Below are 121,896 nucleotides of genomic sequence, written 5' to 3'. Positions count from 1 at the left end.
TAAGGCTTTGACTACTCATTGGTTCATTATATACTTTAGTAGCATTGTTTTATGAGAAGGTTCATGATCTTTTATAAATTATTACATTAATAATATTTATTAAATTTATTAAATTTGATATGTATTGATTTGATAGATGGATTGACTTAAAACCAAACTCGTTTAACTTTGATTTATTAAATTTTATGTATTTATGTATGTACAAATTTGAAGACAAATTCGTTTTAAGAAGGAAGGAATGATAGAAGATTATCCCTTAATTCAATAGAAAAAGAATTTGAGAAAGAATCATACAATTCAAAGGATCTATGACAAGATCAAGAAGCAAACACTTGAAAGTATAAATCTTCTTGAGGGATGATGCTCTATAAAGATTAAAAATTTTAAAGGATGTGAAGATCATGACTTGAAGAGCAATTATACAATAGTTTAGGAATTTAAAAGTATTTTTAATTTTCTTTTAATTGCAAACAATTCATTTGTCTTTAAATTTTCAAGTTATTTTTTGGTCTGATGTCTTTTAGGTCGTTCTATCTTTAATTTTTTAAGTTATTTTTGAGTTCGATGTCTTTGGACTTTCTTTCAGGAATTTTTTAGCGGCTTAAACATTTATGTCCATAGGATACCAAATACATATGTAGATACTTTTGAGTCAAATTATATGAATTTGCATTCTTTGAGAGAGGATTCTCTTGATTCTTAGATTATAACTCTAATTCTTATAAAAAAGTAACATCTTTATAACGAATCTTCACTTGACTTATCAATCTTCTAGATTATAGTGTCCCTCATCCCTGTCATCCCTGTCTTATTTCTCATATTTATATGATTTATTGTTGTTGTGAGTCTTGAATATTCAAATTCAGAAGCATTCGTACTCTTTCCTGGACAGGATCATATCAAATACGAACTGGAAGTTTAAAGGCTAATTCATTTACAAAATTAGTCAATCAATTAATAGATGTTTTTACCGACACAAAAAGGGTAACCAAAGTACATATACCAATTGTTAATGCTCTAAATAGAATTGATATTAATTCATAACCCGCTTGAAGCGTGGTAGGCCAATTGGTTCAATAGATAAAAACCCTTGAATAAGAAAAAGAGATAAAAGGCAAGATGACCTAATTGAAAGGGTGGAAATCCCAAAATATTTTTTTGACATAGATAATGATTTGGTTCCAAAAGAACTTTAAATATGTGAAATTGTTGTAAATGATGAGATCTTAATAAATTATTTCATGAATAAGATTATATGGAATCAAAATCACGTCAACATTAACAAAAATTTTGCATATAATATAACGATGAATGTTATGAATAACAATGAAAATAAAAAATCAACAACCATTGAAAATTATTGTCAAATAAATGATTGGTCAAAATGAAAAGATGCAACAGAAGCAAAATTAGATTTGCTTGCTAAACGAAAAGTTTTTGGACTCGTAGTTTGCATACCTGAGGGTGTAAAACCCTTGGGTACAAATGGATTTTCGTGCAAAACAAAATAAGAATGGTGAAATTGTTAGATACAAAGCACGATTAGTTATTCAAAATTTTTGGCAAAGACCTGGTATTGATTGTTTTCACTAATATTGGATGCAACAACATTTTCGATATTTGATTAGCCTTGTTGCATAAAAAGGTCATCATTTACATCTAGTTGATGATGTTACAACCTATTTGTATGAGTATCTTGAGAATGATATTTATATGAAACTTTCTAAAGGATTTAATTTGCCTAGCAAGACAAAATGTAAAAAGGATTATTCAATAAAACTAAACAAGTCCCTTATGGATTAAAGCAATTAGGACGTGTGTAGTATATAACAATCTTAGTGAGTACTTGTTAAAATAAGGGTATTTTTCCTTGTATTTATATGAAAAGATTAGAAAATGGGTTTGCCGTAATTGTTGCTTATGTAGATAACATAAACATTGTTGAAACTCCTAATGTAGTTCACAAAGGCAATATAATTGATTTTTTTTAGAGAAGGAATTTGAGATGAAGGATCTTGAAAGGATAAATTTTTGTTTGGGATTACAAATTGAGTATTTAAATAAAAGTGTTTTTTGTACATCAAGAAACTTATATAATGAAGGTGCTTAAAAATTCTATATGAAGAAGTCACATTCATTATGCACTTCAATGGTTGTCATACCATTAGATGTTGATAAAGGCCCTTTTAGACCTCAAAAAAACTAATGAAGAACTTATTGGTCCAGAAGTACCATATCTTAGTGTTATAAAAATACTAATGTATCTTGTTAATTATGAATATGACTTTAATTTATCCAAATGATTCAAAATCATGTCTAATTGGTTATGCATATGCATGTTATTTATCATATCCTCACAATGGTTGATCACAAATACGATATTTGTTCACATGTGGTGGCACAACGATTTCATAATAGTTTGTGAAACAAACCACAATAGTAGCATCGTTAAATCATGCAAAAATTTTAGCATTACATGAGATAAGTCATGAATTTGTTTGGTTAAGGTCTACAATACAACATGGGTGACAAACTTGTAGTCTATCCTCGAGAAGAATCGAATCAACAAGCATATATGAAGACAATAGTGCATTGTTCATTAAAATGGTGATATAGAAATCCAAAAGATTTCTTTATATGAAGATTTGATAGATGTATTTGTAAAGCTTTTATCAAGGAGAACTTTTGATTAATCGATTCATAAGATTGTGCTTTGTTGTCTTAATGATGTAAATTGACATGAGAAGAAAAAATAAAATTTGTGATGAAAAATATTATATTAAAAAATAAATAATATTGAATTATTTTTCCTTCACTAGGTTTTTATCCTAAAGAGGTTTTCTTAATAAAGTTTTAAATAGACACCTTGTTTAATAAATGAACACATAAAAAATAGTATTATAAACAAATGATCGTCCATTAATTTATTACAATTATTTATATGATTGATTTGTTACCATTACTCATATAACTAATTTAACTATTTGTAATTATTGAAGTTTTGAGTTATAAATAAACTTTTCCTCTAACAAATAAATATAGAAAATGAATCTTCATTATCAATGAATCTTTATTCTCTTATTTTTTTTATTTTTCTTTTCTTCCTCTCCCTTATAAACTTTAAAAACCACACTTTGTTTAGTGATAAGAACAAGAAAATAAATTATTAAAATAAAAATAATAATACATTTCAATACATGAAAGTATTAAAAATCACATAATTATGATATTAAAAGAGCCATCTAATGCAATTGGGACCTAACTGATATTGTGGATTATACTATCATAATGATCCAACTAATATGATTATATGTAAACATATAAATTTATACAGTTGTAAATGAGATACAAGTGCAACTGAGTTGTATGTGTAATTAAAAATAGGAAAAATAAGATAAAAATGTAAGAGAAGTGTTCGAAATTTCATTGTTGTTAAATTAACCGATGAAATAATAATAATAATAATAATGAAAAAAAAGTAGAAAAGTTTGAAAGCTTCCGTTGACAGTGTGACGTGGAGTGGTCCAATTTTGAATTCCAAACGTGATTTTCGTCTTTCGTTTCCATTTTATTTTTATTATTTTAAAATATCGGTTGAAGCATAAAAGAAAAAAAGAATTTCTCAATAATTATTTTGGGCACTGTTTGGTAAACCCGAGAAAGGTATCAAAACCCAACTTTTGTACCGCTTCAAATATATGATTTATATTTATGAATATGTAACTTATCATCATATAAAAAGAGATTTAGTATTGTTTAAAATTAGATTTAATCAAATTTTAAATGTCTCATAAATTTGATCATTGTTAAGTGGATCTATCTTAATTATTTTAATTTTTAAAAATATTTATATTAATTTTTTAATCCAAAGATATTGTTATTATCTTATCTTGTTATTTTTTCTTTTAAAAAAAATGTGATTTTATTTTATTTTTCTTTCTCACTACATATCTGATATTAACCATTCTGATAGTTTTCTTTTAGGGCATAAATAGTAGCATCAAAAGGAATCATATAAAGAAAATATGCTTACGAATAACTGAAAGAAGCGTAAAAATACGATAAAAAGCTTAAGGAATCATTAGAAAATTTACTATTGATTTAGAAATGTGATATAATAATTATATTAAAATATCTTATACGTGTTTTCATATCTAAGTTGAAATAAAAAAAAAAAGTATTAGAAAAACTAGTGAGATGAATAAATGGTTGTTATATAGCTACTGTTGGTTGTCCAAAATGCAAGTGATTGGGAATTCAATTTAAGCCAAATATTGGAAGCGACATAAGATGCAAGATTCCGACCAGATAAGAAAATTGTCTTAGGAAACTTTATTCTCATTTTTCATCCTATTTGCCCTTAAAAAAAAGAATTGATTGCCACCTTTTTATATTTCTATTTCGTAATGAGTTCCAAAGTTATTTAAAAAGATAAAGTTTAGATAAATTTTATGTTTGTTTATTTTTTTATATTTTAATTTATTAATGTTTTGCTATATTCAATAGTTTAAGATAATTAAATAATATGAAATTATTAAGTGTATTATAACAAACTCTGTTAAAAGATAAAGAAGTTTTTTTTTTCTTTGTATGGTATTAATTCAAAGCCGTTGAAATAAAATTCTTAAAATTAATTACTACATCTAAATTTATTCTCCTTAAAAAATGTTGAGAATTAAAGGAACTTAAACTGTATTATTAAATGACAATTAAAATTATGTATGAGTTAAATGTATTTTTAATCCATTTACTTATAGTTAAATTTATTTATGTGTTTTTAGTTTTTTAATTTTGAAATTGAAATTCATTCTATTTCAAAATTTGATAAGTTTTAGTAATTTTAAAAATGAATTAATATAATATTTTAAATTAAATTATATAATTTTTTATGTAATAAATGATGTTTTAGACTAGTATTCGAGTTATTTAGATTATTTGACTCGTTCTAATTCAAATACCAACATGAAATACTATTTAACAGGTAAAAATAACTAACATCATTATATTAAAATAATTATATTTATTTATTTTTAAATATTAAGAATTAAAATGTATCAAAGAGACAAAAAGAAATTTTAATTTTGGGTTGAAGTTTAGGGATTAAAACATATTTGATTCATTATTTGTTAATGATATTTTGGATGAAAATGTTAAATTTAAGGTTTAAAATGTTAGCAAAATTAAAGACTTGGTAAAAAAGTACAGATTTTATAAATAAGGATTAAAATGGTGAAAAAAAATTACAAATTAAATCAAACAAAATTGTCATTTATTGAAAAGCATATTTGAAATTATTGATGAATGACATAAAAGTTTTTAAATGTGATTTTCAAATATAGTAAGTGTGAAGTTGGTGAATTTGCCATTCTGAGTATTATCAGGGTCACTGAAAAACATTGATTTATAGTTTTGTTAAAAGAAATTCTTCTAGAAAGTTAATAGTGAAATCAATAATGTGGATTGACTCATTGGTAAAGGAACATGATCCTCACCTTTTAAAATACTCAATTGGTGATATCTTTATTTGACACCTAAATCTTGATGACGAAGAATCTAATATTCCTGCTGTGCCTTTATGATAGAGTCTTAAGAATTAGTCCTTTTATGTCTATGCTTTTCAAGTTCATGTTGAATATGTTACACCACAAATTTAACTGCTTCTATACTTTCTATTAGATACTTATGGATATTATATAATTTTTTTAGAAAAAATCATACTAGTATAGGTGATAATATTACATCTAATTATTTGAGATGAATTCAAATATACTAATATGATTGATAATTAGGAGATATTGTATCAAGAGATAAATTTTACAGTTTAAAAGAAATTTTTTATCAATTAATATGGTTAATTATGAGTTTGTTAAACGAAGTATTATAAAGATTTTAAAGGACTGTAATTATTAAAAAGGTGGAAAATAATAGTTTATTTCTGAGGTTAAAAATATAAGTAAGAAAATATAGTCAAGTTAGAGAAATAGAAGCCGTTAAGAGATGATAGAATGAAGAAGTTGAAGTTTTTATGATAAATGTATACTTTGTTTTGTAAGTTATGAGCACGTATTTAATAAATTGTTTGAATGTGTTAATGCAAACCTTTGTGGTTTAAAATGAGTTTAGAGTGATGGTGGTGGGTCTTATTTTCTCACTATCATAGACAATTACTTGCGTAGGTTGTAAATTTATATCTTGAATATTTCAAGAATTCAAGGAGTGACACACCATGATTGGTAATGCTTCATAAGAAGGATGTCACATTTGTTGGAACTCAAATAATTTGGAACTACAATTTGCTGGAAAGTGAATTTGCAGTCAAAAAAGGGTTGAACGAGGCTTTGTGGTTGATGGGGATGACATGGGAGCTAAGCAGTGACGAATTTTCAACACATATATTAGGAATGTCAAAATCTTTATATAGATGTATACAAATTTTTGGAAGTGCCAAATATATAAAATATATTAAAAATACATTAAAGTTTAAAAAGTATTTTAAATTATATATTAATTTATATAAATATAAAAAGAAAAATTTGGGGGAGCGGGTCATAATAATGAATTAGCAAATAAATAAATAGGTCATTCATATTGTGGAGATCTAGAAATAATAAAAGCTGTGTTTGTTAGGATGATCTAAGGGTTTAGTGAAGTCTATAAACATTTTATTAACTTAAAAGGAACACAATAAATATAATTACAAAATAAACATTTTATTGACTTAAAAGGAGCACAATGAAGATAATTACAAAATAAGTGTGCATTTTGAGATATACAAATTAAAAATGAGAAAAAAATAACTAAAAACAAGATCTCTCACAATAACCTACTTATTTATTTGTTATTTCATTATTATGATATCATAGAGTAATTTGGAAATAAATCCTCTATTGCTATTTACTACATTAGAACACAATTTAAATATATTCATATTTTCTTTTTCAATTCTTGTGAATTGAAAAATCTTTTTATATTTGTCACTTTTTTACGACGATCAAAACACGAGTTTTCACACTCTAAACACTTACATAGTACATCTCATATTGTGAAAAATTACTAAACACGGTCTTTTGCTCATATTGAGTAAAATTACCAAAATACATTATACATCTCAATTGTTGTGAGAATACAACAGTCTCCTTTAACTAGTTCTTATATAGTTAGTTCAAATTTCATAATAACATCAACTTCATCCATACCAATCAATATATAGACTTTATATGATATTTTACTCCAATTAATCATCCATCATAATTCTATCAAATAAATTCATTAGATTTCAGAAAAGTAATTATACCGTGAAACAAGTAATCCATAAGTATAAAATATTTTCTAAATAACACATGTTACAACCTTCCATATTGGTCAATATGAAATGGTCAAATATCTTTTGAATTACTTATTTCAGAAGTCATAAATCACTTTCTAAATTAGGTAATGTAAAGTAACTAGTTGTCCCAAATTTTTTCCAAAGGAGACACCAAAAGCAGGCTTTGGATAATCAAAAGTTTACAGTACGATAAAAGAAAAGCTTAAATAATTGTCTCAAGTAGAATACTATTAAAATGGCTTGTATTCAAATTTTATTTACTTTTAATTCTTCTGTCGGACGATGCATTTCGGTCCCCCTCTGTGGACCAAATTACATAATTTTTGTACATTTGAAGAAATAAAAAAATAAAATGTAAGGAAAACTATTCCAAAGGACATTAGATTTTCAGAAAGCAAAAATATATTGAAGTGAAAAAAATAAAAGAGGAAGGACAGATTAAATGTGTAGGACTATTTTCCAAGATTACTGAATTGCCTATGGAAAGGCCAAAGATTTACGAGACGATCAAGAACGCTTTTTGAGAAGTAGCCCGAAAATCCTGCAGGTGTAGGAGGAAAGTCTTCTGCTGGCATAGCAAATGGACGAATCATGTTTTCCATGGTTTCTAATGTCAAATATGATCCTATTTGTTGCAGCCTCTCGGGACCCATGATGGGCAGTGTGTGCTCCTGGTGCAGTGTACACTCACTACCTTCCTTCTGCCAACCATATAGATAACACAATTATGTAAGCTTTTGAAAATTCAGCATGTTTGCGTATATTCCTCACGTAACATAACGGAATTTACATGGATTCAGTACATAAAACTAAGGAAGCTTTTTGCAATGATGCTATCAGTTAAGGCTTCCACTTCTATGAAACAACAGATAACATGCATTGACATTGAGTGGGATTTCAATATGATTTTTCTCTTTGGATAACCTATAAGAGGGATTTCAATACCACAAGGGCGCCGATATGGTATTAACAAATGAACATAATGCAAAATGTATTTTATTGCATATTATTTACCTCCAGGGGAGATAGATCGGCACCACGGCTGTAGGTCAGCTCTATGCGGTACCTTTTAGGATCTTCTAAAGCTACCTGTGATTTCAAAGTCAAAAGAAGGTTCCACAGATACAAACATATATATATATATACACACACACACACACTCCTACGATCAATTTGATATTATTAAAACATCTAAGGAACTACAATAACTTAATCTATTCCTGTAACGCCAAACATTTGGGAATAATTAGTAATTCTACATGTAAATGGTCAAAATGACTCACCTCTGTGTTCTCAAACATCCTAAGAACAATGTGGCTCATATAGTCAAGCTCCTTTGTTTTAGATAGTCGCTCTAGAGCACTATGGCAGACAAGACCCTCTTCTTCTTGAAGGGATTCATCCAAATTACAGTAACGAAGAACATTCATAAGAGAATGTATGTGTGATTCCTATCAACAAAATTATCCAAGTGAAACAGAGTTTGAAGATCAAATTTACAGACAATTCTAAGCTGCAAATTTTCTGCATCAGTTCGTTTTCATGTATCCATTTAGAATTTCAGATAAATGCATATTTGTAGTTGAGGTTTTGATATAACTATAACTTGACATATGAGCTTTTGATAATTTTGTTCGGTTAATAAATCAATACAATATGCCAACAGGATATTATTAGCTGCCCTGCTTATCAACTTTATATTTCAAAACAGCTCCAATAATTACTCTTCAATCTCTCGTTAGGCGAGTGTGGATACAACACTCACTGATGTGAAGTACAGGCGTGTTCGCACATGGCGGTCAGGTGTCTTCACATTTGCATACCTGGTGCAAAACAAGAAGATTAAAATAGAGTAGATCAAAATAGTGTAGAAAATCACATGAGGACTTGATATTCACTTTGGATCTAAACGATATTTGGTTTCTTTATCATCATCATCATCTTGATCTATTTCGTCATTCTTATGGAATAGTTTTGATTTGGCCTCTGCATCTTTCTTAATTTTTTCAGATAATGAAAGGTCTTCGTTGTTCTTTATAACATTAATGGCTTCCTCTCGAGTGTTCCTCAGATCAATTAAAAGCTTCCCCAGCAACCTACGAGCAACCTGAATTGAAACAGCATAAAGAAAATTAACCAGGTGGCTAGAGTTTTAAGTACATGTTCATAAACAATATAACCTGCACGAAACTGAAGACGTTATAAAAAGCTTCTTTTTGTGCAACATTTAAATCATCAATGTGGATATAGTATGACGAAAGAAATTTATAAGGTTATCAATTTTTACAATCAAGGTGAGGCAACATGGTACGGCAATAACACTTAAAAGGTGGAGTTGAACCTTTTGTGCAACATATTTAAAAAATTCAGGTTAAATATCAATTCCACAAGATTTATAAAACATGAATTCTGCTTTCTTCCTCAAGATAGAAAGCATAAAACACAGATTACTTCAAAACGCACTTATGCCTCAGACAATCTGATACAGAAATTCATAGTGTACAAACTGAAATACATTATTCTCAATGAATATCAACAATATATAAAGCGAACCATGGGTCTTTAGGGGTGTGAGAGAGATCTCTGGAGGTGTCTCATGCTGAAGTTCTTAGGGCTCCATATAATTCAGTGGATATCAATGACGATGGTATGGTTTTGGTTTCCTTCTCTTGGGTGGCTGGCTCTATGATTATGCCGAAGGGAATACTATGATTACTCTTTAGAGGTTTGTAAGGTAAAATGAAAAAGTAATCTTTACAACGGGAGTTTACCTTTGCTCCAATCTTCAGCTTCTGCTTTGGATTAATTCCATACTCATTTGGAATTACACCATCTGCAAGCATCTACAAATAAATAGGCTAAGCAATTAGGGAAGTGATAAGATTGAACAAATTAGCCAATATACAAAGGAAAATAGTACGTATTAGAGGTTTTATTTCTGTGCAGGGAATATTCTAAGTAATAAATTCGAGTGATTTAATTATATAGTTTCTTTCCGAAAGGCTAAACCAACACTGTCCAGAATTGCCTGATATAGGTTGAATGATGCTAATACATGGCCCTTATGGCAACACAATTCTTATTGCTAATAATCTGAAAAGAGATTTCCTGCAGCATAAAGTCAGAAGCTAATCATCGAGCCACGCCCTAAGCCACTTTTGAACTTAATCTAGCTCGAAGAATTGCTCTAAGAACTGAGGTGGGGAAATTTGCACAGATGACCCTTTATTTTACAATCAAGCACTAGCGCATGTTGTCTCAAATCCAATATTTTCATGACAACCAAACATGGCCAAACATCTATACCATTATAAAGGAAATTCACTTTTTTGTTGTGCACATTTTCTTTCAATTTTATCACCGTTTTTTTTTAAAATTTAGCCATTTTTTCTATCTAACCATTTTTTGAAACTTGACTATTTTTTAAATTAAATAAATAAAAATAATTTACAAAATAAATAATCAATATTTACAATCAAATTGTAAAAATTATTATATAAATTATTATATTTATTTTCATAATTATAATTTTATTATTTTTGTTATCATAAAAAAAGAAAATACATATGTATCAAAACCGGATGATTTGTTAACTCAAATGATAAAAAACTAGAAGACGTCCTCACAAATCTCGTTGAGAAATCTTTGAATTAGTTGTCTACTTAACTAGCATCATGCTGTAAATTGAGGGAGAGTGCTAAGAATTACGTAAATATTGTAATTACGGATACTGTGGGATTTTAGTTTTATGTGTATAAATTACGGAAATCGGTAATCCTTGTATTTATAACTCATCATAAATAAGAGTATCCATGGTGGAAATTATACACACGGAATTCATTCTGTCTTTTCTCTCTTTCTCACCATTACAAATAGATAAAGTCTCTAGTACTAAATTGTTTTTTTCTCACACCTTCCTCTCTGATCTCGATTTAATTCTCTCTAATCTCTTTTAAAATCTTGTCATTTTTTAATCAGGCAGCATTATACCAAACATAGTTCTACATACCTGAGCAACTTTGAAAAGCTCATCCAGTCCTTCTAGATTAAGATGTGCATTGTGCAAAAGATCATATCTGTAAGAAAGTCAACATTAACTTACCATCAGAAAATAATTAAACATACATAATTGAAATGAAACCTCCAGGAGGGGTCTAGTGGGATGAGGCTTGGTTGATGACTCCTTGTTATTGGTGCGACATTAAAAATTTAACTTTAATAATTGAATAGTGTCCTTGATTCATATTTGCTTATATCTTTACAATTGCCACGTTTAATCAAACAATTTGAACTTTTAGTTCTTTGATACAAAAATATCCAAGAGTCCTGGGGAAACTAAAAGAGAACTAAATTTTAGCGCCAGTACCATTATAGCCATAGGGAAACAAAAGAATCTTCGATAATATAATTTCCCCTTGAAATCTAAATGAAAAAGCTCCCAGAAATGATAGCAATGAACACAGTTGTTTTATTTAAATTACATTATTCAATGATAGAGTTCCAGAAAATAATCATAATCTATCCCCATAACTGCAATATTGCACAAATAGTGTAGAGTTGGAAATGAACTACTAAATAATAATAAAAACAAAAAGATAAAAGGGATGACTTACTTGCATGAATCATAAACATCAGGAATTTGGGTGATATCATAGCGTCTGTGTACGTGTAAAAGTACTGTTAGTGTGTCTGCCAATCTAAAACACATATACAACCAGAAAAACAGAAGCCCGTTGGCAACACATGCAAGGTACTGGCATTCATGGAATTGCAAGTGAAATTGCCATCGGAAAGTGTTATTTCAAAACTGAACGTATCAATTTTTAGAAACACTTTAACTAACAGGCACAGGTAAAAATTCTAAGTAATAGCTTTTTCACACTTTTTTTTTGACAAAGTGGCCTAAAAGCCACCTTTCTTCAGTTATTTAACGTGGTGCAAGATACAACTAAAATACTATATATATTTCTACAAACAGAACAAAAATAAATTAGGTGAGATAGCTTAAGTAGATGTCTGTATTAAAAAATAATTACATCCACGGATTAAGAAAAAATCTAGACAATGTCATCATAAATTATGTACTAACTTTTAACTTCTTACATAAGAAATAATTTGTTTCAGAAAAACTCCTGCGTGATTTCGGTCATGTATGGAACTATTTTTTTCTGACTACCATAAGAAATAAAACAAGGGAAAAACACAGTAACAATATTAAACCGGAAAAGGTAAAATACTTACTCCTTGCGTTCATTGTACAAGTCCGTTTCAAGCTTTTTCCATCGAGCATACATTAGTAGAAATCCTTCACTACCACAAGGTAATCCAGCAGCTATTCGGTCAACATCAATATTTGTCTTACCAAGTGCATTTGCTTGGTCATAGGGAGGAATTATATCATATAAGTTTCTTTCTGTAAGTTTCTCATTTTCATCCTTTGCAAGTAGTCTTACTTGTTCTGTAACCTTCTTAGTCAACTTTACCTACAGACAACAGGAAAATTAAGAAATTAAATAGACCGTGAATATCAATTAGCTATTTTGCTAGAGAGGCTTGCAATTTCACCCGAATAATTTAAAATTCTATTGATAGAAGAAGTGGCAATTAGGATGAGATTAAAGGTAAGAACCAACAAGGAAAATTTTGATTACAACTTTATTTATGGTCTATTAGAGGATGACCCTTAGCGTAATGGTAAAGTTGCACATCCAAGACCAGTTAGCCTTCAAATTTGGAAATAGTCTCTTTGCATATAATGTTGCCTACAATGACCCTCTCCCATGCCTTCGCATAGAAAGGAACCTTCTAGCAATGGGGATATTGGTAGTAATTTGTTATAACATTTGTTTTTCTAGTACTATAATTAGGACAATGATCTTTGTCAAAATTTATACACCTCAATGTCTTTATGATCTTTGTCACTATTGGATATCCCACATCGACTAGAGACTTGAGATTCAAAACAGAGAGAAAAAATATGTTTAGAAGGCTTTTTGGACCCCACTCTTAATCTTTTATTTATAATGAAAAACTGATACAAGAATCCATGGAAGAAGATTAAGGGATTGAACTAGACACCTAGGTGAAAAACAAGATACGACTCTAGGTACAATTGATAAATGTTCCTAACACTCTACCTCTTATGCCTAGACTTAATGATAATACATAGATATAATTATTCTAATACTCCCCCTTAAGCTGAAGCATACAAATTGTATGCAACATGCTTGGAATAAACGAACTCAATCTAGGTCCCCTTAAGGACTTTGTCTATCCACTTCAATATGCTTAGTTCTTTCATGTTGTACTAGGTTGTGAGCTATGCTGATTACGTATTTATTGGCAATATAACCTCATAGGTTCATCCTACTTTAACTTTATGGAGGGCTGTCATATGATCTATGGCTTGAGAGTCTAAAATCCAATAGTGGGTCAAAAGTGTATTTGAGACATTAAATCCAATAGAAAGGTGACTTACCACGATATGTCAATGAACACAAACCTGTGGATTTTTCCAATTTACTAAGGGAGGAACTTACTCTTTCTAGCTCCTCATGGTTGAATTGAATAGATCCTCTTTGATTTTTAGAAACAACATCAACATGGGGAGCAACAACATGAGCTGCCTGATCCCCTCTCTTTGGAGGACCTCTCTTGTATCACAACCTTTTTCAGGGGTTTCCATGCAACTTCCAATATTTGGCCCTAGTGTGGTGTGACTTGTTGAAATAAGTACACCACACTCCTTCATTTTTCATTTTAGCCATTACAATTATGTGCAATTAAGGTACAAAGAAATAAATTGATATGAGATCATGCAACAATGAAGGTTCATTACACGCACACACAGAGAACATGCAGTAATGAAGGTTACAATTAGGTTTACACAACAATGAAGAATTCAATTAGGTTTAAATAGTAATGAAAGCTGAAATTAAATCACATGATTAGAGGCTCCCAAGGATTATGAGCTCTGATATCGTCTCGAGTTCAGAAAAAATAATTTCTCTCTTATTTTTGTCTCATTACATGCATCCAATATATATACATACATTGGTTGGATTACTTAGGAAACAAGCATAGCCTATTCTAGGAAACAAGTCCCTAAGATTGCAAGATTGATATGCTAGTAATAAAACCAATAGGAATAAAATCTAAAACTTATTAAAATATCTCGACAAAGTTGGTGGAATGTTTTTTTTTATTTGGCATGAACACATGGGAGATCCTTCTATAAAGATTATTGAATTAATCTCAAATGTTAGTGCCAAAAATAATGAATTTGAAAATAAAGCATGTGACTTGTGCCCAAGGGAAAGAAAACTACAACTTTTCATTATGCAACCTTGCTATTAATTTTTGAATTAATTCACTTTGAAATTTGGGAATTCTGCGAAATTCCATCTTCTAGTATGGTATGTTTGGTTAGCAAGAAATAGAGGGGATGGATAACTGAAAAAAGATGATGTGTTTGGAAGAGGAAAAATAAATTGGAAATAATTCTAAAATGGTCGGACTCGCGGTAATATTTCTCATCTATTTCCAAACATCTCTTCCTTCATCTTTTCTTTGCTTCTTTTTAACTGAACATCTTTAACTCCACTTTATTTCTCAACTATTTCCGCTCACTTTCCTTATTTTCATTCATCCTATTTCTTTCCTCTATACTAGAAAGAGTAGTAGTACTTACTATTCTTGACTATAACACGACTTTATCAGGCAGTCTGGTCTATTTTGTTTAGTGATTAAAGTTCAGTATCATGAGCTATTTTAAATTCAATTAATCATATAGAGAGACACTATAGGAAGCAAATTAAAAATGATTCAGATTGATAATGGAATGAAATTCACTATTTTGAAAACACAAATTCTTGAACCTCACCATTTAAACTAACTACAACAAACAAGGCCTTATCCTACTAGGTGAAGTATGTTATTTGGATCACATACGACATTCAACTTTGTTGTACTATTTGCTGGATGAAAAAGATAAAGGCAATACCACAATATTTTTTCTTCTAGACAACAAACAAGTTTGGAAACCTATTAATATGGCTTCAACACAGTCTTGGTCATCTTTTTTCCAGTGTTATTTATAGTGTCATTAAGTTTTTGTTTCCTTTCTTGTTTGCAAGTGTATTTTGAATCCTTTTATGTGATGAAAATTTGTAAACACCATTGTTCAAATTCTAAGGAACCAAGTTTGAGAGCAAGATTTACAAAACAATACCAAATTGGACAGTAATTCTGATGCATTGGGTGGCAATCCAGCACCATCAACCGTCCAGGGAAATTCAGATGATCCATTGCTATCACTTGTCGTAGCTTTACTTGTAATAATTTCATTCAACCGAGCCTACAAAAAGAGGAAGATAAAAGGTATATTAGCATTGCAGTAACCCCAAATCTTACTAAAATGTAGGAACCGGGAAGGGCTTAAGCACCTTACATCCGTTATTAGCAATTTGGACCTGGGTTGCAAATTGACCATTTCTCTAGTTATTTTACCGAGTAAATTATTTGAGACAAAGATCCAATGTTTATATAGTATTATATATGTCAATTAATAAATTTTAGAAATTTGGTTTAAACTAAAAAGATGTTATATTTCTTCCAAATTTTAAGTCTCATAACCCTAAACGTTTTTTTACAGAGGTTCCCTCCCTCTTGCTATGGTTAACACAATTCAGAAAAAAATAGCAATGGAGTTAATTACATAAGGATACAATCACTAAATAATAGTTAAACATTTCAACTATGTTAGACATTACTATTTACTTTGACATTTCAACTAAACTGATACCCACAACAATCATATGCCAACAAAGATCGTATTAATCAATTATTTTATTCTCCACATTCCAAACCATATGATATTAATGACATCTAATCATAACATGCAATCATTTGTTGTGCCTCAAAAATACTGAATAATAATACAATTTTCATGTTTAGCTAAATATAAGATAATAGATGAAGTTAGACAAGTTCTCCAACTCCTGCTCAAGAAATAATTTTATCAATTTACAAAAGAAGTCATGAACAAATTTATTGATCAAATTTAACTACACGGTTACTCTCCACTAAAGCTAAGGTATGTCATTTATATTTTCCCATCCATCCGTCTCTTAAATGTCGAGCAACCAAGTTCTTTGTGTTTCCAATCATAATTCACTTTCACAAACATTGAGAAATTCCTCTAGTATAGAAGACAATATAAATAGCAAAAGAGATTACAAACCTTGGCTTCATCCATTTCAAAGCTGGCATTTTCAAGTCCATCCAACATGGAGGAGTCCTTGCTAACAAGGGAAACCTTAAAAGAATAATCAAAAATCAGTCAAATATATATATCTTAAAATAGGTTTTAAAAATAGGCTTTATTGAAAAACTGTTTTGTGTTGTACCTATCCTGTGCCTAGGACTCTAGATATACTTTTCTTGTCTCTTACTCTTCCCTCTCCTCATTGTATCTACGAGCAGCCATTATTAATATAAATACGAGAACCTAAGATAGGAAAATTAAATTATCTAAATAATAATCTCTTTTTTGTTTATCTCAAGTTGATATCAGAAAATATCTATCCACTTTGCCTCTCTTAGTTTTGTTTGGAAAAGTACACGCCTTCCGACTAGCAACCACCATTGTCCGTCACTGTCCTTGTCACAGTTTTATTTGGTGACAACTAGATTTGGAGTGCCTCTCTAAGTGACGGCCAAACCCACAAGTCTTAGAGACTGAATTTGCCCCATGTGCACCTTTTCCATTTGCTACTGCTAGGAACATTATGTCCACACGCCACCTTCCTCTCACAAGAGTGACATCGCGCTTCCTCCATAGGGATTTCCAGACCTCCTAGCCCCTGTTTTACCCTTTGATTCTCCATTTCTAGGTTGGTTGAAGGTCAAATATGATTCACGGTTTGTTTCTTACTCTGTTCTTTTTTGTTGTTCTCCTATGTCAATATGTCTTCCAAACCTACTACCTCCTTTTCTGGAACTCCTGCCGCTAATTATGAGAAACTGAATGAGAAAAATTATATCTCTCAATCTACATCAATTGAAATATGGTTCGTTGGCCAAGGTTTCCACGATAACCTAGAAGAAGATGGGAGTAATGTACCATACAACCAATCTAAATAATGGAAGAAAACTTATTAGATCCAGTGATCAACTTGCATGTGTTAACGAAATCTTGGAGAGGACCTCAAATTGAATTTATTTATTCCAAGCTTGTTATATAATATTTGTATGTTCCATATTGAGAGTGAGTGTTAGAATATATGACTTTTCTTGTTTTTTTACTGATCTCTCTCCTCATTGTATATGAGGACAACCACTCCCAATATGAATATGAGAACCTAAGAAAGGAAAATTAAGCACTCTAAATAATTTTCTCTCTTTTTTATATATCTCAAGTATATCCAATAAAAAAACAATAAAATATTTTCTTCACCAGAAAGAACACAAACCAGGATTGGAGTTAGCTGCCCCTCTAGGTCGAGAAGACCTTTGGCAAAAGCAGCTGCAGACATCTGTTTAACACAGGTCATGAAAAAATGGCTCACATGATGCCAAAGAACAAATTAGGATGACTAAAAAGGCCAAAGCATAATTGCAGCATTGATAATGATAACCACTTGGACTTTCTTGATTAAGGTGAGCACAACTCAGGCCATACCTGCACGCGACCCTCGTCAGAGCTGTAAATCTTCAGATCATGACGGTATGTACTATGGAGGCGAAGTAGACCTGTACCTTCTCCTGTGATTTATAGCACACAAAAAGTTTTCCTTCATACACAGTACAAGCCATTGACAAGTTCATGCTATATGAAATACGAATGTATGGTTCTGTATGAAACATGTCTTACACAGACTAAAACACAAATACATACTAGGTTAAATTATTCCCTTGGTCCCTACATTTGACCCTATTTGTAAGTTTTGGTCCCTAATTTAGGATGTTCAATTTCCACACTTTAGTAAATTACTTTATTATTTTATGTAATTTCCTATATAAAAGAAGAATCGCTGGACAGTTTGAACATCAACAATATTCCTCCTATTTCAACTATTTATTGAATAAAACCAAATTGAATTTTTACCTGGATACATTTTATTCCGGAAATATCTTCCCAGCTCTTCAGCCTGCAAAAGAGAAAGTAATTCAAAAAACTAGGAAAGAAGATTATAAATGGAAATTCTTTTTTATTTCTAACAATATTAACAGTATATAAAATTAAGCCTCATAACCTGCTTTCTGCCAGCATGCGTAAGAACGCCACCATATTTAAGAATCATAAGAGCTTCAATAGGTTGTTCTTCAATTTCACCATTGCCTTTTGTCACTTTGATCCACTTCAGTGGTTTTAGTTGAACTTTCCTATATATGCCAGAGAAATGTCCTCCCTGATAATATTAGAAAAGGAAAAGAAATGAAATAATTTACGACTTTGATGAAAAGCAAAGGTAGCAATTTTACAGGCTTTAAAAGGACACGCAAGCTTATATGCTGTATCAGTTTGGCTTGGCATGTCTCAGCTAAAAGACAATATCCTGTATTATGCACAAAGAGAAACATCATTAATTTCATTTTTTATGACTGACAACCCAGGTAGGAAAGTGTTTCCACCTTTCCTTACTTTTGCCCAGTTTTTGGTCAACAAGTCATGGGCCTCAGCCATGTTGGGCATTGCATTCCACCATATAGCTTAATCAACATCTTGAAAAAAATAAGAATGAATTCTTTTACGCCCTCATAAGAGTATGTGTCCAATCCAAAATGGCCATCAATTCGAATTATTTTTTTTTCATATAGAGCTGTACCTGACAGATAATATAGAACTGATATTTCTTGGGGAATGAAAAACAAACCCAATCAAGGGCATAAGTTAATGCAGAGAGCATTCAAGAAAAACTGAATTTAATTCAAATTCCAAATGACTAATGGGTTCATAATACAAAGTATAATAGATTATTAATAATAGATAAAACAGTGCCAAGGGAATTAATAACCTCCTCAAGAACTACTTTAACTTGACGAAGCTTTTCAGCATGATCGATATCTTCAGCCTCACTGTCACTATCTGGTCTAAATATATACAAATATAAAGTTAATTCCAAAACCCAACTAAGCATATGCATGTATTGACTAACAAATTGGTGGAAACTATTAGTAGTACGTATAAATGGCAAAGTATACATGCAACAGAAAGAGTCCGTTTTTTAGCATAGCTAATGAAATGAAAGATGCATTATTCTTGCTTGAACATTTAAAAAATGAGGAAATTTCATTTGAAAGGAAAGAAAATATGCATATAAGAGGTCCTCCGCAAAGATATCCATGTAGCCGTACCCAATTTAGAGGGATATGCTTGGTTGTTATTGTCATTAAATAATGAAGTAAGGATAGGAATGATAGACTATAGAAGCTCTAAAACTATATGACAAAAGCAAAATAAGCCCAAAAGCTTCAGCTTTTAGAATAACTACCCCTTGAATCCTTCAGAAACTGACAAAACTAAGAATAAAAGTAAAGCAAGAAAGAGCTTTTCAACTCCTATGCATGTCTAGAAGCCTATCAGACCTCATCAATCGCCTCTCTAGCAACAAAGCTGAGCGGAGCAAGAGTTAGTTTGCATAACTAACTATAAACAACCAACACCCAGAAAAAAAGTTAAAACTAGACAGACTATAAGCACCGAACTACCTTTCACAGAAGATATATACTAAATTAAATGAAAATTTAACTGAAATACTCGAGGTGAGTATTAGTTGATCAAGCTCTACTAGCATGAGCAAGAACATAGCCAGTGTGATTCTTAACCTGTTCAGAAAGTCCCTAAAAAGGTTTATGATGGATACAACATAATTCCTAGGCACATTATAATGCTATAATTAGTAAAAACCTGATTTATCTATCAAGTTATTGTCACAAGGAGACCACATAATAAAGATTTTTACTTTAATGAGCATCATTAGAGCAGTTGTATTAATAACCCCAACAAGTTGTGAAAAATAATTACTTTTAAACCTAAGTTAGGAACATGCAATCTGGGCACTCAACACACATGCAAGAACACATGCATGTATGCTAAAATCCTGAAACCAGTTACCCAAACAGTAAGCTAATAAACTGCATGGGATGCTAACTAGATCAATATTTGTTCGGGTGACATACCTGGTGCGAGGCACCAGCATCCGTGTGGCATCTAAAAGGTCTTGCAGCTGAACAGCACTTTTAAGTTTTGTCTGCAACAAAAAAGACCAATAGATCAACCACGTAGATTAAGAAATCACTAGCTAAAATAAAACTATAAAAAATTATTAAAGGACTTTTAAGTCTTGTCTGTAAACAAGATACCAATTGATACACCACAGAAGATTAAGAATTCAGAATCTTGAATAAACCTTCACGTTGTAAATTAGGAAAAAATATAAAAAAATCTTACTATTCAATTCATCATATTTTTAAGGGTAAACAGTCGGATCAATACAAAAAGCAGTGATATATTTCGTTTTTAGTTAAAAAAGAAAAAAAAATTACAATCTTAGTACCAAAACTTTAATACATTCTTATCCCCATGTTGGAGCATACATATTGTATGTCCCAAGCTTGGAAGAAATATATTCAATCCTAGGTCCTCTCAAGGATTTTGTTAGTACATCTACAAGTTCATCATTTAATCCAACAAACTCGTGCAAAATTCCTTAGGTAGCAATTTTTTTCAAATGAAACGACAGTCAATTTCAACGTGGTTAGTCCTCTCATGGAAGAATAAATTGGAAGCAATGTGAAGAGCATCTTGGATATCACAATCCATCTTCATTGGCTGAACCTCACAAAAATTTAAGTATTAAAGGAACTGTTTTACCTATATAAGCTCACATGTGAGGAATGTCATTGCTCTATACTCAACTTCAACAGATGATTGTATAACATTTTGTTTCTTACTTTTCCAATAGATAATATTTTCTCCAAGTAAAAGACAATATCTTGTGGTAGAGTGTCTGTTAGGTTTCCTATAAAGAAACCTAATCGATATCCCTCTCAACACACAAGAACAGCCAAAAATACTGTATAACCTCCGAAATATTATTGAACAGAGAAAGAATACAAGAAGAGTCAAAGTATGGGAGCCTAACCTCCCCCAACAGGAAATAACTATCCTGTTCAGACAAACAATAACGAATCCAAAAGCCCTCTCTCCAACTACCAAACTCCTATTTATACAATAACATTCCCGCCCCTTATCTAACTGTAAAACAGTTAGATAACTAACGTACAGTTAGATAACTAACGTTTCTTTCTTCTCTCATACACCAATAACCTCCTATCATTACTCCCCCCCTTTTCAGCAACCTTGTCCCCAAGGTTGAACTCAGGATATTGATCCTGAATAGTTGCTACATCTTCCCATGTAGCTCCCTCTTTACCTTCTTGCTGCCACTCGATCAAAACTTGATGTAATACCTCCCCTGCTTGTTGTATTTGCCTCTGATCCAGTACAGGTATGGGCCAGAAGTTCGGTCCCTCAACTTGTAACTCCTCAGGCAACTCCTTTTCTACCCTTTTGTCCCCCACCGCTTTCTTTAATTGTGAAACGTGGAATACCGAGTGAATTCTGGCTGTTTCTGGTAGCTTTAGCCTAAATGCCACTTGTCCCACTTGTTGTAACACTTGAAAAGGGCCAAAGTATCTCGCCGATAGCTTCGGATGTAATCGGGTGGGCATAGAGACTTGTCGGTGCGGTCTAATTTTTAGATAGACCCAATCATCTACTTTTATGTCTACCTCTCTTCTTTTCTTATTGGCCTGCTGCTTCATTAAATCTTGGGCCCTACTCAAGTGAAATCGCAGCTGCTTAAGAGCTTCGTCCCGTGTCATCAGATCCTGCGCCACGGCTTCCACAGGGGTTTCCCCTGGAACAAATCTACTAAATGATGGAGGACTTCTTCCATATACCGTTTCGAATGGTGTGCATCTTGCAGACCCCTGGTAGCTGGTGTTGTACCAGAATTCTGCCCAGGGTAAGACACCATACCAGGTCTTCGGCTGTTCCGAACAAAAACAGCGTAAGTATCCTTCAATAATCCTATTAACCACCTCTGTTTGACCATCCGTTTCCGGATGATAAGCAGTACTCATTTTAAGTTGAGTACCTTGTGCCTTGAATATCTCTTTCCAAAATATGCTCAAGAACAATGGGTCCCGGTCACTGACAATGGAAACTGGAATACCATGTAGTTTAATAACCTCCCTTGTAAATATTTCAGCCACGGTTTTAGCAGAGAACGGGTGTTTGAGAGCTATAAAATGGGCATATTTGCTCAATCTATCCACAACCACCAAGATAGCATCATGTCCCTGCGACTTGGGCAGCTTTACAATAAAATCTAAACTTATCTCTTCCCACACTGCTTGAGGTATGGGCAACGGCTGTAATAACCCCTGAGGCGACGCAGCCACATATTTATGCTGCTGACAAACAGCACAGCTAGCAACATACTCCGTTATCATCTTCTTCATCCCTAACCAATACAAAGATTGTGCTATCCTCATGTACGTCCTATATACCCCTGAGTGCCCTCCTGTTTTGGTTTCGTGAAATTCAGCAAGCAGTTTTGGAATCCATATCGACCCCGCGGACAACACCAGTCTCCCTTTATAATGTAATCTATCATTCTCCAAGGTGTATGGTGCATGTGAGTTAGGATCCCTCTGTAAGTCAGCTATCCGCTTCTGTAATGTCTCGTCCTCCTCTACCTCCCTCAAAAGGTCTTGAAAATCTGGCCAGAATAACCTGGATATTGCCTGTAACTCCTTCTCCTCCGTCTCCCCCTCTTCTCTCCTGGACAGTGCATCTGCTGCCCGGTTGGTTGCCCCTTTTTTATAGACAATCTCGAAGTCATACCCCATGAGTTTGGCCAGCCAGTTTTGCTGGTTCTGTGTGGTAATCCTTTGCTCCATTAAGTACTTCAAACTCCGTTGATCCGTATACACCTTGAACCTCCTCCCTACTAAGTAGGGCCTCCAATGTTGGATGGCTAGAACTAAGGCCATTAATTCCTTCTCGTATACTGATTTGTTCAAGGAATTCTCCGACAAAGCCTTGCTGTAGAATGCAATCGGACGTCTATTTTGGGTTAGGACAGCCCCTACCCCCCCTCCAGATGCATCGCATTCAATACTAATTCCGTGTTAAAATCCGGCAAAGCTAAAACTGGTGCTGAAGTAATTGCAGCCTTCAACTTATTCATGGCTACCCGCGCCTCCAATGACCATTCGAACCTCCCCTTCTTAAGTAGCTCGGTCAGAGGTTTCGCCAATTTACCATACCCTTCTACAAAACGTCTATAATAGCCCGTCAATCCGAGAAAACCTCTCAAAGCTTTCAAAGTTCTCGGCTCCCCCCATTCCACGACTGCCTTCGTCTTCTCACTATCCATCTCTACCCCAAGTTCTGAGATCTGATGACCCAGATAGCGTATCTTTTTTCTCCCGAATTCACACTTCTTCTGATTTGCGACCCACCCATCCTGTTCCAACACCTGCAACACCATTTCCAGCTGCTCCAAATGATCTTTCCATGTCGGGCTGTAAACTAGGATGTCATCGAAAAATACCAACACCCATTTTCTTAGATACGGCCGCAACAAATTATTCATGGTACTTTGAAAAGTGGCCGGTGCATTCATAAGGCCAAAAGGCATCACCAGAAATTCAAATTGACCTTGGTGAGTTCGAAACGCCGTCTTGTGCACATCCCTTTCCTCCATTCTGATCTGGTGGTAACCAGATTTCAGATCAATCTTCGAAAAATATCGTGCCCCCTTCAATTCATCCAGCCGCTCCTCAATTACGGGTATGGGAAACTTGTCCGGGACGGTGGCTTTATTTAAAGCGCGGTAATCAACGCAAAATCTCCAACTCCCATCCTTCTTCTTCACAAGGATGACGGGGCTGGAAAAAGGGCTGGAACTGGGTCTGATGATACCCGCTTTAAGCATGTCCTCCACTTGACGCTCGATCTCGTCCTTCATTAGATACGGGTACCGATAGGGACGAACATTTACCGGATCACTTCCTTCCTTCAGCTGTATGCGGTGCTCCTTGCTACGTGTCGGGGGAAGGCTTTGCATGTCACGAAATACCCCATAGTGTGTTTGCAGCAGGCGCACTAATTCCCCTCTCTGATGTTCCGTCAAATCAGTTCCCCACTCAGGATTTCCCTCTGCCTCCACTACGCACAAACTCCAAACTACCGCCCATGACTCAGCATCCACCATCTTCAAGAGACTTTTTGGCTTTACCAGCTGGCGCGCTAGAGTTGGATCTCCTCTAATCTGAATCTTTTTATCCCCCATTACATATTCCATCGTCATTTTACCCCAGTTCGTTCTCACCTCTCCCAGTTTCGCCAGCCATGCAACTCCCAATATCACGTCAACGCCTCCTAACTCAAACACGTAGAAATCCTCCTCAACGTCAACATTTTCCAGTCGCAGTGTCACTCCCTCGCATCTCCCCTGTGCGATTTTTTTATGCCCATCTCCTAAGCTGACATTATACACGGGTGTATCTGCCACCGATAAGTGTAACTCCTCCGTCAACCCTTTACTGATGTAGTTGTGGCTAGCCCCACTATCTATTAATACCACTACCTCCTTATCTCCAATCTTACCCTTCAGCTTCAGGGTCTTCGTGGATGTTAATCCTTCTGCCGAACAAGCCGAGAGTTCCATCGGCTTCTCTTCCAGATTGGCCACCCCCTCACCATCGTCCTCCTCCTCGTCTTCAGCCAACAAGAGGACTCTCAAACTTTTCTCAGGACAGCGGTGTCCCGGTTCAAAAGGACCCCCGCACCTATAACCACGCCCCTCTTCCTTTCGTTTTAGGAACTCCGGGTACGGCAAATTCCTCACTAATCTCCCTCTATTCTCTCCTCCATTCACATTAGTTCCCCTAGTCATCGAGTTCGCCGTGACGGCGTCTCTCCATACTGACCCCGCGACCTCTGTTCTTCCATTCGGCGTCGTCGTCGACCTACTCAAGTCTGCCCGTGTCACGTTTCCCATGGGCCGTGTACCGGACGGGTTAATCTTGAACCCACCCAAGAAACTCCCCTGCGCTCTCATTATCGCATCCTCCACATCTCTCGCAATCCGCATAGCTTCCATCAAACCGGGCGGATTCTGGATTCTCACTTGCCCTTTTACATCTTCCCTCAATCCCGCAAGGAAATAACCAAGCACTTGCTCCTCCGGTATTTCCTTGGTTTGTCCCGTTAGAACTTCAAAATTGCGGACGAACTCCTCCACCGTATCGTCCTGTCTCAGTGTCGATAATCTTTCGTAAACCGATCCTCTAAACCCTCCACCGAAACGATTGGTCATCGCTGCCTTCAGACCGACCCAAGAACGGTTCTTCGCTTTCGCTTTCCAAAATGTAAACCAATATGCCGCACTCCCCTCCATACTAACGTAAGCGATTTCCACCTTATCCTCGTCACTCGTCACTTTTTGGATGTCGAAAAATCTCTCGGCCCTGTTTAGCCAACCGAGAGGCTCTTCCCCCTCGAATGTCGGTAATTCTACCTTCTTCCGCCATGGTTTCTGTTCCGTCCCTCTATCGCCGGTTCTCCCATTTTCGTTTCCTCCTCCAACGCGATTCTGATTATCGTTCACCAAACTATCATCCGAGCTCCCTTCCGCTTGATTTCCACGCGTACCCAAGATCCTCATAATCTGTTGCAGGTCTCGTCTTACTGCTGCCGATTCAGCCTTCATACCTTCCATCGTAATCTCAATAGCCTCCAATCTTGCCTCCGTAGCCTCCTCCATTTTCTCACGCCCCGTCAACTCCCCACGATTTGGATCCGGCAGGTCGGACCAAATTGTTAGGTTTCCTATAAAGAAACCTAATCGATATCCCTCTCAACACACAAGAACAGCCAAAAATACTGTATAACCTCCGAAATATTATTGAACAGAGAAAGAATACAAGAGTCAAAGTATGGGAGCCTAACCTCCCCCAACAGGAAATAACTATCCTGTTCAGACAAACAATAACGAATCCAAAAGCCCTCTCTCCAACTACCAAACTCCTATTTATACAATAACATTCCCGCCCCTTATCTAACTGTAAAACAGTTAGATAACTAACGTACAGTTAGATAACTAACGTTTCTTTCTTCTCTCATACACCAATAACCTCCTATCAGTGTCTATCCATAGGTGAACCAACCCAATCAGAATCACAATATCCAAAGATATGGGTATTCCCTTTATGTTCATAAAGTAGTCCTTCTACTAGAGTCAAAGTAGTCCTTCTACTAGAGTCAAAGTAGTCCTTCTACTAGAGTCTTGCTGAAGTATATTAGAATATGAATAACATTTCAGTCATCAATGCAATGATTTTGCATGAATTGACTCACAACATCAACTACCAAAGATAAATCTAGTCTAGTGATAGTGAGATAAATAAATTTTCCGACCAATCTTCTATCTCTTTCAAGGATAGAGAAAAATTCCCCCTGTTCTACCACTAATTTTGGATTTGTATCGACAGAACAATCCCTTGGTTTACAATCAATCATTTTTGTCTCTTTTAAGATATTAAGAGCATATTTCCTTTGAGAGATTACAACTCCTTCCTTTGATTGATCTACTTCTATGTCTAAAAAATATTTATTTCCAAGATCCTTGGTCTTAAAATGATTATATAGGTGTTACTTTAACTAAGAGATTTTAGTAACATCATTCCCTATAATGACTATATCCTCAACATACACTATTAAGTAGACATTTTCCAAGGTAGATGTGACAATAGAAAACAAAATGGTTTACCGCACTACATTTCAGCCCAAAGGATTGAACAATGTGGCTGAACTTTCCAAAACAAGCACAAAGAGATTGTTTGAGACCATAAAGAGAGCAACTCAACTTACAAACCAAATCATACTGAAGCATTACCAGAAATATCAATAAAAGAATCACAATCAATTATCCATGAACTTTGACACTCAAATGTTTGAGAAATGCAAGCTTGTGACAAAATAGAATGAGTGAAAGGTTGCGCTTAGTCGTCAAATTTGAACCTAAGATATTCATTATATTCTTTAGGTTTAATCCTTTTCGACATCCCTATTTGTGTACGAATGTCTGAGATAGGTCCTCGTTTTCTAAAGTGTATCAAAATGGTCCTTAATTTTGAAAATTGATATCAATTGAGTCCTTCCCGTTAAGTTGGCTGGACGACGTTAAAAAAATTGATGAGTGGGATGCTGAGATGACGAACGAACGCTCGTCCACCAGCGAACGAACGCTCGTCCACCACCGAACGAACGGTCGTCCAGCGGTAAGAGGTCGACGAGCGTTCGTTCGGTGGTGGACGAGCGTTCGTTCGTCATCTCAGCATCCCACTCATCAATTTTTTTAACGCCGTCCAGCCAACTTAACGGAAAGGACTCAATTGATATCAATTTTCAAAATTAAGGACTATTTTGATACACTTTAGAAAACGAGGACCTATCTCAGACATTCGTACACAAATAGGGATGTCGAAAAGGATTAAACCTATTCTTTATTAGAGAACTTCGGCTCAGAAACTTCAGATTTGGAAATATTGGTTGTGTTAGGAAAGCCATGTAAAAAGCAACAATTTTCTTGGTAGGGACCGATTATAATATGTGCATTGAGAACGACCTCTATGGCTAGGACACCCTCCTCTAGTGCCAAGACCTCTTTTTGTACAAGTAACTATGGCAGAGGAGATAGTTCTTGAACACATGTTGAGCATGGCAGAGGCAGGGAGATGGTCTAGAAATGCAATAGGGAAACATAAGGTTTTGAAGAGAGAGAAACCTAGGGTTTCAAGTGAGAGATAGCAGACATTTTCATTAAGAAGCTTCCTCATTGTATATTCAAGATATTTGTGAAGTTGGGAATGATCAATATTCCAACTAGAGGGAGAGTGTTGTAAATACAAGATTATAAGGATAAAAATTTCCTCAATATCTCCATATTGATTAGGTGCAAAATATCTTTAGAATCATCTAATTCATTTCAAAGTATTCTTATCTCCATATTGATTACTACAAATAGAAATGATGAGAATATAATTGGTCTCAATCAGATAACTACTTGTTTGCCTACATAGTTAAAGTCTTAACAATAGTCATCGAAGGACCAAAAATAGTTAAAGTCTCCATATTGATTACTACAAATAGAAATGATGAGAATATAATTGGTCTCAATCAGATAACTACTTGTTTGCCTACATAGTTAAAGTCTTAACAATAGTCATCGAAGGACCAAAAATAGCATTACCTCAGATTTGGGTCGGCCACCATTGTATTTCAACATTAAGTTCAACAACTTTTCCTCAGTAACCTTTAGCTTCACTTTCTGTTTTGGAGTTCTATCACCACTACCGAAAGTGAATAGTATATAAGAAACCACACATTAAACTAATCAAATGAAAAAAAAAAAATAGTACATACTGACGAATAACAGCAATTACACATCGCAGTTCCTCAGATTGTCCAAAAGTGCCACTAATACCACTACCCTGACGAGTTAGTGGCTCACGAGTTAGTGGCTCAGAAGGTTGGGTTAGTTCATTTACTTTCCATGGTAAAGTTGGTGGAACCACTGAAGAAAGATGGGGAGCTTTTGCATCTAACAACATCTTCCGTAGCACACAGGCAGAATCATCATAATACCTTCAGTAGAAAAACAAAATAATATGATTTTGAAAAGCACAAAAATAGTTGAGAAACAATGTATACCATAAAAAGGTCTAGAGACAACGTGTAGAACAAAAAAAATATTAGAAGAAAGGTTAATTTGTCATACATCAAGCAAAATTTCTTGAATCAAGTAAAGGTTTTCATTTTCTTAGAAGTGTGACATCGTTTTTCTAGAGTTCCAAATTTGTAATTTCTGTAAGAGTACATAAATGACAAGGGAATTTGTTTCCCTTGAACTAGTTTTCATCACTTTGTAATGACTATGACACAAAAGGAAATTACGTAATAAAAATCATTATGGGTAATATATATTATGGGTAATATAAAGCATTTGACTTTGTGATAGTAATAAGCAAAGTATATAAGAGACAGAGAGACAAATTTAAAGGTTTTTTCACCTACATTCCTCTTCATACTCTCTTCTCTTGGATTATTTACCTTTGGTTTGACAATTTTTGCCTATTCAAGAGCTAGGGCATGCCATAAGCTTTAGTGATAGCTCAATAATGGTTTAAAATATGAAATGGAAACAGTTCTTTTGTCTTTCCTTAATTCATCGAGCACTTGATATACATTCTATAAATTGATCATATATACTCTTCATATGAAATTACTATTTGGTACATTTAGAAACTAGATTTTAATCTAATTCAACTTTACAAAACCAGCTTGTAAAGTGTGGGTTTTTCACTTATATAGTATAATTTGACTATACTTCTAGTTGACGTGGAATCTCCAACACTCCTTGTTAAGGAATGGACACATTGAGCTTGAGACTAGATATTTATGATCGGTCCAATAGTGGTTCAATAAAAGGTGGCATGATAAAACTAATTACCACTGCTAATATAGGTTTTTATACCATCAAGTCAACTTTAAATATAACTCAGCTTCACAAAATTAGGTAGTAAGGTTAAGTTTGTACCTACTTATATATTATAATTTAGTCATATCTCTAGTCAATATGAGATTTATAACACAAATTCTTAGCCAAAGACTATGCATTTTGAGCATGGGTATGAATATCTATGATAGGCCAAACAAACTTCACTAGGATAAACTTTGATCTTATTTCAGAAAATAGACTTTAAGCTTAGAAAATAGACTTTAAATATAATTCAACCTCATAAAACAAACTTGTAAAGTGAGGTTTGCACCAATATACTTTGACCACATTTCTAATTGATGTGAGATCTTCAACAATTACAAATTAGAATATAAAAAATGACGGATAATATCCAGTCAACCATTCAGCATGACAAGTGATTGGCTAAAACAAGATAAGAATTTTAATTTGCGACATTCTTTTCCAGAGATCAGTTACGTATGCATATTTATCCCAATGGAAACTATTAGAAATGTTGCTTCTAGCAAAAGGAACTTTATTGGATGGAATCAGAGTTCAACACCCTATTTGCATTGGTTACGATGATAGAAGTTCTCACTAATCACTCAGTGTAGCATTTATAACTTTTTGAAGTACTGTAATATCTATCCTTCCCAATATTTAATAAAGAAAGAAGGGAAAATCAGATATATATCAAATTGGGAAGAACTGATCCTATGATTTTCTGTTAATGTAAAGAAAGTGAAAAACTAATAGAGTATTTTAAACCGTTCTTCCATATCAAAACAAAAATATCTAATTACAAAATTTACTTGTACGAATTTTTAACAAAGCTCCATCCATTCACATCACAAACATACGAGCGTCCCTGACTTCTCAAGAGATCAAATCCACAAACCTGAAAGCAACATAAATTTAAAGGAGGGCATAAATATGATCAGAAAAATTATTTTCTTATACTCATGTAAATATTTCATTGAATCAATATTTTAAAGAGAATCACATTCATTAATTTAGAAACTCATAAAATACTGTGTAAACTTCATTGGCCCAGCCACATTTTACCTACATAACCGTTAGCTCACAGATTCACAACCCAAAACAAAGAAAGTCAGATAAAGTGAAGTAATAGAATTTAATTCACTTTAGGATTTCCTTAGAAAATTAAAATTAGAGATGCGCTCTTTTGGATTAAATCCACTGAAATAATAAGATTCATTTTCTAAAACACTAGATTGATTCGTTGATAGGACTTATCAAGATGGTTAAACTATCAGCAAAATAATTTAGAACATATTTTCTAAGCTAAATATCAAAATTCACAGAGGCAAAAAAGCTATAAAATAAAAGAACAAGCAGCTAAAATGGAAAGAGAAATAGAAACATCGCGATTGACATGATTCAATAGCAGTTTTAAAAATACAATCCAACACAACATTAAGATTAATGATTAGAACAGAAATTGTACACAAAATAAATCCAACTATACAACCAAGGAGCCGTACACACTGTTTTAAAAGATAATACTCACTAAAAAAATACAATATATTTTATTAACGTATAGTTACCACATTAAATACCACATACCGCTTGACTGAATGCAATGCAAACGTCTCTTGCCATTTCCTTCTCAGCAGGAGATAGTAACACTGGATACCTGACCTGCCAAATGAGAAGGCAAACTGCTTCAACATGTTAAAATATTGTTTCAAGCAAGCAATTCTGACTTGCTTTGTAATGGGACATGTTTGTTCCTTCTATTCATACACTCAAAAATTAAGACAACAATGAGATGTTTGCACGATTAGGGACCAAACACTTTTTAACAATTACCAGCAAAAAAGAATAACCAATTTAGGCAACCAGAAAGACTCAAATGACAAAAAGGTATTTAGTCCAGAGACAATCCTAGTCCTTTATATGTATGTACTCTTCGTTATGACTGACTATCCCCATTATATTGCTCTCTTAATTTCTCTACGTATTTTGTGTGTGTACCTAAGTGTATAGGCTTAAAGGCTAGTGGCACTTGGGAGCTAGTTCTTTTACCTGCTGTGAAGATTATTGTTGGTTGTCAATGGGCTTATATTGCAAACAATGGACCAAATGGCTATATTGAACCAGATAGGAAAGTTTTTCTTCATTGACGTTTCTTCGTTCTCTAATTTTTTTTTTTTTTGTAACGAGGATCTCTTGGCCGCCTAATTCTTTGTAATAATCTTTTCTTTTCTGAATGATTTATTTCTTTTATACAAATAATAATTAGGAAAAAAAAAGGCTAACCACAACTAGGGCAAAATAATTTACATTGTCATCCAATCACAAACAATCATGTATGGTAACTTTTTTTTTTACTTTCACAATGATTTTAAATGATGATTTGTGATTGGATGACGGTATAATACATTTTCAGATTATCCGTATATTATCATGTAATAAAAAGAATATTGTATACTTTTTACGCACTATTATTAAAGTTTTACCATGTTAATCAGAATCATGAAAGTACGACTTTTTAAATAGTCATTGCAAAAGTTAGCAAATACCATACACTACGACATGTGATCAGATAAAAATGTAAAAGAACCTTTACAACTTAGTGCATGGACTATTTACTCACAATATGTTTCTGGTCTGAATTTGGTGTAAAAGTTTTTGTCCCTATATTTAAATTGATGTATTTAGTCCTTGTAATTTGAAAAAAGCCGGTTTTGGTCGCTCTGTCCAAATATTATCAAAGATTTCTTTTATATGAATAACATTGGACAAACTAATTTGATTTTGCTTTCTTATCATCAATTACCAAGCCACATGATTGTTTTCCTTCTAAAGTATTCAGTTAGACAATATTTAGGTAAAAGACATTTGGAGGAATTAAAACAATTTTTGCTCTAATTACAAGGACTAAAAAGATCAATTTTAATATAAGGCTTTCTATTGGTAATTAATAATCATAAACAGAAATACCAAGCACCGTTTCACTGATTGAATGTATGAAAAGAAGAATATTTAAAGCACTATGTTTGGCCCAACCAAAAGGATCTGTGTCCTTCAATTAACTAAAATGTAACCCAAAAAGATGAAAAAAGAAACTCATACAGAAATATATATTGTTTTAAAGCTGCATAACTGGAAACCTAGAGATTGACAGAAAACAACATGATGAAACCTAAGTAGGAAAAAGCTTTTCCTAGGAATGGACTAATAACTAAGAAGGACCATCTTGTAATGCTAAATGGATAGGCAACGAAGACCAAATTTATACGAGAACAGAGAAAGAATATCTGAGAAAAGCGATGAATTCTACTTACTTCCTTCCCATCAGGATTTCTCATAACAACACCATCAACAACAGGTGACTTCCTTGCCTCAGCATGAGCATATTCAGGACCTACTGTGTACACCTACAGTCATTTATCAAAATTTTAAGAGACCATTCTAATATGCAAAAAGATATGGAGAAACATTTGAACTACATTTAAGAGAAAAGGAATAGAAAGCAACATAAATCTCAAAACTGCCAAACCTTAACATCTGTTCCTCCAGTTGGCATAAACTCCTCATAAATGTAGGATCCTTCACGCCTTACTCTTCTCACGTCTGGGTGAAACTCACTTGACCTATTTCCAACCTAAGATAATGTTATACCCAAAACAGAGACCAAGTTGATTAACTATAACTCATAAAAGAGATAAAGGAAGCACTATAAATTATGCAAAGAGCATGTTACTGAAAAACAAGCGATGTTAAAGCTCAAGTTGTAAGAAGGCATAGTATACATTTATATTTACAACTACTTATATATGCTTTCGAAAGATTGTATTGCAATATAATTACTGGAGATAGCATACAGGCATCCAACCAATGTAATCCTCCCATTTAAAAATATGACAGAATAGGATGATGATTATTACACAGATGAGAACTAATAAAACCTCATCACTGGGTTAGTTATTTCGACAGAAAAACAAACCAAAAAAGTAATCAGTTTGAACCAGTCTATTAGAAAAAGAATGTCTTCTACAGATCATATCATGTTAATAGTAGAATATTACACACATGACCCACCTACCTAGGGAGAGTGCCTAAAGCTCACCTTCCTAAACAATTCCTTCATACCTCCACCAGCTGAACTGGGATAATATATCATTATACTGTGGTTATCAGCTTCAAAAAGCACAGAAATGACAGTTATTAAAAAAATTGAGAAATATATTTCCAATCATGATTGAACAATTAACGCATTTTGGGGTTATAACTTCCATTCATTTAGTATCAGATACAACAAGAAAATCATGCTAGAGGACTTGCAATGGAAAAACACACAAAATTGAAAGTACAATAAGTAAACACTAACATAATATCAAGGTACGCAAGAGATAAAACATGATGCAAATGGTTTTCACATGCCCTTCATCAAATTATCTAAGATTCTCATTACATCACCTTGTGTCCCTAAGTCATGACAGATAAGGAATATGAAATTTTCATTTTACCAACAAAAAGTGTTTATTGTTGAAGCTAAGGAAAAAATGATACACAGAATTCTAAATAAATTATAGAAAGCATCTGTTTATAGTTGAGATTCTAGCACAAACACAGGTTTCCCCAAAACAAGGAGTTTCTTCCTTCAAAACACCAAAAACAACAATCAGTATTGCCCAGAATGCAATCCATCATGATCGGACAAAACATATTAATATCAATAGACATTTTTTTCTAAAAAAAAAGTAAACAATTAAATTTTTCAATTGTCCTACATTCAAACAAGACAGTAGGTTGTTGATATTCTCACAAAAGCACTTCTTAGGAATCACTGAAGAAATCAGCTTCGAGTAAGACCCTGTAATATATATATATATATATATATATATGGAGCTAATCCTATTGGACTTATATAGGAATAGTAGTGATATTTTAAGATATTTTGTATGTGGTCTAATTATTATTAGTAATAAAAAGGATCAGGTTTTCACTTTTATTAAAAGCAGAAATTACTGATTATAGAGGATTTCTGCCAGAGACACAGCTGGAAATTCAGCTACATTCTGTTAAATAGGACAATAATTCAACTTATTTTTCTAATGAGAATTAACACCATTATTGTACAAAGTTAAAATATAGTACGTAACCCACAAAAAACGCTAGCGAACTATGTAAGGCAAATAAATGAATCATGGGCAAGTCTAGTGTGCGAGATATAATGTATAACATTCCTGCAAGTGCATGTAATATAAAGACTGACAGTCTGGCTCATTATTTAATAAATTCAAAGTGTCATGAATGCAATGTAACAAATTGCATCACAAGTTAAAACATTTTCCATGAGTCTTATAAGTCCAGCACATATCTCTGAAGAGTAAAAGCTGCATAGGGCTCATGTGATGTGCAAGTTTGGTATATCATTAATGCACTAGGGTTTACTTATAAATATTATTATCAAGCAGAAAAATAGATAAACTAACTTATTTTCGGTAAGTATTCATTTACCTATTACGTATTTTATTATTCCTTCCAAATAGTCAATGACCACATGTAGTTGAGTTCCATCATTTCAAGAAATGACATAAAGATATAATAACCTGTTATAGAAGTTACTACTCGTGATTTGAACATACCAACTTCAGAATTAAACAGTAAAATAATTTTAGAGGGCTTGATTGACCCCTCTCATGATCTTCTATTTATAAGAATAAATTGATACAAAAGTACATAATAAATAGGGTAACCCTAGACACAATATAATCATGATAAATAATCCTAGACACAATATAATCATGATAAATAGGGTAACCCTTGACACAATATAATCATAATAAATAGGGTAACCCTTAACACAATATAATGATGATAAAATAGGATAAATATCCTAACACTAAAAAACGCAAAAGATGTATTTACATCACACAACTTGTAAGCCATAGTGTGAGTGAATGCTATTCCCTATTGTTTCCGCCTGAAATTTTGAATATCACATTCAAAACATGTTATTGATTTTCATCTATATTAATTTCGATTCAATGCTGTAAGAATTTTTAAATTATATTTATTTTAGTAAGATTAACTTTTATTGATTGCGATTCCTGCAGTTGAAAATTCGATTGCAGACTCCACATATCATGAGTTAACACTTGGGCTGTCTAATAAAAAAAATAGGACAAAAATAACACGACTGAAAATCTTTGTTTTGACAAAACAATCCAATGTAAATTACTTATATCAATGACTACTTGGTAAAAGATAAAGGAACAAAAAGAAAACCCCCGAAAATCATTATCATGATAAAAGAAGTCAATGTACATTACATATAACAATGATTGGCAGAAAAAAAAATGGAACAAAATGAACATCCCAACCCACGATAAAACAAGCCAATAGAATGCACATATCATTCATTAGTTACTTTGTATCCAAAAAGAAAAATACTAATGAAATAGACGGAAGCAAAGTAAAGAGTATCACCCACACAAGAAACGAGCTTACCATCAACAGGCTTCTCTACAAATGGCTTAAAAAACCGCATGCCATGAACCTCAACAAAATCTTCTTCCTCAATAAAGTAATCCAGTTGTTGATACGGGACTTCCCTAATTACAAGGGCATATCTTGGAACGGGTATTCCAAACATTTCAAGACGCTTGAAGCCCAAAATTGAACATTTATAAAAATAAATTATATATATCATCAAAGAAATAGCATAGCATATTTTACTGTAATTAGACATAAATTCATAACTAACACTAAATAGAAATATGATCTTCACTAAAAGTTTGTCCCGGGAAAGAGCAGAGGACAAGCCAATATAACTTTAATGAGTGAATTTTTTCTTTTTTCCTTTCTTAGCAACACGCGAACTAACACAAACTCAAAGTTCAGTTATTCACTTCCTTGGGTTGGCTTCATGCTAAAAATGTACATATAAATATCAGCTGTTAAATAAACAATGAGAAAAAGTTAAGGCCTTAAGTCGAAACCCAAGCCAATACAGCATGCGGAGCAGAGTTATCAGCAGTTAAAGCCAGATAGCACATTTGCAAGGCATTCAAAGCCAAAAGAACAAAGCTTCATCATACGTGAAAACTACAAAGAGTTTAGATTAAAACCTAAAAAAGAGGGAGATTGACTCAATCCATGTACCTCGTATACTTTCCTTCGGTCATGAAGAAGGTGCTGGGGCTCCAGTTCATTTACCACAAAAGGCCTGCATCACAGTGCATGAGTAGTTTATGGACCAGTACACCTTCTCATCCAAACATTCAAAGTAAAAGTGTAACAAACAGTAGATAATCATTGTTAGAGAAGATAATCTTCCGCTTGTTTAGTCCTTTTGTCGGCAGTTAAATTAAGTTTAAACTTGGATAAAACTGACACTATGATAAGAACCTTGTAAGAACCACACAGAAATGCAGTAGGAAGAGTCCAAAACCTATAAAAATCCTACACCAGAATCCCAACTCCCAATGTAAAACTGGAGTCCCATACCTTTCATTTGGATCCTAAAACCCCACATAGCCTTAGAACTCACCGGCTGGTTGTGCACTAGCCCTCTGACTAGTCCCAATCGAATGCTACAATGCCAATATTAATTATGGCTAAGGGAGATGGTGAAGAACACTAATACAGTTCTTGTAATTGGAGAGTTCAAAATCTAACAATCCCACACTTCCTATGTACGACTTAAGCCTCATACTCCGTAACTCAACCCTGACACTCTATCTGAATGCTGTTAGCAGTTGCCGGTCAACTGTAGTTGTTCTTAGTTCATATTTTTCAGAGATAAGGTTTTAATAACAGAATACTAGTTCAGATCTCTCTCCGTATTTTCTCTAGCTTTCTCACTCTTTTCTCATTTTCTTGGAATGACTCCATTTATCAATTTTAAGAAACTATGATATGAGTGCATATGTTATACAACTGAAAAACAGAAAACAAAGCAACAGGCAATATATGCTGTAAATTTGAGCATTAGCCCACTAATTCTACAGTAACACTAATTAAACAAGAATGATTTAGTGTGGTTAATTGAGATCTCTACCATATCCTTCTCCAGGAAAGAAAACGATTTCAGGATGATAGATTCAATATTGCAGGAACCTCCACTAGGAAAAAGGAGGTGAAAGTCAAACCATTTGTGGGTCAATAATACCCTGTGAAGATTTCAAAATCTTCCTAGAAATTAGAGGCTAATTCCAGTTACGATCAGTTTCAATAAGATTAAGAAGCAACCTAAAAGTTGCAACAGAATATTCTTCTTGAGTATATCTCAGGATATTCTATAGCCTGACATTTGTATTTCAGCATAGTTAGTTACAGCTGCCATTGTCAGACTGTAATAACAAACTCAGTCTCACTTAGTAGAGTTGTTACCTGGTGACTCGTCATCTTTATACTTTCATCATTCTATCAATACTCTTCCTAACACAATACAATTTATTGAAAACTACAAAATCAAGAGAAATTCACTGAATAAGAAGAGGGACCTACCAAAATTTTTAAGTTTCAATAAATTGCAATCAATAATAGTGTGTTACTGGCATTTATCTAATTACAAGATATTCTTTCTGATTTCTCTCTCTATCTAATAAAAGTTTATACACAAGAATGACTAGTTTCTCACAATTGTACACTTCACGTGTCTTAATCTGCATGCAAATTCATGAATACATTTTACACTCATACCAAACTTAGCGGAGAATTTCCTGTCAGTGATGACGCCTAATTCTCAACCCAACATTTGAAAAGAGTAGCACAAAGACCTTACACTTCCACTAGACTAAAAAACCTCTTACAGGCTACAGAATAGTGCAACATTAGCATCATAAACAGGGTTCCATGCACGTAACAGCAATATATCCCCTCCCAATTTCAGCGTCAGAAAAAGAAATTTACCTTGAAATATCAGCGAGCAAAGAACCATAAAAATTCTCATATCAAAATTCATGTACACTAAATACACCAGAAAAAAAAGGTTTCTTTTTTGAGAAGATGATTGTCGATAAGCTAGCATATATCTATTGTCATATTATATTTATACAAGAATTTGACCATCACGGATGTAGCTGTTCATGGGCTTATATGTAATTCAAGAACATTTTAGTGCTTAATAACCCAACTTTTAACGCTCTTACACTATCTTATACAGGCTGGTGAGTAACAAGACATACATTTAATATTCAAATCAAATGAAGTTGGTAAATAAACAAGCTTACTTCCTTAAAGCAGCATACGCCTCTGCCTTTTGAAGGGGATATCCCGAGGAATAGAAAGCAATCAAGCAATCACATATTGGCCAGCTGAAATAACACAATATTTAAACATTACTGGAACGACATAGCCTCAAACATCCACAAGGTCAACAAAAATAAAACAGTTCAGCTGTAACTTAAATGTGGCAAGTACAAATACAATTAATGATGTCACGTCATCGTGGAACTTTTAAGCAGTTCATATAGATGCGTGCTGTAAAGAAAGTTGGCACTGTTGTTAATAGTTCCTTCCAAAATCAACAAAGTTTAAACACTTCAGCAATCTCAAACTCCAGTAAAAATAAATGTTATAGCAAACACAAACAGTAGCAAAATAACTTAAAAGAATGTTATCACGAACATACAATAAGATATTATAAATGTTTAACTGATACATGTGAATAAAACTTTCCACGTCCTAAAAAATTCCATCATTTTCCCATGGTGAAAACTAAAACTTAGGGAATGTTTAGTTTATTTTCATTTGTATTTTTCGTTGATAACCTTATAATTACACAAGTTTCACCTTGCTTGCATTCCCAATTTCTGTCTGCCCAACTGTTACATTCCTATTCCCTAAGTTGGATGCATTATAATAAAAGAGAGTCGACTGAATACACATGTGAAACTTTTTTTTCTCAAACAGGACCACAAAATATTGCTGTCCAAATTTATAGTTCAAACTAGGTTCCAGCCATACGAATAAGACTATCATACCTCTCTATTGGTTCTTCAAGGATCACCTTGTCCCCAAAATGTATGACCTACAAATAATACAAAATATCAAATAAGAATAGAAATAAACAGAAAAAACATTGCAAAAAAATGGAAAACAGAATTACCAACTCAGCCGTTTCTTTCGAACAAAATAATATATAATAGAAACAGGATAAATAGTGTATGGAGTATGTACTGAGCTTTGAGAGTATTCTATCGTGTAATCACAGAATATCAAGTTCCGATAAGTTTGTTGACTTTTACTATAATTTGGTTAAAAGTTAAGATTTATATATCATAATATAACATATTTTATACTAAGAATGCATTAAGAGTCAACTCATAAAAATACATTATAACCTATGAGTAAGCAGTATATGTGCTGACAATGAATCATCACGCATCTCACGTGATAGATGATTTGAGAATTCTTATAATTATAGTAAAAGTGGCGTAAATACCAACTGCAATTTTGTATATGTTGAAAATGTGAAAGGAAAATAAACTATTACAATATAATCGATTCGTATTATTCACTCATATGGTTTACATTAGCATTAAAAAAGAAATCGAATAATCCAAACTCTGTTATTTCTAGTTTATTCAACAACAATCCACCACATCTGATACAAAAAATCAGAACACTGCAAACTCGTTCACCTACCTCGAATTCACCAAACGCTTGTAGCCTATCAAAAATTTGTCCCATAGGCGCGGAGAAGACCTGCAAAATCCAATCCAGCAATGAGGACAGAAAAACAGAGGCAGGGAATCGCGCGCATTCTTCGAAGTTCAAACTCGCTTCGAAATCCGAAATAAGCCGCCGTAGTACCAAATCATCAAAACGCAAAACAAAAGACGAAATAGAAGACGAAGAAACTAGATTGATTGATTAAGTTTAATGAAAGAGAGAACCTCTGAGTGACATTTCACCTTCTTTTCCATCACGCAGACACCGATCTTAACCTTGTCCGCGAGCGCCACCGCCATCTCTGCGATCGATTCACCCTCGCTGGCGTCTTCGAACCCAATGGCAATAAATTATCAACGAAACGGTGTCGTCGTAACGGAATCCCTGCGCATTCCGCGAGAGAAAATGCGTGAACGTGATCACCGAGAAAAATGGCGGAAACTGTTTGAGTGTTGCGTCTCGGTAAATATATGAATAACGACTGAATGAAAATTTGTTCCAACAAAGACAAACTGAGTCTGAAAGGAAGCACAAATAAAAAGAAAAACAGAGAAACAAAAAATAAACGTTTAAAAAGAAAGAATGTTGTGAGCACTGTATAACAGTCACCACCGTACGTTGGTTTAACTGTGGCGAATCAAATTCCTTAAGACAAGGAATGTTTCATGAAGGCTGATTAAAAAAATTAGTAAATTATATACTTTCTAATACATATTTATTTATTTTATATTGTTTTATTTTAAATAGGATATGTTATTTTAAATATTTAAAGTTTTGGTGATATGGATTTAAGATTATCATATAAATAGAGAATAAATAGTTTATAAGAGAAAAAGAAGTTGGAAAATTCCATATAAAAGTTTTAAAGACATAAAATACTATTTATATTTAGAAGAAAAATAATGAATGTAGTTAAAAACATTGAAGAATTTTTGGTGAAAAGTTAAAAATGTTGTTGGTTTGTAATGGGAATGTGCATTTTGGGATGCTGGAATATGCAATGGAAAAGAGGGGGCTAAACCTTTAGCAGGAAATAGACTTGAAGAAAGACGGGTAGAAAAAGGTGAATAAAACAAGTTGTTGAATTGGATTTTGGGATTTTCTGATTCCAAAGCATCAAAGTGAACCCAACTGTTACGTTTTCCTTAAAGCTGCTTTCTTAGTCACTATCATGGACTCAAACTTTTTGCAACAATTCTTTTTTATTTGGTTAAGTTGGGGTAAATCATGGTTGTGTATTATTGACTATTTTTTAGATAGAAATTTATTTAAAACACTATTCGTAACATATAAATCAAACCTTTTATTGACTGCATATTAGTCTATCATTGACTGGAGTAAACGTTTCTAGAATAACATTGGAAAGTCTTTTTTGCTTTTAAGTTATTGCAAATTGGATGACTCTCACTAAACTGATTGATTATGCTTTCATTAGACATGCAAATTGAACATAATTATAGGTAAAATATATTTATTAACTTTTGAAACTTGTAGGTTATGTTTAAAATTTATGAATATAGAAATAAAGTAAAGAGACGAATGATTATATTATGAATTTAAAATTTTACTTTAATAACCTATTAAAACATATAAATGGCTTGAGTTTCAAAGTATTTTAACAAATATCACTTTGAAGTTGAAAAATGAGAAATAATACTAACTTTATAACGGAAACCAACATTGAAGATCATGAAGAAAAAGGATATTAATTGTGATTCTCCATCCCACGCTTGAATTAATCAATATCAGAGAGATTGCATGACACTTATATAATTTACATTGAATATTACATTGTTTAATATTTTTTAAATTTATAGAAATATATGTAGTTTTTTCAGATTAAAACTATATAAAAAAATATCCAAATAAACCTTTCTCAACATTATTGACCCAACTAGCTTTATATTTTGTAGTAGTTTAAATTAAAATAAGATCATATGCTTTTTTATTACTTTTATCTGTTATTTAAGCTTTTGATGCACTTTCTTTATCTCATCCAGACACTTTTTGTTTGTTAACATACAACAGGAAAAGATTCCTTTTTTTATCCTCCTTTTGTTACTGTAATATTAGTTCGTCAATTAATAATTAAGAACGCAACTTTTATCCATGATAAAGCATTGCTGAATTTTCAAATCCAATATTGTCTACACTTCCTGGTGATAAATTTGAGGATGAGAATAGTATATAAAATATTCTGAATTTGAATTGTTTTTAATTTAAATTGGTTTAATTTTAAATATTTTGTTTGTGTTTTGCTTATAGAATTTTTATTTAATTAATTATTTCAACTATTGTTAAATATAAAATGTATTCTAATATTTAATGAAATAAAAGCATTAGTTGACAAATCTTTTTCAAAATTATTAGTTTAGGTTATTATTAGTCAAGAGACGATAACCAGTTCCTATAGTGAAATTGTGAGGACTAAGAGAATGTTCTGAATTTGAATTGTTTTTAATTTAAATTGGTTTAATTTTAAATATTTTGCTTGTGTTTTGCTTATAATTTTTTTTATTTAATAAATTATTTTAATTATTATTAAATATAAATTTATTCTAATATTTAATAAATCAAAAGCATTAGTTGAAGAATTATTTTCAAACTTTCTTATTAGTCTAGAGATGATAACCATTTCTTTTAGTAAAAATGTGAGTATTTAAAAAAAATGATATTTTAGAATTAATAGTGGTTTAAAAATAGTAAGATTTGGTTGGTTTAATATTAAAAGGATTTATATAAGTAAGAAGTTTTATAAAATAGTTTAATTATTTTAAAATACATTATTTCTCTAAAAGTCACTTTTCTAAGGTTATTTGATTTCTCTGTATGAGTTCTTACCTTCTATTCATCTCATTGAAGATTCAAGATCGTAGAAGTGATCATCGTGGAGAGCTCTTCAATTTAGACCAATAAATTTCTTCAATCGAGTAAGTCATTGTTTTTTCCCATTTCGTATGACTAATTTGTTTTTGTTGCATGTGGATTTTTCTTGCTTACATGTGCTACTTGAATCATCAATATGTCTAGCATATAAGTGATCCTTATGATAGGTTCTGATCATTCTGATCATTCTTGTGATGTCCCTATGTGTAGATAAAGCATATGTGAAATGGAAGGAGTTTTAGACAATTAAAGTTGTTAATGTTTCACATGTGAGAAAAAGTAATTATACTTGTTTTACGCTAAACTAATTGGTTAGTTATATATATATATATATATATATATATATATATATATATATATATATATATGTATGTATGTATGTATTGAATTGTGATTTAATTTGATCTGGACTTGATTTAATATGTTTGGTATGTGTGTTATTCGTATGTATTGTGATATTTTGAAAAATTACTAAGTGAGGATTAACTCAAAAGGAGACAAATTTCTTAATCAAAACTCAAATAAGAAGTTCTGGATACTGATACATTGTTGGGTGTTGTTATAGCGCCGTCAAGCACCACTAAGACAATGTCCATTGACTTGGAGGCATTGGGCACCATTTTTAAACTGTTGGATGCACTCAAATAAGTGGTTTTCAAGGGTTTGTAGTGTCAGGCGCCACTTTTCTAGTGTCAAACACCCTCCTGTTTTCTGGTCTGCATCATCTTGGGAAAAATAGGATTCTTGCTTCATTAACCGTCAAATCGAGGTGAAATTTTGATAACAGGTACTAGCCACATGAATTGTTATTTTGACCAGTGGGATATTTGATTTGATATTTGTAGTTAAAAAATTTTGTCTCTTATGTTTAACTTATTTTAGGTTTCTATTTCATGAAAAGCATTCTTATTTGTGGTTTTGGTTTGATCTTGGAGTAAAAGAAAATATATGGTTTGTTGATGTATATGTGTATAAATGTTTGTGTACTGATTCTTTGAGTATTTGAAATTTGTTAAGTTATGATTTATGCATATGAATGAAATTTTGTACGAGATAGTGCTTAATAAGGATGAAGTAAAGTTGTGAATTGTATGATTATTTAGGGTTTTAGCTTCTGAGGAAGAATTTCAAATCCTTATTAATTTAGTGTTATGCATTGGTTAGGGGGTGTTGGTCATAAATCATCTTATACTTTATAAGCTTACAAACTCACATAGAGTGTCGTAGTCTTGGTGGTGAAAGCTAAATGGGGTTCTTATGGTGGGACTAAGGATGAGACCCTCGCCTTGTGATGCCATAAGTTAACTTAACCTGTACAACGAAATTTTATTGGTTTGTTAAGCTAGGTGGAGTCAAAGCTTTTACTACAATGCATAAGAGGTTTTATGACAAGTGCAAAGCTTCTAATGTTTGAGTCAATGCATAAATTCGAATAATTGAGTCTAGCTTTATGTTTGTATTGTTTTGAGATTGCCTTGCAATTTTGGAATGATGAACTGCTAACTTGGGTGTGATATCTTACTATGTAGACATTTTATTATGAAGTTAAATTATGCATGTTTAAAGTTATCATTAACTTACCCTCACTTTGATTGTACCATTTATTGTTTGTATATTTCTTATTTTGCGATGATCACCATTTATTGGTGTAAGCAGAAGATGATGCAAGAATGGATAAATTGTAACATGTAATAGAACCCACAGTCTAGAATAACAAATATTCTTTTTGTTCATGTTTGGTTGCTTCTTTTGGAGATGATTGTACTTATATTATATGCTAACTATTTTGAATGATTAAATATGTAATGTCTCAGTGATTTTATTAAATTGAAGAGAGACGTCTTAGTGGTTTTATTAAATTAAAATGAGACGTTAAAAAATAAGTTTAAATGTTTAAATCTTATCTTTACCTCTTATATGACAAAATAAGTTAGCAAAATATAAATCTTACAATTGATTAAATGGGTCAAATTTTAGAGATACATTCCATTTAAAGATTTAAACCACAATTTTACTCAAATTACTCAACAGAACACAATTATTTCATAAATAACTAACTTCACTTATTTGTTTAGGAATAACACTAAAGTCTATCAATTTTAAATACCCTTAAACACTTATATGAATATAATCTACACAAAGAATATGCATATCAATAATTCAATCCCGCCTTAAGGATCCTAATTGGAAAAAGGTTCCTTAGAAACCCTAAATCTTCACATGCAAAAGTAAATTGTCCCACATGCATACAAAACTCCAAAGTGATTAATAAAAGGAGTAAAAGGAAAAATTACTTTGTTCAACAATTAAACCTGGTGAAATTGTAGTTTTTATCGAGACTGTACTCTTCAATCTTTAAACAAATAAACAATGTGAGAGAGTTTAAATAGAAAGTAGTTAACTCTAAAAAATTAGTTTATATAATAAAATTCGTTTATAACAACTATTTATACTAAAATATTTTATTATTAAATTAATTGAGTATCACTATTTTAAAATCACTGTGAATTCTAAAATATCATTTTTTATATTCTAAAAAAAATAACAAGGAAGTTATCTTTTTATCCATGTTTATTTTTTTGATTTCAATTATTATTTTTTAATCATTTGATATTTTTAATTTTTTTCTTTTTTCTTTTTCTATTACATTGCTTTTAACCATGATTTATATTTAAAATATTTATATCAAACTCCAAAACGTTAATTATGTATAAAAAAAATTTTGTTAATCAATTTTATCCGTGCATTTCTAAAAATTATTTTAACAAGTTGATTTTCAAAATAAATAAATAATTAATTCGTTGCACATAGATACATTTTAATCATCATTAAGAAATTTTCTCTAACGCATTTTCAACATTTTTATTATTAAAAAAAACTTATATTTGAAGTATTAATTTTTTTTATACTATTTTTTTCACTCTTAATTTTATCATTTTATAATTTTTAATTATTTAATCATTTAATAAATTATTAAAAAATAACTTATATTTAAAGTATTAATTTTTATACTTTTTTTTTCATTTTTACCTTTATCCCTTGTTTTTAATTATTTGGTCATTTAATAAAATTAAATTTAGAAAAATATATTATATTTTTATTTCATTAAATAATATTATTTTAAAAAATAAAATTTATTTATTATTAATACAAATTGTTTATACTATCGTATAAAAAATTGTTTTTCTAAAGAATTATTTCATTATTTTATGTATTTGTTTTTGTTTTCAAGCTGATTTACTACAAAAATAAGAATAAATTTAATTTTTTATTGTGTTCAATTATCTATAAAAAGTTATATTTTTATCCATGATTTATATGTTGAAGTTTCTTATTTTTCCCTTGTAACTTTTCATCCGTGTGAGAATGAATTTCAGTTCTTCAAATTTATTTTCGCAAGTCAACACAAATAACTAAAAACAAACTACTTCGTAACATTACGTGAAAGCAAACACAACATTAGCTACTAATGATATTTTAAAATAATTCTAACCAAGCCATTAACAAAATAGTAAAATTACTGATCAGATTAATATTTTTAAGAGAATTATCAATTTTACATTATGTTCATTTAATAACCATAGTCATTATTAAAATATTAAATGGTAATAGTTACAAGAATAATCGTTGTTATATATTCTTTAATATTTTATGAAGTTTATTCTTATATTAATATATACATGTTAATTTTAATTTAATAAAGAAATCAATATAATAATTTTAATTTTATTAATTTGTTTTTAAATTTCATTAATAATTATTAATTGAGCACATTTTCTGTTTTTAATAATTGTCATTTGTTTTGAATGTTTACAAAAAAACAAAATAATCCCATGTTTAATTATATTAACAAGTTTAAAATTAATATAATTAATTTTTTTATATTAAATGAATTATTTATTCATGTTTTATTATTTACTTATATATGCATGTGTCGTCATCCCTTGCCTTTATCTATCTTTCTCAGTTCCGTCACGGTCTTCATTTGCTTTCATTTTTTTCTCTCTTTTCCCTTTGTGTCGCTCTCAATTTCCATTTCCAGGGTCCTGTCCATTTTTTCTGCATTGTTTGATTTTGTGCTTTGGTCATTTGGTTATTTAACGACGAACTCAATGATATTACTCTTTTGTGTATTTATTGAGAGCGATAATATAAATGAATTGATATGAGGATGACTTGATGGAATATAATTACATTAATTTAAAATTGAAACTTGCATTTATGAATTCAAAACCCGATTTATGATAAAATTTATAAACGTTATTAAATGACTCAAATTAAACCTAATTAAAAAATAATTTGTTTAATGTAAGAATCTAAAAATAAAGTATTAGAATTTATAAGTGTTTTAAAATAATGAGACTGAGTATTTTAGTTTTAAAATAATTTAATAATATAAATAAAATTTCTTAAACTCCTCTCATTATCTAAAACATAAATCATCTATTTAAAAACTCCTTTCTTGAGTTTCTCTACCTTTTGTCTAATAAATCTAATTCTTCGATCATTTGTTTAACGATCAGGAAGTGTCTATGAGATCACAATTGAGTAATTTTCATTCCTATCCAATCAGTTTGTGGTTTAGAGTAAGTAAGTTTCTACCCTTTTTTTCTTTTGTTCTCCGTCTATGATCATGCTTAGGAACCCCTTGGCATGTATCATTCGTACTCTATTCTTGGTTTTTATTAGTATGTGGTCTTAAGGACTCACTTCGATCACGATTTGATAATTTGTAGGTATTTCTAGAGTTCCTTGAACTCGAAGCAAGGGTAGTGTACCATATAGAGCTTGGTAGTGTCCTCTCTAAGGTAAGGGAAGCTAGTGTTTGTATTTAAATTGAATTATAATGTATGAAATTATGACTGTAGGTATTTATGTTGTTGTATAAATGGTTGGTTATGTATAAAATGTTTGTTTTGGTGTTAATTGTGGTTTATAAAGGATAATGAATGAATGATGTTGATGCTTTGTGTGATTTCTGTGTGAACTTGGAATGACCTTGTGAAATGCAATTGATATGATGGTATTTGTGTTAATTTTGGTTAAAATATTAAGAGGAAATGTATGAGTAGAATTATAGGTCAATTTTGGTCGAGAATGGAGGATTGAGAGGTGATTTCATAAAATATTGGTCTATGGTGAGAATTTGAGGTTTAGGACAGTTAATTTAGTCTTTTGTGATTTGTTTAGGATGAGAATCAGCTTATATATGTTTTAGAATGGAGTGGTAGTCATTTTTAGCGTGTTTGCAATGTTGTTTAAAGTGTATTTTAGGGGTTTTAATAGACGAGTTTTTGAGATAATGGTTGGTGGGAAAACCAGAAGTTTAGGATCAATTTTTAAGTCAATTAGGACTTGTTTAAGTGTTGAGTTAGGGAAAATTTGAGGTGGATATGATACTTGGTTCATATGTTGATCTTTTCTATCGCGTTTTAGTCCATTTTAGAGGTTTTAACTAGTGAAAATCTAAAGTGTAGGGGTTGTGATGAAAATGAGGTGTTGGAGTATGTAACGAGTCTATTATGACTTGTTCAGACCTTTAGTTTGCATAATTTGATGTTAGAAGGTGTAGATTTGAGTTTGGATACTTTTGGAGATGTCAAATAACTTAATGCACCTAGTTACGGGTCTAATGATCAAAGGGTTACTTAGTTTTACATATAAATGTGTTTTCACATAAACTCTAATGTTTAAAGAACCAATTTGATCATTCAAATAAATTTTAGGTGTATCAAAACCATAAAACACAATGTGTTGTCAACTGATATAATGTCTCTTTCTGGGCGCTTGAGTGCCACTTTCCAGTGGCCTTGGCGCTAAAAGCCCTATTTTTGGCGCTGAACGCCCTTTTTAAGTCTTGGTTTAAGGTGTTTTATGTTGTTTTGTGATCTTTTGTTGGGTTGTTTCTTGTACTTTGATGAATGTTGAGTGGTTTCATGTGTTTGCCTGTTATGTTTATATGAAAGATGTGTATATGGATGAAAAACTATGGAAAGGAATTCCAAGGAGAAAATTTCTATTGGTAGTTTCAAGTATTATTAGTATGAATGCAAAGAGCTCAGTCTTAGTGGTTATCATGAAACTATAATGATCATTCATTTTCAATTATTATTAATGAAAAAATTGATGTTGGTTTGCATTTCCTTTTTCAATTTAATATTTAGCATTTCCTTTTTATTTAGCCTGACCCGTTTTTTTAATTAGGTTGACAAACCGGATTTAAACGGGTCAAATTGGTCTTTTTTTTGCCATTTCTAATTTTTTATATATAAATATGTATTCCATGAACAATCAAATTTTAGTAAACGAACAGTACAATAAATGGATTTGGTATCAAATCTCGTCCACTAAACTATGCTTATGCTAAAAATAAAGCAAAATGCAGTACTTGTCCTCATTGGCACCCAGAAAAGAGAAACCAAGTTGCCAACAAAAGCATGCAATTTGCAAATTAGCATTTACTTTAAACCTATACAAGATTCAAGTGCTAATCCACCAATAGTGGTTCCTGCAATAAATCCTCCTGACCATGCATTCTGCACAGAGAAAAAAAGGAAAATCAATGAAGAAGCTCTCTCTTGACTCTTCACTCTACCATCAGACATCAATCGATTAGTCAAAAAGTTGTTCTCCTTTTTCTTTTTATGACAAAGTGAATGATTCCATGGTTCTAAGGAAAACTGGACCCTCAAATTATGCTAAATTATAAAACTTTGAGATTTATGTATTTTAAACAAAACGTCAAATATGGGGCAACAAAAAAGCACAAGAATATCCAATGGCAATTGAAGTTGAATAGAAATTTCAGACAAGAATATACCTCAAGACCAAGAAAATTGTTATTTATGGTGGTAAGAATTGAACAATTCAACATGTATGGCATACAAGATTTTATTAGTAATAACTTAGAAAATTGGAATTCCAGGTTATCAATAATCATGTCAATTAAGCCTTCATTAGTATAGTTACATGCATTTTACCTGGAAATTGAAACCACCAGTTACCCCATCAACATTCAGAATCTGCAGACATTTAATATTGCATTATCATTTTGTATAGTTTGAGATGTGATAAACATGCAAAAGTTTATAGTTTTGGCAATTCTTTACCTTAGTTAAGGAATTAAAAGAGAAGATTTTGGCTTAGATGCTAATTTGATTCTTATTTTCATTGAATTATTCAATTTAGTTCTAATACTTTTTTTTTCAATTTGGTCCTAATTTTCATTAATTTGATTTGATTCTTTTTGCTAACGCATGTTTAAATAATTAATGGATACCAAGACCTTAATGTTTTACACAACAGTTTTGTGTTTATCTTTCTCTATCACTCTGATATGTGATAAATAATTGACGAAAGAGACATACACAAACAACCGTTGTATGAATTGTTCTACATGTAACATTTTCTAGTTCTACTTCTTCAAAAATTGAAATAAAGACAACTTTGTAAATTTGATATACCTCTCCAGCAAAGAATAGACGTGGGCAAACTTTGCTTTCCATTGTATTAAGCGAAATCTTAAAAGAAAAATTTAAAAAAATATTCAGTTAAATAATATTGCTAATTAATGGAAGCTAGAGTAGGAAGGAAGAAGGAAAAAGTGAAGAAAGTTAACAAAGAGAACCTCTGATAAGGGAACACCACCAGCAGTAACAAATTCATCCTTAAATTGACCCTTTGATAGGACAGAAGAAATGTTAAATAAAAAATATATGAACAGAATTAAGTAACACTAAAGAAAGGATAAGAAACCTTACCTTGCCTGTCACTTCAAATATGCAGTCCTTTAATAAAGAACCTATGGACATCAATGAACTATTTGACATAGAAGCCCACAAGACATCTCCACTTAAACCCTACACATGAACATTATTTATATAATTTCTCAAGATTTTTTAGTTACAACACTAAATTAGTAAAAAAAGAAAAATGTATTTTTGCAACCTATATTTTCAGCCAACTTGAGTTTAATCTCTGTACTTTCGAATAAATGAACATGGTCCTCCAATTCTAGAAAATAGGTGAATTTAGTTCCTCTATCAATTTCTTGGAAGTAAAATACCATTATCAAATGCTAAGTTTAAGCATGAAGAGGGAGTAAATTCATATATTTTGAAAAATTGCAGGACAAAGTTCATCAATTTAAAAGCAGTGACCAATACCAAGTTTAATGAAAGTATAGGGATTTAAAACACACTGTTTTCCATAAAAAAAAACTAGGAATTTCTGTGAAACCTGTCTTTCCAGCACATAGCTCCAAAATCTTTTTGTTAGGCCAAATTCAGGAGGACATGAATTAAGTACCTTTTGTTTCTGCAATGGCACAAGCAAAACAACTTAGTGCTACCAATGTGGACACAGGTTGCAACTTTTTAGTGAAGGATACGATAATCGAAATTTACATGGAACTAGTGTTTGTCAAACTGCTTAACATTGAATTAATGCAAGTTCCTAAACTCAATTAAAAGAAAATTTGAGGAAAGAAGAAAACTATAGCATGATTGTGGCTGTCTTGATACAACTTTATACTACATCAACAATATTAAATAGAGTGCATCTACCATGCAAACCCATTTTGCAGACTCATATTAGACATTCCAATTTCCAATTTTTTCTTCCTTAACCACGCAAGTTCCATAAAATGTTGAGCCAGATAAATGGATTTATGCTATAAATATTAACTGACGAAGATAAGAATCTCATTAGCAAAATCATAAAATCACCTTCCACGTCTAACTTAATACAATGGAATATAGATTTGTAGAATTTTGTAGAGAGTACATAGAGCCATAATTTACCGCATATTGAAGCTTGTGATGAGAAAGAATTGACTTCAAAGTTTCCACATGCAGATCAGGGATAAAATCCACAAAAAGTTTGCCTGCATCCAAATTATAAAATATCTGTAAAAGGAAAGTGGAGATGTTGGAACACTGTAGAATATAAAAGAATTTGCTTGAGTGAAAATGATTTCAAATCCTACCAAAAAGTTACAAACATTAGAAGATATTAAACAGAATGATTTGTAAATGAATTGAAACCCTATACTATTATGTCAAGAAGTTTCATACCAGAATTGATTTAAATTTTAATAATAATTTTAAAGATTCCAAACGCAGAATATTGGGAAAGATTTTCCTTACCCTTGTAACTTGAACTGAACAGTAAACGAGCACCCCAAGCAGATAACCGAAGAATAACAGGTCCACTGAGCCCCCAATGTGTAACTAACATGGGACCAACCTAAAATTTGACAATATCATGGTCTTTCAATTTTTAATCTGTTGTAATAACAGCACCAGGGTAAACTAGTTTTGACCTGTGGTTATAACAAAGCATACCTGTGTAAGCTTAGGTATATTCTTTTGGACACTATCCAATTTTAGCCTCACTTTAACTTTAGGGAATGTAACCTGACAGTTAAGGAAACCAAATAATGAGTAGAAAAGAAGCTTAATTTATGCAGAAACAACTCTATAGGTACTAATCATGAATAATGAATTTGAATTCCCTATACATATAACATGATGGCCAAATGAAGAATGCAGTGTGTAAATGAATAGAATGTAAATGACTCCGTGTAGTGATCAAATTGAAGCCAAAACCGTGAATGAAGTACTAAGCAAGGACTATGTGCAATAGATGGCTAGAAAGACCTCCACACTTCTTGTTCTCCTATCTTATATCAAACATTGTCTTAAGACCAATTGGCATACCGTGAAGTTGTCCAACAAGTATATGGGTTATACCCTAGTAATAATTGAAATAGAGATATAAGAGTTTCCAATACCCTCCTCTAGAGATGGCAATACATGGTGGAAACTAACTATAAATACCCTGTAAACAGCAGAAAGCTTTGTTAAATGTTAGAAATGGACTGTGCTTAATTTAATCCTAAAAACCGGCTTAAACTCACCAGGAGGTATAAATAGGAATAGGAGAATAATTCTGAACACTAATATGGCCTAAAAATCTGGAAAATAATTATTCCAATAAATTATATAGCTAAAAAGAAGCAAAGAAAGAAATACAACTATACAACAAACTACAATGCATTCATATGACATCAAATCCTAATATTAACAGCATAAATCTGACTACATTAATACGGTTTGATTTCCATATATCAAATCCCTTGATCCTGGATTGTTATACAACAGACACCAATGAGGTGTTCGAGCTCACTCTTCTTAGCCCCTCCTAGCACTCAAGGAAAAACAGACCAGACCCCTTCCTAGCACCAAAACAGACTTTATATAATGTCTGTTACAGTTATAAAATGATAACTGTATTAACTGTCTAGTTTCTTCCTTCTCCTATATACAATACCAAACCTATCATTCTCCTTTCTCAGTCTATAGTCAGAAAAGAATGATAGAAAGTCTCATTAACACAATAAAAATAAATAAGCATGCTTATACTGAAAAACTATACTAAAGAAAGCAGGAAGGCCGCAGAAAAAGAAAAAGGTTTATAAAAGGAACCAGAACTTAAGGTTTCTTACTATCATACAGCAAGAACTTCACAAATTGATACTTTACCCCAGACAACTCCCGCAAACACAAATCTTCTATTTTGAAAGTAAACAAGCTTGGCACTGGATCTACAATTGAATGACCAAGCTGAGATGCAAGAGTATAACCCTATGACAGAAAGAAACTGGTTTAAGAAAATATGACAAGATTCATTCCTCTTAATTCAAATAAATCAATTATCCACCACAACCTGACGACTACTACCACTAGCAATCAATAGATAATCAGCTTCAACACGTTCAACATGAACAGATGTGTGCTGCTGAATCTCGAGAAGGAATTTGCCACCAGATAAAATTGATATTGCTGCTACAGCTTTTCTGGTCTGCAGAGAAACTATTTGAGAAAACAGAGTTCAGCACTGACAAATTCAACGTACATCATAGAAATCTTGAAATCAAATGACTGTAAAACACAAACAGATGTCGATGTTTATAATATCTATTAGAAAAAACCCAAGTTCCAGAATGACTAAAGATATGGCTCAATTATATTATATAAGTAGATAAAAACTCCACCTTAAAAACCACTTTTGAAAGATTAAGTTAGGCCTAAACTACTTTGTAGGATGATATCGAAGCCTGCTTTAGATCTATTAAAAGGGTCACTCAAGATGTTATACTCATATCAAGCTCAGTAGTGCTAGACGTGTGGAATCAATTTTGTGGAGTGAAAACTTTCATATAGAGTGGATTTTAAGGAATTACATTTAATAAATAGTGTCGGAGATTCCACTATCATACAATATAACCAAAATAATGTATATAATATAAGTGGAGAACAATTCTCATCTTGTGAGAACTCCAACAAATAGAAAAAACATATCATTGCTTTATATGAAAAAAAAGTAAAAAAACTTTCATAGAGATACATATATTTTCCAAAGCTCAATCATTTGGTAACAAAGAAAAATCTACCTGATGCCCAAGGAGAAAGCAATCAGACAACAGGTGAGAATGATCTCATACCATAATTTTTTATATTGTATATTGTATTTTATGTAAAATTAAATTTTGGTAACTTTCACTGCATTTGAGATAATAAATGTTCTTGGTCATAGAAATTTGTGAAATATGAAGCCACCTTAATTGTGGTTACCCCTAGTCCCCCTTAGTTGCAACCTCTTTGGGAACTGTCTTAATTCAATCTCAAGGATGGTAGTTTAATATCACATACCTCCCCTTTGCTTCACCTCGGACATGAGACAATCAATTATAGAAGAAGAGCTGTTGCTGACAGGAAATACCCTGCCATCATCCTCAACCTAAGAGCAGTTAATCATGAATCAGAAATGCACACTGGGAAGTTGAAACAGAAACAAGCAATGAGCATTTTTTTTCACAGGAAAACCTTCAGCTCCACTCCATGAGAGGCAAACCATGACATTGTATCCGCTGGACCATGTATATTAAAAAAAGACCCTCTCAGTTCCTTGTGACCTCTCGGATAGTTTTCTGCCAAAATCTACAAACTAATCATATTCAAAACATTCAAGCTTCATTATGGCAATCCAATAAAGTAATTACATGCAAGACACAACAAAACAAACCAAAACTGACAATTTATTAATTCCTCATAGGAAAGAAACCAGTAGAATGACCTGCTCACCTGCATTTTATTACAAACACCAAATTAACTTGTTGCATTTCTCTAAATGCTCCGAGAACGAAAAAGTAATATGCTAGTGCAAGACAGTTAACAGACTATCCCACAAAAAAACGTATATGTTTTTAACTTCACAAGGAGAGCACGACTACCTACCATATTGTCAACACAATGCCCATTAGTCACATTGCACCGTCCTCCTCCAGAAACTTTCACCTGCAGACAGTACCAACGAGAAGAATAACAGAGAATGAGAACATTGCACAGAAATTGAATAGCATGATGGCATTGTGACACAACCTTGGAGAGAGGCTTTCCCTTCTCAATAACTACGACGCTAAGATGGGGTGCCACAGTCTTGGCATGAATTGCTCCATACACCCCAGCTGCCCCACCCCCAACAACCACCAACAGTTCTTCCTTTGACTTCACGGCAAAAGATACAGTGTTGGAATCATAATCACATTAACTGGAGCTCAAAAGCGTGGTTGATTATAACAAAGACAAAACTTAGTAAAGTAACATAAACACATCAGAAATGATTTTATTTGGATATCTCAACAGGTCAAACACTTAACACTCCTCATTTTAACTTTTTCTTTTCATCACATCATATTACTTATCTTACAATATTCTCTCTCATCTCTCTCTCAAATTGTTTAGTCCTGTCTATGCATCATTTTAATAATTCTATAATTTTATATTGTTCAACACTCAGAATTCTTTCTCTATTTCTTTCTTCTAATTATGTGATATCATCATTCATATCTTAACCTATTTGCTCTTCTGTCTCTTTCTCCCTCAACTCAAAGTGCCTTCTAGTATACGAGCGTCCATTTTCACACTTCTATGCATTTTATTGTTTAACAATCATCATGTGTTCTCTAATTCTTCATCATCATCATATCTACATTATTCTCTCATCCATCTCTTACTCTATCTTGGTGTCTGCTACCATTATCTGGTGTATTCTGTCTGCTATCATTTCTCATGCTTCTATACTCTTTTAAACTTATTCTTTGGAAATTATTTGGTTTAAGTTTACACTCCTGACCAAAATAATGTTTTTCTCTTAAAAAAACTGCAACTAAGGTTTAAAATGCAAAAGGTACCTACCTTTGTAGCATGGCAAATGGCATGGGTAGTGCAACTCCTTCTCCATAGTTTGGTACTTATGTGAAACTTACGAAGCATTGAGCAAAAGCCGAAGACAGAGTCATTAGCAGAAGCTGCGAAGTGTCTCATTGCCCTAATATGCTCTCCTTGAGACGTGAGTCTATACACTCACATCAAATTTTGGATCCCTTTATTGGAAATTTTGCAACTCTTTTTTATGTCTTGGTTTTAGACAGAGAATCCTATGTTTTGACCTGATCCAGAAAAAATAATATCCACTTATATAAATATTAAAAAAAACAAAATCTTTTTACATTTTATTTTACAATTCTCGTATTTTTTTTCATTTTAAAATAAATAGTTTTACTTTTTTTAATATTTTTTTAGTAAGATCATAATATACTTTCTATCATTTTAAAATAAATATTTAATTTCTATGTTATTTTTAATAAATAAATAAAAATTCTACTCTCTTTTTTCTAACATTTTCTATCTTTTAAATGATTCACTCAACCCTTCTACCTTGAGTTAACATTGTTCTTCTAAAACAATTAACCTTTGACTTTGGAACACGAATCCATCTACTTTTTTACTAATTCAAAAATCGGATTAAATCCAACAACAGAAAAATTATGAAACTCAACTAATATTCAAATAAATAGGACTAAAATATTAATATATTGAAGTATTATTTGTTAATCCGCAGGAAAAGATTTCTATTACACTACCAAATATTATTTTCCTTTTGAAATCCTTCTCATATTTAAAGGTCAGTAACTATATGATAACTAGGTTTATCCATGGGTATCTTTTTCATTTTTATAAAACCTCCAACTTAAACTGAAAACTCATGATTTTCTAACATGTAATTTTCCTGAATGATTTTTTTTACTAAACAAAAATCTATTAAGATAACATGGTACAAGTGGTACTCAGTTTATAAACCAAGTTTTACAAATGTCCATTTAAAAGTATTAAAATGACAAATTAGAGAATCAATACTCCAATTAGAATTTTTTCTTTCAGAAAAATATCTTAACAAATAATTAAAAATTAAATTGGAATACCAACAAAAATCACTTAAATTAATTTCTTTCAAAAATTAATTCATTATAAGAAATTAAATAACAAATATAATTAATTATTATATTGACTAGTTTAAACACTATTTTATAAAATAACATTTATTGTTATCTAAAATAATCTCTATTATTAATAAAATTTATAGTTAATTTATAATTAATTTATAAATTATAGTGTTAATTAATCTCTAAGATCATTATCAAAATTTTAGCTACTTATATTTTAATATTAATAGAAACTAATTTACAAGTAAAAATTTTGTTTGTCTAACATTTTTCTTAATTATAGAACTTGCACTTGATTAGCAGGCGGGTGTCACTAATGCAAGCACAGTCACTCTTATATTGGAGTTTCTATCAGCGGAAGTGACTGAAAGATAGAGATTTTATGTTTCATGTGTATCTGATTTTGTATTGATTAATTACTTTCCTGTATATGAATCATATTATCTCCTATTTCCCTTGTAAATTTGAAGAGAATTTACCACAACCAACATCAATACGAAAATAAATTTGTTTACATTATTTTTACAAAGTTTCGACTTTGAGGAACTTTGCTAAATTCTCAAACGTACTTTTGTTTGAACACTTAAAAAAAAAAGTTAAATAAAAAACAGATAATTTTGATTTTTAATTTTTAATTTTTACTATTTCATTTTTTCCGTACATACATCCCAATTACAATTCAGTACTAAGATATATAACGTAAAAAAAATATCAAATTGACTTTTAAATTCTAATATAATTAAATTGCTATATTATTAGAGTTCCTTGTTAATATTTAGGCACAATTTACGTCAATATATCGTAGTGATTATTTGTATAAATAACTTGAACTATTTTATAATTATTTTGATACAATTTAGTAGAGTTTAGGTTGAACGAATATAATTTTTTTTTTCTCATTGTCACGTTATGTTTTTATTTCTATTTTTCAATTAAGTTCATCGGCAAATGTAATATTTATAAATATATGTTTTTTTCATAATATTTCTAAAATACGTAATTAACAAACTTTTTAATATATTTCAAACTGTACCTTTTTTTTTTTCCTTTCTTTCTATTTGATTAATAATCAATGGGAAAGATGTATGTATGCGTTGGTCTTGTTATTGGTCATATGACTTGGTCACCAAGGTTGTCCAATTATTCACTTCAGCCACCTTAAAATAAACTAGTAGAGTGGGTTTGTTCAATGTAGAACTTTCGGAGTTTCCTAAAATAAGTTTTATGTACAGTAAAAATAAATGTTGTAAGAATAGAAATACTGAATTTTAATTTTGTAATAACAAAAATAAAAAATATTACAGTAATATCACAAGTTATTAAAAAGTTAAAAAAATGTATTTTTTTCATAAAAAAAATCAATATTTGAAGTATTCAATTATAAACCATGTCTTACAAATGTCAATTTAAAAGTACTAAATTGACAAATTAGAGAATCAATACTCCAATTAGAATTATTTTTTTTCTGAAAAATAACCCGTCAAATAATTAAAAAAAATATAGTTAATTATTATATGACTCGTTTAAACATTATTATATAAATTAAAATTTATTAATATCTAAAATAATCTATATTCTATAACAAAATTTATAACTAATTTATGAATTATAGTCTGATCTCTAAGATCATTTTTAACTACTTATTTTATTAATAACAGAAACAAATTTATAAAACATCTGTTTTACCGAACATTTTTCTTAATTAGAGAACTTGCACTTTGCAGACACTGATCTTGGGTGCCTCTTTTATAAATAACTTATTTTATAAATATTTTGATGCAATTTAGTAGATTTTAGGTTGAACGAATATAATTTTGTTTTCTCATTATCACGTTATCTTTTTATTTTCTATTCTTCAATCAAGTTCGTTGGTCAATGTAATATTTATAAGTATATGTTTTTTCATAATGTTTCTAAAATACGTAATTAACAAACTTTTTAATATATTTCAAACTGTATTTTTCAAAAAATATAAAAAATTTATTTTTCATGTTTCTACAGTAACGAATTATAACTATTTTCTGCTCTTTCCTTTTTCTTTTTATTTTCTTTCTATTTGATTATAATTAGTTATAATGAATGCCAAAGATGCATTAATGCGTTGGTCTTGTTATGGGTCACAGGAGTCAATATCATTGCTACACTTTTATCTTTCCTGGTCAACTATCCTTGGTCACCAAGGTTGTCCAATTATTCGCTTCAGCCACCTTAAAATAAACATAGGTGGGTTTGGTCAATGTAAAACTTTCAGAGTTTCCTAAAATAAGTTTTGTGTACAGTAAAAATAAATGTTATAAGAATAGAAATACTGAATTTTAATTTTGTAGGAACAAAAATAAAAAATATTACAGTAATATAAAAAGTTATTTAAAAATTAAAAAAATGTACTTTTTTTATAAAAAAAATCAATATTTGAAATATTTATGATAACCTTCTTGTGTCTCCCAGTTTTGTCTCCATTATGCAGAACTATCTACTAATATATTATAGTACTTGCAGATCAAGTAACAAAAAGTTGTCTATAGTAGAATATCTTATATTTCATACACAGCATTACAAAAATTTTGACTATTCCACACAAGCTTCCATTCATTATTATAAACAAAAAATGACGCCATATTGGTCAAACATGTGGCCGTGCACAAAGCTTAGACCCATGCTTTCCTTATAAAAGCAGAAAGAAAAGAAAAACAGTTCCAAGACATTCCACCTTATAACAAGCAAAAATGGACTTTCTCCTAAATTGCTTAACCTTAAACACCACCACTCTTATTGCATCGTTTCTTTCTCTAATCTTGTTATTTTTCTATCTACATCGTAGAATTTGTTCTGAGAAACGAGCTCCAACAGTGAAAGGTGCATGGCCAATACTTGGTCATCTTTCATTGTTAAATGGTTCAAAAACACCCCATAGAACTTTGGCTGCTTTGGCTGACAAGTATGGACCCTTGTTCACCATCAAACTCGGTCTGAAAGATGCTTTGGTGCTCAGCAACTGGGAAATGTCCAAGGAACTCTTCACCACAAACGACCTTGCCGTTTCATCACGCCCTAAACTCGTTGCTGTGGAAGTCATGTCCTACAACCAAGCCTTCGTAGGGTTGGCTCCATACGGACCTTACTGGCGAGAGCTTCGAAAGATTGTGACTGTTGAGTTTCTCTCCAACCGCAGAATAGAGCAACTCAGCCACATTCGTATCTCAGAGATTCAAACCTCATTCAAAGAGCTATACGATTTATGCTATACTAGTGTAAACAACAAGAAGGAGAATGAATCTAGTTATGGTGCTGCTACTTTGGTGGACATGAAAGAATGGTTTGAACATTTGACTTTCAATATAATAGTGAGGATGGTGGTGGGGAAGAGGTACTTTGGTGTGGCGCATGTGGAGGGCAAGGAGAAGGCAGAAAGGTTTATGAAGAATTTAGATGAGTTCATGAATTTGATGGGCACTTTCACTGTGGCTGATGGGGTTCCTTGCTTGAGGTGGTTGGATTTGGGGGGCCATGAGAAGGCCATGAAAGCAACGGCTAAGGAAATGGACAAGTTTTTGAGTGAGTGGTTGGAGGAGCACCGTGAGAAGAATGGTTTGGGTGGAAAGGTTAAGGGCGATCAAGACTTCATGGATGTGATGATTTCAGCACTTAATGGGGCTCCGATTCATGGGTTTGATGCTGATACCATTTGCAAAGCCACTACCCTGGTAAGTATAATAATGAGCCATTTACTAAAATGCTATGAACATGGACATGGAAGCAAAATTGTATTCTGTCAAAGATTGAATAGTATTTCCTGTTTTTGTTCGAAGAACTCTTGATGAAGCTTGAAAATATTTGCAGGAATTGATTTTGGGTGGAACTGATTCAACTGCTGTTACTCTTACATGGGCACTTAGTCTGCTAGTAAGAAATCCTCTTGCAATGGAAAAGGCTAAAGAAGAAATTGACATGCATATTGGGAAAGATGGATACATAAGAGAATCAGAGATAAGCAAACTTGTGTATCTTCAAGCCATAGTGAAAGAGACATTACGATTGTATCCACCAGCACCTCTTTCATCACCTCGTGTATTCACAGAAAATTGCATCTTAGGTGGCTACCACATAAAAAAGGGAACTCGACTAATGCATAATCTGTGGAAGATCCACAGAGACCCTAGTGTTTGGTCAAATCCATTAGAATTCAAACCAGAAAGGTTCCTTACCACTCACGAACATGTGGATCTGAAAGGTCGACATTTTGAGTTGTTACCCTTTGGAAGTGGGAGAAGAATGTGTGCTGGAATGTCCCTTGGCTTAAACGTGCTTCATTTCACATTGGCTAATATGTTGCATTCCTTTGACATCTCAAATCCTTCGACTGAACCTGTTGATATGACTGAGTTGTTTGGATTTGTCAATACGAGAGCTACTCCACTGGAGGTTTTGGTTAAGCCACGCCTACCTCCAAACTATTATGAATCTTTGTAATCCTTGTGTTAGTAGTGTGCATGTTCTAAATTATGTTAGTAGTAATCTGAGTGTGCTTAGTTATTTTATGTTGTCCAATACAGTGATAGTTTATGGTCTGTTTTAAGTTTATTAAATCGAGTTTTCCTTTGAAAGTGTTATGTAAGAATGTGATAATTTTGTTCCTAGCTAGATGACTGTGGCCTTCATTTAGTTACCATCAAACAATATAACCCTTTGATTTCATTTTCTCGTTTCCTTGCAATAGTGTTTCATACTCATTTTGGCTGCTGCTTCCTTTTCTTGTCATTGCTTCATCATATTCTAAAAAGAAGACAATAACTTCAACTTTTTCTGATGATAAATTGGACAGCTACCTCAGTTGCAGTACCTCAGTTGAAGCTGCAATAACCTTTAAAGATATTTGAATTTATTAAAAGTATTTTTACTTTGATTTAAAAAAAAACACTTGGTAAAATATGAAAAATTAATTTCATGCGTGATATTAAGATGAGAATAGAATATCAATGATAATAAGCTGCATTAAAAATTTAATAGATTTTTTTTAAAAAAATTGTTTATAAAGAAAAGAAAATTAAGTAAGAAATGATCCGGAATTAAAATATGAATAGTGACATTCATACAAATATGAACAAAATAGTGACATTCATACAAATAGTTCATCAATTATGAATTAAGAATTAAAATAAAAAAGTTGCCTACCTTTATAGCACGGCAAGTGGTAGTGCAACTCTTTTTCCGTAATTTGGTACTTGCGCAGGGAAAGGTAGGAAGGGTGTTGTTACCTCGACCATCACACCTTTCTTTCTCCATCTTTTCTTTATTAGTTTGTTTCTCACTGAAATTTTATTTTTAGAGTTATTATTTTTTAATTTTATCCATTCAGATCATATTTCATTAATAACCTATTCTAGTTCCCTACATGAGTAAAATACTTTTATTTCATTTTAATATTATAATTGTGAGATACTAAGTTGCAAAAGTTGGTGGTGGTGGAAAGAATTATCAAGCAGTCTCCCTCTCGTGGTGCAGTAGCGCTCTCGTGGTGCAGTGCGTGTCGTGCTTCCTCGTATTCGAATAAATCTTAAAATAAAACCCTAAAATAAAAAACGTAACCTTTAAACGGAAGTGACATCCTTCAACGGATGTCAACATCCGTTTAAGGTAAAACGGATGACATCCGTTGAAGATGTCACCTCCGTTTAAAATTTGCTTCATTAGCATGTTACGATTCAGTAAATTTAACGTCGTCCATTGAAATTAACAGCAAAGTTCCAATTGACTTAATTTTACAAAACAGGAACCTAATTGAGATAAAAATAAATACGAGGAGCTATTGGAAACAACCCTACACAAATAGGAATGTTCGAAAGGATTAAACTTTTTTTGACCTCTACCAATCTTATAGTGAAGCATTCTTTTGAAACTTATAATTCTTTTGCCAAAGTTAAGATTTCAATCCTTGATTTTTGTCTCATTATTATTTATTTCATTAACTAATGACTATTTTTGTCAATTGCATTGTGTGTATTCTTTTATTATAGAAATTTATTATACAAATTTGTTATAGATTGTGTTATTTTAACTTGATTTTGATAACATTCTTTATATTATATGAGGCATGTATAATTTTCAAATTATTTTTGTTTTAACTCATAATTGAAATTTACTATAATAGAATCTTAAGTTTGTTGCATTCTACGTTCTTGAAATGATCCTCCATCTACCATATATATTCACGATACAATCCTCTTCTGCGATTTGAAGAGGTCGGTACCACTTCATTCAAATTTATTGAAACTAAATAAGAGTGGTAAGAATGCTTTCATACATTTTAAAATTCTAATCTTATCCTCTTTTCATTTTCAATTTTGAAATACAAATTCTAAAAATATATCGAATACATAATTCGTAATACAAATTTTACATTTCGAATTATACAATTTAAAATACATTTTTATTTTATATTTCAAATTATACGATCTAAAATGCATTTTTAAATTTTGCATTACAGGCTATATAATCTAGAATATAAAATTTCTGAAACACAAAAATAAAAAAATGTATTCTATATTATTCAATCATGATATAATTTTTAAGATTTTATAAATCAAAATATTTTATAGTGTGAAAAAAATAAAAAAGTGTAAGAGGGAGCTATACTTAGGAAGTGGTGGGCTATGCGTGTCTACCCATATTTTTTCATCTTCCTCCTAAAGCTTTCTAACATTTCCTTTCACTTTCTATGTAACTTTCAAATTTTGGATAGGAGGATCAAAGATGATGATGAGAAGAAGAAAAGAGAGAATAAGAAGTTGGAGAGAGGAGGGGTGTATATGGAGGAAGAGATTGGAATAAGATAAGAGTAAAATTGTCTTTTCATTAACTTATGGAGGTGAAGGAAGAAATTACGGGGGCGCAAGAAGAAATGGCCCTACTAGGATAATTAATATCAACATGTGTCTAAAGCCCAAATTATTATAAATGAGTGAATTAAAATCATCATCATTAAACTAGAGAATATTGTGTTTAAAAGTAAAAGCAACTCATAAATACTTCAAAAATTAAGTTATAAACTTAGTACAATTTTCCAACTCAAGTATTATACTAATTCTTCACTGTCCCATTTCAGTTTCAGTACTACTATTACCATTATTTATTATTTTTATTCCTGTATTTATTCGATAATATTGTAAAAAAAAAGATATATACAAAATTACAAGGGTAAACTATTCAAAAAATAAAATCAAATGGAAATATCAAATCTTATCCTAAGGTTGTCAAAATAAATTTGAGTTAAATAAAGTTAGTTACGTAAGATTGAAACATCGTACTATAATAACAATATTTAAACTTTTTCTTCTAGAAGAAACTTTTGTGACTTTGTAACTATCATATTTATCATCTTTATTTTTCTAAAACTGGTATAGAGTATAATTTATATAATATTGACATGGTTAATACAAATTGACTCTAATAATATTATCTCAATAAACTTAAAAGATCAAATTTTAGTGTCGTCTCTGAGTAAAAAAAAAATTTCCAAAAGCAAACACTCGTTTTCTAAGAAAATGAAAAAACAATTACAAAGGCAAATTCTTATTCCTTAGTCCTCAACTTGGTTAATGAAAAAGATATTAAAAGGATGAAACTTTATTCTTTTTAAATTATTAAGTTAATGATAACTTAAATACTTTTTACTTCCTTAATTACGTTATATACTTTTTTAAAAATAAAATCGTGATAAAATTTTAACACCAAAATAGATAATATCTCATACTTATTGAACATATTATATAAGGAACTTGCATTAAATTTATGTGAAAAGTTAAATAATATAAATATAAAATATAAAATATAAAATATAAATATAGTTTTTTCTATTTAATTCATAGGAAGGTTACTATTAATTGCTTGCGGCATTTTAATACGGCAATTTTGACTCAATGTTATTCATTTAGTTACTTTCATAATGCCGCTGGTACCAATTCGAAGAAACCTTATTAACTTATTTTTAAATAAAATGGATTAAATTAAAAAAATTCAAAATAATAAAATATATTAAAAGAAACTTAACAATAAAGAAAAGATTATCAGACCGACAGAGTTTTTTTTTTAATTATTGAGTTAAAATTATAAAATAATTGCCATGAACATGGAGAGAAAAAAATGGTAGAGAAAGTTACATTAAAACGAAATGAGGTTCCACAGTACCTTCAACCGTTTCGCGAGGAGCACGGTAACACAGTGAGAATAGAAAGAAACTAACACACGTCGGAGAAAAAGAAAAGGGGGTCACGAAGTTCAGATCCAATGTGCATTTTCATTTTCGTTTTCGTTTTCAGTTTCATCAACGAAAAAGTGAGATGACATTGATCTGAAAATGGAGATATCGAAAGCGATGGACGCTCTCCGAGAGAGAGCGACGGTCGTAAAGGAGTCACTTCACAAGAGCCAGACCATCACCGATAACATGGTCTCCATTCTCGGTTCCTTCGATCATCGTCTCTCCGCACTCGAAACCGCCATGCGTCCCACTCAGGTATGCTCGATCATATGCGTCGCTTTTAATGGCAGAAGGTACGAATCACGTGAACCACACACTTCCGATTATAGCAATAGAATGTGTTTATGTTACCTCTTTCGTCACTTAGAATTGCAATTAAGAGGTGTATTGATCAATGCTGTTCCATTTCTCATTAGTAAGAGCGTTTGCGTTTTGATGAAAGGAATTTTTCGAATTCGCATTTAGAAGTTCGTTTATGAGGATTTAATTTTTCTCGAGAAAGATTTTGCTGAAAGTTTCTGGGAGGAAATACAAATATAACTTTGTCGAATTAAAATACGAAATTTGTTAAAGAAAATGTGCTTTTGGTCTCTGAAATTTAAGATGATTATAATCATTGATCCCTTAAATTTAAAATAATTTATTTTGGTTTCTCAAAGTTTAAAAGAAATGTAATTTTAATTTGTAAACCCTACATTTAAAAGGTTAAAATATTTTTTAAAATTGTTTTTTATTTTCTCAAGTTTAGTGTTTAAATACTTAAATCGTATTTTACTAATTGAAGGATTAAAATATATTTTTTTATTTGAAGGAAAAACTCATCTATCTCAAATATGTTATTTTACTATGTTCTCCCTTTTTTAGAGTTTGGTTGGTTTTTTACCATATGTTAATTGAAGGATTGTTGTTTCAATTTTCTTTTTGGGTTCATATTAGATAAAAACGCATTCAATTCGTAGTGCACATGATAACATTGACAAGACTCTAAAAGCAGCAGAGGGTATTTTGGCGCAATTCGACCAGACACGAATGGTGAGTCTTTGTTTTACTTTATTATTTATTTTCAGTTAATTTTCACTTTATATTATACATTTTCAATACAACTAAATTAGTAGTGATTAATAAGGTTCTGTTCATGATTTTCATTTAAATTTAATTATTAGGCTGAGGCTAAAATACTTCGAGGGCCGCACGAGGATCTAGAAAGCTATTTAGGAGCAGTTGATCAGTTGAGGGCAAATGTTCGTTTCTTTAGTAGTAAAAAGAGCTTCAAAAGTAGCGAGGCTATGGTCACCCATGCTAATAACTTGCTTGCCAAAGCTATCACAAAGTTAGAAGAGGAATTCAAACATCTTTTGACAAATTATAGGTTCGTCTTCTCAAATTTTAATTTCTACTTTTTCTTATCAATACATGCTTATATTATATCTTGCTCTTACCTTTTTATTGTCATCCTTCTTAGCACAACTACATCCACTAGGAAAAAAACTCTTTTTACTATAACTGAAAATAAATGATAACAATACTTTTAAAATCGTTTGCTTTTGGAATCTTTTCTATAATTACCTTTTACGTTTGTTTTTAGAATTCCGAACCGCTGTTTGAATTTGAAATACTTAACCACTGGAGCGAGTTTAATTCTTGAAACACATTATTTAACAATATCTAAAATCTTCTGATCATGTGAAACTTTTAGTATTGTTACCCCTTTAAATCACTATCTAATCATACACTACTTTTAATCTTGTTATATTCTAAAAGTATGTTTATTCAAATATGCTTTTAGAAAACGTTCTTTCTAATAAAGTTGTTTTTATGTGCAAACTATGTTTCTCGAGGCTAAACAAACTACAAATTATTGAAGTTATTGCTTCTCAAGTTTGGTTGAAGTTCCTTATGGTATTCTCATCAAGTCTTGCTCTTATCTTCTCACGTAAAACCACTATTAACTGAACTCAAGATCAAAAGTCCTAACATTTTTGCTTTATAGTTTTTCAGCGTTGAAATTTCTCACAAGGAATTTCACCTGGATAGTTTTGAAGAAAAGGGTCTAGGTTAAATAAGTATAACATATATGAAGTTATTTAAAGTGTTTGGCTTGCATATATAACTCACTTCACCAATTAATTTCTTAGTTATTTAAATTTAATTTAATAGGTCATAGGTGTCAAAGGTAATGCGTATTATTTTTATGTTTTAGTTATTCAATTGGCCCATAAGCCTAAAAGACAAATAGATATCATTTTTATGTACTAAAGGCAAACAGATTGATAATTTTTTACTAGAAACTTAATTCTAGTTTGTAGTTTAATACGTAACCATTACTTACTGAAGTTTTACCAAAACTGCTGTCTACTTGTATTTGCATTATTAAAAGTATGTATTCAACTTCTTCGTCAAGTATTTCCTTAATTTTCTTAAGACACTTGATTTGATTTTTTATGTGGATCCTAAAATAAATATATAATATTTTAAATTTTAAGTTTTATTTTTAATATGATACTATTTTAACAAAACTTAGTAATAAGTTATATAAAATCATAATTCATTATATAAATTTGCAATTCAAAAAGTCCACATTAATCAAATAATCCAAATTTGACTAACCCAAAGTAGTCAAATATAAATTAAAATATTAAATTTAAATTATACTAAATTTCTCATGCTGATCCCAATCCAATTCAACACGAATGAAGCTGACATCCTTAGCTAAAGTAAAAAAAAGTCTATCCTTATATTATTTTTTATTTATAAAACTAGCCTTTTATTTCAGTAAACCTGTGGAACCTGATCGCCTTTTCGAGTGCCTACCAAACTCCCTAAGGCCCTCAAATTCTGGGAAGCAAAGTGAGGGTGGTGGAAGAAACCACTCCGGAAAACAAAGTTCAGAAGCTGTCACTTTCGCACTTCCAACTCTCATTCCACCAAGAGTCATACCTTTGCTACATGATTTAGCACAACAAATGGTTCAAGCTGGCCATCAACAACAACTTTTTCGAATATACAGGTAATTTTTGTTTCCTTCCATATAATCAAATGACGAAGTTATTGCATTCATATGTGCCTAAAACTATAAATATATTTGAATTTTTTTTGTCAAGTACGGTTTCTGATCTATGTTCCAAAATTTGTAGAGAAACCCGAGCGACAGTCCTGGAACAAAGTCTTAGGAAGTTAGGTGTCGAAAGGTTGAGTAAGGATGACGTTCAGAGAATGCAATGGGAGGTTTTGGAGGCAAAGATTGGCAATTGGATTCATTACATGAGGATTGCTGTAAGATGAATACGAATTTTTTTCGATTTGTTTTGCTCTTTGCATTTTTCTAACTTTACTTGAATAGGTCAAATTGTTGATTGCTGGAGAGAAGAAAATTTGTGATCAAATATTTGATGGTGTGGACTCTTTGAAATCTCAATGTTTTGCTGAGGTGACTGCTAGTAGTGTGGCTATGCTTCTTAGTTTTGGAGAGGCTGTTGCAAAAAGTAAGAGGTCACCTGAGAAATTATTTGTTCTTTTAGACATGTATGAGATAATGAGAGAGCTTCAACCAGAGGTATTATAAACTCCACATCTCAATACTCGTTTTGCTAGAATTATACACATCACTTGTTTCTATTTAAAATAACTTTTACTATGAGTAGCTTGAAATAGTATCTAGGTTCTCTAAATTATATTTTTCTAAGAACAAAATTGGGACATGATGTAGATTGAGAAACTTTTTGAAAGTAAGGCATGCACTGAAATGAGAGAAGCTGCAATAAATTTGTCAAAGAGATTAGCTCAAACTGCCCAAGAAACCTTTGTTGATTTTGAGGAAGCAGTTGAAAAAGATGCCACTAAAACTACTGTAATGGATGGAACTGTCCACCCTTTAACCAGCTACGTGATCAATTACGTGAAGTTTCTGTATGAGTGAGTGATATCGTAATGTTTTCCCTTCATTTGTGTTTGTGTAATTAGCTATTTTTTCCGAAATATTTTATAAACACTTCCAAAATGTTTCTTCAAAATGATTTCAAGAAATAATAAATTATCATCAATGTTTCCTATAATGTAATTGGATTTAGATCTTAATTTTACAAGTTAATATCTAATTTTTTATTCTAAATGCAGTTATCAATCAACCTTGAAACTACTTTTTCATGAGTTTGATCCCAATGACCCGGACGGACAATTAGCAATTATTACAACAAGGATTATGCAGGCTCTCCAAACTAACTTGGATGGAAAATCAAAACAATATAAAGATCCAGCACTGACCCAGTTGTTTCTTATGAATAACATCCATTACATAGTGAGATCTGTGAGAAGGTTGGTTATTATTTTATTTTTTGTTTTACCCTAATTGTACGGTAAGATTGATTTTCAAATTGGATCCAATTCTATTTTGCATATTGTGCTGGTAGGTCAGAGGCAAAGGACATGTTAGGAGATGATTGGGTGCAAATACATAGAAGAATTGTGCAACAGCATGCAAATCAGTATAAAAGGATTTCTTGGGCAAAGGTTTCACTCTTCAATTTGATAGACTGTAGAGAAGTTTACATTGAATGATGTATGATTCCTAGACATGTTACTCACAAGGTTTTGAACAAAACTCCTGGCTCAACTCAAAAACATTAAACTATTCAATTATCATCCTCATACCCTAAAGGCATATGCATATAAAAAACAACACAATAACTTTCATTCAAACCTTCAACTAAATAAAAAACACAATACTACCCCAAATACAGCTAATTCAAGCCTTAGACATTTTATTCCTTTTCATAAATTTTGTAGAACCTATTAAAACTCCTCAAGACTTGAACAACCTTATACAATTAAAACAAATAAAATATTTACTAATTATATGATTTAGTTTCACCTTTCAAGATTCAATAATTTGAAGCTATATAAAATTGATTTAGTAACAAAAGTTGAAAAAGAGAGTTAGAAAAATTGTTGGTTGAATTCCTCCAATTAATATTTAGAAGATATAAAATTATTTAAAAGGTGAAAGAAATTCTGAGTTCAACATTAAAAAAAATACTAACAGTTGCCTATAAAAAAAATTCAATAATTTAATAAGTCTAATTTCTTATTATAGTATTCAATTTGATCTTTACTCAAAATTGACATGCTTACTTGACTTTTTTAATCTGCAATGATACTTTTATTTAATGTGTATATTCCTTTTACAAATATTAAAAAACAGACATACATAATAATATTAATTTCCATAGGTCCGAACGCAAACAAAACCCAAATCGCAAAAAGTCTAAGGACTATAACAACAAAAAATTGTCCAAATACATGATCCCAACTTTTAACTTCCACATAATGTAAATGTTGTTAATTAAGGTCTACTGAATTATCTAATTATCCTACTCATTCCTTCTCAATAGATTCTTAGACCCTCTAAATTGTTTTTTATAGTATATGTCATTTTTTAACTATCGTTGGTAATTAATATACCTTTTGTGAGTATAAATTACATATATTAACGTTCTACTTCATACCTAGATACAAGTTTTTTCTTTATTTTTTTGCATGTTACTCCTGTTAAGTAATTATTTTAGTTCTTTTACATAATACATTTTGCTAAGAAACTCGTGATTCATGTTATCTTATAATGTTTCATCATTAATTGAGATGAATAACATTGTGTAATTTGTGCTAAATTTCACTTATTGGGATGATTATTATATTTGTTTCTAGATTATATAATTTGAAAATGCATTTTGGCATGTATAATCCAAAATATGTATCTAGACTGTATAATCTAAAATATTGTTTATGAATATGGAATTCAAAATGCACTTTTGAATTACAAAATATATTATAAATTATATTATCTAAAATATATTATAGATTATGCAATTGAGTATATTCTAGAATCTACATTTTGAAATACATTTTCAAGATTACACAATTTCAAAATCTAAAATATATTTCTGGATATTAAATTGTATTTTGAATAATATTTTGAATAATATTGAGTTTTGCATGACTACGGTTTCATTAATCGATAACGCTGAATGACCTTGTAGATTTTACAATGCCTCACTGTCCCAGCAAGTGAAAACAATAATGCAGTCACAAGAACAATGATTAAAGATAGATTCAAGACATTTAACGATCAAATTGAAGAGCTTCATCAACGGCAATCTCAATGGACTGTTCCCGACAGTGAATTGCGTGAATCTCTTAGATTGGCTGTTGCTGAAGTCTTGTTGCCCGCATATAGATCTTTCCTAAAACGTTTTGGGTATATTTCAATTAAGCTATATAATTTTGGACAAAATTCTCATGGAAAGTTTTACTTTGATGATCAGCATAATAAACATTTGCACTGAAAGACAAGATAGATCGTCAAAGTAAAACTTTAATTGTGATTAACAACACTAGAAACACCTATTGAACTATGTCTATATCTTTTTTCTTTTCAGTTTCTGAATTTTCTCACAAAATTTCTCACATGTATTTAATCTTTCAGGCCCGTGATAGAGAACGGCAAAAATCCTTATAAGTACATGGTATATTCTCCTGAACATCTTGAGCAAATGCTGGGTGAATTTTTTGAAAGCAAGATATGGGGTGAACCAAAGCGATAAATCATTGCAGTAAGTTTGTTTCCTTTGTGATTTGGAAACACTTGTTTATAATAATTTATCAATATTGTACAGGTGTGGTCATTCAATTAAACTCTCTATTCTTTCTTCTCTCATTTTAGCCCCAAATTAATGAATAGTCATTGAATAGTTCACTAGTTAGTTCCTATTTTAGAGTTGATTTTATAGACACTTTGACCATATCCAAACATTTAATTGATACTATTATTTATTGTATTTCTCTCTCCTGTAATTTTACAAGCCAATGATATCGATCACTTATTCTTGTCTCTTCCTTTCAATTACTTATTCTCTTCTACCAAGACAGGTGTCCATGGATTTTTCCTTCGTTTTAGACTCCATTGACAAATACATCTGACATATTTTGCTACATTTATCTACTATAATGTTGCTATTGTGGCTACGGTTTGTAGTGTTTTCATTCCTCTAAAAGAAATAAAACAACCCATTGGCAACTTTTTTTGTAAAGAGCAAAGAAATATATTCAAGAAGAACAAATTGGCCATGCCAGTTCTCGTTTCAAAGTTATAATAAATAATAATTATGCAGAAAGAGAGAAAGAACATTTCGGTGTCACTAAAATACATATCTTGGTAAGATGAGGGAACAATGATATTAGTTGTCATTTCATTATTGACAAAATGACAATTAATTTCAACATGTTTGATTTATATGTAATGATGAATGACTATTACAATGCAATTGCATCTTTTTATAAATACGAATTCCTAAATCATCAAGTTATTATTTGAGTCATTTTAACTAATATGTAGTAGTCATAAAATAATATTTAATCTCTGTAGCATGAGAGATGGTTAATTGTTTCTTAATTTTCCAAGATACCACACAAGAACCAAGAAGCATCACCCAACTAGTAAAAAAATGTTTTCTATAAGTGGATAATTTGCCTAATTCGAATCATACCATCTCTATAGTTTTAATTATTGAAAAATAATACGTTGTCCCAAATATTTCTTCAAATATCTAATGATCCTTAAGGCTGCTTCCAATGCTCTACATGAATTTTTGCATACTGGGATAAAATGTGTCCAATGTAAGCAAAGTCAGATTTAATCAGACATAAATAGATTAATCGCTCAATCAATCTTTGATAGGTTTCGAATCTTCAAGAGATTTACTAACTAATGGTATCTTATGGTGTTGTTCTATTAGAAAATCCCCAGGCTTGGCTCATACTAAATTTGTCTGTTTAATGATTCCAACGCGTATTTTCATTGACAAAGATAAACGTCAGTGAGTAATTTAAATAGAATTGGACAAAGTTATTCCAACTTAGCAAACCAACAACGCAAAGCTTGTTTTAAGCCATACAACTACTTTTTCAATTAAGCCATACAACTACTTTTTCAACCTGTAAACTAAATTTGAGTCTGTTTTAAAACCTAAAGGAAATTTCATGTACATCCATTTGATGAACTTGTCATTTTTTTAATTGTCACCACTACTAAGAAGGTATAGACTATCATTGTTTTTTCTTATAGAGCAAATGTTTCATCATAATTTATTCTCTTTCTTTGATGATGTTCGAAAATAGCAAGTCTCTCTTTTGAAGGGAGGTTGTGAAGGAGGAACGGAGGACGAGAAGTCCACCGAGGAGGACTAGGATGGAACAAAATAATAGAAGAGATGATAAACGTCTGGATCGCAGGCGAAGTAGAAGTTGTAACCACGACGGATCACTACGCGGCACAATAAACACTATTTCTGGAGGTTTTGCTGGAGGGCCATCAGCGTCAGCAAGGAAGAGAAACCTGAGGGAGTTAAAGAGTGTTCATCGAGTATATGTGAGGAAGCACTCAATGCTGCCAATCACATTCACCGATGAAGATTTTCATGCTCTTGATCCTGATCAAGATGATCCGATGGTAATAACAACTATTATCACTCGGTACAGCGTGGGGAAGGTTTTGATAGATCAGGGAAGCTTTGCTAATATTTTTTATTAGAAGACATTCCAACAGATGGATTAATCAGAGGATCTTATAGCTCCGTATAACGAGCAGATAGTAGGATTTTCTGGAGAAAGGGTGGATAGAAGAGGATATGTGGATCTAAGAACCTGCCTGGGGACCGGGCAGAATGATAAAGAGTTAAAGACCAGGTTTTTGCTGGTAGAAGCAAACACAACCTACAATGTGTTGTTGGGCAGACCTTGCCTAAATGCATTTGAGGCGATTGTTTCCATGCCCCACCTCACACTTAAGTTTCCGTCGGATAGGGGAATTATTTGTACCGTCCGGACAGATCAGAGGATCGCTAGAGAATGTTATGTAGCAGGGTTGAAGGTTCAACCATCCTCTTCTAGACAGAGATAAGACGATCAGAGGTGGCCATGGCAGACTTGGATCCAAGAACTAATACCGATGACCGGATGGAACCAATGGGAGAAACAAGGCCTTTCAGCCTGGGGCGTAAGGAGGAAGAAGTCACTACCATTGGAAGTGAGTTGAAGGAGGAACAAGCCAGGTCAATAGGAATCGAGTTGAAGAAAAACAAGGATTTGTTTGCATGGATTGCCGCCGATATGCCAGGAATCCACTCAAGAATCATGTCTCACAAGCTGGCATTATTTAAAGAAGCTCGCCCGGTGGCTTAGAAGAAGAGGAGATTGGGGGAAGATAAGAGATTCGCAGCGGAAAACAAAGTAAAGAAACTGTTGGAAGCAAACTTCATCCGAGAAAACAACTTGGCTGACAAATGTTGTGATGGTGAAGAAATTGAGCGGGCAATGGAGAATGTGCACAGACTTAAACAAAGCTTGTCCAAAGGACTTCTATCCATTACCGAGTATTGATGCATTAATGGATGAGACGTCGGGGTTCCAAATGTTAAGCTTCTTGGATGTATATTTAGGATATAATCAAATTCCTATGTACCCACGGACAGTGATAAAAGAGCCTTCCAAAGGGTCTAAGGGATAATTACCAACGACTAATGGACAAAGTCTTTTGCCACCAGATTGGTAGATATATGGATACGTGGACGACATGGTGGTGCGAACATCCCTTGGTTGGACATAAAGTTTCGACAAGTACCAAATGACGCGCGTTCCTATAAACATTCAAGTATAGCGATCCTATAAACATTCAAGTATAAGAACATAAAGTTTCGACAAGTACCAAATGACGACATACACGCACCAAACAACCCTAAGAACAGTAAGTACAAAATGTCAGAATGTCTAAGTTAAATCTATTCTATACAAGGTCTACGACGGGGGCATCCTCGACAGCAGGAACCCCTGAATTCCCCTGGGGTGTCTCGATTCAAGCAGCTTCCTCTGTTGCCATTGCCTTGGTGGGCGTCCCTGCAGGCTCGTCATCTGGAAATGCCCCGGCAGGAATGACGTCTATAGGAACCAATTCTCCTTGGTAAACGTCCTTCCGAATGTCGAAGTTGACTCCTTCAGTACAGACATTCAAAATATAGGACACTTGCCTTAGCGCCTTCTTAAAGCCCCTGGTATGTTCCAGGATGATAGCATCAGTCATCTCATCCTGCAACTCCTGGTTTTCAGTAATGGTCTGGCGCAAGGCGTCCCTCTCGCCAGTCAAAGTTATCAACCTTTTCTTCAGCTCCTCATTCTCTTTGTTTGAACATTCCAGATCAGCTGCAAGCCGGTCTTTGACCTTTTTCATCTCAACACCATCCTTCTGCAGATTCTCCATTATCTCCCGGCCTTTCACTATCATCTCCTCGGATTCCTTCTGCCTTTGCTCACACTTAGCGTGTTCGGTTTTTAAACGCTCCAGCTCGGTGACCAAGTTACCTCGGTTGGAGGCATACGCTAAGTTCCAGGCAGCAGCTGCCGCCCGGCAGGCAAATTCTAAGCAGTTATCCGCCATTTTTTGCTCAGAAGTCTTTTCCATGACTTTCTGCTCAGCCAAATCAAAGTTGAACTCGATCTTATGGCCAAGGTTAAAGGCCGCATCCCACATGCCATTCGGAATGTCGCGATCGGCATGCGGGTCGACCACCCCTCCAATACTCTTCCCCTTATCGGAAGCTTTCGGATCTCCACCGGTGACAGCCTTTCGTTTCCTTGAAAGCGGCCGTTCGGGAGAAGGTGGCGGTTCATCATTGACATGGACAGGATTCTTGATAGTCGTCAAGGCCGAGGTTCCCCCTTTATTCTTCTTGGCGTCAGCAGCGGCAAACCAGTCAAGGGGAGCTCTTTTACCCATAGTAGCTATACGCAACAGAACACAACAAATACCAAGTCAATGCTGCAAAAATAAAATTCAAAGTGCTCAGTAAAAGAACATACCAAATACCCTCGAGTTCATATCGTCATACTCGAGGCAGTTGATAATCTTTCGGGAAGAAAAGGGGCGAGACAACGCAGCCATAACACTCAGAGCTTCCAATTCGATATAAGTCATATCTTCTTTCGACCAAAAGGTAAGCTTCCTAGGGTTCTGGGTCCAATACAAAGGAAACTTGGGACTATTATCCTCGTTGAAAAAGAACGAGCGACCTGATTCAGTGATGGACATCCTAAAAAATTGGTTTTTGAAACCTCTAAAGGATTGGACGTATAATTCCAAAATTGCGTTCCCAGACTCGGAAATTAGAGAAACCCAACCCCTTTTTCCAATCGGGCGGGTCCTAAAAAAATAAAGAAACAGGGCAACCGTGGGGTTAATGGCCAAGACTTGGCACATAACCGCGAATGCCTGTATATACCCCCAGCTATTTGGATGTAACTGTGTGGGGGCGACGTTAAGGGTTTTCAGAACATCCATTTGAAAAACGTTTAGAGGAAACCTAAGGTATATATCGTAAAACAGATATGAGTAAACATAGAAAAAATCGTCTCTAGAATTCTCTTTACCATAGAAGACTCTCTCATTTTCCCCACAGGCAACTAATTTAACACAAGAGCCATAGCTGAGATTTCTAAGAATACAACTATCGTTTGCCCAATTCAACAGCACAGCCCTACTATCGAAAACACTAGAAAATTCACTTACATCTAGAGAAGTCCATTCATAGTTACTCCCGCTAGAGGAGGGAAGATTTTCGGGCTCCTCCACCACAACACCACCATAAACAAAGGCATTCTCGCCATAAAGTATGGAGACAACCTCACACTGAGCCCTAATCGGAGAACCCTCTGGTGCCTCAGCCTGGTTGTCGCTCCCCCTTTTCTTAACAAATGTGGGAGAACAATCTAAATAGGAAAAAGAGTCCATGAGTTACCTGTGTGCAAATGTCAAAGGAAATGCTGAAGAAGGAGAAGTGAAGAAGTTTGTCGAGGAAATGGGGTAGAAATGACGGTTGCGCTAACCAGGGTTCCTCAGAAAATCCTTTCACATTAATGAGGGGAAAGCTGATGTAACCGCTGATCATTCCGCACCGTAGGATTAGAAAGAATCCAACGATCCCACTTTTCAGACTCTACCAATACCCAGAGGCGGGAAAATCAAAACCCAAAACGGTGCGTAACACGAAGCCCTCATAACAACAACCACCTTACAGTCCTATAATTAACCCAAATACATAAGACGAACGGTTAACTAGGACTTTTGGGGGCTTATGTACGGTATGATATTATTGGTCAATACCACTTGGGCCACTATTAAGCCCGCGATCGTATAACTAAGCTAATGAATCCAGCGAAGGATAAACGTTCGCATATGACGCAATTAAAATCTAAGCGGTTAGGATAAGTTTATATTTTATTCTGTTTATATTTTTATTCTGTTTATATTTTATTGGGTTTATGCCAACTTAATGTCCATAAAACAACTTATAAATAGAAAGCCAGGACCGGAAGGCCAGGTAAGTCCTATTCACACTCATATTTACATCAATAGATTGTTTACAACCAAAAAGTATTCAATCAAGAATTACGGTTCGTTTAAAATTCGCCTAACTTGAACGTCCCCCCTCGGTTGGAGATTGGAAAGTTGCTGAACGATCGAAGTGCAGAAGGAGCGAGCGTTAAAAGATAAAGGATCACCGAACGATCAGAAATACGGAGAGAGCGAGCGTCCGGTTCAGTGTCAAAGTTGCATCTGCCAGGTTAGTATCTCGGTCCCACTAAATTCATACCGAAACAACTACTGTTCTTGATGTTATGTGTTGTATGTTTGGTGACTCAGTAATCTTGATTTTTTTCTTTAATTCTGTGTTCTTGATCGATGATGTGCGAGCATTTCTTGTGTGTTGATTTGAAAATGAGTTTGGAATTAAACGACTCCCAAGGTGGGCGTGCATGACCGAGATGTCTTGTCGAGTCCGTTCAACGATTAAAAAAAAATATTGTTTTTAGCTTTTGTAAATTCTTAAAAAAATCTGATTTAGACTCTACTCACTCCATAGTGAGCATGACATAACGAGATGTCTTCTTGAGTTTGGAGATAGTCTAATACTGTAATTAGTATTTTGTATTTTGTTTTTGTTATTTAGTATTTTGTATTTTGTTTGTGTTATTTCATTTTAATTAGGATTTTGTATGTTTTAGAGTAGATTGCATATGTTAGTAAGTTTCCATCTCTAACATTGATCAGAAGCATGAATTGGATTTAGATTCATTGTGATTTGGATGAACTGTCTGTTTAGATTGTATGATATCTGTTCTGTTTAGATTCTAGGAAGTTGTAGTAAGTAGATTTTGTTGCTGTTTTGATAGTGTAATTTTCTTCTATTTCATTACATTTCAAATTCTTTATTCTTTTAAGCAGATGTTAGTTTAGATTAGTTTCAGTTCTTTTATTTTAGTTTCATTCATTTAAAATGTCCCCACATTTTTAGTAGTTATTTACAAGATTTTTAGAGTGTTAGGTTAGTCTTGTCTAGTTTGTTTCTTTTTTTTGATAGATTTTTGCTTGAGTTCTGTATTAGAAATTTTAGAGGTTGATTGGTGTTCTTCTATTGAGCCTTTGGTAAGCATGAATTACTACTCTGCATATGATAATTGCTATTTACCTTATAATGCTCAACCACCACAATTTATCTTGTTCTGTGAGCCTTTTAGTGAGTAACCTCCCTGTTTTCAACCTTATTGTGAGCAGCCACCCTGGCCTGTTCAACAAGAGTTGTCTCATTGGGACCAGTATGCTGAACCTGAGCAGGAGAATTATCAGTCGCTGCAGCCATGGCAGGACCAACTCTGTGACCAATTGCAGCAGGGAAATCCAGCTTCTGAACTTCAAGGGATGACCAATCAAGTGGCTCAGTTGGTAGCTGCTGTCCACAAGCTGACAGCGAGATCTGAAGAGGAAGAGGGCACACCTGCTGCCATTGAGTTTCAAACTTTTGAGAGTCAAACCACTTCAGCCATTGTGAGCTCCACACCACAGTTTTATCAAGACTCAGGTCAACCTTGGCAACCTCAATTTGGTGAATCAGAGCAACAAGATGCATACTCTCCAGATTGTATGGCACACATGTGGAAGGTAGCAGCAAAGTTTGCTAGGGATGAACCTGAAAAGGTAGCTGGTGAATCAAGAAAACAGGTTTTCTCTGAACTGAATATTCAAATTAATATTTTTTGATCTAGTTAAAGTTGAACCCATAAAACCTGCCATTGATACTGCTGTTTTGATGCCTGCACACACTCACATTTTAGATTTAGTCTTTCACGTAGAACACATTGATATACCTGATGCTGTTTATGATGTTTGCACTGAGCCTGATCACAGTTTTGATGATAATTTTGTGCAATGTGCTGACTCAATTGATTCCGTTGTTGTTGCTGAAGACAATTTTTATGAGTCAATACAGGTTTATTCTAACCTTGAAACTCCCACTGCCACATCTGAATTTCCTATGCCATTTGATGCATTTGATGGTATGCTCTTAGATCTTATAGAGCCTGTTGTTAACACTGCTGAACTTATTGACTCTAAGCTTATTAAAGCAGCATTTGAAATTGAGCATATTGATGTGTCTATTGCTGTTACAGAGTTATACACTGATTTTGACACTATTTCAATTGATGGTAGCTGTTAGGGGCTGGCGAGTTTACGAGAGAAGAAGATATAGGAGAGAGAGAAGGGTTCCGTACGGTAGAGGACAGTGGCCGAACGGTTGAAAGGAGGAGAACTATGACCGAACGGTGGAAAGGGGGAGCATGATGACCGAACGAACGATAGGGGAAGAGAAAAAGAGCTCTAAGCGAGTAGAGCGATGACGAGCGTCCTAAGCGAGTGGAAGCAATAACGAGCGTTCTATCTGACAGCAGTAGGATAGGCGGGAAACCCAAAGGACCTACTTCAGGATATTATAGAAGTAAATATAGTAAATAAAGACAGAAATATTAGGCTCTCAGGTAACTGACGGAGACCCTGCTCCCAGTTATTGGATGTTTATTGTGATACCAATATTTTCAATTTAATAAAGAGTTTTATTCAGTCAAATACCATTGTTTATTGCCTGTGGGAGTGTGAAAGGTTGTGAGTGGCAAGTACGTAACAGTAGCTGTGCAGAATGTGATGTTGTGGCCACTGAATCCTCTCATACTGGTGAGGTTGTCTTTGATGAATTAGTCCAGGTTAACTCTGAATTTGATATTGCTACTGGTATAGCTGAAATGCACACTATTTTTAATCCTTTGCTTGAGTTACCTGTTGTGCCTGATGCTCCTTATAATTCTGAATTGGTAGAAATAATATTTGCTGTGAGTTATACAAATGCATCTACTGATGTGCTTTGATTCTGATGCTTATATTCTGGATGATCTGTTAAATGATTCTGATTTTTCCTGTGACAGTTCTGCACAATGGGAAGATTCAATTGTTCATATTAACTTTGATCTGGATGTTGCTGATGATATACTTAGTGCAGGTACTGATATTGAGGAGGTTGCATACACTGAAGGCAAAAAGGTTACCCTTTGGAGGTAGGAAAGAATCTCAATGGATCTCAAAGAACCTGGACCACACAGAATGAACAGAAAAGGCACGAGGAGCGCTGGTTGATGCAGAGGCGCTTGGAAAGTGCAGAACCAGCTGAAAGCCTTGAATGGAAGGCTGTTATTGCTGCAGCAGAGAGATGGGAAGGAGCTAATGCACACCTTGGCTGACCATGGAGCGAAACCAATACCAATAAGCCTTTTCTTTACCCTTCTCTTCTTTTGTAGTTATAGGTCTCTATTAGTAGCTTGCATAATAATAGGTAGTATAGTAAATAATAAGATACAAAATGTTTTTCATAAAAGTAAAAAGAATCAATTTTGATCTGTGGCCAATTTGAACAATTTTTTTATGTAGCTTTGTAGTTTAGTTTTGTTTTTTCTAGTTCTGTTCATGTATATTCTTGTGCTCTTTTGTGTTCAATTCTTTATTTCTATTTTGTACATACTTCTGGTTCAATTTGTTTTCTTTTTCAATTCTATCTGATGTTGTCTATCTTGTGCATACCTGTGGTTGTTTGTGCTGTTTAGGAGCCTTACCCACTCACACATTGAGGGCAATGTGCCTCTTAAGTGTGGGGGTGGGAAGGTATAGGTTGAAATTTTTGTTTTAATGTAAATATAGATCTGTTTAGCATTAGTTTTAGTAATAAATAGGGGTAATTTTTTTTTTCCGACGATGTTTTTTTTCCCTTTAGTTTAGGTCTGATTTGGTTTCTGAAGCGGTAAATACCTACTTTCATAATCTGTTTTAGTTTAATTCTTTCATTTATGAGCTTAGGTTCTTTTACTTTTAAATCTGTTTTAGAACTTTTTTTTAGTTTGGTTAATCTGTCTTTGATAGGTAGTTTAAGACTGATGGTAAGTTTTTTTAGATCTCTTTCATTTCTATTTTCTTATTTTAGGATCTTATTCTGTCATTAGTTTCTATTCTGACCTTTGTTTCCTTGCTTTAGTTTTCGTATATTAGGTTCTGTTTGAGTCTTTAGCTAGCATTCCTTAGTAGGTTCTTTTCATCTTAAATACTGTTTCAAGTTTCTTTTCATTTTTTACGTCTATGTTTTAAAAGTTATAGGTTATTAGAATTGTGTAGGTTTCTTTCTTTTCCCTTTTTGCTATTTCCTTTATAGACTTGTAATTAGGATCTGTTAGCTTAATGTCTTTTCTCCTTAGGTTCATTGCTTTAGGTTTCTTATTGCCTCTTGCTTGCTTATTTCTTTTCCCTTTTATTGTTTCTTTTTGCATAGAAGTTTTTGTTAGAAGCTGTTGAGGTCTTAGTTGAATCTATTCTAGTTGGGTTAGTTTTTCTTAGTTACATTCTGTCTGTCTTAGTTTGTTTAGGTTGAACATACTTGTGTCTTAGCTTTGGTTTAGATTTTCTCTTCCTTTTCCTTTTGCTGTTTTACTTTGTAGAGCTTTGGTTTAGGTTCTTATTAGTTACATACTGTTTTGCCTTAGTTGTCTAGATTGTAAATAGCTTTTAGATATTTCTAGGTTCTGTTAGGTTCTATTTCATGCTTTTATTCATTTCTTGTTGATTTAATGCATTTCTTGGTTTCATTTTCTTTAATTAGAACGGTTAATTGTGTTTTCTGCTTTAGATTCAAATAGAAGTAGTCTTAGCATTATTTTTGCATCTAAGTTCAGTCCAATGAAGCAATTTTTGCATAAAAGAGGGTAGAAAGTCTGTTTTAGCAAATTCTTAACCTTTTGAGATTTTGGGCCCAATTTTTGTCTTTCTTGTGTGATTTCATGCATGTTTGAATTTTAATTCTGATTTTGCATTGCATTGATTCTCTGTGATAAGCTTGCTCTTGGTAGAATTTAGACATGATTTAGGTATTCTTTCTCCAATGAATTGTGAGATAGTCCTGTGTTTCTAAGTTTTCATATTGAGTCTTGTTCTTTTTAGATTGAGTCTTTGTTTTCTTTTTAGTTTGTCCCTACCCAGGAGGACAGTTGTTTAAGTGTGGTGTGTGATAACTCCCTAATTTTACATATTTTTCTGTCCTTAGGAGTCTAGGATAGGATATTGTATTCTTGTCTTTAATTTTGTAGAATTAGATTAGTTTGAGGTTTTTCTTTAAATTCTTTAATTTTGCATAATTTTAGTTAAAAATAGGTTTTTAGATATAATTTTTAGTATTCCTAAATAATTAGGATATTAATATTTTCTTAGAAAATCTTTTTGATAAAAATCCTTTTCTTTTAGTTGTTAATTTTCGTTTTCTTTCTATAATTTTGGATTGATTTTTTTGGTGCAGAATGGGCCCTTAATAATTGGGCTGATTTTAGAAATTGGGCCACTGAAATCGCACTAGACCCCTGGAACGCTGCTGCTGCAGCAAGTACTGGCTGATGTTGATCGAAGAAGAATGGGCCGCTGCTGTGCATTACTGCCATTTGGAGCTGATGCTGATTTAAGAACTGGGTCGCTACTGCAGATTGAAGTTTGGGCCACTGGCTGAATATTAGGCTCTACTGGGACGCTGCCGTTTTGAGGTCTGAAAGTGATTTGGGATGAAATTAAGTGGAACGACGTGCGTTTTGGTGCGTCTTGGTCAGCAGCTGCCTTAGGGGTCTCCTACCCTCATTCTCAATTGCAAAACACTCGAGCTAGGAAGTTTCTTTCCTTATTTTTTAGCATTTGAGTTCTGTACCGGCAGGACCGGATGCCGTACGGAATGACATCCGCGAGCGGTTAACACAATGCCGCCCACCGAGGTCACAATCAAGACCGGGCGTCCAAACTAACATTATGTACCGACCAGTACTCCCCAGTCATGAACCGAACGTCCACCCGGGTTGAGCACCAAGACCGAGCGTCCAAGTTAACGCTGTCCGGCCGCACATGGACCGAGAGACCTCCAAGGTCGGCCAGTCATGAACCGAACGTCCGCCAAAGTGGGCAACCAGGACTGAGTGTCCAGTGTGACTGAACAGCAGAAGCAGATGGCCGCCCACCCAGGTTTCATCCTTGGCCGACCATCTTTCCCACCGACCCGCGCTTGGTTGACTACACGGTTAGACGCTAATGACTCATTTAAAGCCCTTAATGACTTATTAAGGTATGATTGGGTCATTATCAGGCCCATTAAAGGTAAAAGAGCCGTTATCAGGCCCACTAAAGGTAAAAGCCCATTACAATCAGTATAAATAAAGGTTTCAGGTATGAGTTCTGGACCAATTTTTTCCTCACGATGCAATATATACATGCATCACAGACCGCTCTGTCATATTACTAACTTGAGCGTCGGAGTGCCTTTGACAGGTACCCGACCGCCCGGCTTGGAGTAGGAGGACGACCACCAGGAGTGCATAGGGAGAAACCCGCCCAGTCTCCAACCTAGAGCGTGGAGCAGCGTCAGTCCGTAACTGTACTGTCCGCTAAACGCATGGCCCGACCTTCTTTAGTTTGTGGGATTCAGAAACGACCGTCCGGTTTTCGTCAGCTTCTAGTGCCCCCGGCGCCAGAGCCGCTCGATCTGCTTCAGCTGATAAGAAAGCGTCCGCCCAGTCCATAGCAGCTTCATCGTTCGTCCGCCAGCCTTTACCGTTCGTGATCGTTCGCCCGGTCTTCGACAAATTTGTGTGTTTTAACAGGGTCCCCCCGGATCCGATCGAAACATTTGGCGCCCACCGTGGGGCCGAGTGGATATTCCCCATTGTAGACACAGGGAACCAATGAGCATTGAAGGGCACCTCAAGAGAACGTCAACTTCCTCCGTTCAGCCCTTTGCACTCGGCTTCATCAACCCAACAACTCAGTATCCCGGCCGTTCGACCTCAACTACCGGTCGTTCGACCTCAAGCTCTCGGCTATTTGGCCTCAGCTGTCAGCCATACGGATATGAGGCCTCAACTCTCGGCCGTCCGGCCTCAAGAGGCTCTCGGCCATTTGGCCTCAACTGTCGGCCATCCGGACTCAACTCTTGGCCGTCTGGCCTCAACAAGCTTTTGGTCATCCGGCCTCAACTCTCGGCCGTCCAGCCTCAGCAAGCTTTTGGTCATCCGGCCTCAACAAGCTCTCGGCCATTTGGCCTCAGCTCTCGGCTATCAAGCCTCAAGTCTCGGCCGTCCGGCCTCGACCTCAGCCAAATTGGGCATCCGCCATCCGACCATTTGGCCTCCAAGGTACGTATTCGACTTTTACTAATCGGCCATTAGGCCTCAGGTACTTAGCCAAGTTGGCATTCAGCATTTGGTCATCCCGACCGTTCAACCTGAACTACCGACCGTTCTACTTGATGATCCAACGGATCAGTCCTGCCCGTTCTGCCGATTGGCCTCATGCGTACTGTCAGTGACTCTTCACCATACGCCCACTCGGCCAATGCATTGGCCTTAGGTAAATCCTCAAAACCTATTCTAAATGGAACTTCAACAAACGCGGCCTCAGGCGTTCGGTAGAAGCGATTCGGCCTCGCGGCCTCCCTTCTTTGACCATGCGGTAAACAGAGGCCCCACGCATTCGGCCTGTAAGGGCCTTGCTCGCTCGACCTCCTTGACCTGGTACGTTCGTTTGATATGCCCAAGCTCGTGATTGGTCATTCGAATTCTGCCGCTTGGCCATACTTTGGTCTCAGGTGTCCGGTCGCTCGACCTCTATTGTCTGGCCTTCGGTGGCCTCAACATTCAGGTATTTGGCCGTTCGGTCTCACAAGAACTCGACCGATCAGCCACACATGTACTTGGCCATCAGGCCTCTATCGTCCGTCCTTTATGGCGTCAGGGGTTCAGGCATTCAACGAACAGTTATTTTCGGAAGTGCTCTATGGGAACAATCCTTTTCATCCGAGTATCTTCAACCGACCAGTCTACCTTACAAGGTATAAACATATACTTTCTTTAAACTGGAAATTCGATCATGTTTCCCTCGTAATACAGGTAACCCGCAATAATTGCACGACTGCATAAAGCAAAAAGGGCTCTCCTCAATCATCCCGCATCAAACATAGACGAAGCCCAAGTTGATGAACGGAGTTTCACTCCTGAGTTCTTTATTGAACCACTGCTGCTCGACTCCAGACAAAGATAATGCCGAGGCATTCACTGGAAAAAGATAATGCCGAGGCATTCACTGGGCACATGTCAATAGCCCTCAATAGCGGTGGTCTTAACAGCGATCGTCCTACACCAAGATAAGCGATCGACAGAGTCCAAGGCAAAACGATCCTGTCATCCTCCTGAGGTCGCCTATCCAGGCTTGGACAAAACCCCTTCGCATAATAAAATTATGCTCGGGCTTGGGGGACTTATGTACCAGCAGGACTGGATGTCGTACGGAATGACATCCGCGAGCGGTTAACACAATGCCGCCCACCGAGGTCACAATCAAGACCGGGCGTCCAAACTAACATTATGTACCGACCGGTACTCCCTAGTCATGAACCGAACGTCCACCCGGGTCGAGCACCGAGACCGAGCGTCCAAGTTAACGCTGCCCGGCCGCACATGGACCGAGAGACCTCCAAGGTCGGCTAGTCATGAACCGAACATCCGCCAAAGTGGGCAAACAGGACCGAGCGTCCAGTGTGACCGAACAGCAGAGCCAGATGACCGCCCACCCGGGTTTCATCCCTGGCCGACCATCTTTCCCACTGACCCGCACTTGGTCGACTACACGGTTAGATGGTAATGACTCACTTAAAGCCCTTAATGACTTATTAAGGTATGATTGGGTCGTTACCAGGCCCATTAAAGGTAAAAGAGCCGTTATCAGGCCAAATAAAGGTAAAAGCCCATTACAATCAGTATAAATAAAGGTTTCAGGTATAAGTTCTGGACCAAATTTTTCCTCACGATGCAATATATACATGCATCACAGACCGCTCTGTCATATTATTGACTTGAGCGTCGGAGTGCCTTTGACAAGTACCCGACCGCCCGGCTTGGAGTAGGAGGACGACCACCAGGAGTGCACAGGGAGAAACCCGCCCGGTCTCCAACCTAGAGCGTGGAGCAGCGTCAGTCCGTAACAGTACCGTCCGTCAAACGCATGGCCCGGCCTTCTTTAGTTCGTGGGATTCAGAAACGACCGTCCGGTTTTCGTCAGCTTCTAGTGCCCCCGGCGCCAGAGCCGCTCGATCTGCTTCAGCTGATAAGAAAGCGTCCGCCCGGTCCATAGCAACCTCATCGTTCGTCCGCCAGCCTTTACCGTTCGTGATCGTCCGCCCGGTCTTCGACAAATTTGTGTGTTTTAACAGGGTCCCCCGGATCCGGTCGAAACAACAACAAACTTCTAGAATAGCTCCTGAAAACTGATTATTCCTATTTCTTCTTCAATTGTAAGTACAACTTACACCTAAATGTTTACGTAATAAATACTTATTTATTTGGTCCTTACTTAAGTTGTTTATTGGCAAGGCAATTTTCCTAATGGTTATTGGCGCAAGTTCCAGATAGTCTCTTGTTTATGTTTATTAATTGATTAATTATTGAAAGGTACATTTATGGTTTACGTGATATTTGTTGTAGGCTCTTTTCGTATTTCTGTCTCTGCCTTTACTTTCAAAATTGAAAGGCATACCATTTGCTGAACTTCCTTCATATTTTAAAAGCGGTGCCGGTTGTTTTCTAGGTAAACCAGGTAAGATCTAATAAATTGGTAGCAATGCAATTATACATATATATCCTCACGTGGTTTTCTAGTACTTGTCTGCGTTTCTTATTACACCTTCTGTTGTTAAAACACTATCAAGATTAGTTACTATGTGTATGTATGATTATTTTCCTGGGTTTATGACCTTGAATTTTCAAAATTGCATTAATAAATAAAATAACAAGGGCAAGTTTTAATGGTATGGAATTTGAAGTGGGTCTATATGTCATTGGGTTTTCTTATCTCGATGGGTAGATGTAACATCCCAAAAATACAGCCAGAGACTATATAATTAGAATAATCACGTTTCATAATAATTCAGTACAGTTTTTCAATTAAAATAACGAACGCGCAAGGACGCACGTCCTTACAGTAGAGTTACAAATTAAAGCCGAACATAAGCGGAAACTGACCGAACGGTTTACACAAGAAAATACCGAACGGCCGAACATAACCAAAATAAAAGCATAAGGTGGTCGAACGACCAATCTATCAAACACCTACACTACTAGCCGAACGTCTCACTGTTCAGTCTTCACCTCAACTTCTACCAAATTCTCTTCTTCCAGCGCATCTTCCAGCCGCTCGACTCCTTCTGCTCACATCCACACGGATGATCATTGCAACGACAGGACGAACGTACAAAACAAGACAAACACAAGGAATACGCAGGGTAAGCTTATGTAATTTAATTCATACGTCAACATATAATTTAAACATTCCAATCACACAAGAATATTTCAACACATATAACCATCCAAAAACTCTCATTAACTAGATTGTCCGGACTGTATGAATCTGTGTAGCTACAGGCGTTCTTGCACTCGGGTGATGTAATAACTGGAATAATCACATCAGCTGCCACCCGAGGTTAGCCCTATCTAAAGTACCCCTAAGGACTAGGACCTCTTGCCGTTCCCACACATGACCTACCCTCCTCTACGTGAGGACGAGTACTCACGGAACATCAAGATGAACAACCAGCATTAGCATGCCCACAGTCATACTTTACAAAATTCCATATTCATTCATACATGAGTCGTTCCTCCCTAGAACGCTCATTCAAATTCCACAACCATTATTTCTCATATACTGTTCATTCCTTATAATTTTTCACTTTAACCTCATTTTCGTCTTCCATTACAATGACATAAAATAACGAGCATTCAGCCCTCTTCATAACGAGGACGAACGTGAAAACGAGATCGAGAACCCCTCGTTTCAGAACCGAATAAAACCGACACATCATAATTGACGAACATCATTTTCTACTCGAATCAGTTGAATGAACTGACTCTAAGAAGATCAAATCATTTCTCAAAGAATAATTTAAGTAGGAAGGCTCTAGGCCGAATCCAATTAGATGAGGGCACCTCAAGATGATTAAATGACCATACCGAGAACAATTTAATTATAGAAGCCGACTGCCAGTCAATGACCTAACGCGGTGCACAGATTTACAGAATTTTGGACGAACGCTATTTCCACCCGTTTGGTAAGTAACGACAAGGACAAGCGTTCGGTATAAGACCGAGCGCCACTCGTAACGTACGCTTTGGGTCAAGACCCATCGCGGAGTTGTACTCATAATAGAAATAAAAATAAAGGTAATACGAGATGGTGAAATTAGGATTTAGGAATAACTGAGTGTTCAAAGGTATATTTATAAAGTTTCTCAACTCCTTACATAATACTCAGGGCATCTACGTTTGGCCGAACGCTCAAACGTAGCACTGATACAAGAGGGCGTTCGTCCTCAACTAGGATTCTTTCCGAATGAAAGAATCCATTACCAAATCATTTTCATTAGAAAACCGAACGGTCAAGGACCGTCCAGTAACGTACGTACACACTCATAAGGGAATTTCTTATCATAGTCAATGTTATCAAATTTCAGTTTTAACATATAGTCTCACCCATCTACAATCATACCATATTCAAATAATCATATCTTATATCATTAAATCACAGAAATCTCATACAGTTCATGCATCATAACATAGCCCCATCATTTTCATATCCAAATCAATTCAACGAACGTTCATGCAACACATATTCATATAAATTAAATTAATAAGCTTCCCTTACCTCTGAGCGTGAACGAACGTTCTCAGATATGGGCTAGGGTTTTCCTTCTAACAGAGGTCTCAACGTTCTTCAACACGTTCTACAAACTATAACCAACATAGACCAGACAAATACTCAGAATGATAGATTCAACTCATGCAGCCAAGAATTTGGGTTTGCATGTTACGGAAAAAGGCACGAATGGAGGAAAGATGAACTTACCAGTTCATAATCTTAAACTGATCGGTTCAAACGATCGTCCTCTACGCCGGAAGTGTAGAACTGGTGCCGGAATATTGATCAGAGGAGAGAAAGGGTGAGTTTTCTTAGAGAGAAGATAGGGTTTCTAGAGAGAAGAAGGAGGAAGATGGAAGATCAGATTTTGGAAAGAGAGTGCATGCAGAGGAGAGTGGAGTGTTTTTCTGAAAATCAAAGTTTTGCTCCACAGTCGAGAACGAACGTCCCCTCTTCAGTCGACACCTATTTTCCACTAACTGATTTCCGGTTCTCCTTCGCTTGACACCTGACGTTCATTATCTGAGTGTCGTCGAGCCTCCCTCTTGACACGTGAATTCCACTAAGGACACGTGCTTGGATTTTACCGGTTTCTGACTTTTGATTTTTGCTGGGTCTGACAGTAGATCTTGTGGCTATCACAAGGTTCATGTCATATTCGATACCTTACCTTTTATGTACTATGATTATAGATGCTTTTAGTCCTTCAGGTAAAAGGCCGAATAGTATATAAGCAATGATTTAACCCCGTCTATAACTAGATTACTTGGAGTTTAGTTATTTCTAACATTTTTATATAAAACAATTAAAACTCATAATTGTAAGAAATCAATAAATTAATATATAGTTTTTGTCTTGTACCCTTTAGATGATTTTGAACCTTGGTTTAACTTTCTTTTGTGTTTAAGTTTTAATATAATGTGTATTCCTCTTCAATTTCTGGCTTAGGTTGTGATGACGCTCCCCTACTTCCACTGCTTTACATAATTACCAATTTGGCATTCAATATATCCCTCCTTAATGCAGTAAAAACTTCTTCTGCAGTTGTATCTTCTCTTCTAGTAATGTTGTCAGGTACTCGTTATCATTGCATCTCACTCTTCTTTGTTGCATTCTAAACTATGAATCATAAGGTCTTTTGTACCTCAGGTTTTCTTAATAGTTTTTTAGCTTACGTGTGCTTATGATTTTTGCAGTGCCCATATCTGTTTATATTCTTTCTCTACCATTACCATATCTTCCCGAGGGAACAAGCTTGAGCCCATTTTTTTTGCTTGGCTGTGGAATTCTTCTGTGTGGTCTCTTACTGTACAACACATCTCGACCTGTGAGGAACAAGTCTGAAGTGGACTGAAACCGTCCCAGTTCTGAGGATGAACTATCGGCTGGGCACCCTGCCCAAAAGAATATCAGCAGCCTCCAAGTACTACTGTTCACGGTGAAATATATTTTCTCCAACGTGCTCGAATTATACATATTGTCACGTCACCATAAAAGCATTGCTGAGTCACCAGTCAGCTTTCATAAATGCACCCACGCCACACGTTCAGTGCAATTAAAACGCACTCACATTCTCTGACTCACGTCTGCCATGTGTCAAATTGGAATGTTCTGCAATCAATAGTGGAAGCCAGGTGTCAGCGTATGAGAGAACGTCCGTTTGACTTTGGGAAGGGAATTGATTTTTCTGAAACACTCCTTCCCATTCTCTGCGTGCACCTTCTTCTTCCTCAGAAATCCAACTTCCATTTTCTCCTCCTTCTCTCTAGAACTCTCTCCCTTCTTTCTACTAAAACTCATCCTTTCCTTTCTCCTTTCTCCGTTCAGACACCATAGGAGTGCTCCCGGCACCGTAAGCTGCAGTTTGGACCGAACAGTTTCAGAGTCTGAAGCTGGTAAGTCCCCAACTCAAATCATTCGTTTCCTGGTTTCATGCAAAGCGTAGTTCTGGTGTTGCATGCAGTGGTACCATCTAAAATCTTCTTTGATCTTATGGTTAGATTAAATCGTTGAGGGTAGAAAGTTGTAGTTGGGCTAAGCAGAAACCATTCCTCAAGGACGTTCACCCTGATCCGGGTAAGGGAAGCTTATTCAATTTAATTCGTATGTTGTATTGTGCTGTATGGATGTTCTGTGATTTGCATGAAGCATGATCTGTGATATTTGATTTTGATATATGGTCATAAGTATGAACTGATGTATGGTGAATATGAGATAAACTATAGTATGAGTATTTGAAAGTATGAATTGTATATGTTGAAAAATGAGTAAGTGTAACTGAATTCTTAAATACGAATTTCTCTATGATAACGTACGTTCGTCATTGAACGGTCCTTGACCGTTCTGTGCTGTTAGTAAACTTATTTGAAATTTGAATTCTTTCATTTGGAAGGAATTCTAGCTGAGGACGAACGCCCTCTTGTATTAGTGCTACGTTTGAGCGTTCGGCCAAACATAGATGCCCTGAGTGTTAAGTGAGGAGTTGAGAAACTTGAAAATACACATTCGGACAATTAGTCATTCTTAAAAACATAACTGTAAACATCTTATCTTATATAAATCCCAATTTCTATGATTTTGAATCAGCAAAGGGTCTCGACCCAAAAGTGTACGTCCTAAGTGGCGCTCGGTCCTATACCGAACGCTCGTTCTTTCCGTAATTACCAACGAGTAGAAATAGCGTTCGTCCTGAACTTAAAAAGCATTCGTCCTAAATTTCAGTGAATTCACGTACCGCGTTCGGTCATTGACTGGCAGTCGGTTTACTCTAACTAAATTGTCCTTGGTACATTTAATACTAGTCTTTTGTATTTCAATCCAGTGGGATTTGACCCGGAATCTTGATACTTAATTTATTCTAAGTATAAATCGAATAGTTCTAGAGTCAGTTCATTTAACTTATTCAAATTGTAATGACGCTCGTCATGTAAAATGTGTCAGCTTTATTCTTTCGGAAAAGAGGACCTTTCGGTCTCGCTTTTGACGTTCGTCCTCGTTATGAAGAGGATTGAACGCTCGTCCTTTTATGAAAGTGGAACTAAGAATGAAAATGTTATTAAGATGAAAAATTATAATGTGCGAGCAGTATAAGAGAAGAAATTATGATTGTGGATTTTGAACGAGCGTTCCAGGGAGGAACGACTCTTGTATGAAAATTGAGATGGTAAAGTATGAATGTGGACAAAGCTTAGCTGGCGATTCATCCTGATGTTCCGTGAGTGCTCGTCCTCACGTAGAGGAGAGTATGTCATGTGTGGGAACGGCAGGAGGTCCTAGTCCTTAGGGGTACTTTGGATGGAAGGGACTAACCTCGGGTGGCAGCTGATGATAAATGCCAGTTACTACACCACCTGGGTGCACGAACGTCGTAGCTACACAGAATTCATACAGTCCGGACAGTCAGTCTAGTATCAGGAATTGATTGAGTGAATGAATTGATTAAAGCATATGTTATGACTTATTTGATTTGTTTGATATGTTATGAAATGTATGTTTTACTTGAATTAAATTCAATAAGCTTACCCTTCGTTTTCCATTGTGTCGTCTGTATCTGTACGTCCGTCTTGTCCTTGCAATGATCATCCGTGTGGATGTGAGCAGAGGGAGATGCATCTCTGGAAGAAACGCTTGAAGAAGGAATTCTGGCTGAAGAGAATTTAGTGGAGATTGAAGTGAAGGCCGAACCATAGAACGTTCGGTTATATGTTAGTTTATCTAGGTTAGCGGGCTGTTTTAGAGCGAACGCCCTTTTGTTTATGATAAATTTTGGAACGTTCGGTATTTCCCCCAATTTTGTAAACCGTTCGTTCTTATTGCTTAGTGAACTCTCGTAAAATTGTATGTAACTATGTAAGGCCGTTCGGCCAAGAGCGTACGTTATTTCCTTACTGTAAGACTGAATTGATATATTAATATATGTGAATATTCTATTATATGGTTGATGACTGTATATTTTGGGATGCTACATTATTGGTATCAGAGCAGTTTTGTTCTTTTAAGGACACTGTAGGTTATGAGTGCACTGTGTTTTTGCTGTGTGCTTGATTTGTGTTTAATGAGTTATTTTTAACTCTTGGAACATAACTAACGTTCGTTTTTCTCTGTGTTCCAGAGAACAAATGAGAATTTTCAATTGAGTCAAATGGAACATAACTAACACTTTAGAAAACGAGGACCTATCTGAGACATTCCTACACAAATAGGGACGTCAAAAAGGATTAAACCTAGTATTATCTCATTATTATATTAGTTTCTCATAAGGAGAATTTTCAATTGAGTCAAATTTTCTATATATTTTTAAATTGAATGTTATTTAAGTTTTGGTTAATTAGATAATGTAGTTGTTATATTGTTTCACTATTTTGTTTATTTATGTCTACCTGTTAAGAAATGTTAGTTATTATAATTAATTAAAAATAATATTATAGTTACTTTTATATTTTCATTAAAACATGTTAAATAATGAAGTTGTAATTTTCTCTAATGATTTTTGTAAGAACTTGGAAAATGAACACCATTAATCACCTGTCACATCCCCTTTAATTACTCCCAAAACCCTTCTGCAGTGCATTAAAAACGCACTTCCATACTCTCTGCATTCTCGCCAAGTGTCGCGATGGAATGTTCTGAAGTCAGTTCATGGAGTGCAGGTGTCAGCAGAAGAATGCACGACCGTTTGGACGTGGGGCAAACAAAATTAATCTTCTGAAAAAAATCTGCCACACTCTTCTGCATGCACCTTCACCTTCCAAACTCTGGCCTCCATTTTTCTCCTCTTCTCTCTAGAAAACCTTTCCCTTCTCTCTACTGCAACTCACTCTTCTCTGCTCCGATCACTGTTCAGGCACCGTGGAAGGATTCCCGACGTCCTGAGCTTTCACCTGAACCGAACACTTTAGAGTTCTGAAACCGGTAAGTTCCTTTCCCTTCAAACTGTTCGTTCTGGTGAACATGCACACCCAACTCTGGATGCATGAGTTCTTGAGTTAAATACTGAACCCCTTTTTCTTCTGTCTTTGATGTTGATTCATAGAGTAGTAAGTGTTGCGGGTAGAAAGGAATTGTAGTTGGCAAGTCAAGTTGCAAACTTAGGACGAACGTTCACGTTAGAGGTAAGGGAAGCTTATTAATTTAATTTGTATGCTGATTGTATGCTTGCTGAAAATGAATGCATGTTGCTGAATGAGTGAATGTATGTATCCAGTATGAGTATAATGTATGATGGTTGATATGTATGAAGTGTATGAATATGAAAATGATTTATTAATTTGAAGTATAAATTTATGGATGTGGATACGATAAAGTCTGAAAATTTTAATTTATGTGAAGTATAAAGTATGAACTGGTATGTGGAAAAGCTAAGTTGAAAATAGTTACAAAAATTGAATATGAACTTTTTTACTATGATTATATACGTTCGTCATCGAATGGTCTTCTACCGTTCGGTTTTCCAGTCATCTGAGTAAAGTGGAATTCATTCATTTGGAAGGAATTCTGATCGAGAACTAGCGTTCTCATGTGGAAATAATAATCTTGGAGCTTTCAGCTCATAACAGTTGTACAGTAATATTCGAAATAAAGTAATATATATATATACCTTGTAATTCAAAGATTGTAACGCTCGGTCTTATACCTAGCGTTAGTAATAAGTGGCGCTCGGTCTTACACCCAGTGTACGTCCTAAGTAGTGCTCGGTTTTATACCGAACGCTCGTATTAGTCTTTAATTATTGAACGTTCGGTAATAGCGTTCGTCCAAATTCAGTAAAATTCCTTTTACCGCGTTCGGTCATTGACTGGCAGTCGGTCTTAAAATATGATTATTCTCGTTATGGTTCTGAAATTGTCTTGAGGTGGTTTTATCCATTGGATCCCGCCTAGAGTCCTGTACTTAAATTATTTTTGAGTATTGATATAATCTTCCGAGAGTCAGTTCATTCAACTGATTCCAATGGTAAGTAACGTTCGTCAAAAGTGATGTGTATTTGTAGCCAAATTTATTCGGTTCTGGAAGGAAGGTTATCGTTCTTTTCTTTCCGTTCGTCTTCATTATGAAGAGGACTGAACGTTCGTTAATTTATGATCTTGGATTGGAAGATGAAAATGAAAATAAAGTGGAATATTATAAATAATGAACAGTATATGAGAGGAATAAGTGATGGTGGATTTTGAACGAGCGTTCCAAGGAGGAACGACTCTATGATTTGAATATGGAAAATTGTATAGTATGAACGTGGTAAAGCTACTGATGGCAGTTCATCCTGATGTTCCGTGAGTGCTCGTCCTCATGTAGAGGAGGGTAGGTCATGTGTGGGAACGGCAGGAGGTCCTAGTCCTTAGGAGTACTTTGGACTGATAGGGCTAACCTCGGGTGGCAGCTGTTGAGTGTTTCCCAGTTACTACATCACCTGGGTGCACGAACGCATGTAGATACATAGATTCATACAGTCCGGACGGTCTGTCTTATGAGATTTTTGGATGATTATATGTGTTGAGATATCCTTGTAATGTTGGTATGTTAATTTGTATGATTGACGCATGAATTAAATTATATAAGCTTACCCTGTGTTCTTTCCTTGTGTTGTTTTGATCTGTACGTCCGTCTTGTCAATGCAATGATCATCTGTGTGGATGTGAGCAGAAGGAGACACTCTTTTGGAAGAAGTGGTGGAAGAAGAGAATCTGGTGGACGTCGAAGTAAAAGCCGAGACTTAAATCGTCCAGTAGAGTTAGGTGTTATTAGAATTTTATGACGTTCGGTTATTGGTTTTGTAAAACCGTTAGTCTTGAACCTTTGTTGCTTCTGTATTAGCTTATTAACTCTGTATTTAATGTCGTTCGGCCTTTGATAGCTGACTTTAATATAAGACTGCACTGTTTAATTATGTAATGTGATTAATTCTAATTTATGGTTATTACTATACTTTGGGATGTTACAATTTTCATAACCTACAAAAATCATCGTTACTATGATTATTGATGTAAGTAATAACAACGGGTTTTCATCATCCAGTATGTTCTAAATTAGAGTTTTAATAAAAATCATTTATAATTTTACCTTAATCATAATATCATATTATATTAACTTCAAAATTTCACATTTATTAATACATTAACACAAATAACCAAACAAATGACAATACTAAATAACAATCAAGTCACCTAATTCAAAAATATAAAATTTTAAATATTTAACAATTTTATTTATGAAAACAATTAAAAAAAACTTTTAACTTAATTAAACTTTATATTTATCATTAGGTTTAATCCTTTTTGACGTCCCTATTTGTGTAGGAATGTCTCAGATAGGTCCTCGTTTTCTAAAGTGTATCAAAATGGTCCTTAATTTTGAAAATTGATATCAATTGAGTCCTTTCCGTTAAGTTGGCTGGACGGCGTTAAAAAAATTGATGAGTGAGATGCTGAGATGACGAACGAACGCTCGTCCACCAGCGAACGAACGCTCTTCGACCTCTTACCGCTGGACGACCGTTCGTTCCACACTGGACGACCGTTCGTTTTGTGGTCGCCGAGCGTTCGTTCGCTGGTGGACGAGCGTTCGTTCGGTGGTGGTCGAGCGTTCGTTCGTCATCTCAGCATCCCACTCATCAATTTTTTTAACGCCGTCCAGCCAACTTAACTGAAAGGACTCAATTGATATCAATTTTCAAAATTAAGGACCATTTTGATACACTTTAGAAAACGAGGACCTATCTGAGACATTCCTACACAAATAGGGACGTCAAAAAGGATTAAACCTTATCATTATAACCACCATTATTATTGCCTCCAATCTTGCAACATATTTGTGTTTTAATTATGATATACATCAAATATTAAATGTTTATCAAAATCTTATTATATGGTGTTATCTTCTCATGACTATCAAACTAACTCTTATATTTGGTCATGTACAAAAGAACCAACCAATGGCCTAGACCCGTGAAATAACAAATTAAAAAATATATTCAGTTTAATATCTATGCATTTTTCCACTCGGACATAAAGGTAAAACCAAAAAAGACGTGCATCACATAATTGGATGTGCAATGGTAATAATAAACCAAAAAACACTATTTCATCGCTTCCAAAATCTCCAATCCACGTTCCCCATTGGGCACCAGCTAATTAGGATGGCAATAAAGTACAAAAATAAACCTACAAACATAAATCTACAAACATGAAGGAATTCCCCAATACCCAACACTAGCTTTTACATTTCCTTTGCATTCAACCTAATATTACTTCCTCCAACAGCATGCGGTGGTCAGTCTCCCATAACCCTTTAGGTCAAAATCCTAAATCTCCTCCTTCAGTGTTTCCTCTGCAAAGAAGCCAAAATGGTTAGTTCTCTGTAACAGTACAATGCAATCACGTCGGTTGATAATGCATACACTAAAAAGTCCTTTTTCAAATTAAAAGCCAAGCATAAGGGAAGGGAAAGTGTGTATCGGTTGATGGATAAAACTCAAATTTTCAAATACATACAAAATTTGTGTTGGTGGTGAGCAAATTCCCTCAAGGGGCATTTTTAACTTTATTTCGTATTGTGCGGGTATCATAGTATCACTTTTATTACTGTGTTCAGCACACAGCTCAGAACTATCAGTAAACAACTGTACATATAGTATAACTCTCCATGACCAAAAATTGGTTCGAAAATTACAAAACTAGTCGACAAATAACCAACTCTAAACGCTTACTCCAGAAGAATAAGACATTAGTTTATTTAAATAATTTTTTATTACACACAGTGGATATTAGAGCAATCATCAAATAATTTGGTTGGTCATATGCAATGCAGATGCAACAATACATAAACCACATCCACATAATTCGACTTAAACAAAATTTCGTATATGAAGTTCAAAAAAGTAGTCTACAATTTTCACATAATAATTTCAAAGAATAAAATGTCATACCTTTCGCTTGTGTACTCGGCTCTTTCTGCTGCTACCTTTACCAGATCCCATTACTTGCTCTTCAGTTCTATCTTCAAAGGGTAATGTTTTGATTTCATCATAGAAACTTTCTGTTAGACCTTGCAACCTGAAATAGAAAAAGCACACAAGCTAAGAGAGAAAAAAATGTATTTAAACAAAAATACTATCACACATTTAATTCTTTTTACTTGTTAGGAATGGAGAAACAAAAGGAAAACATTCCAAACACTTCCCATACCCATTTCTTGATTTCTTCAAGTATTTTTCTCGCTTCCTCTCCTGTTTCGTAAGAGGAACACGAGTGAACATCTCCTCCTCTTGCTGAGCGCGTTTCTCCATCTTGGAGACAAATCTATCAACTTCTTTGCTAGCTCCCTCAAAATCCCTCACCTTAGTAGAGTAGTGAGCAGCCAAAACAAACCATTACGTAAAATCATTAAATGCAAGTTCGGATAATAGTTCAAAAAATATTCTTAGGAGTTAAAAGTACTTTCGAGAAGGATGCTCTCTTTGTACATTTGAGTCTGAAAATACTTTTGAAAGGAGTTTAACTGAAACCCAAGCATACTATAAGTCATAATGATTCAGCACTAAAAATAACTTTACCTCTTCAGGTCTTTCCTCCATATCATTCATCAATGTCCTGATATAATCACTCTGCTTAGCTTGTTTCAGAATTTCTTTTTCTCTTCGCAAGGCATTTCTTTCATGCTTAGAAGGTTTTTCTAGATCCATAGAAGTAGGGGCAAACTTTACAGGTTGATATGTATCATGTCCATCCTACATCATATAATAAAAGTTAGATAGACCAGCAAAATACCCTTTTCAAGATATTACCACCCTGCGTACACCAAATTTTACACCATTTATAATATCACATATACACTGACTGACCTGCAAGGTTAAGTCTACTTTGCTAACTAGCATGTCAGGATTGGGACGATACTTTGATGCATCCTCACTCTTATTGGACGCATCTGGCTCCGTACTTTGAATATCACTTTTGGCTGCATTTTCACCAGCCTGCACTAGTTTCTGGATTTGGTATTGTTGTTTTCTGTCAATTGGCCGAATCTGCAATGGAAACCAGGAAGTCAAATGTTTAACACATAATACAATGTAAATATACACATGGAAGCCCTTGAAGATCAACCCACATAAGGATAAAACTATACCTTTTCCAAAAACAATCTTATCTCTACAACACTTCGAACAACAGGGTGATCTTCTATTGATAACCCTTTAGCCTTCCGCAATAAATAATAAACAAGGGATTGACAATAATTCAAAAGCAGCAAATTCTTAGCCTCAAGGTAGCTAAATCCATCTGCTGTAGGATACTGACCTTCTTTCACCTGGTATAAGAAACATCGAGAGACACAATAATAATAATAATCATATCATTCATTGATATCAGGGTATATTTAGCTATAACAGAAAACTTATAGAATCCCAAAAAGGCCCAAATTGCGAAACTTCATGTCCAAACAACAGACAAACTTCTTTTAAATCTTAATATTATATGAATTTGAAATGACGTTAACGGAGTCCTTAAAAAAAATTACTTGAATTGAAAAAAGGGCCACTCACTTTGGCAGTTAAAGATTGAACTTTAAGCCTCACAGTATCGAGCCCTTCCTTCATCTCTTTCAACAACGCCGCAAGTTTAGGCGATTCTCTGCGAAAAACGACAAGATTTTTAAAAGATAAAGGCTCCAATTTATTACTTGCGTATCAGAAAATTTGAAGCAAACACAAATTGATACACGTTCAAGGAAGAGGAACAATTCAAAAAAACCTACTCTTCCTTGATAACGTCCTCATCTAAATGCTTCGCACTGTTTTCCATGACTTGAGATGATTTTCTATAATCTCCAATCCTGAACCTTCTTTTTGTAGGAATGTGAGTGATTAAAATTTGATAGAAACAGAAATTAAATTATTGATGAAGAAAGGTTAAGGGGAAAAATGAACAGAGAGGGAGCGAGAAAGATTCAACGACCAAAGACAGAGAGAAGGTGACGGCTTCTTGGCGGTGGATGGTAATGAGAGTGAGAGATACTGCGGCGGAGGAAGGGATTTGCGAAACTGAGAACGGGGCAAGATGGGTGCCCAAAGAAACCTTTTTTTCTTAAAAGACCAATATTTTACTATTTGCACCCTTGCTGTATTTAGTAATACTTTCGCTTTACTTTATTTTTTCAAATAAATTATAAAATATATAACTAACGAAAATATATTTGGTTTAATAAATCAGTTCAAATAGTCCATGAATAGAATAAATCAAGTTTAAAAAAACAGTAACTTAAGTTGAAGTGAATCAATTCCTATCAAATCTCGTTCGTTCTCAAGTGATCAATCTGCGTTCGGCCTTAAATTTGATATTCTTAAGTTTGAATCTTGAACGTTCGTTTTGGTGTATTAGTGATTGTGAGCGTTCGACCTTAAGTTGGTATTCTTAGGTTTCAATCTTAAGCGTTCGGTCTTGGTACATTAGTGATGGTTAGCGTTCGGTCTTCATGATGTTTATTCTCAGTTAGTCATCGTTCATAGGGAACGTTCGTCAAAGGTGGTGTTCAGACTTCATGAGGCTTGATCTTTGAGCGTTCGTCCAAACAGTAGTCGATTCAATATGATGTGCGGTTTTAACGTTCGGTCTAATAGTGTTTAATCAAAGATGGTGTTCGGCCTAATAGTGTTGAAGTCAATATGGTGCTCGGTTTTAGCGTCCGGCCTAATAGTGTTGAATCCAATATAGTGCTCGGTTTTAGTGTTCGGCCAAATAGTGTTCGTTCAAATAGCGTTCGGCCAAATAGTGCTTTGTAAATAGTGTTCGTCCAAATAGCGTTCGACCAAATAGCGTTCGGTGAATAGTGTGTGGTGAATAGTGTTCGGCCAAATAGTGTTCGTCCAAATAGCGTTCGGCCAAATAGTGCTCGACCAATAGTGTTCGGTTCTAAGTTCACTTTGTTGTTGTTCTGGGTTGAATTGATTGTGCACAATGTTTGGAATATATATACTGTGATATGATTTACGTGAGAAGTATGTGAATGTATGTGATGTGATTTACGTGAGAAGTATGTGAATGTATGTGATGTGATTTACGTGAGAAGTATGTGAATGTATGAGGTATGTTGGATTTACTGTGATAATATGGTGGTATCTGGTTATTCATGACTTGGGTTAAGTTTCAAAGTAACAATATGATTCATGGACGTAATTCCATGATCCTCAAGGAGAGGATACATGGTGGTGGACGTAATTCCACGATCCTCAAGGAGAGGATACATGGTGGTGGACGTAATTCCATGATCCTCAAGGAGAGGATACATGGTGGTGATTTGGGGGTGTATAGAATGATTGCATGGGAGCTCAGTCTTGGGGGTTTTCCCGATGCTCCAATGGTCTTTCATTCTCAAGTAGAGATGATTGATCCATGTGGTGAGGAGTAGCAGGAGGTCCTAGTCTTGGAGGCTTCCAAGATGCTCCAAGACGCGGAACGGACTAACCTCGTGAGGGTGGTGGGGTGGAACCTGTAACATCCCAAAATACAGTAATAACCATATAATAGAATTAATTACATTTCATAATTAAACAGTGCAGTCTTACACTAAAATTAACGTTCAAAAGCCGAACGACTTTAAGTACAGAGGTAAATTACAATATTACAAAAATAAGGAAGCGTTAGGATCGAACGGTTTACAAAAGAAATACCGAACGATCACTACAAAACACTGATGTCAAATAAAGCTGGACGACCTAAGGTTCTGCCTTAACTTCAACGTCCACCAAATTCTCCTCTTCGATCACGTCTTCTAACAATGCCTCGCCTTCTGCTCACATCCACATGGATGATCATTGCAATGACAGGACGGACGTACAAGGACGAGACAACCCAAGGAAAAACACAGGGTAAACTTATGTAATTTAATTCATACATCATCATTTAAAATAAACATTTCCAAATAACACAAGACTATAATTCAACATATATATATATATATATATATATATAACCATACAGAAACTATCTCTAGATGGACCGTCCGGACTGTATGAATCTGTGTAGCTACAGGTGTTCTTGCACCCGGGTGATGAAGTAACTGGGATACACTCAACAGCTGCCACCCGAGGTTAGCCCTATCCAAAGTACCCTTAAGGACTAGGACCTCCTGCCGTTCCCACACATGACCTACCCCCTCTACGTGAGGACGAGTACTCACGGAACATCAGGATGAACTGCCAGCATTAGCATAACCACAATCATACTTTACAAAATTCCAATATTCAATACATGAGTCGTTCCTCCCTGGAACGCTTGTTCAAAATCCAAAATCGTTTATTCCTCTCACATACTGTTCATCCTTTATAATTTTCTACTTCATTATCAATTTCATCATTAGTTACCAGGACATAAAATAACGAACGTTCAGCCCTCATCAAAACGAGTACGAACGATAAGAAAGAGTTCAATGATTCTCCCGTTCAGAACAGAATAAAACTAAGAGGGTTACCTTTGGAATTTACGAAATGAACCGAGTAAAATAGTGCAATATGTGATAAACGGTATTTACCACGTGAGTCAGTTGAATGAACTGACTCTCTTGAGTTCAAACCAATACTTAAGAAATAAATCAAGTATGGAGGCCTTAGACCGGATCCAATGCAAGAAGAATATTTAAGATGTTAAGGACCATATTTAGAATAGTTCACATACGGAATCCAATGCCAGTAAATGACCGAACATGGTAAAAGAAAGTATTACTACAGTTGGACGAACACTAATTTATCAAGATTGATTATACAATAGTGCGAGCGCTTGGTATAAGACCGAGCACTACTCAATACGAGCGCTAGGTATAATACCGAGCACTACTTCGTACGGACGCTAGGTGTAAGACCGAGCGCTACTTATTACGTACACTAGGTGTAAGACCGAGCGCTACTAAATTTTAAAATACAAGGTATAAATATATATTACTTTATTTCAGGTATAAATATAAATTACTTTATTTCAGTTAACGAGCGTCCTCTTAGCTGGCGGGACGAGCGTCAACTGATCCTCCTCTCTGGACGAGCGTCCTGTTCTGTTACCGTGGCTGGACGAGCGTCCTCTTCTGCCTGGCTGGACGAGCGTCCACTTCTGCCTGGCCGACCGTCCACTGAGTGTCTTCGCTGGACGAGCGTCCACTGGGCGTGTTCTCTGGACGAGCGTCCTCTTCTCCTGAGCGAGCGTCGTCACGTTAGTACAAACGGGACGAACGTCCGTTTCTCTATGAGCGAGCGCTCGTTCGCTGGCAAAAGCGTCCGTTTGATGTTGACGAGCGTTTCTGCGTGCTTACTTGTGGTTGGCTCTATACATTGTGGAGACTCTTCCAAGCTCATTTTTAGCTACAAAATAAGGGATTATCGATGAAAGTACATCAAAGTAGTCAAAAACACATTTATTCAAAAACAAGACAAAAGAAGAGGATTTAACAAGTTATAAGTTAAAAAGGAGTTGATTTTGCTACTAAATTGATGCTTAAATAATGGTAAAAATTAGCATTATCAACGTCGTTCCGGCATCTGCTCCCGTATAACATAAACGTTATACGATCATCGCAAAAATAAGATTTTCCGACACAAACAAACAAGTAAGGGTGAGCTACCATGCAAAATTCATAGAAAAGTATTTCACTATTATTATACGTAATACATTCACCATAAATTCTTAGAAGATGCAATTATCATACTAGATTCTACTATCCGGATATAATTTTGATGGAAGTCTCAGGTGGTCATGCACTTGTGGTGACATCTACAACACAGTTATGGCCAAATATAATATATCACATCACCCACAAGGTTAGTCCATTAACGTCTATGAGTATATGTTGGAACAATCGGTACCGTCATAGAGTCGCGCAGCGGAATAAAATATAGATAGCGGAAAGCGTGTTACGGTCACAAAACAAGTTAAAAAAAATTTATCGAACAGTTGATGTGCTAAGAGTTTAGGGATCAAGAAAATCAACACAGAATTTTTATCCTGGTTCGAATCAAAAGATTCTATGTCCGGTCGTTAATCACTAAAAATAGTGATTAACCTTTTTCACTAAAATATGGTTTCAAGATTACAATCAGATAATCAAAATAAGCAAAGAATAGAAAACACCTTCCTTCGACAAACGAACGGAAGAACCTGCTCAGCCAACTTGAAAAGAACTGCTCCGACCTTTGACGCACAAAACGCGAGCTTCTCCTATTCACAAGACCAGGCAAGAGCACTCTATCACTTTGAGAACTTCCTCAGACAAACTGTATTCTCAAAATGGCATAGATCCTTTTCACTCACAGAGAGCTTCCCTTAGGCACAAAGCTCTAATACTCTCAATTGAAAAGTTACTTTCTAAGAGTTGTGAAGACCTCTATTTATAAGCCTAGTTTCGTGCAGGGTCAAAAACTGAAAAAACATCTCCCAACTGCCACTGATAATCGATTATCAAAAGTGATAATCGATTATTCAAGTCCGTTACAGGGTTTTCAAAATGTGATAATCGATTATATGATGTGATAATCGATTATTCCTGTATGACTCTGTGATAATCGATTATTGCCATTCCATAATCGATTATTACAGTTAAAAATGCAAGTTTACAAAGTTTACGAGAATTTCCTACTACATTTAATTTCTACAAATTGCTTTTAACTAATTCTAATATCTTCTTCAACTAAAACTTCTTGCAGCATCATCAAAACACATTTCTTCAAGATTTACCAATACTCCTTATTGGTAACAATCTCCCCCTTTTTGATGATGATCAAAAATTCAATTTGTTAAAAGCATTTCTAATTTCCTGCACAGATTCCATACTTACAAACATGTTAGTAATAACTGCACTACTTAAATTAGAAGTTTTCTCCCCCTTTTTTGATCATAAGCAAAAAGTAAAAAAGTGGAAAAACTCCCCTTCAAATTTTTCTCCCCCTCAACAAAAGAATTGATGCATTTCGAAACAGAAATAAAATTGAAATTTCATAACATGAAAGAACAGAATACCTCATGGAATATAAGAACAACAGAAATTCAACTCTAATTAAGAAGTACAAACAATATTAATTAATCCATAATAGAGATAAAAACAATATATCTAACAAACTCATATATCTTCCCCTATAGGTACCAGTTATCCCATAATATGTCAATCAAAAATAGATTTCCCAATTTTTTATCATAATCAGAAAAACATCTAATCTTTATGCTCCCCCTAAATTTGTTAACTTAAAAAGAATTTGGATCCTTTTAATTCATTAAAAATTACTCCCCTAAAAGTAATATTCCCTTTAAAAATCAAAGACAGATTCCTTAAAACAAAAATTTTAAAAAAAAGTTTTTTTTTTTTTTTTTTTTTTTTTTTTTACGTTGTGACTTAAGATAATCGATTATTACTTTAAATAATCGATTATTTGCGAGCCAAATTGCCAAAATCCAAATTTTGAGGATGAGATAATCGATTATTACCCTTGGTAATCGATTATTTACGTTAATTTTCGAAAAACACAAATTTGGGCCAAATTTTCAACCTAAGACACATCTAACATTCATAAATTATTTCAAAGCTCTTAAAAAATACCAGGATACCATAGGGTCTTTTTTTTTCTTTTTGAAAAATTAACCTGCAAAACAAAACAATAGAGTTTTGGTCCCCATAATCTCATTTGGGTCCTTTGAGGTTAGAGACAATTTACTTTATAACAGGAATCCAAGCATATTTTCCATTTGGAACATCAAAATGTTTAATTCTACATTTGTTAGAAGTGTGCCCCTTTTTCATACAATAAAAGCATGTGACAACATTTGGATTTCTATAAGACACAGTTCCTTTTTCAACCCATACCCTACGGTTCTTTTAATTTGGTTCTTACTTTTAAAAGCACTTTTGTTTTTATAAACCTTTCTAACAGTTATAGGCATTTCAACATTATTATTTCCAGTTGCAACTTCAAGAAGATTTTCAAGAATATCAATATCAAGCATATGACTCTTACATGAAAGACATTCAACAGGATGTTCAACATTTGAAGACTCTTTCATTTCCAAGTTGCAAATTTTATTTCTCAAACTTACTTCCTCATCTAATGCCTTCTCATATTTAATTCGCAATTCTTTAAATTCCTTTTTCAAATTTTTATGAGCAGCATTCAATTTTTCAGATTCATCAAGCAATTCAAGAAAAGCTTTTTGCAAATCAAATTCACTAGATTCAGAATTAGAACAACTTACTTGGCTTGCAGTATCATCAGTATTTACCATCAAACAAAAGTTTGCTTCTTCATCATAATCACTTGAACTACTTGAGTCATTATCAACCCAAGCAATGTGGACCTTCTTCTTTTTGTGAAATTTCTTGATAAATGGACAAACGGCTTTTATATGGCCTCTTTCACCACATCCATAACATTTAAAGCTTGATGAGGAGCCTTGATTGTCCTTCTTTTTCTTCAAGAGTTGGCTTTTAGATGATTCATTGCTGGCCATTAAGCATAGATTTTCTTGCTTATTTGAATTGTTTGAATTTGAGGAGCTTGAATCAGACAACGTCAACTTAACAACATCTGTGACTTTATCATGAGTAACTCTTAAAAATTCCCACATTTCCTGAGCACTTTCATAAACAGAAACTTTGAAAACATCATCAAGGGTTAGTGCAGATAAAATTATGTTCCTAGCCCTAACATCATATTGTGCCATTTTATTTTCATCCATAGTCCACTGTAAAAATGGTTTTTCTACCTGCATATCATTTACTAAAATAGAGGGAACAATTGGTCCATTCATAACAACTTCCCAAATACCCCTGTCAATAGACTCCAAAAATATTTGCATTCTTATTTTCCAAAACGCATAATTTCCCCCGTAAACAAAGGAGGTCTATCAATAGAAGCACCCTCAGCATAAACTTGGTCATGACCGCCCATTTTCGAAAAATTTGAAAAACTATCAAAGCAAGCTCTGATACCAATTGTTGGAACAATCGGTACCGTTATAGAGTCGCGCAGCGGAATAAAATATAGATAGCGGAAAGCGTGTTACGGTCACAAAACAAGTTAAAAAAAATTTATCGAACAGTTGATGTGCTAAGAGTTTAGGGATCAAGAAAATCAACACAGAATTTTTATCCTGGTTCGAATCAAAAGATTCTACGTCCAGTCGTTAATCACTAAAAATAGTGATTAACCTTTTTCACTAAAATATGGTTTCAAGATTACAATCAGATAATCAAAATAAGCAAAGAATAGAAAACACCTTCCTTCGACAAACGAACGGAAGAACCTGCTCAGCCAACTTGAAAAGAACTGCTCCGACCTTTGACGCACAAAACGCGAGCTTCTCCTATTCACAAGACCAGGCAAGAGCACTCTATCACTTTGAGAACTTCCTCAGACAAACTGTATTCTCAAAATGGCATAGATCCTTTTCACTCACAGAGAGCTTCCCTTAGGCACAAAGCTCTAATACTCTCAATTGAAAAGTTACTTTCTAAGAGTTGTGAATACCTCTATTTATAAGCCTAGTTTCGTGCAGGGTCAAAAACTGAAAAAACATCTCCCAACTGCCACTGATAATCGATTATCAAAAGTGATAATCGATTATTCAAGTCCGTTACAGGGTTTTCAAAATGTGATAATCGATTATATGATGTGATAATCGATTATTCCTGTATGACTCTGTGATAATCGATTATTGCCATTCCATAATCGATTATTACAGTTAAAAATGCAAGTTTACAAAGTTTACGAGAATTTCCTACTACATTTAATTTCTACAAATTGCTTTTAACTAATTCTAATATCTTCTTCAACTAAAACTTCTTGCAGCATCATCAAAACACATTTCTTCAAGATTTACCAATACTCCTTATTGGTAACAGTATAGACTAGGACCTCCTACTACTCTCACTTCAACCACATACGTGGCGACCTCAGAGCGAGATACTTCACCAACAGACGCCAGGTGTCACGCTGCATGGAGTCTGGAGTGGGGAGCGCAGTGCAGTTTGCGTGTCACTCTGAGAGCGCGACACTTCAGCAACGAAGGCCAGATGTCAAGCGAAGGAGAACCGGAAATCAGTTAATGGAAAACAGGTGTCGAGGGAAGAGGGGACGTTCGTTCTCGACTGTGGAGCAAAACTGTGGAGCAAAACTGGGAAATCTGTTTGATTGCTTAGGATACAATCTGATAGTAGTTCAGGTAGAGATTTATCTCTCGGATCTGTGCAATCATCCAAGAGTAAGTTGGGCAACCAGTTGAGAAATTGTTCAACTTATTACTCCAGAACGAATGGCCAGACGGATAGGACAACTCAAAAACGAAAAGACCTGGACGTACGAGCGCTATGAATCGGGTTGGGGCCAGAGGTGAAGTCTTGTTTTCTCCAATAAACAAGACAGTCCAGTCTCTGCCTAAACCTAAGATATTCGGTACTTCTTCTCAGTCACTCGGGAACTACCTATACTCTCTTCTTCAAACAGTAACTGTCAGTTAGAATCAGAATTTTTTTTTATTCATTTCGTATCTTACGATTTATCCTTCAGTTTTCGTCTGATCAATTGTGGCCAAACATTACTTCTCCTGAGCGTTCGGTCAGGAACGAACGATCGGATCTTTTAGCTGCTCGGTCTCATTCGTTCTTAAACGGTCGTTATTTATATTCTTTACTGGGATTAGCTATATATATATATATATATATATATATATATATATATATACACATATATTGTAGTTTGTCTTGAACTTTAATGATAGTTCCACCCCGCGATATTCAGGTTTTGTTTTTGTGTTTTCTCTCCTCTATTTCTCTGATTCCTTCTGCTTCCTTGTTTCACACCCGACTCCAATAGTAACAAACTTCCATATTCTTATTTTCCTCTTGGAAGACTTGTAACTCTTCCTAATAGTAACTTTCCTCGTTTGGTAATTATGCTACCGATCGGTTAACCTTTCAAAGCCATTATCTCGTTATTCAATGATTATCAACCGTTCTCTTGCTCAGAAATTCTTTTCCTTTTTCTATAGTTCCCTCTTTCCCATAACCAATCAACCTTACTCAAACGAAACCGATCGTTATGGTTGAAAACGGCCAATATTTAAGTTTTAGTAAAGACGTGCGTATGGACAGAGTCGTTCATCCTAGGAAGCTGTCGCCTAAATTCATTTGACCGTACCAGATGCTGAGACGTATCGGGGCGGTACCTACGAGATAGCCTTGCCTCCTCAACTTTCAAACCATCTCCCGTTTCCACGTATTCCAACTCTGGAGGTTTATTGGAGACTCGTCTCATGTGCTAGGACTAGAAGACGTTCGTAGTCGAAGAGATCGATCGGTAGAGATACAACCAGCACGTAGTGAAGATAGCCGCACCAAATATTACAAGAGGAAAGCAATCCGATTGGTGAAAGTTGTCTGGGACGAGAAGACGGGCGACTCCACATGGGAAGTGGAGAATGCCATTAAGGACTGGTATCCTCATCTATTTGAGGCTAAGTTTTAATTTTCGAGGACGAAAATTTTGTAGTTGGAGGGAATGTAAGACCCTGGAAAATAACGTACGCTGGAGTACGCGTGGCAGCTGGAGAACGAGACACTTCAACCACGTACGTGGCGACCTCAGAGCGAGATACTTCACCAACAGACGCCAGGTGTCACGCTACATGGAGTCTGGAGTGGGGAGCGCAGTGCAGTTTGCGTGTCACTCTGAGAGCGCGACACTTCAGCAACGAACGCCAGATGTCAAGTGAAGGAGAACCGGAAATCAGTTAATGGAAAACAGGTGTCGACGGAAGAGGGGACGTTCGTTCTCGACTGTGGAGCAAAACTGGGATTTTCAGTAAAACACTCCACTCTCCTCTACATGCACTCTCTTTCCAAAAATCTGATCTTCCATCTTCCTCCTCCTTCTCTCTAGAAACTCCCCTTCTCTCTACCGGAACTCACCCTTTCTCTTCTCCGATCCCATTTCAGAAACCATAGAAGAACTTTCGGCGTCTCAAGCTTCACTTCGAACCGAACAAACCTGAGTTCTAAAACTGGTAAGTTTCCTTAGGCCTATCCGTCTGTTTTTCTGATACATGCAAACCCAGCTTCGGTTGCATACTGTTATCCTGTCTGAGTCTCTTTTGGTTTATTGAATGTTTGAAATTAGTTAAAGAAGAGTGGAACGTAAGGGTAGAAGGGAACTTAGTTAGACGAAAAGTGTTTAGTACGTTCGTTCACAGATCCAGGTAAGGGAAGCTTATTTAATTTAATTGATACTTGTATGTTGTATGAACGTATGATATGGACTGAATGTATGAGATATATGCTGAATGATTATGCATGAATGATCACTGTATGATGAATATGGTATATGTTGGTTGAAATGTATGATAAAGATTGAGTGGTATGAATGCAATATGAGTTATCTTTATGAAGTATGAGTTATTAATGTGGAATTCTGTAAAGTATGTAAATTGATGTTGATATGAAGTTATAAAGTATGAGATGATATGTTGAAACTTGAAATTTGAATTAGACGAAATCTGAAACATGAAATCCCCATTATGATAATATACGTTTGTCATCGTATGGTCTTATACCGTTCGATTTTCTGGTAAAACTTCTTAAAAAAGAATTCTTTCATTTGGAAAGAATTCTGATCGAGAATGAACGTCCTGTGAAATGCTAGGTTTGAGCGTTCGGCTCATCCTAGTGGTACCGTATACCTTAAATTTAATAATAATATATTACACCCTTATACTTTAAAATTAGCAGCGCTCGGTCTTATACCAAGCATTCGCCTAAGTAGCGCTCGGTCGTATACCAAGCGTTCGTCGTGAGTAGCGCTCGGTCTTACACTGAGCGTTCGTCCTAATGAACTCTCGGTCATATACCAAGCGTTCTTCTAAATAGTGCTCGGTCTTATACCAAGCGCTCGTGTGATTGTATATTTATCCTTGATAAAATAGCGCTCGTTCAATTATTAAAATAATTCATTTTCTTACGTTCGGTCATTTACTGGCATTCGGACTTCCGTATTCGAATTATTCCAAAGATCGTTCTAAATATTTTTGGCTCTTCTGTTTACATTGGATTCAGTCTAAGGTCTTCATAATGAAATCTTCTTTAAGTACCAGTGTATATCTAAATGAGTTAGTTCATTTAACTGACCGCATAGATAGTAACGTTCGTTATAAACTTCTTCATTCATTCAGTATATTCTCTTGACGTTCGTCCTAGTTCTTCATAGGGCTGAACGTTCCTTATTTTAAGCGCTTAAATCTAAAGATGAAAAGGATGATAAATTATAAGAACTTGAAGTGTGAACACTATATTGAGTGATTATACGATTATGGAATTTGAACGAGCGTTCCAGGGAGGAACGACTCATGTATGATTGATTATGGAATTTGGTAAAGTATGACTGTGGGCATGCTAATGCTGGCTGGTCCATCCTGATGTTCCGTGAGTACCATCCTCACGTAGAGGGGGTATGTCATGTGTGGGAACGGCAGGAGGTTCTATTCCTTAGGGGTACTTTGGATAGGACTAACCTCGAGTGGCAGCTGTTGAGTGTATCCCAGTTACTACATCACTCGGGTGCAAGGACGCCTGTAGCTACACAGATTCATACAGTTCGGACGGTCTGTCTAGTGCTATATATGTCTTATGCTGTTATATGTTAAGTTACATGTTGTATGAATTGAAATGTTAAATGTATATGTTGATGTATGAATTAAATTACATAAGCTTACCCTTTCGTTTCTCCTTGTGTTGTCTATTGTCTTTGTACGTCCGTCCTGTCCTTGCAATGATCATCTGTGTGGATGTGAGCAGAAGGCGAGGCATTGCTGGAAGACGTCATCGCTGAGGAGAATGTGATAGATGTGGAGGTCAAGGCCGAGCCTTAGCGCGTCCGCCCGTTTTAGTTGGTAGTTAGTTAACTTTATATTTGGATGTTCGGTTATTGGTTTTGTAAAACCGTTCGTCCTAGCCTTTCATTTATTCTGTCAACTGTTATCCGCTGTACTTAAAGCCGCTTCTAAACGTTGTTAGTTATTGTAAAACTGCACTGTTTGATTATTAAATGTAATTAAATTCTAATTACGGTTATTACTGTATTTTGGGATGTTACAGTACTCAACTAGGAGAAAAAGTTAATATATCAACAAATTTAAGATTTGATTACTTCCTAATTTTCCTTCCATATATATGATTTTGATAGAATAAAATAAGTTCCCTAATTGATGGAAGCACATACTCTTACTTACTCTCGGTACTAAAATAAAATAAAAATGGTATCCATTTTCAAAGTCGCATAGACTTTTGCTCCCAGTGGGTATAGTTTCGAAGGCTCATCATCAATGGCGGACGCATACTTCTTTCTTTTCTTTCTCCTTCCTCTGCTTCTTCTGGTCGTGCTCTATTTCCTGGTTAAACCGCGACCGGTGAAGATCCCTATCAAGAATCGGCACGTGTTTATCACGGGCGGATCCAGCGGCATCGGGCTGTCTCTGGCACACCGCGCGACGGCGGAGGGCGCGCGTGTGTCGATATTGGCGCGGTCGCTGGGGAAGCTGGAGGAGGCGCGAAATGCGATCCGGCTGGCGACGGGGATCGAGGTGGCGGTATTCGCGGCAGACGTGCGGGACTTCGAGGCGGTGAAGCGCGCGGTGGACGAGGCAGGGCCAATCGACGTGCTGCTGCTGAACCACGGCGTGTTCGTAGCGCTGGAGCTGGAGAAGATGGAATTGAGTGAGATAAAGTTCACCATGGACGTCAATCTCATGGGAACGTTGAACCTCATCAAGGCCGCGCTTCCCGCGATGAAAAACCGGAAGGACCCGCTGCCCGCTTCCATTGCCCTTGTTTCCTCACAGGCCGGTCAGGTAAACCTGCACCTCCTTTCGCCCTCTGTTATTTATGATCTGATAATCTATTATGTGAATTACTATTGCTGGGTTTATACATGTGAATTACTTATTTGGTTGTATTGTATATATCTGCATTTTATAGGTTTTAGTTTGTATAACTATGAAGTAATAATTATAGTCCTAGTGTATACACCTTTAAATTCGATTTAGGCTTTGCTGACACTAAAAATTGTCCAGATTAAACTAATAAAAAAATTATCTGTTGGAACTAAAACGAGTTAAGCAGTGTATGAACAAATACTGAAATGAGTATTTTCTAGGTGCAAGGACTAAGTGCATGGACTAAGTGCAACTTTTTGATTAATGTTTGCAAGAGCAATTGTGGTCTTACTTCTTAAGACTAAGTTTGCAGACAAAATTTTAATGTGCAAATGTGCTTATCAGAGCAACAATACATGTCACAGAACTTTTACTTTCTAAACTCAGTTTGAAACATTCCCAACTGAAAACCAAACATAGCCTAAGACAAACTTTTAACAGGTATAACGACTAAATAAGTAATTAAACTTTATTTTATTTATTTTGATGTGGAATTTGTGTTTATGTTTAGGCGGGCATTTATGGCTACGTAGCTTACTCAGCGAGTAAATTTGGTCTCCGTGGTTTAGCAGAAGCATTGCAACAAGAGGTTATAGCTGATAATATTCATGTTTCTCTGATTTTTCCTCCGGATACAGATACTCCAGGATTAGCAGAAGGTAGGTATTGAATTGGATGCTTGAATTTATTTCTTCACACCTATTACTTTGCTAGTTTCTACTTCATTTTTCGTTGTAAATAACATGTTAGTTTGTGTAAAGCTCACCATGGAAGTCGTGCACTTGCTGTAACTCCTTGAAATTGCATAGGGTGTGCTTGATTTCCATTTCCGAAAGTTTTCAAAATGTAACTAGGCGAGTTGCTCAAATACCTGGTGGCGGGTGTAGGCACGGAGCATACCTTGAAATTGAGGAAGATGTTGAACAAAATGCAAAGAAAAGATGGGAAATCTTGCATTTCTTTCTGTATTTAGTTTTTAAAACACCTTTTTTTTAAACAATTTCGTAACATAACAGACTTTGGATGAGAAGATGATTGTTGAGTAGGGTGAAATTTTTTAAGAAAATAGTTTTTAAAACTGAAAAATGAAAAGAAAATCAATTAGGTCTTAAGTTTGTTACACAGAATTCTGCATCAATTGCGGATTTAATAACTCCAGCTCCTCCCTTATTATCTGAATATCTCTCATTTTTGTATCTGATCTAAATTCATACATTTGACTGATGCCATGGGGAGGCTATTGTATCAATCCTATTACAAACTTAGAGATTAGAGAATGAAATTATTGCTTAAGATAATAAGTTTGAATCCATGATTACTAAATATCCACTTAGAGTTCATGAGTATAAAAATAAAATTGTTGCTTTCAGCTTATTAAATGTCTGTTTGTAGCATCTCTTGTGAAGTCTATGTATCCTGTAATCAAAGTGAAGTACAATCTGAAAGGTCACTTTTACAGAAAACAGGAGAAAACCGGAGCTCACCAAAATCATTGCAGCCTCATCTGGTTGTATGACAGCTGAAAAAGTTGCTCAGAAAGCTTTGGATGGTATAAAAAGTGGCAGCTTTATTGTTTCTTGCAATTTGGAGGGAATTGCGCTATCCCTAGCAACTGCAGGTTTATCCCCTCAGAGGTCTTTCTTGATGGCCTTTGTTGAGGTGGTTGCTGCTGGAATTCTACGGATTGTTGCACTAGGCATGCAGTGGACTTGGTATGGAAGTATAGAGAAATATCACAGCCAAAGGAAGGGTAAGTGCTGCACAAAGGGATATTGAAAAATTATTTCTTAGTTTTTGTTAATTTAATTCCTGTCTGTCCAATCATCAAAAGAATAGTAAAACATGGCATTATGAAGAATTGAATGTTAAAATAGTACACATTTTCTATTAAAATCTGGATAAATTCAGACAATTCTCATGAACATGTAGTTATTTGTCATCTCTAAAAGGATCTAATTCAAAATTGGGTTAGACTCTTCAATATGGTTACTTAGAGTTTGCCTGGGAAATTAGTCATTCATTAAAGTTTTGCAATTTGCATGAAACATCTCCTGTTACGCTCCTGGGCTTTAGAAGTCATACTGTTATATTTGGGCAGTCTTTCCAAAGTTAATTTACAAGAGTGCTTTTATGATTTTTTTTTTCTTTGGTTAAAATTTGAGAATGGTTCTATAACAGATTGAAATAAAATTATTATTATTATTATTATTATTATTATTATTATTATTATTTATATACTTATCTATTTATTTAGTATCTGTCGTTTGATTCCATATAGTGACTGTGGTTCATACACTATTATTAAACACGTAGTGAACAGCAAATGATATAATGTTTGAATTCAAAAGCAATTAGGACATTGTAAAAGTTTAGGATGTTACTTTTATCTGATTGCTTGTACCCTGTTAAAAGGTTAATGTTAATTCAAATGAATTCCCCAGCTAAAACTTATGAGATTGATGATTTATCATTCTGACAGGTTCAACCCGGAGTAGCTGAAACAGAGTCCTATGCCCCATTTTAGGAGTTATATGCAAGATACTGGGATGCTGCCTTCTTCCACTCTGAAATTCAAATGAAAGTTAACGAATTAGATCTCGATAAACATCAAGTTGATTAAGTTTTTTTTTTTTTTTTTTTTTTTTTTTTAACTTTTCTTCCGTTTTCTAACATATGTTAAGTAAAGACAGGTTAAGTTACATGTTCAGGTTCAGTAATACGCTATGGATTGGATAGGATTGATGTATATTTTCTTTAAAAAAAGTTTGGTCCTCATTTCTTTTTACGTTTTTATTTTGTTCGGCAATAATATTTTGTCCTCCATAAAATTTTAGTTTTGTCTTCATTTTTGTTGATTTTTTATTTTATTTTAAGTGATAACTTATATGTTAAGTGATCACGTTAGTGTATTAGTAATATTAAATGATCATATTAGTATGTAAGTAACATGTATATTTAAAATTACTTTGTTTAACTCTGAAATAGTTCATTAATATGAAGAAGGTAATGTTTAGTTCTTTCAATTAGGGTTTGCGGTTTTTTTCAGCGTTTTTTTTATATAAAAAGGGAATTCAAAGAAATAATGCATGAAGAAACCTTGTTTAAAGAAAATAACATTGTTTTTACTACATTAATTAATTCTTTAAACGAAATTATTTTTTAAAAAGTACAAAGGTTATCTTACTGAAAATAAATTATTTTTCTTAAGGATCATTAAAAATTTATTCGAGTGTAAAAGTAAATGTGCCATATTTTCTTCTAACATATGTTACATAAGAGATATATCATCACTTTGATACCTCATTTATTCCACCAACATCTCAAGGGTCCTAGGACTCTTCAAATAACCTGATTGTGATGAACTTTCCTTGTTAGTATCTTGTTTCTTCAAATCTTCGAAGAGCTACATGATCATTTTAATTTTATTAATTAAAATTCATGAAAACTACATAATCTATAAGGTGTATATTTTCATATAGAACAAGCAACAATACTTCCAATAACTTCTAAGAACATTATATTAGAAATTGATCAAGCTACTTAAGCTCGTCTCCACTGTTAGCTATAGACACCATTTTACTGATCATGCAATTAAAGCAGTTAACAGGTTTTTGCACCAAACTAGGCAAATATGCCCTCTTTATTACCAAAATGGGCAAATTTTGACCCAAAGTGAAGTCGTGGGGGCCAAAACGACTTCAATTGAAGAAGTCGTGCCCCCTGCACGACTTCACCCTGTTCATTTGACCAGGGTTGAAGTCGTGCAACCCCAACACAACTTTACTTTCTTTTAATTTTTAACTTTTATTAATCTGGTGTGATTCTGCAAAATTCTGCAGAAACGAGCGTACGTCCGAACAGTGCTCGACCAAATCGTGGTCCGCAAAATATAGGTGATGTAAATGGAGCGTACGTACAAATAGTGGTAGGCCAAGTGAGCGTTCGGTTTTGTATTCTCATGTAACGAGCGGTAGGATTCTTCCTTGAATAAAAGTTAGTAATATATTAGACGTTCGTCCTTAATTTAGTACTCTCATGAAGCAATCTCGAGCGTTCGGTCTTGGTAGATTAATGATTGTGAGCGTTCGTCCTAATTTGGTAGTCTCGGCTGGTGAACCTGAGCGTTCGGTCTTAAATTGGTAGGTTTCAATCTTGAGCTTTCGGTCTTCGTGAAACAGTGATCGTAGGCGTTCGTCTTTAAATTGGTATTCTCAGAGAGTGATCTTTAGCGTTCGGTCTTGGTTCTGTATTAGTATTTTAGGCGTTCGGTCTTAAGTTGGTGTTCTTAGGCTTCAATCTTGAGCGTTCGGTTTTTGTGTAATAGTGATTATAAGCGTTCGTCCTAATTTGGTATTCTCGGATAATGATCCCGAGCGTGCGGTCAATCTTGAGTGTTCGGTTTCAATCTTGAGCGTTCAGTCTTTGTGACTTAGTGATTGTTTAATTGTGATTGTGAGCGTTCGGCCTTAAGATAGTATTCTTAGGTTTAAATCTTGAGCGTTCGGCCTTGGTGAATTGTGATTGTGAGCGTTCGGTCTTAAGTTGGTATTCTTAGACTTGGATCTTGAGCGTTCGGCCTTTAGTTGGTTTTAAATAAAAGTATAAAATTTATTTATTTAATAATATTAAAAAACTTTAATTATTAATTAAAGATGATTTTAATTATTTTAAATACATTTAAAAATATTTTTTAGAAATTATAAATGATTTTAATTACTAAAAGTTAAAAATTAAAATAAAGTTAAGTTGTGTTGGGGGTGCACGACTTCTCTTATTGAAGTCGTGAACCGCCCTAGGATTTCAATTTTTTTATATTTTTTATTAAGAACGGTATGGTAATCGATTACAACATGTGGTAATCGATTACCATACCCTAAAGTCGTTTTTGGGTACACGACTTCAACTCTGGTCAAATGAACAGGGTGAAGTCATGTAGGAAGGGCACGACTTCTTGAATTGAAGTCGTTTGGGTCCCCACAACTTCCCCATTTTCGTAATTTTGGTTGAATTTGCCCATTTCGGTAATATTAAAGGCAAATATGCCTAGTTTGGTGCAAAAACTCGGTCTCAAGCATGAGGGTAGTGATAATAAAGGAATGGCCAATATCCTTTATCCGTCGAGCGGTTTCATTGTATCTTTTCATGAAGGACTTTAGATATTCGTCCTTCTCCTGCTTGGTGTTAACGAGTTTTGCTGGTGTCAGGTCCTGCATTCGGCTGGACGCGTACTGCTGTCTGAAGAGGGATTTCACCGTGGCAAAGCAGTCTATTGTACCTGGAGGAAGGGTGTTATACCACGACAGTAAGTTTATATTTTATTTTGTTTATATTTTTATTTCTGTTTATATATTTTTATTCTGTTTATATTTTATTCGGTTTATGTCAACTTAATGTCCATAAAACAACTTATAAATACAAAGCGAGGACGGCAAGCCAGGAATCCTATTCACACTCACATTTACATCAATAGATTGTTTACATCCAAAAAGTATCCTTATAATTTTGATCGTTCGGCGGACCTTGTTCTGAACGCTCGCTTCTTTCGCAACTCAATCGTTCGGCAAACTTCAATTTCCAACGGAGGGGAGATGTACCTGCAAGGGCACTCGGACGCTCAAGTTAGGCGTATGGTAAATGAATCACAATTCTCAATTGAGTACTTTCAGATGTAAACAATCTATATGATGTAAATGTGAGCGTGAATGGAACTTACCTGTCTTATGGCCCTGGCTATTTATTTATAAGTTGTTTTATGGACTTTAAGTTGATATAAGTCCAATAAAATATAAACAGAATAGAAATATAAACATAATAAAATATAAACTTACCTTAACCGCTTAGATCTTATTTGCGTTTTATGCGAACGTTTTATTCCTTGCTAGATTCATTAGCTCTAGCCTAATAGTGGCCCGAGTGGTATTGACCGATAATATCATACCGTACATAGTGCCCCCAAGTCCGATTTAACCGTTCGACTTATGTATTTGGGTTAACTGTAGGACTGTAAGGTGGTTGTTATTAGGAGGGTTCCGTGTTACGCACCGTTTTTAGCTCCGTGCTGCGCACCGTTTTTGGGTTTTGATTTTCCCGCCTCTGGGTATTGGTAGAGTCTGAAAAGTGGGATCGTTGGATTCTTTCTAATCCTACGGTGCGGAATGATCAGCGGTTACATCAGCTTTCCCCTCATTAATGTGAAAGGATTTTCTGAGGAACCCTGGTTAGCGCAACCGTCATTTCTACTTCATCGCCTCGACCAACTTCTTCGTTTCTCCTTCTCCAGACTTTCCTTTGACATTTACATACAGGTAACTCATGGACTCTTTTTCCTATTCAGATTGTTCCCCAGCATTTGTTAAGAAAAGGCGGAGCGGCAACCAAGCTGACGCACCAGAGGGCTCTCGGAATAGGGCTCAGTGTGAGGTTGTCTCCATACTTTATGGTGAAAACGCCTTTGTCTATGATGGTGTTGCGGTGGAGGAGCCCGAAAATCTTCTTTCCTCTAGCGGGAGTAACTATAAATGGGCCTCTCGAGATGTAAGTGAAATCCCTAGTATTTTCGATAGTAGGGCTGTGTTATTGAATTGGGCAAACGATAATTGTATTCTTAGAAATCTCAGCTATGGCTCCTGTGTTAAATTAGTTGCCTGTGGGGAAAACGAGAGAGTCTTCTATGGTAAAGAGAATTCTAAAGACGATTTCTTCTATGTTTACTCTTATCTGTTCTACGATATGTACCTTAGGTTTCCTCTAAATGTTTTTCAAATGGATGTCCTGAAGACTCTGAATGTCGCCCCCACACAGCTACATCCAAATAGCTGGGGGTATATACAGGCGTTCGCGGTTATGTGCCAAGCCTTGGCCATTAATCCCACGGTTGCCCTGTTTCTTTATTTTTTTAGGACCCGGCCGATCGGAAAGAGGGGTTGGGTTTCTCTAATTACTGAGCCTGGGGACGCAATTTTGGAATTATACTCCCAATCTTTTAGAGGTTTCAAAAACCAGTTTTTTAGAGTGTCTATCACTGAATCAGGTCGGTCGTTCTTTTTTAACGAGGATAGTAGCTCCAAGTTTCCCTTGTACTGGACCCAGAACCCTAAGAAGCTTACCTCTTGGCCGAAAGAAGATATGACTGATATCGAGTTGGAGGCTCTGAGTGTTATAGCTGCGTTGCCTCGCCCCTTTTCCTCCAGAAAGATTATCAACTGCCTCGAGCATGACGATATGAACTCGAGGGTATTGGGTATGTTCTTTTACTGAGTGCTCTGAATTTTGTTTTTGCATCATTGACTTGGTATTTGTTGTGTTCTGTTGCGTATAGCTGTTATGGGTAAAAACGCTTCTCTTGACTGGTTTGCCGCTGCTCATGCCAAGAAGAATAAAGGGGGATCCTCGATCCTGGCGACTGTCAAGAATCCTATTCATGTTGATGACGAGCGGCGACCTCCCGAAGGGTCGCTTTCAAGAAAACGAAAGATTATCACCGGTGGAGTTTCGAATGCTTCCGATAAGGGAAAGAGTATTGGAGGAGTGGTCGATCCGCATGCCGATGGCGACATTCCGAACGGCATGTGGGATGTGGCCTTTAATCTTGGCCATAAGATCGAGTTCAACTTTGATTTGGCTGAGCAGAAAGTCATGGAAAAGACTTCTGAGCAAAAAATGGCAGATGACTGCTTAGAATTCGCTTGTCGTGCGGCGGCAGCTGCCTGGAACT

At 34.4% G+C, this 121,896-nt stretch overlaps 9 protein-coding genes and 1 long non-coding RNA gene across 18 annotated transcripts in view; 5 read left to right on the top strand and 5 right to left on the bottom strand.

Moving 5' to 3' along the window:
* Positions 1 to 7,552: 7,552 nt before the first annotated feature.
* On the bottom strand, positions 7,553 to 41,213 carry LOC124848904 (inositol hexakisphosphate and diphosphoinositol-pentakisphosphate kinase VIP2-like). 7 transcript variants are annotated; one of them, XM_088111674.1, is made up of 30 exons: positions 40,806 to 41,204; positions 40,555 to 40,614; positions 39,891 to 39,937; positions 39,138 to 39,221; positions 37,066 to 37,129; positions 36,412 to 36,565; positions 34,025 to 34,095; positions 33,455 to 33,559; positions 33,240 to 33,332; positions 31,516 to 31,590; positions 30,741 to 30,826; positions 28,833 to 29,054; positions 28,660 to 28,759; positions 20,510 to 20,580; positions 19,345 to 19,420; positions 18,583 to 18,738; positions 18,435 to 18,477; positions 18,009 to 18,091; positions 17,800 to 17,862; positions 16,569 to 16,643; positions 15,558 to 15,683; positions 12,569 to 12,810; positions 11,941 to 11,985; positions 11,337 to 11,403; positions 10,099 to 10,170; positions 9,226 to 9,434; positions 9,093 to 9,150; positions 8,611 to 8,778; positions 8,342 to 8,416; positions 7,553 to 8,028 (listed from the first exon to the last, which is right to left on the bottom strand). In XM_088111674.1, exons 1-30 carry the CDS (start codon positions 40,878 to 40,880, stop codon positions 7,780 to 7,782), a joined length of 3,114 nt encoding a protein of 1,037 aa, XP_087967800.1. In that variant the 5' UTR covers positions 40,881 to 41,204; the 3' UTR covers positions 7,553 to 7,779. The 7 variants fall into 7 exon arrangements, with proteins under 7 accessions (XP_087967800.1, XP_087967801.1, XP_087967802.1 ...); XM_088111675.1 differs by having other exon boundaries at positions 40,824 to 41,204; XM_088111676.1 differs by lacking the exons at positions 34,025 to 34,095; positions 36,412 to 36,565 and having other exon boundaries at positions 40,806 to 41,203.
* LOC148200050 (uncharacterized) lies at positions 23,383 to 26,336 on the bottom strand. The gene has a single exon (XM_088114161.1). The coding sequence runs from the start codon at positions 26,170 to 26,172 to the stop codon at positions 23,488 to 23,490; it is 2,685 nt and encodes an 894-aa protein (XP_087970287.1). The 5' UTR covers positions 26,173 to 26,336; the 3' UTR covers positions 23,383 to 23,487.
* Positions 41,214 to 49,744: 8,531 nt separating the features above from the next.
* On the bottom strand, positions 49,745 to 56,927 carry LOC124821973 (FAD/NAD(P)-binding oxidoreductase family protein). 2 transcript variants are annotated; one of them, XM_047293915.2, is made up of 16 exons: positions 56,727 to 56,926; positions 55,911 to 56,036; positions 55,767 to 55,826; positions 55,356 to 55,469; positions 55,182 to 55,269; positions 54,196 to 54,341; positions 54,012 to 54,113; positions 52,812 to 52,883; positions 52,614 to 52,713; positions 52,269 to 52,351; positions 51,706 to 51,783; positions 51,228 to 51,326; positions 51,095 to 51,145; positions 50,931 to 50,987; positions 50,448 to 50,489; positions 49,745 to 50,003 (listed from the first exon to the last, which is right to left on the bottom strand). In XM_047293915.2, the coding sequence occupies exons 1-16, from the start codon at positions 56,853 to 56,855 to the stop codon at positions 49,926 to 49,928; spliced, it is 1,425 nt and encodes a 474-aa protein (XP_047149871.1). In that variant the 5' UTR covers positions 56,856 to 56,926; the 3' UTR covers positions 49,745 to 49,925. The 2 variants fall into 2 exon arrangements, with proteins under 2 accessions (XP_047149871.1, XP_087968579.1); XM_088112453.1 differs by lacking the exon at positions 50,448 to 50,489 and having other exon boundaries at positions 56,727 to 56,927.
* A 3,580-nt stretch (positions 56,928 to 60,507) lies between these two features.
* On the top strand, positions 60,508 to 62,511 carry LOC124821972 (cytochrome P450 82A3-like). Its single transcript, XM_047293914.2, has 2 exons — positions 60,508 to 61,518; positions 61,655 to 62,511. The coding sequence occupies exons 1-2, from the start codon at positions 60,541 to 60,543 to the stop codon at positions 62,282 to 62,284; spliced, it is 1,608 nt and encodes a 535-aa protein (XP_047149870.2). The 5' UTR covers positions 60,508 to 60,540; the 3' UTR covers positions 62,285 to 62,511.
* Positions 62,512 to 65,967: 3,456 nt separating this feature from the next.
* Positions 65,968 to 72,942, top strand: LOC124821974 (exocyst complex component EXO70A1). Its single transcript, XM_047293917.2, has 11 exons — positions 65,968 to 66,326; positions 67,008 to 67,103; positions 67,235 to 67,440; positions 68,845 to 69,078; positions 69,206 to 69,344; positions 69,412 to 69,624; positions 69,778 to 69,983; positions 70,185 to 70,382; positions 70,478 to 70,577; positions 72,104 to 72,321; positions 72,550 to 72,942. The coding sequence occupies exons 1-11, from the start codon at positions 66,168 to 66,170 to the stop codon at positions 72,665 to 72,667; spliced, it is 1,887 nt and encodes a 628-aa protein (XP_047149873.2). The 5' UTR covers positions 65,968 to 66,167; the 3' UTR covers positions 72,668 to 72,942.
* A 2,818-nt stretch (positions 72,943 to 75,760) lies between these two features.
* Positions 75,761 to 77,902, bottom strand: LOC148200049 (uncharacterized). The gene is made up of 2 exons (XM_088112053.1): positions 76,974 to 77,902; positions 75,761 to 76,895 (listed from the first exon to the last, which is right to left on the bottom strand). The coding sequence occupies exons 1-2, from the start codon at positions 77,899 to 77,901 to the stop codon at positions 75,973 to 75,975; spliced, it is 1,851 nt and encodes a 616-aa protein (XP_087968179.1). The 5' UTR covers position 77,902; the 3' UTR covers positions 75,761 to 75,972.
* A 448-nt stretch (positions 77,903 to 78,350) lies between these two features.
* On the top strand, positions 78,351 to 82,263 carry LOC148200048 (uncharacterized). Its single transcript, XR_015786242.1, has 3 exons — positions 78,351 to 78,733; positions 79,726 to 80,504; positions 80,659 to 82,263. It is a non-coding gene; the product is annotated as an uncharacterized LOC148200048 (long non-coding RNA).
* A 16,040-nt stretch (positions 82,264 to 98,303) lies between these two features.
* Positions 98,304 to 101,299, bottom strand: LOC148200047 (uncharacterized). The gene is made up of 8 exons (XM_088111569.1): positions 100,993 to 101,299; positions 100,781 to 100,868; positions 100,366 to 100,545; positions 100,085 to 100,264; positions 99,797 to 99,970; positions 99,429 to 99,580; positions 99,170 to 99,296; positions 98,304 to 98,571 (listed from the first exon to the last, which is right to left on the bottom strand). The coding sequence occupies exons 1-8, from the start codon at positions 101,037 to 101,039 to the stop codon at positions 98,560 to 98,562; spliced, it is 960 nt and encodes a 319-aa protein (XP_087967695.1). The 5' UTR covers positions 101,040 to 101,299; the 3' UTR covers positions 98,304 to 98,559.
* Positions 101,300 to 113,488: 12,189 nt separating this feature from the next.
* LOC148200046 (3-dehydrosphinganine reductase TSC10A-like) lies at positions 113,489 to 117,027 on the top strand. The gene is made up of 4 exons (XM_088113764.1): positions 113,489 to 114,098; positions 114,694 to 114,841; positions 115,642 to 115,932; positions 116,662 to 117,027. Exons 1-4 carry the CDS (start codon positions 113,574 to 113,576, stop codon positions 116,679 to 116,681), a joined length of 984 nt encoding a protein of 327 aa, XP_087969890.1. The 5' UTR covers positions 113,489 to 113,573; the 3' UTR covers positions 116,682 to 117,027.
* Positions 117,028 to 120,056: 3,029 nt separating this feature from the next.
* Positions 120,057 to 121,896, top strand: part of LOC124836392 (uncharacterized) — a 2,630-nt gene continuing 790 nt past the window's right edge. The window contains exons 1-3 of one of the 2 annotated variants that reach the window (XM_047311541.2): positions 120,552 to 120,716; positions 121,213 to 121,422; positions 121,501 to 121,896. The exon at positions 121,501 to 121,896 is cut by the window's right edge and continues 790 nt beyond it. In XM_047311541.2, coding sequence (XP_047167497.2) covers positions 120,701 to 120,716; positions 121,213 to 121,422; positions 121,501 to 121,896 — 622 coding nt within the window. In that variant the 5' untranslated portion in view covers positions 120,552 to 120,700. Of the gene's footprint in view, positions 121,423 to 121,500 lie in introns of both variants that reach the window. The other variant, XM_047311540.2, reaches the window with a different exon arrangement.

This window comes from Vigna umbellata, chromosome 4 (assembly GCF_029865625.1).
Source record: "Vigna umbellata cultivar VRB3 chromosome 4, Vumbellata_1.0, whole genome shotgun sequence".
Lineage (NCBI taxonomy): Eukaryota > Viridiplantae > Streptophyta > Magnoliopsida > Fabales > Fabaceae > Vigna > Vigna umbellata.
This window is presented reverse-complemented; position numbering and strand designations above follow the sequence as displayed.

Excerpts from the sequence above, each read along its gene's own strand:
- LOC124848904 (XM_088111674.1), bottom strand. The coding sequence starts at position 40,880 with ATGGCGGTGGCGCTCGCGGACAAGGTTAAGATCGGTGTCTGCGTGATG. Across the intron at positions 12,811-15,557 it reads CAGAATTACTGTCCAATTTG|GTAAAGTTGACTAAGAAGGT; the intron begins GTATTGTTTTGT and ends TGTTGTCTGTAG. Across the intron at positions 11,404-11,940 it reads GATGTTTATGATTCATGCAA|ATATGATCTTTTGCACAATG; the intron begins GTAAGTCATCCC and ends ACTTTCTTACAG.
- LOC148200050 (XM_088114161.1), bottom strand. The coding sequence starts at position 26,172 with ATGGAGGAGGCTACGGAGGCAAGATTGGAGGCTATTGAGATTACGATG.
- LOC148200047 (XM_088111569.1), bottom strand. The coding sequence starts at position 101,039 with ATGGAAAACAGTGCGAAGCATTTAGATGAGGACGTTATCAAGGAAGA. Across the intron at positions 100,869-100,992 it reads GAGGACGTTATCAAGGAAGA|AGAATCGCCTAAACTTGCGG; the intron begins GTAGGTTTTTTT and ends CGTTTTTCGCAG. Across the intron at positions 99,297-99,428 it reads TTGAAGAAATCAAGAAATGG|GTTGCAAGGTCTAACAGAAA; the intron begins GTATGGGAAGTG and ends TTTCTATTTCAG.
- LOC124821972 (XM_047293914.2), top strand. The coding sequence starts at position 60,541 with ATGGACTTTCTCCTAAATTGCTTAACCTTAAACACCACCACTCTTATT. Across the intron at positions 61,519-61,654 it reads TTTGCAAAGCCACTACCCTG|GAATTGATTTTGGGTGGAAC; the intron begins GTAAGTATAATA and ends AAATATTTGCAG.
- LOC124821973 (XM_047293915.2), bottom strand. The coding sequence starts at position 56,855 with ATGAGACACTTCGCAGCTTCTGCTAATGACTCTGTCTTCGGCTTTTGC. Across the intron at positions 54,114-54,195 it reads CTAGTGGTAGTAGTCGTCAG|GGTTATACTCTTGCATCTCA; the intron begins GTTGTGGTGGAT and ends TTTCTGTCATAG. Across the intron at positions 51,327-51,705 it reads GCTATGTGCTGGAAAGACAG|GGTTTAAGTGGAGATGTCTT; the intron begins GTTTCACAGAAA and ends GTTCATGTGTAG.
- LOC148200046 (XM_088113764.1), top strand. The coding sequence starts at position 113,574 with ATGGCGGACGCATACTTCTTTCTTTTCTTTCTCCTTCCTCTGCTTCTT. Across the intron at positions 114,099-114,693 it reads TTTCCTCACAGGCCGGTCAG|GCGGGCATTTATGGCTACGT; the intron begins GTAAACCTGCAC and ends GTTTATGTTTAG. Across the intron at positions 114,842-115,641 it reads TACTCCAGGATTAGCAGAAG|AAAACAGGAGAAAACCGGAG; the intron begins GTAGGTATTGAA and ends TCACTTTTACAG.
- LOC124821974 (XM_047293917.2), top strand. The coding sequence starts at position 66,168 with ATGGAGATATCGAAAGCGATGGACGCTCTCCGAGAGAGAGCGACGGTC. Across the intron at positions 67,104-67,234 it reads AATTCGACCAGACACGAATG|GCTGAGGCTAAAATACTTCG; the intron begins GTGAGTCTTTGT and ends TTTAATTATTAG. Across the intron at positions 69,345-69,411 it reads TTCATTACATGAGGATTGCT|GTCAAATTGTTGATTGCTGG; the intron begins GTAAGATGAATA and ends TTACTTGAATAG.
- LOC148200049 (XM_088112053.1), bottom strand. The coding sequence starts at position 77,901 with ATGGACTCTTTTTCCTATTTAGATTGTTCTCCCACATTTGTTAAGAAA. Across the intron at positions 76,896-76,973 it reads TATGAACTCGAGGGTATTTG|CTACTATGGGTAAAAGAGCT; the intron begins GTATGTTCTTTT and ends TGTTGCGTATAG.